Here is a 142,749-nt window from a genome sequence, read left to right as displayed (position 1 = left end):
GAGAGGCACATAATTCCAATAGCTCTTCCTGAGGTGAAGCAGTAGGTCTGCTGCTGCTTCCTTAGACTAGGGGATTGCTCCACTTCTGCTGCTGCCAGGAGGTTAGTTTGAGGGACAGCATGTTCACATGTCTTCCGAGACAGCAGATATTGCTGGAGTCTGGCCTTGTATTTTCTAACCAAAAAAGGTCGTCACAATCTTCTTTTGAAGTACAGAAATGGAGGATTTGCCTAGAAGTTATGTATTTGTAATTGCCTGAACAGTCACCATTTAAGCCACTTGGGAAGACAGTGCTGGGAGAGGACAGTACAAAGATCTTTGCAGGCAGTATTCTTCAGGGAAGGTCATTCTGATCATCCTGATGTTTGAGAAGACTGTTACTGTTGGAGAGCTTCAGTAGTTCAGCAGGAATCAAGCCACCTGTGGTATCACTGTCACACAACGTACAATAGTCACTACTGCTGAAGGACTCATTTGCTATCTCCAAAGATTCCTCAGGCATAAGAAAGTCACCCTTTCCACGCTGTGAGTGAGAGGGATAATTCCTTCCCATGCTAGGGCTCTCAAGGTTGGCTTTAATTATTTCAGAGATTTTCAGGCCAACTGCATCATCAACATGGTTTTGTGCAAATAGTCCCAGCCTCACTTCCATCTCTTCTGCTCTTACATACCTGCTGGAGACATACTGCTGGCTTGGACCCGAGGCAGATGGAAAGTTTTCTTCTGCAGCAACCAGACTCGTGCTTTCTATCGGCTTCAAGGAGATGTGGGAAATCAGTTCTTGGGTGTTTAGATCAGAAACTCCATCTGCATTCACTTTGTTTGAATTGCTGGCCTCTTCTCTTCTGAGCTGGCTACAGGCTTGATTAGGTCCAACCCAGTCCTAGTGAAAGGGTAAGTTCAGAACATTTTGCTTAAGAGTTGGAATTTGTAAAATAACTATTCTTTCTATGTGGCTTTGGCACAATAATCCAGAGGTTTAGTACAAATCTACTGGGCAAAGTTAGAGTAAAAGGGTAGAGAATCTAGCTGCTATTTCACCAGATTTCACAAGAATTTTTCAAGATTTCACTTCCAGAATATACTGAAGGCTGTTTGTATTGCTTTGGCTTTGCAAAGACAGGGTGCACCTTTCCTCTTGATCATGGATAAGGGGTGAATGGCTGTAGGGGTTTCATTTCTCAAGAGAGTGAAGCTGGTCAGAAGCTACAGCAGTGTAGCTAGTATATGGAAACTGAGAAACTATAAAGTCCCAGGAAGACTAGAACCATGTGTCAGTAACTCTGCTCAGGAGCTAGAATGATTAATCCTAGGGAAAAAAAAAATATTCTCTTCATGAACTGAGTCATAAGAAATAAATGAAACTTATTTCTTACCTTAAAACTCCCCCTGTGCAAATTATAGAGTGGCTGAAAGAAAGCAGCTGGAGTGGGAATGTTAAAGCAGGACAGGTTTTTTACCCTGAAGTGAGAAAACAACACTTAAAATAAATTTTAAAAAAACAAACAAAACCAGTCAATTTTTCTGTATTCTGTCTCAGTGATCTAGCAGACTGATTAGATGAAAGCCCCATACTTAATGTTAGAAAGATTGCATGAGAAGCCCATTTCACATGTTTTCCGACATCTCATGCAATTGTTTGTCTGCCTCCTGTGCATGCATTCAATGTTTCTAGCCTGAGACTTGGTCTGAGGAATGCTTGTATGCCACAAACTCAATACTAGTCTATTATTTATTATGTGCACTGAGCTATTTATGCATCTATTCAGGAACTGATTTGAGCTAAACCACTGTTTCCAGAAGGATTTTAGAGTTCTAGTTTTGTTACATTTAGACAGGGGAATTCTGCCAGACGCCTTTGTCCCTTTACTAGAATCAATCCTGTAAAAACATTTTATCATATGGACATTGTGTATTCAGTTTCTCAGATCCATATTCAGACATGTATATGGAACACAGTAATAGATATCAAGGCAGAGAGGAAAGAAGTGGAAGATTTACCTTTGCTCTGCCAGTATAAAAAAAATTGTACAGGATGGTTGAACCAAGGTTCTAGAGATACTTTTTTCTCTCTACAGCTTGGTCCCAGAACCTAAGAAACACTGAAGCTTAATCAGTGTGGTTTGCCTATATTGGTATTTTATAATTTATCTACATAAAACAACAAAAAAATTCCATGGGTTTATATTTCTTTAACGCCAAAGAGACCCTCAACCTTGAGGTTTGGTTGGATTTGGGTGCCTTTGGTCTCTCTAAGGACTGTGTAAAAGGTCATTAGCTATCATCAGCCAAGAAACATGTTATGTGCCAAAATTGTCAAAAGAGCTTCTGAAAATGAGTCTGTGCAGCAGAAACAGGAAGCAAAGGGGATATAAGAACACTTGATTTGCCCTCTGCAGGTTTTAAAGGTCAAGGGAAACAATGAAAAATGGTAAGATACCTTGAAGAAAGCTTGCCATTCCAAAATAAATAGATTAGAATGCCAAAACTTATAAGAATGAATAAGAACTGCATAGTTCTGGTAGTTAAGGTATTTTCAGGCAGTTTTGGTACACCTAGGAAAAGAATCAGCACAAAAATAATCCATAAAAAGTCTGGAAGTCAAGGTAGAACCCCAAATAACCAAGTAATGCAAATGAAACAGGCCACTACAGACCTCAAGTCAAATTGTTTGGCTATAAAGACTTGAAGGAAAGTAGCTCTGATTTGAAATTAAGGTAAACCCAACATTCTTTATACCTGCTCTTTGAAACACTGTTGTCTGGCTCCACTCACTCCACTGACTGTGGTACGAATCCTCATTTTCAGAAACTTTGCAGCGAACTCGTGCAACATAAGCAACACCGCTGCGGAGCTCTGCGGCTTCTATTTCTATGTGGGGCACTGAACTGGGTGGTGTCTTGTTCAGTGCAACCTGCCAAATATTACAAAGAATTTCTGTTAACAAGGCCAGGCAAAGGGGTGGTCTTTTAAATACTTCCCCCACCCCTTTCTCTTCCAAGTCTTCTTGTCTTGGATGCAGGAAAAGGGCCTGCATGATGATGGATGACTTCCGAATACAGGGTTCAGGAGAATAAGGTTTATTGATGTTCAGTATTGATGTTTTATATAAAATCTTTCAGCCTTGATGTGGGCCCTTAAAAGAAAGACCACCTTAAAACAGTGAGCTGCCAGGAGGCCCTGAACTGAGTGGCAAGGCTGTTGTTCCTGAAGAGCAAGGCAGTATCGATGTGTGCCTCATCCACTCACCTCCCAGGACATGCTGTTCTCCTTGTACTGCAACTCATATTGAAGAATGTCAACGAGGTACCAAGGCACACTCCACCATATCTGAAACTTGCTGGCAGTGGCGTTGTTTTGGATGTCCAAAGGTGGATCAAGTTTTACTGCAAATAGAAAGGCAGCGTTTTTCCACACTACTTGGGATGTTAACACCACAGAAGGCAATACATGTTATTAGGCTGACTAAAGTCTTGGAGTCTAGCTAGGTCTAAAGAAGGCTTCTAAGGCCAACAGTAGACCAAATCAGCCTATATGCATGGTCAGAACAACTACAAAACTGATATAAATTAATAACTCAAATGGCCTCTGAGCACAGTTCTGCAAACAAAGAACCACTCTTGATGTCACATTCTGCTCTTCCAACATACCACTAAATACACAGGCTCTCAGATTTCAAATGCTGGAGCATTTCTTTGAAATATCAAGCCTTGGGACACTGAATTATATACACAACTTTGATTCCTCATGGCTCAATTTCTTAGTAAAACCACAATTGTATATTATCTATAGCACAAGAAAAGATGATGCAAATGAGTAGTATACTTGAAAGGTGCTCTAGAGCCATCCCTCTCTGAAATCCTGGAACAGTCTGAATGGAGAGACACTGAGAATGAATCCCATCTGTGTGCTCTCCAGGAATGAGCAGCCTCTTTTTGTTAGAGAGCACATCAGACCTTACCCAAAGGTGCTAGGCAGAGCCTCAGCTCACAGCTGCCCTGGTTCATACTTACTGTGCTGGCAGGGATAGTACTCTGGAAAGGTAATATATGTGTGATTACGTCCAAAGAAGTTGCCTTGGAGGGAGACTCTATAACCATCTGTTTCCAAGATCTGTCTGGCTAAATGAATTGTGCAGTGGTACTGATCCTGCATACTTTCTCTGGCAGTCAGTTTGCAGCTGGCATTGTGGCCCTTTGACCAGAGGCTAGAAAAATAAAAGCACTGAAAGTTTAAGTTGTATGGTTAAGTGCTTTTCAGTTTATGAAAGATAGGTAGCAGCTTAGCACAGCATGACATTCTGGAAGAACATGAACCTCTTTAGTGCAGAAGCAGAGAAAGCAATGCTAAAGCAGGCTGGATGGCAGGGCTGAAGAAGGAGGAAGGAGAAACATTTGTATCCTCATTGCTGAGAGCACCAAACCTCCCAGGAGCTGCACATAGAACCAAGTACCTGCCCCTAAAACCTCTTTTGCTATGAGTAAACAAATACTGACAGCAAAATACATCAGGGGTTGGTTTGTCATTTGTTTTTTGGTGTGTTGGGTTTTTTTAACAGTCACAAGCTATAGCACAGCATAACAGGATGAATGACAGAGAACATTACCTTGGGGAAATAGTTCCAAAGAACAGTCTTCTATTATTATCTAATGTAGCCATTTATTAGCAAATTTGTTATGTTGCACGTGGCCCCACAATAAACTGAGACACCATGGTTTATCAGCTTGGCATTTTGTCACAGGTTTAAAATCCTGTCTCATGAAGAGTTAGGCTATTTTTGACTTAACCTTACCGAAACATAAGAGGCATCTAATATCAGTATGGCTTACCCTCATGTAATAGATTACTAGTTATTGGTAGTCAGGACAAAGTTTATTTCATAATCTAAGCACATTCATCTCCAATTAGCATATCATGATGCTTATTATCCTATCACCTCGCAAACTATTCACCTGATTTCTTCCATTAGAGGAAAAACTCTTCACATGAATATTCTAAATCTGTTATTAAAGCTTATAACTCACTGGACTTTTGAAATCCAGTTGTATGTGTATATATATTAACTAATTCAGGTGAAATCTCTAGGGATTTAATTTCTAGGCAACAAGACAAGAAATTATTACAAATTCACTGGGTGGCTTCATGTAGAATGGACTCTGGAAGTCCCAAGAAGCAAAGGCTGGACTGGGAACACTGTGCTGAGAAGCTCCTGCCAGAAGGGGACATTGGACAGAAGGACTGCCCTGAGACGGAATGGGATCATGCAATCGTGTGTGCTGGATGTCTGCTGCACCCCCAGGGCCGTGGGCCCACAAATGGCTGTGAAGGGAGCAGCCTGTGAGGCAGACAAGGTATGGAGTGATGAGATAGCAGAGCTAGCTGGGCCACAGGTCTCCTGCTGTGGAGGGAGCAGAGCCCATAGCCAGGCCATGTCTCCTCTGTGCCATCCTACCCATGCCACAGATGGCTCTCAGTGTGCAGCTCTTACTTGGTAAAATGCAGGTAGAAAGGTCCGTTGCCCACGGGCTCTTCTGTTGACCACGTGCAGCTCACAGTAGTCACATAGTTATTCAGGCAGTTCAGGCTGCCAGGGAAATCTGTGGAGGAAGGAGACCAAAGCTGCATCTGTCTATCACTTAATGGAGTGTTGTTCAGAACATCAAATATGTTACTTGCTAGTGCTTCCTTTACTGACACCACCTTCTATCCTTGCCCATGATGTTCTGCCTCTCTTGTACCACACTTCACTGCATGAGATGAAAGAACTTGGGCAGTGGCTATATTTTTTACACTGCCCAGCTTGTCTTGTATGTGCTCAGTTCTCTAGGCCCGGCACTGTCAGCCAGCTGTACCAGCTCCTGTGAAAGGGCAGTTACCAAGGTCTCATTTTGCATACTTTAGGGTCTGTGAGTCAAAAATGAGCATGTGCATATGCCTCTCTTCCGACAGTGGACCTATTCCAGGTCTCCTCTTACCTCTCCCTTTTTCTCCACCACAGAGCAGCACAGCAGTAATGCACAGCTGGAGGCTCAGCTGCCACATATCTCCTCCCATTCCAGACAGTCTGTAAAAAGAATTGTTAGAAGCATTTTTTTCAGTATTTGTACCAGCAGGTTTAAGCCTTGGCTACATGCTTCTGCCAGCCCTGACAAAGCTGACCTTGACTCTGCCAGGCAGGGCACCAACTCAGCTATATCATTTCTTCCATAAGACCTGTGACAGTAAATTGTACTTTGCACAGGAATCTAGAGCACCAGCTGCCTGAAAGGAGATCTTTAATTCCTGCTATTTGATCAGGGTTGGGTGTGTGCAGTGCTCTATCTTTCCTTCTTCCTGCATTTTTTGGCACCTCGTTTATGATAATTTAAGAGCAGCAGAGAGCCACAGTGGGTTGGAACAAATGTTCATGTTTCCCTATATCCTGTTTCTGATGGTAACCAAACCCAGATGGTTAGAGAAAACAGCAATGGAGGTAAGAAGTATAGATGTTCTTCTCTGAGAATGTTCTCGGCCTCCAGACATTTACAGCTCAGAGTTGTCCTGAAGCAGACACAATTTCTGCATCTTCAAGGCTCTCTCCTGAGTCCATCAGCAGTAGTCATGTACTAAAAGCCATATACACCACAAACACCACTGCCTGCCTTTAATGATGGTTCTTCCTTTCCTTGAGGGAGTTGAGTAGCTTGTCTTTACCCTTTACACTTACCTCTTCTCTTCACTAGAGGAACACTTGCTTGACCTGCAGGAGCCTTTCTTCAAGCCACTTGGAGTTGTCCTGAGACAGTGTGAAAGGGTTTGAGGTCAGGAACAGAAGCTGGGAGAGAAATGGGTGTCCTAGCCTACAGATCTTTTGGTTTAGAAATGTACCCATTTCATAGCTGAACAAAAGCAAGACCTATCATAGTTTTCTCTCAGACACAGAAACACACATACACAAGAAGGTACAATTCTAGGCAGATAGCCAAGTTGCTCATCTGCAGTGTGGGGATCTTGGGATCACGCTTTCTTCCCGTAAGTATCTTCTTGATGTAAAAGAAAACTCCAAAAGACAGAAGCAGAGAGAATAGCTGATATGCTCCTGGTCAAAGCATTCATTGGGGATATAGTATACCTGAAGCCTCATCGTTACCCCAATTTACTGAAGGGTTGTGGAATGATATTTGGAATGTACCTTCATGCAAGATGGAACACTATCTGTCTACAAGGTTATGCTGGACTCTTCTTTCTTTTTAAGCAGAAATTCCATTCTGTGAATTCTTTCCTGATCAAGTTTTCATTTAAAATGATACTTTTTCATTAAAAGTTTTTTATGATTTTCCAGCCAAATTGAATATGAAGAATCCTGACTTGATCTACTCAGCAGTATATGGCGTGTTTTTAAAGATGCTTCCAGTTTGCAGTATTTGCCATTATCTTAGTGCAGTAAACAAGCCCAGCACCTCTGCAGGTGTGCAGCTCTAAGGAGCCCGTGCTCAGCCTGGAACCCAGTCAACATGGAGTGAGTTTGTAGACAAAGACCACTAATAAGCATAGACAAAACCAGTCACTTGAAAAATTTAAAAAAACATTGGAGGAACACTGTTTTCACTGCTTGTCCAGCACAGGCACTGAACTGAGCTCTAGGGCTGGGATAACAAAAGGCTGTGAGAATGTTTTGAAAGAGCTTGGGTTAGCTATTGCAAAAAAGGAAAATACAACCCATATCTGCCAGAGGCAGATTCCTCTTCCAGGGGAAGCTGGGGAAAAGGGACAGAGAGTGTCAGGATAGGAGAAACACTAAGTACGGCACTAGTACAAAACCAAATGGGTATAAGCCCAGCTATAGAATAAGATTGGGGTTTCTAACCAACAAAGAGGCTGAAATGGTCTTTAATAGGAGTGAGTGAGAAAGAGCCTACACTTAACAGGGACTGTGATGATTCAATCATTAGGATTGTTTCACTGAAGGGATTAAATGGTCTGATGGCTACAGGAGCTGGACTCCATGACCAAGAGTATCCTTCCAGTCCTAGATTTCACACAGCTAGACAGCAGCATCCAGGTATCAACTGTCTTCCTGTAATTATGCCTGCTTATGGTGTCCCTTTTCCGAATTAAATAGTAAACCAATTATCATGTTTTATAAGCTGATTGAGAGAAAAGGAATCTTTCTGGCTTCCACTTAATCACCTCTTCATTTTTGAGTTTTTCACAAATATCCTGTTTTGCTTCAGACCTTCTTCTGAGTGGGGGTTGTTGAGAGGAAGTGTCACCATTAGCTGATTTTAGCTGAGGGAGGTTGGGAGGCATAAGTCTCTCCTGCTTATCACTCTAATCAGGGTTGCATATGATCCCTGTGATAAATACAGTAAGAGTGACTAAATATGAAATAAAGCTGCATTAAGAAGAATTATACATGTGCTTACAAGAACTTGTTCAAGACACACAAACAAACTTAGGTCAAGATAACTAAACCAGGACAGAATATTTCCAGGTAGTTGCTACTTATTTGATAAACAATAAGATCTTTCTTCAGTTCTGCAATGTTTGAAACATGTCAGACATTTCCTGGTTCTCTAACTCACCTGGAAACAAATACAGCATATTTAAATGCAAATTTGTGTGTCGAGAGCCACAAAGGTTATTCATAACTAGGTCGTGGAACACTGAATTCTGAAAGGATGTGTCAGATTAGGATTTGGGGACGGAGCACATACCAGCCAAACAAGATTCTGCAGTACATTAATACAATTAGAGTACCTAACACAGAGACTGTGGATGCACAACAATGAAAAGAAATGTTATTGCAGCTACATGTAGCACTCCTAACACCATTATTAGTTCATTTCTTCTGTTGGGATCCATACTTTAAAGAAGAAAGTGCTGAAAAGATGAAAATATTTCTGAAGAGGGCTGTAAGGATGATTTAATCCTGGGCAACTTTCCTCAGAAATTAACAACTAAAGATCAGCTGCATCTCTTTAACTTAACCAAAGTAATTTCATGACCATCTGTCATGCTTTTGCGAGGAGCTGTTTTTGCTTGGTAACAGGGGGAGGGGGCTGCACATCAGACTTGGTAAAGACTTCTTGGACTTTCATCTGGCTCTGAGGTTTAGACCCACCTCAGACCCAGCCAGGCCAACCTGGCGCCTCTGCCATCACTATTTAAGGATGAGAATTTGAAATGCGTGGAAGAAGGTGGAAGGTAAGGGTGACCACATGCAGCCAGGAAAAGACAGAAGGAGTGATGCCAGATCAGAGACATCCTTGCAGCCTGTGATGAGAAGTAGAGACCCTGTGACAGAGAGGGTGAGAGCTGGAGATTCCAGGTCAGAGGCAGTGAGCAGTTTAGACCCCAAACTGGAGAAGATGAACTGGAGTCACAGCGGCCCATTGGAGTGGCCCGTGCAGGGCTGCCCAGTGTGTGGGAGAGCCTGAGCTCTCACAAGAGAGGGCCGGTGAGGAGCACTTCTCACGAGTGCCGTAAGAGGCAAGAGACATCATGAAAGGACAGAGTGCACCCCCTATTCCCTGCCCCCGGCACTGCTTAGGGGAGGAGGAGGTAATGATACTGGGCTCAGGGCTCTGAGCCCAGGAAGAGAGGACGGGTGGGCAAAAGGTGATCTTAAAGAGCTGGCTGCACTTTGCCCTTCTCTGTATTAATTTTCCATTGGAAATTTCTGTTTGTTATGTTTTAGTTTGAGGCAGATTAAATTAAGTTTCATTTTCTACCCTGAGCTGAGTAGCCTGGTCTGTTTTGTCCAGGACCATAAGCAGCAATTAAGCCCTGTCTGTCCTTTGGGAGTTCCAAAGTCTGTGGTACTTAAGTCTAATTGTGGTCTCTTGTCCCTGGATGGGCCTAAACTATGACACCATCACAAGTACCCAACATGGGAGAAGATTCCAGGTTATTGTGTTTGTTTTTTTAAATCTTCTAGAGAAAGATGGAAAGAATCCCATAGTTGAACACTGAAAGTAGATACGATTAGACAGAAACAAAGTGCAGAATCTGTACAAGAGAGAACTACCTTTATTGCTGGATCCTCTTGCCTAAACATTTGATTCAAGACTTTTAGTCTATAAATCTTGATTAGGTATTTAAAAAGAAAGAATAAATCCTTAGTTCAGATTGAAGTCATGAAATTGATGCAGGACTTAGTTATAATTGTCTGTCCTAAAGTCATCATGATAGTGTTCTCCTCTTAACACTAGCAATCCTCAGCCTTGCAAAGGTAAACATCCTAAAAAGCATGTTCACAAACAGACTTTATCACTTCTCTCAGTAACTGCCAGACACTTCCCACTTAGGAGGAAAGGAAATACTTGTACATTTTGTAGTGTTCAGGGGAAATACCAATTGCAAACATAGAGACAGATTAATGAGGTCATTTCAGTAATGTCTGCTGATGCTTGCAGTGAGCTTGGCCTAGCAAGAAAATAGCTGCAAACTTTGTGAGAATCTTAGAGATGCTCTGATGCCTTTTCTCGGGCACTAAAGGCAGGACACTGACTTGTACCTATGAAGTAAGACAGTGACAGGTAGTAGTGTGTCTGTACCAACATGCACATCTCTCTATCTATTAAGTTTATCCCCAAGTGCATTTTCCAGAGCAATCCACTGTGCTATTATGATTGTTTATCATGGGCATTTCTTCAGACACCTCTGCCTGCAATGATATATTTTGTAGGTCCTTTAAGGAAAATTAATGATTATCTACTTCCTGAATACCCAGGCCTCTAAGCACACATCTGACTGAAGCGTGCCAAATGCACTTATCAGGCTCACGTGATGAGCATGCAAATGGCTGGATAATAAAGAAGTGGCAGTATTTCCTTATCTGCACAGATTTTCAGAGAGAACCCCATATAAGCAGCCTTTCTCTCCCTTCATCTTTGGAGAGCCATTTTTTCCCAATTTGATGCTCACAAACAGCTATGTACTTTCAGATTTGACAGATTTGTGTCCCAGAGGCTGAAAGAAAGCTGCTACAAAGGTTTACTGCAGCAAAGCAATATTCTCACATACATATATATATGAAAACGCATGCATACATTTTTTTAAAAAGCATATTTTTTACTGCAACGTCCCAAACACCGAGGGCTATTCTGGCTAGATTCATTTACATTAATTGGTTTCAGTCAGAGAGGAGTACCTAAGGATCATTTGTTCAAGATGGTGCTTCTTACTATCACAATCCATGTGAGAATTAACACAATCGAGTGGTTTTATGTTCAGCAAACTTGCAGAACAAAAGTGCAAAGACCTTTCTGGTGATTTCATAGTTCTAAGTTTCTAGTGTAAGAAACAATATAAAATTCCACATATAGGTAAAGAAATTATTTTTCAATATTCTAGCTCAGTAGATGCAAGATGTCATTATTTCCTGGCATGCATAGAACAAAAATAGGTTAAACTGTCTTACCAGCTCAAAGGAAACTTCACTTCTTTCACTGCTTGTGCCCCTTGATAGTTCAGGCTGTGCGGTTTGATAATCAGTAGCAGCAGTGACATAATAAAGCAGAGCTTACTTGCCCGATTTCAAAGATAATCTCAAGAACCAATGAAAAACTGCTCAGATTATCAGATTAAGTTAAAGTAGCTGCATCTGCAATTACTCATTAGTAATGGAGAAACTGAGGAATTTCTGTTAAAGGGTTAACATTTAAAAGGCCAAGTAATTTGCTGAATGTCAAAGTGTCTTCTCGAAACATTTGTACAAAGAAGACCAACAGAAGAGCTAAGTGACCTAAAGCCATTTCCTAGCCCTATCTTGATGTGAGGTGAGACTGCTTCCAAGTCCTCTGCCCAGCTGTGCTCAGACACCTGAGGCATCCATGAGCTGCCCTGTCCTGTACTTCCTCCAGAGTTTCTTGTTGCACTGTGCTCAAAGGGGCAACTCTTGAAGTGTAAACAAACAAGAATTGCAGTGTTTCCTTGTCCAAATCCTAGAGTGTATAAGGAACAGAACTTTCCACACCCAGTTGCAATGCTGCAGCGAGTGTTACAGTCAGAATCCGTCAAGTCAGTCACATACATGGGTCTAGTGCCAGAAGAGGGAAGCAGACAAAGCATAGGCTGAATAAAAGTCTTTTAGTATTGGCTTTAGGGCCAAGAGACTGGAAGGCAGGGGCCATGCAGAAATGGAGACTGGCATTTCCAGATTGGTACTACAGATTAAGTTATGGTTACCTGTTTTGGGGCCTTCTTCATCCAGTAAGAGTCCTGCCAACTCCCATGAGGCTCTTGGTCACCCATATAAATGTACTTTTTATAGTTACAACAATCCTGAACAGGAACAGAAAGCCTGTAAAATTAAAGCAGCCTTCAGAGTGTTCTTTGAGCAAATAACACCTATTGCCTAAGAACTATACAGGTGCCTATAGTTTGCCTGCTGCAGCAGTAAACATCTTGACTTCTGTAGAGACAAATTGTATCCCTGCATCTTCCCAACCCACTGCCACAGATCACCATAAAGATCAAAGAATGACAGAATTACTTAAGTTGGAAAAGACCTTTAAGAGCAACAAGTCCAACTACTGATCTCACATTGCCAAGCCCACCACTAAAGAATGTCCCTCAGCTACATGGCTTTGCAGTATCTCCAGGGATGGGGACTCCACCACGTCCCTGGGCAGCCCATTCCACTTCTTAAAAAAAACTCTCAGCAAAAAAGTTCCTCCCAATGTCCAATCTAAACCTCCCTTTGGCACAATTTAAGCCCATTTCCTTTTGTGTTATCATTCACAGCTGGGGAGGAGAGACTGACCCACACCCCTCACTTGCTACAACCTCCTTTCAGGTAGCTATAGAGAAAGATAAGGTCTTCCCTCAACCTCCTTTTCTCAATTAAAAATCCCAGTTTCCTCAGCTGCTCCTCATCAGACTTGTGATCCAGACCCTTCACCAGCTCTGTTGTCCATCTCTGGAGATGCTCTAGCACCTCAACGACTTTCTTGTAGTGAGGGGCCCAAAACCGAAAACAGCACTCAAGGTGCAGCCTCACCAATGCCAAGTACAAGGGGACAACATCCCTGTAGACCTCCTGAGCTGCCTGACCTTTCTTCCAAAGCTCTTAAGTTCTATTTTTCCCCTGAGCTCCAGCAGAATTTCTCTGTTCAGCCAGGACGGTCTTCTGCCCTGCTGGCTCAGCTGGAAGAGACCTTTAAGATCATTGAGTCCAGCCGTTGTCCCAGCCCTATCAACTACTAGTCCATTTCCATAAGTGCAACACCCACTCACATCGTAAACACGTCCAGGGACAGTGACTCCACCACCTGCCTGGGCAGCCTGTTCCAGTGCCTGACAACCCATCCTCCTCATACCCATCCTGCACCTCCCCTGGTGCAACTTGAGGCCATTTCCTCTTGTTCTATTGCTTGTTTCTAGAGAGAACAGTCTGACCTCCGCCTCACTACAGCTTCCTTTCAGGTAGTTGTAGAAAGTGATATGGTCTTCCCTGAGCTTTCTTTTCTCCAGGATAAACAGCCTGAGATCCCTCAGCAGTTCCTCACGAGACACGCTTCAAATCCATTACTAGCTTGGTAGCCCACCTCTGGATCCTCTCCAGCACCTCAATGTCCTTCTTGTAGAGAAGGGACCAAAACTGGACACAGTATTCGAGGTGTGGCCTCACCAAAGCTGAGTACAGGGGAATGATCACCTCCCTACCTCTGCTGACAACACTGTTCCTGATCCAGGCCAGGATGCCCTTGGCCTTCTTGGCCACCTGGGCACACTGCTGGCTCATGTTCAGCCATTGCCAACCAACACTCCCAGGTCCCTCTCTGCCTGGCAGCTTTCCAGCCACTCCTCCCCAGGCCTGTAGTGCTGCTGGGCCTTGTTGTGACCCAAGTGCAGGTCCCAGCACTTGGCCTTATTGAAACTCCTGGCATTGGTCTTGGCCCAGCCATCCAGCCTATCTAGATCTCCCTGTAAAGCTTCCCTACCCTCAAGCAGATCGACACTTCCACCCACCTTGGTGTCATCTGCAAACTTACTAAGGTGCTCTCTATCTCCTCATCCAGATCATTAATAAAGATGTTAAACAGGAGTGGCCCCAGTACTGAGCCCTGGGGCATACCACTTGTGACTGGCTGCCAACTGCATTTAACTCCATTGACCACAACTTGTTGGACCTGACCATCTAAACAGTTTTTCACCCAGGAAAGTGTATGCCCATCCAAGACAAGAGCATACATATTCTCTAAGAGAATGCTGTTGGAAATAGTGTCAAATGCCTTACTAAAGTCAAGGTATACAAAATCCACAGCCTTTCCTTCATCCAATAAGTGTGTCACCCTGTCACAGGAGGAGATCAGGTGTGTTAAACAGGACCTGCCCTTCATAAACTCGTGCTGAATGGGCCTAATCACCTGGTTGTCCTGCATGTGCTGCATTATAGAACTTGGAATGATCTGCTCCATCAGTTTCCTGGGCACTGAAGTTAAACTGACAGGCCTGTAATTTTCCAAATCATCCTTCTGTCCTTTCTTACATGTGGGTGTTACACTGGCTGACTTCCAATCAGATGGGACCTCCCTAGCCAGTCAGCACTGCTGATAAATGATGGACAGTGGCTTGGCGAGCACCCCTGCCAGTTCCCTCAGCACTCTAGGATGTACCCCATCCGACTCCATAGATTTGTGCACTCAATGTGGAGTAGCAGGTCACTGACTAACTCCTCCTGAATTGTAGGGGGGACATTTTGCTCCTCGCCCCTGTCTCTTGGCTTTGGGGGCTGACTTTCCCCAGTGGAAATGCTGCTATTACTAAAGACTGAGACAAAGAAGGCATTAAGCACCTCAACCTTATGCTCATCTTTTATTACCACATCTCCTTCTGGATCTAATAGTAGATCATAGAATCACAGAATGGTAGGAGTTGGAAGGGACCTTTAGATATCATCTGGTCCAACTCTCCTGCAGAAGCAGGTCAACCTAGATCAGGTCACACAGGAATGCGTTCAGATGGGTCTTGAAGACCTCCAAGGAAGGAGACTCCACACCCTCCCTGGGCAGCCTGTGCCAGGGCTCCCTCACCTGAACACTGAAATAGTTTTTTCTTATATTTAAACGGAGCTTTTTGTGTTCCAACTTCATCCTATTACCCCTTGTCCTGTCACTAGATAAAATAGAAAAAAGGGATGCCCCAACCTCCTGACACCCACCCTTTAGATATTTGTAAATATTAATGAGATCCCCCCAGTCTCCTCTTTTCTAGACTAAACAGCCCCAGTTCCCACAGCCTTTCCTCATAAGGAAGATGCTCCAGTCCCCTGATCATCTTGGTGGCCCTGCACTGGGCTCTCTCCAGAAGTTCCCTGTCCCTCTTGAGCTGAGGAGCCCAGAACTGGACACAACATTCCAGATGAGGCCTCACCAGGGCAGAGTAGAGGGGGAGAAGAACCTCTCTTGACATGCTGCTCACACTCTTCTTGATGCATCCCAGGATTCCATTGGCCTTCTTGGCCATGAGGGCACATTGCTGGCTCACGTTCAGTTTGTTATCAACCAGGACTCCCAGGCCTCTCTCTGCAGAGCTGCTCTCCAGCAGGTCAGTCCCCAGCCTGTACTGGTGCATGGGGTTGTTCCTCCCCAGATGCAGGACTCTGCACTTGCACTTGTTGAACCTCATGAGGTTCCTCTCTGCCCAACTCTCAAGCCAGTCGAGATCTCACTGAATGGCAGCACAGCCTCCTGATAACCATCTTTTCCTTCATATGTTTAGTGACAACTTTCAGGATGAGTTGTTCCATCACCTTTCCAGGGATGGAGGTGAGGCTGACTGGCCTGTAGTTTCCTGGGTCGTCCTTCCTGCCCTTTTTGAAGACTGGAATGACATTGGCCTTTCTCCAGTCCTCAGGCACCTCACCTGTCCTCCATGATTGTTCAAAAATGATGGAGTGAGGCTTAGCAATCACATCAGCCAGCTCCCTCAGCACTCTAGGATGCATCCCATCAGGACCCATTGACCTATGAGCCTTAAGCTTGGCCAACAAGTCTTTATCCTCTTCCACCCAGGGCAAGTCCTCTGCTGCCCTGGCCATCCTGTTACCCTTGCTGGACTGGGCTTCCTGAGCGTCGGCCTTGGCCGTAAAGACTGAAGCAAAGAAGATATTCAGTACTTCAGCCTTCTCTGCATCCTCTGTCAACAGGGCATTCTCTGTGTTCAGCAGCAGGCTCACATTCCCCTTAATCTTCCTTTTGCTGCTGATGTACCTGAAAAACTCCTTCTTATTTTCCTTAACTTTCCTGGCCAGGTTTAATTCTTTAAAGGCTTTAGCCTTCCTGGTTGCACCCCTGAATGTTCTGGCAATGTTCCTATACTCTTCCCAGGAAATCAGGCCCTGTTTCCACCTCTATCCCTGGTCTTTCTTTTATTGTTAATGTCTTTATAGAAACTTTCCTTATTACTCTTTACCTCTAAAGCCAGTTTGACTTCTAGCTGAGCTTTTGACCTTCTAATGATCTCCTTATATTACCTAACAATGTTCTTGTACTCATTGTGAGTGATCTGCTTCTTCTTCCACAGGCCATAAGCTCTCTTTTTTTTCCCTGATTTTAAGCCATCTTCTTGCACATGGGGACACTCGATCCTGAGCCTTGAAGATTTCCTTCTTGAAGAATGCTCCAGCCATGTAGACTGTCCTGGTTTCAGCCACAGGTTTTACCATATTGTGCCTACAGGGCAGACAGAAAGATCATGGAAGAGTTCAGCAACAGTTCCTCTCAAATCGCAAAGTATAAGCTTATTTTCTCTGTTTCCTTTCATACTAATATTTTAAAATAGAGAGCAGTATTTCTGACAAAAACATTGTGGTGGTTTATTCCTGACTGGGTGCCAGATGCCCATCAAGTCATTCTATCACTCTCCCTCCTAAACTGGACAGGAGAGAGAAAAATGTCATAAGTCTGTGAGTTAAGGACAAGGAGATCACGCAGCAATTAGCATCATGGGCAAAACAGAATCAACTTGGGGAGAAATGAACAATCAAAACAGAGCAGAGAAAATGAGAAATAAAACCAAATCTTAAAACACGTCCTCCCACTCCTCCCTCTTCCCAGGACTCTCCCTCCTCCACCTCCAGGAGTGCAGAGGATGGGGGTTGCAGTCAGTTCATTACAGATGGACTTTGCCACTTCTTCTCAGGGGGAAGCCTCCTCACACCTCCCACAGCTACACTGTGGGGTCCCTCCCCATAGGAGATAGTCCTTCATGAAATTCTCCAATGTAGGACCTTCCCATGGGCTACAGTTCCTCACTAACTGCTCCAGCATGGGACCTCCCACGAGGGCAGCTCCTCACACCCTGCCCCCAACATGAGTCATCTATGAGGAGAACAATCCTTCAGGTACTGACTGCTCCAGCCTGAGTCCCTCACAGGATCACAAGTCCTGACAGCAAACCTGCTCTGGTGTGGGCTCCTCTCTCCCCACGGGCTCCCAGCTCCTGCCAGGAACTTGCTCCAGGGTGATCTTCCCACAGAGTCACAGCCTCCGTCAGGCATCCACCCGCTCCAGCGTGGGTTCCTCCACGGGTTGCAAGTGGATCTCTGCTCCCCAGTGGCCTCCATGGACTGCAGGGACACAGCTGCCTCACCACAGGTCACAAGGGACTCTTTCTTTGAGAGCCTAAGCACCTCCTCCCCCTCCTTCTCCACTGACCTTGGTGTCTGGGGAGATGTTCTCACTCCCTGTTGCTCCTGCTGCCATTTTGCCACTGCACAGCAACTTCTTCGCCTTCTCAAATACATTATTCACAGAGACATTACTTCAATCACTAATTGGCCAGGCCTAGGTCAGCTGTGGGTCCATTTTAGATTTGACTGGCATTGGACCTATCAGCTACAGAAGAAGCTTCTAGTAGGTCTTTGTTTAAAGAAGCCACTTCTGTAGCTCCCCACTACCAAAACCTGGCCCAGACAAAACCACTACAAACATTAAAGCTCTCTGCAAGTTGTCTTTTTTCATACTTCTGCTGTACCTCAACTTCCATTCAGCCCAAAACCCATTACTTAAACTTCTGCTCTCCAAAGGCCACTCAGGCCCTTCTTTCATGTTTTCTAGAACCCATTTACACCCTTCTCACAGTTAGCTTCCATCAGGTGAACACTGTTTCTCACCAGCTGATGTGTTTTAAGTTACACCTACCTTGAAGTTTTGTGGTTGTTCTTGTTTTAAATGTTCCATCTGGATAGATATTCACCAGTTGTCTACTCTCAACCCAGTGCCAAAGTCATATTTTTTGCAGTCTCCTGTGGTTTTAGATCACTATAGAGGCAAATGTAGTAAACAGATGCATCACGTTACAGTGGAAGCTACTGGGACATGCAGCATTTTCTCTGTCTGTGCAGCATTCATTGGCTGGCACATTTTTGGGCCTGAAATAGCCTGAGACAGCCTCATATGGACTGGGAATTCTGTGCTACCTGCTTTTATGCTTGGCTAGCAAGCACTGCCAGTCTATCAGAGTAGATGGTCAGTACTATAGTCCAGGACTATCTCTGTATCTCAATCATGCCATCACTGAAGAATCTGTGATTTTACCTTCCTCCTTTCCTCTACTCATCAAGTCCCCTAGTAAAATGACACTATTCTGGTCAGTGCAACATCTTCAGCCTGTCATCATGTCACTGATTGTTGCAATTACTGTGCAAAGTGCAGCAGACCACAGCCATCTAAGTACTTTGTCTGCACGGGTGATGCTGCTGACATCTTCTACCTCATTCCCCTGCCCAGCACATGACTCATCACCTTTGCAAGGTAGGCTAAAGCTGGATTGTCTGATTATCACAACATGGCAGGAGTGGCTCAGCAGATTCCCCTGCAGTGAATGGCTTAGGCAGCCTAATGCAAACTTCATTCTTTGAAGCAGGCCTGCTTGCCCAAGCACTTCAACATCCAATTCATTTACCACACTATAACCCTAACTCTTCCCTGTGCTTCCCACAGCTGTTCAGCCACCTGCAACTGCGGGTTACTGAGGTCACAGAAGGGTAGTGAGACCTTTTAGAGACAGCTTGTTTGAGAGCATGGGAGGCCTCCTAAAAACCAACAAAACACGGACCTGCAATGCTACTAATGGCACCAGCATTCCTGGGGAAACAGTTCTTCCACATTAGATGTTGCTAGGTAAGGGACATTGGCATTTTGCTGCTGGGAGCTATAGGAAAACAACCCCACCTCAAACCTCTCCACATCCACAGTGTCAACAACTTGTTGGCCAAAAACTTGTCATTGCTTGCTTCAAAGAGGATGATCTCCCTTATTTTATTATCCTTGTGCCACATATCAAAGCAAGCTCTTTTCTGCCCTTGAAGTCTGTCTCCTAGGGTGACCTGGAACAACTTCTAGCCCAACATCGCACCAAACCACCACCTTCAACCAGATGTGCAGCTTAGTGTAGCAAGAACAGTAACAGCAGTTCTGGGGCCAATGATACTAACAGAAACAAGGAGCGTGCAGAACTGAGATCTAAAAGGGGCCTAGAAAGATAGGCTAGTTTCTTTCCCTCCCTTAAGCAGCCTGGGGCTAGTTACCACAATGTAGTTTCTGAAGTACAAACTGCTGCAGCATGAAGCTGCAGGAAGATTGTTACAGACCATCAGCAATGCTTCTGAGCTGCAGATTCACAGACATAGGCAGACGCTGTAGGACAGTTCGGGGCAGGCTCAGCTCATCAACGCAAGGAAGTGGAGCTAGCTCGATCCTCTGCTGCCTCGTGGAGGGCATACAAGGTACTTGCAGCACAGCAGGGAGAATGCTTAAGCACACTAAGACAATGCTTCCCAGAACTTATCACAGAAGATCATAAGAAAAATGGAAAATAAGGAGGGCAGGAACAATAAACCCCTGATATCTTAGAGCAGTGCCCTAGAAACCCCTAAGCTAGGAGTATACTGAGAGAGTAAAAACAACATGGGCAAAGCTAAGCCCTATAGGTTCAAAATCAATGTAGCAGTTATCATAGTTGTCCTGAACAATGAAACTAGGAACGTGGATGCATAGAAAAACTCTTGCAGCATTCACTTGTTTTTCATTCACTTTTCATTACAGTGCTCCCTCTTGTTTAGGGAGCTGTGGAGTTGGCTAAAGTCTTGGGTAAGGGATAGGGGAAAGGGAAGAGAGTTTGTTGGCAACAACAGATTATTACTGCACTGGAAACAGACATCATTCATCACAGAGGTTTCCACAGAGCCAAGCAGCCCACGGGTTAGTAGCACTACACCTGCAAAAGATGTCGGTCTTCACATTCCATTTCATTATTACAGTCACTTTTAAAGAGAGTTATCATAAAAAAAAACGCCAGAGATACAGAGATGTCAAAGGGAAACATATTCATAGTTACAGTGTAAACTGAAGTTTCATAGTTGGCTTTATTAGCTATCAGAAATTGCTCAAACTTTGTGCTACTGACCTGTTAGCTGCAGCAGACCAGGTCCAAGGCAGAAGATGGAGTTGCTGACACATCCAGGTAAGGTAACATTTCAGAAATTTCTGCACAGTTCTAAAAGCTGCTCAATGTTTCAGTGAATGTGCTTGGAAAATGCTAGGAGAGATGCCGATTCAGTAGAAAGCCTTGGTAGCAAGAGCTTGTCTGGAATTACATGTGTTTCAAAGACTTTTCATTTGCAGACTCTACTTGGAAAGGCAGTCTTTCTGAAAACTGAGTTATGTTTGGACACACAGTTCTGTGATGATTTGTTTTTGATCAGTCCCCCTGGACAGGGCTGTGACCCTCCATAATTAACAAACTATTATATCTGGGTTTAGAGGACTGAAGATATTAGTAGGAAAAGTAACACCACCTGCATTGTTTGGAAAGGGTAGAGGAACTTTAATGTGACAAACATACTTGCCATGGGTTGTGCTTCTAAGATTCCACATACATCCAAACTCTCAAGGCATGGGAGAATATCAGGCAAAATAATTTAAAGTTTTTTACTCTTTATAAGGTTATTGTCAAAAAACTTTGCATATCTACATAAGCTAAAGGGTATTTTTTAAGGTACAGTTGCTTTTTCTGCCATTATAGGGAGGTGTGACCTAGGATGCCAAAAGAACCCAAACAAAAAAACCCCTCTGAGTGTGTTGAGACATTAATAGGGTAAGTGGCATAGAAATACACTTATACGTCTATACACCTAACATTTTGCAGTTGTATGCAATAGATTTACACAAAATAAACTTTCTCTTCTGAATTTTGCTAACCCTTTGCTCCTGGCACGGCACAGAAAAGGCTCTACACTCTGCAAGGCAACACCAAGTCCTTAGTTTGTCTGTGTCGCATTTGCAGGGCTGTCAGAGCGACAAGAGACCCATTGCTTGACATAGCTCCGTGGAAAGTCAATCCCCTCCTGCTCAAGGGGTATGGACCCACAGGTGGTCTGACTGTTTTGCTCAAATTCACAGTCAACTGGACTCCCACAGTCCGAGTCCACAAAGCCACTGTCAATAGTGTCCAAATCTATGCAGATCACAGGGCTGCTGTCATCAGACCTTGCAGTGTGAGGGAAGAAGTCATAGGAGCCTTCACTGTAGGAAACACTTTCACCATCAGGAGAAGGTAGAGAACCTGGATTTTCCAAATCCCATTGATTAGGCTGCAAGCAAAGGGCTTCTAGGATGTTCCCCATTCCTCTTTCCAAAGCTCTTTCTACTTGCTGGTGGCCTGGGACACCTGTACTCCTCAGGTGATCTGTGGACACAGAGCCTGATGCGAGTATTTTGTCCTGTGTGCTCAGGTCAGCTAGATGCAGATCACTGGATATCCTTCTGTCTTCATCATCGACATTAACCTTGGGGTAACCAGTTTCTCCAGCACTCTTGTCCTCCTGGCCCATATGCTCATGTCCCCTGTACACACGGTTACAGTTGCACTGGCAGTTACAAGGTGTAAATTCATCAGCCACAGTCACAGTATCAATGGACAAGTGCCCATATGACCGGTCCTGAGTCCCACTGCTATCATTCACACTAGATAGCAGGGACTGGCTGTCCTGACCTGGGGCAGTCAGGCAAGACATACAGGGTTTGCAAGGCAGATCTTTTCTCAGCTCATGCAGCTCCTCGCCTGAGGTGCTGTTGGAAGAATGCATGGTGTAAACTTCTAGGACTTCTGGAAGGACTATTCCCCATTCAAAGAAATCAAAGGTGATTTTCATATGGGATCCACCAACCCACTTCTGTATAAAAGGACATACAGGGAAAGAGAGAGAGAGAGGTCAGTATCATCGGGTTTGAAGTTTCACAGGAATGAAAAAAGTTCTTAAGTTTTTAGAGGCAAAGTCAAACTTTAAACTTACTGACTCCTCCAAAATAACAGGGTATGAGAGGTTGTTATTACCAGACAAAGGCAGATGCAGGAGAACCAACTCAAGTAATTGAAATAGCTTTGAGAGATTTGCATAGCCCTTCAGTTTTCTCTGTGCTGCAGAAAATGTCACTGCTTATAGCAGCATTCCTTTGTGCATTAGCCAGAGGCCCCAAGTCCACCAAGTCTCCCCTGTCTTGGACACTGCTTTTCTCTGGATAGATGATTAGCTTCTCTCATGATGTGCTGCACCTGCACCCAACACATAGCTCTGCTCTGTCACTTCCTTCACCTTACTTCCCTGGGAAGGGAGGCAGGGCAAGGCTGATCTTCTGTACGTAACCATATCTCAGACCAGCTTTTTCTCTCACAGTGACAAGAATGAAGTAGGAGGAGGCAGGGCATGGGGACCTCAAAGAGCTGTAGCCACAACCTACTGCAGATAACCTTTATCCAGGTGATTAGGGAGTGCACCACACATTGAATCTTGCCCTTCCGTATCACCTGTGCCATGCATTGTCTCAAGATCACAAGCCCCTTGGCACCCAGTCACATCTGGGCATACAGGCACCTCTGGGCTTCTCTGATCTAAAAAGAACAGGAACTTTCTTTTTTAAGAAGTCACTGAATTAAACATTCCTACTGCAGCAAACTTCAAGCTTGTGTCACTAATGGATGCCAGAGAGTCCTACTAGAGGATTCTGTGGCTCTGGACTGGCTGGGCACAGCACAGACTCGAGAATTGGTTTTGCTCTTTGTCTGACACTTGCCTAACAGCTGAGCTGTGTCCAGGCTCTTGGAAATGCATTGTTTTCTGCTCTGTATGAAAGAGGTATCAACACTGAGCTCCATAAACACTGTGAAGGATTCAAAGAGTGCTGCATGAGAGCTGGGTGTTGCCATAGCTGTCAGATCTCTTTAATCACATCAGCCTCCAATCCCAAGCTGCACTCAGCATAACTAGATGTGAGAAAAGTACTTGGGAAGAAAACAGCTTGACATAGCTTATTATCCTCTGACACAGAGCACAGAAAAATCTTCATTACAGCAGGAAGCACCAGTCTATTTTAATTTCTTTGTAACCTAAGCTACAATGAACTTACTATTAAAGCTGTAATAGACAGAAAGGAACCTAAGCTGCAAAAGGCTGTTTGAGGAAACAGCAGGAAATACCTTTCTTAGAACTGAGTGGGCAGAATACTTCCCTCAACAGCTCTTAGCAAATTCCCACCCAACATGAACCTATAGACCCACATGCACACAAGAGTAAAAAAATGTTCCTTTGCTCCTCTGCTTTCCATTCTCTTTCTATGTCTTAACTTTAACATTTTCAGTGCCTCCTATCCAATGCAGGACTGTTGTTTGTAGAGCATTACCATTGTAATTTGCTGACTGCTATTCACAGACATAACCTAAACACCTGCTTTGTTTACAGGCAAGATGCAGTTGAATGAGTCCTAACTCAATTGCCAGCCAAAAAATAATGAGTCTGTTCACATATTTGTGATGTCACCACTTCCTCTTGACACCCCCTGCCTGTGCATCTTGTGCTCTGGGCAACTGCTGCTTTAAACTGCAAATGTGTTAAGAAGCCACTAAGGTTTTGCAGATGAGACTCACTCCCTTCCCAGCCTAACTAGAACTAGCAAGAATGTAACTCCCATAGAAGAGAGCATCCCATGGCTTCATCCCACAAGAAGCACAGCTCTTGGCATGCAGGATGCTCTCACTTCCACTGAGAGCACTAGTCCGTGACACTCAGGAATTCCCACACTGAGTCCACCTGCTCCTGATTCCTTTCTCTGAGAGCAAAAAGTGCCACCTGCCTTGAGAGTATGCAAGTACCCCTGTGGTGTAGATATGGGAAGCCATAATAGGGCTACAAGGGGAAGGCAGGCAGGAAGTGAGACGGTCACATTCAGAACGAGTGGCAGCCATCTAAGGCTACTCGCTTAACCTAATCGCAAACATCAGCCATGCAGCAGTGGGAAAGTACACGAAGATCATCAGGGCCCAGCTGCTGTCCTTCTCCCAGGGAGTCTAAGAAAAAGCAGAAACAACAAAGCAGACACTGAAGTGTCTCTAATCAGTGCTGTTGTAGCAACAGGAACTTGTTCAGAAAGAGGTAGTGATGTCTGCACTCATATGGCATTGCCAGCACTCTTGTAGTTTGATAATGGCATCGTGAGTTGCTCTTCAGCTTAATAGAACCATAACTTATGGATGCTCAATGTTCTTTTGTATCCTCAAGAACTCCAGCAAACTGCAGTCTTTGCTAACCATTTGTCACATGAGCAAGTTTGCCTGGTGTTAAGTGATAGGAAAATTTGTGAGCGCTAGGTAGAGTTATTCAAAGACATTTCTTTCATAGGGAGGCAGATGTACTGTACTATCACAGAGCAGTTATTTGCCCCCAAAGCTCTAGTCTTCTTTCCAGGATGATATGCAAGGCTATTGTTTGTAGGAGTGACTCTTCAGAGAGAACTACAAAGTGTAATGTCGAGCTCATGTCACTGCAGAGGCTAGAGTGGGAGATCAGGCTCTACAACGAAAACTGCTCCATGGCCTTGATGGCAGTACAGGATTGGAGCTTTGGAAAAATCTCAGTTACTGCCCTGGTATCCCTTTGTGCACTCCCTCAGGTTTCCAGGCTTCACAGATCACATGTGAGCTCAGCTCACCCACTGAAACAGCACCTACAGGGAACAAGCAGCACAGATACAACAAAGGCCTTCATGGCACAGAATAGACACTGGAGAGTACTGGTCCTTATATCTGAAGCTGTTTGGCATTCCCTTGAGACAGAGTCCCCTTCTCCTCGACCTAAAGAGAACTCCTTGCTCAGAGTAGAATGTTGGGCCTTTTAGTTTAAACTTTTCCACGTGCTCCACTTGCTTGTGTAGCCCCTTTATACCTTGAAATCGCCATTGTGAACCAGGTAAAGAGGTTTGAAAAAGGAAGCAGGGTCTGGGATGCAAGCCATCTTCTTCCAAAATCTGGAAGAGAAAGAGAGAAAAGCTTTGGGGTTAAAAACACATTACATATCTCTGTATAAGCATCTCCAGATGCAATCCAAGCAGCTGGAATCACCTGCCCAGTCCCACTGGCCCTTTAAGTTAGCAAGTGGCTGAGGATCCAAGGATATCTTCTTCTTCTAGAGCCACCTAATAGCCTTTCCTGTGAGCTTCACAGGACTTGGGGCCTCAGCCCTCAGGACTTGCACACACAATATTCATGCTAAGGAAAGAGGGTCCAATTTCTTCCTTCCTGGAAAAGCAAAAAGTGCTAGGAATGCATTTTCCCCTCAGACTGGATTGGCTCATGGTCTGCACCCTGCAGGCCAGAACTCTGCCCTGGGCACTTTTTGTATGGCCATGGGCCATACCAGCTCTGTTGCTGCACCCTATCCCTCTGCAAGGGTACATGGCCCTCAGAAAAGGAGAGACCTCCAGGCAGTGCTGAGTGGACTGTATGAGGTTTGGAAAGGGGCAGGTCAGCACAGGCTACTGCTCCCATTGGACAGCTACAGAACACAGACAGGACCAGAATGACAGTCCAAGGATGCTGGGTGGCCCCTGCTCCAGTTACCATGAGCCATTGTTTTGTCCCAGCCAACTGAATGGCAGCAGAGCCTCAGAGAACAATGAAGTGCTCTGTAAAGTATACCACCCAACGACTGCTTTGTTGGCCCTCACAAGCCCATAGCTGTGTCAATGCATGGATACACAAGACGTGGGGAAGGCTGCATGTGAACACCCCATCTTTAGCAAGATAGAATAGGAGCATTCACTCCAGCTTCCTAAAGCATTCTCACCTCCGCTGTTTGGCCAGAAAGGTTGTGACTGAGACAGTGATTGCCACGACACCACCACACAGCAGTAGCCATCCCATGCCTGCTCCCTGTGTCACTGTTGGAGAAAGAGGTAGGGTCAGGCTCACTTTGTGTTTCTACTCTGGTCAATAAGCAGGAGATGGAGACATCCTCTATTTCTACCCCAGACTTTTGCTTAGGGACACTGAAGCTCTCTCCTGGGGCCCAATAATCCAGACACAAGGTCTGAATGAGGATGCTTGGAGAAGGCTGCACCAATGACAGGAGCAGTGTACCAGCTACCTTGTGGCCTGGCTGCACCCTAGACTGACAGCCAATATCTTTGGGGCAGGACAGACCCCTCCTACAAAGACCCCTGGTGTTTCTGTCTCCTCCTCATTTAGGGGCACCTTCACAGAAGACCCATGAAGTGAAAAGAATGCAGCTTGTCAGAGATATGTGAAGAAAAAGTGTTGACTAGATCATTGCTTGTTGGCTGTTCTCCACCTGTGAGGGAAAGGAGAACCTTTGAGACCCAGAACTCAGATAACCCTTAGCAAATGCAGCCTGATCCTGCTGCCACAGCACTGTGCAATACTTCAGTTTGAGGTGCAGAAAAAGGAGAGCAGGGAAGCTCAGCATATCCTGCTGACATTGGTAGCAGTCTATTTGAGCAAAGACTCCCTATTTTCATAGCCTCTGTTCCACCATGATAAGCATCTGTTTACTTCTATGCATAAGGTACTGTGCACTCTCTGTGCAATGGGAGTGGTGGCTACTACATGAAACACCTATGCCCAGTATGGCCAAGCATCAGAGTCTAGACACAGCCCTAAGAGCAGGATCCCCTCAGCTGAAGGCAATACTAAACACCAATAGTTGAAGCACCTCTGATAGATCTCTCCCATTGCAGAAAGCTGCAAGCAGGACCCTGGACGTTTGACACTGGAAAGGAAGTGAAAGGCTGCACTCCTGCTGTGGCACCCAAACCTACAGTCAACCGCACCAAACCTTCTTCCAAAGGGCATGCTGTAAGGGGGGCTTTCGCACAGGGAGAAGGTCAATACTGACAGCATATATCAGCCCAGGCCTGGGTTCATGTACTCAGTAAAGAAGACAAACATGCCTGTCTTTTCTAGACTATTTACAATTTGTTCCAATTAATTGCATTTGATGAGAGTTCTGGAAGCATTCTCTGACAGTGAACCAATTGGAAGGACAAGGAGAGCTGGCAGTATGTACCGTCAGGGCTGGTTTTCAGCAGCAGCAGAGGACTCCATTCACTCCAAAAGCCATGGTAGTCACTGTCTTCTCGAGGTCTGGCTCTCACTTGGAACTCATACTCTGTGTTTGCCTGGAGTTCCCATGGTAGGATTAACAGCGTCCGTTTGTCTTCGTGGACAGCTTTAGTCTTCTGAGTCTGTGAACAATTAAACATCAAACACTCAGGGTTGGAGTCACGGATCCCACTTTACCCTCACTGCTGCACAGTGAAGAGCCCCGCCAAGTAATCTCCTTTGTTTTCATGTTGTGTTTGCCAGGCCATGCTCTGGCTGGTCTGTACTACATGGAGCCCTAGGGGATCTTTCCATGAAGCACAACATAGAATCACAGAATTACAGAATGGGAGGGGTTGGAAGGGACCTTTAGAGATCACCCAGTCCAATCCCCCTGCAGAATCAGGTCCACCTAGATCAGGTCACACAAGAATGTATCCAGGTGAGTCTTGGAGACCTCCAGGGAAGGAGACTCCACACCCTCCCTGGGCAGCCTGTGCCAGGGCTCCCTCACTCTCACAGTGAAATAGTTTTTTCTTATGTTTAAATTGAACTTTGTGTTCCAGCGTCATCCCATTGTCCTGTCACTAGATACAATAGAAAAAAGGGATGTCCCAACCTCCTGACATCCACTATTCAGATATTTGTAAATGTTAATAAGATCTCCCCTCAATCTCCTCTTCTCCAGACTAAACAGCCCCAGTTCCTGCAGCCTTTCCTTGTATGAAAGATGTTCCAGTCCCCTGATCATCTTGGTAGCCCTGTGCTGGACTCTCTCTAGAAATTCCCTGTCGCTCTTGAGCTGAGGAGCCCAGAACTGGACACAGGACTCCAGATGAAGCCTCACCAGGGCAGAGTAGAGGGGAAGCAGAACCTCCCTCAACCTGCTGGCCACTTTTTTCTTGATGCACTCTCAACTTTCCCCACGGGATGTAGTGCTTCCCAAACAGCTTCTGCTTCTTTCAGTTTTGTCTGTTTACAGTACAGGCAAGCAAAAAGACACATTTTCTAAAGCATGAAAACCCCTCTTCCACACCAGCACTCCTGTTCTGGCTGTGTTGGCCTCCTGTTTACTGATACATCCTGCACTATACTTGATGGTAAAGTAACATCTCACCTCCCATGTGTCAGTCCTTCTCTTATAACGCAGCTGATATTCCAGCTCCTCATCCAAAAAGTAGAAAGGAGAGTTCTGGTAGATGGTTTCCCAAGAAATATTGTAACCCTCTGAGAACACTGCAGTCAGATTGAACGGAGGCTGTGGTTTGACTGGAAGACACAATGGTGTTACCCTTCTTATTATATGTCTGTTCTTATACCTCTTGTCTGCAGTAACAGACAAGAGGTATCGGCAATGCAGAGCAAGTAGAGAGAAAAACTGCCCTGGCAATTGTCCTATACTGGACATCACAATATTCTTGCCTTTCAGGCTGAGCAGTCCTGGGCCATCTAAAGAACACCCTACCTCAGCAGCATAGTGAAGTCAGGCCCACATTTCTCAGAATATACCTCCTGCCTGTCTCTGAACCTCCTCTTCACCTAAGGAGCAGCATAACATAGCACAAAGGTATCTCCTTGGTTCTCCTAGGTAGAACTTTGTTCTTCTCATGACATAGGAGCACTCTGTGTAGACATGGTCACTGGCACAGTTAGGGAATGTGTTGGGCTTCTGTGGAGCCATTTCTGGTGGCCTCAGTAAAAAGCTCCTGGAAACTTCCCTGGCTCTAAGTCAAACCCGTCCCTGGTCCAGGCTGGGACAATCAGGTGCCTCTGCCATCACTATTTAAGGAAGGGGGAAAAAAAATCTGCAATGAGAGGAAGAGTAGGAGTGGGATGAGAGGGAAAGTGACCATGCAGACCCAGAGGTCAGCAAGGGAGAAGGGGTGCAGGACCAGAGAGCCCCTGAACCCTGCAGTGAGCCAGGGGCTGTCCCCAGCACCCATGGAGGGCAGCAGTAGGGCTGAGACCCAGGAGTAGCTCGTGCAGGGGCAGACGAGTGGCTGTTCCCAGAGGGGCTGTGACTCTGTGGGGAATCAGACTTGGAGAAAGAATGTTCCTGGAGTTCTGCCACTGCAGAGGAGACTCACACAGGAGGAGTTTGTGAGGAGCTGCAGCCCTGGGGGAAGGGCTTGGATCAGAGAGATTTGTAAAGGATTGTATCTCTTACCTCTTGTAAAGGACTCTCCTGCCCTTTAGAGTCTAGCCAAGAACAAAGACATAGTCTAGGTATGAGAGTGGTCTAAGATTTAAATTTATCACCTGCTTCATGGAAAAAAGGTATTTCTCCACAAAAAGGCTGGGGCCAAGCTAGCTCTAAGTTCAACCTCAAGCATAAATGTATTTTGTAGTTTATAAGAGCAACAAGAAGAGCACAGTGCTAGATGAATGCACACTGAACATAGCCCCACATCCCTGGCTGCCTGGCTCACTCCTTGCCCAGACTGTCCTAGCAGACAGACAGAAGTTCAGACAGTATTCATCAAATCCACTATTTTTGTACTTACCATTGTCTGACATGTAAAAGGCCTTGGAAATCACACTCTGCCCATCAGCTGTCTCTGTAACATCCACCTGGACTCTGGTATCTGCCAGGAGTCCAGTCATGTCCACGGTGCACATGTACTGTGTGTGGCTGATGTTCCTGGGTAATCGCAGGAGACTGCAGGCAGCCACAGTATTTTCTGGGCCTTCCTCAAGAACCCTAAATCCACAAAAACAAACAAGCAAGTCCACATCTGCCACATGCTGTAGTTGGACTAATCTGCTGCTGAACCACCACAGAAATCAGTAAGAATAAAAGAGGCAACATGTTCAAATAACATTTTTTCTTTGAACTTTGACGGGTTTTTTTCCTTCTGTTTGCTCAGTTCAGCATCTTTGAGAGAAGCAGGAAAGTGATGCTGAAGTGTCTGTGGAAAGAAATGGCGCTCGCCAGGGCTGCACAGCCCAGGGCTGTCCCCACTTCCTTGCTGAGGCAGAACATCAGTCATACAGGGCTTGGAAACACTATGTGAGCCCTGCCAGCACACATGAGTCAAAGTCCATGTTTAATAGCAGCAAAGAGCAAGGTATTCCTAGGGCAGGAGAGAAAACAATGCCAAGGAAACCAGAGTCAGGGTAGTAGTCAGTGGCAAGCAGTGTAATCAGTGGACCCAGGGACCCTCTGCTAGGGCAGAAGCCAGTTCATAACTGTGGTGTGAAGTACTAAGTGAAAACCAGGATGTAAACAACAATTCTACCTATGAGAGGACAGGACACCAATGTGTTGTGGCCATGTTAGAGGTTCCTGAGACTGCACTTTGCTCATCCTACTGAGACATACCATGTTGCAATGAGGTTGTATGAACTGGCACCCAAGTCATTTCTCAGGATACAGGACAAGGTCTGGACATAGTCCACAAAACAAGTGAGGTTTTCTTGACACGTAGCTGTAGGTTTGGAAAGAGAAAACAGTATCAGCTTCCGTGATGAAGCAAGTAGAACCTTACATCAACACACACAGTCCTCAGGGCTGTCACTATATCTGAAGGGAACAGAACACTCTGTCAGCTCCCCTGCCCAAGGACCTCACTCTTAGAGCATAAGATGTTTTCCATCCCTAAAGGGAGGTAAGTCATTGACAGCAAGATAAGTGTCAAACAAAAATCCATTGCAACTGCTGTGGCAGCAAATGACATGCCCAAACACCAGGAAATGCCCAAACTGTGACTGAATTTTTCCCTTACCTGTCCCCTCTTACTCACTACAGCAGAATCACATATTACTTCTGCCAGAGTCCCTAGCTTATGTAGCACATAAAAGAGGCATAATCACCCAACTGGAAACAGTAGCAAATTCAAACATTTTAATGATACCACTTCCTAAATTGACTGCTGTTCTTAGCTAGTCTAGTTTTCATTTTATAACATCTATGTGGCACTTCACACAGTTTTAAGAAGCTATATTTCAGTAATTCTTTCTTTACCATTCTCTCTGCTTACTATTTTCTATAGATCACTGTCTGCAACATCAATGCTTTTCATGTCCAGCTCCAGAAGCTTGTAATATGCTTTTCATGTAATTCTGGGCAAAAAAAAAAGTTACTACAAGTTTGTAGCTACTATAAATTTCCATAAATCATTGTGATAAAGCAATAGGCACAATTTGTTAATCACTTGAACTGAAAACAGACTTCTAAAGAGAACTTGAAAGGCTAGTCATTAAGAAAATCAGCTTATTTGAAAGTGATCCCAAAGCAGCATTCATGCTTCTGTTCCACTCTTCAGATCAAATGACAGTTCTCATAAACAAGTTGTCTCTGCATTTACAGCCACAGTGCACAGCTGGCACGTCCACTGGAGGCTGCAGCCTAATTCTAGGCTAGAGTAAGTTCCGAGGAAAACAAAGTGACTTCACTCATCACAAAAGTTCCTTCCTGATCCTGTTGCATCAGAGCACACATGGCTCTCTCTGCATGAGCTCTGGGCAGCACCCAGAGAGTGTGTAAAAGCATACACTCCTCACCACCTCCCCCCCACACCCCCCCAAAATCGGTATGGCAACAGAAGAAATCTGGGGACACTTGCAACAGACTGGCCCCAAGGCTGTATATGAGCTTTATTAAACTTTAAGTGATTCAAATTATGTGGTTATCACTTGGTTTCATTTTGATGTTTTCATTTCACATTGACTTTTTTGTTCTACAATTTTCACTAAGTTTTAACTTTTCATTTTGAGCCCTCAGTTGGCACTTCTGAGGGCCCTGGTACAAGCACTGGCTGTTCCAGAGGTCTGAAAACCACACTTTTTCCCTTTTAGCCTAACTTAACAGCAATAAAACAGGGTTGTAAGACCTTTATTTTCCTTTAGAGTGGGCAGCAAGTATTTATAAGCTAATAAGCACTGTTAATTAACATTCTTCTATATTACTATGTTAATCAGTCATATGGACTGCTATTCCTAGGTAGCTGGTAAGCTGCAAGCATAATTTTGTTACCAAATTCTTGCTAAAAGATAAGACAAGGACAGCATTTTACTGGGAAGGGAACAATTCAGTATCATAAGCCTAGCTAGATCTAGGATGAATTGTCCCTCCTTGGCAACTTCAGAAACAAATTTCTAATACTTTTAACAGAAAGATCTAGTTTGGTCCATACTTAAACCAGTACAGGGAAATTTCCTGGCTTGTGTTACACAAAATTCAGACCAGACGTCATAATGGTCCTGGATGGCATGAAGATACAACTCTGAATTCATCTTTTCTGCTAATATAGGTCTAAAGCAGCTCCAGTGCTCTGCCTAGAAGCAGCATGCAAAACACTAAGCTTGCACCTGTTCCCTGCAGACACTATTGTCACTGCCTTTTTTTGTCCAGATGACTTGTTCAGAAAGTCAGTTCTGAGTCAGCTGGAGCTTACACGGTGGTAAGAACCAGCAAGACTGCACAGTGCAGCCCTGTGCAAAGGGACTCAGACCAGGAGACATTCACTCCACTGTCCCTGGCTGGCCTGCCAACAGCAGCCATGTGCCCTGGGGATATCCTGGTCTTGACCACCAGAACCTTTCCTATGACAAAGTGTTGGGTTTTTTCCAAGAGGTGAGGTGGAATCCTACTCTAATGTTAAGAGGTGACCTTTCGATGCAAGGCAGCTGCTACCTCTGCACTCTCCCCACCGTACTGCTCCCCAGCGTGCTGTGCTATCTGGCTGAGCTCTGCCCAGCTGCACACCCTCTTGTATCTGTCCTTTACTACCAATGGAGCCTCTTCCATAACTTGTCATCCCCTGGAACCCTCTCCCCAGTACCCTGTCTTGTGCTGTCCCATGGCAACCTTGTGCCATGCACATCTCAGCAGAGTCCACATCAGTAGCCAGCAAGATAACAACTTCTGGTTGTACAGCCCCTAGGAGGTATCTGGGAACTTACTGTACTGGAATAAAAGGAAGAAGGAAATACTCTGAAGCCACAGTTTGTTCCTCATCTTGGTTCTGCATGCATGTCCTGAGAGAAAAAAAACAAAACAAACCAAAACTTAAACCTCAACAACCAATTAAAAGTGCAGCTTGGCCATCAACTCATGTGTTGAAGGTTTGTGCAGAATTAATCTTGCTTTCATGTAAAAACCTAAAGTGCCTCATTTAGGCAAGTCATCTCAGCTCTCCTCATGTATCTACTCCATGGGCTAAGGAAGGGATGTCCAACAGCCCTTCCAGCTGCCTACAAGCCAGGTCAGCAAAATTTCTGCTCCTTGCTAGCAGCATGTGCACAGAGAAGCAGCAAAGTGACTGCAGCCTCAGCCTATCCATGCAACAGGAAGGCACTTGGGTTAAATGCTAACCCATTTTTTCTTCACTGGTTTCCTGCAACTAGAAATAGTTTGCAACCAGGAGAAGTGACGTTGCTGTGGCTTAAACATCTGTAAAATGAATTAGACAAATAGAGTGTGAATGTCACTATGGGTCTATATGAACAAGGCTTGTGAGAATTCCTTGATTTGGCCTACTCATGGTTAAATAAGCATGGAATAGCTAGGTAAGGGTCTCCAGGAAAAAACATAACAGCCTTCCATGTAGCACAGAAGAGAATGATATACAGCGCTTGCTTCAGGGGAAGGCTGTCCTGATGCAGTTTGGTGAAGAGAACGTACAGGAAAGTCTTCAGAGGACAGCAGGATGTTTACAACAATGTAAGGAAACAGCATCACATACAAATGACTGCTCAGCCCACAGCCCCTGCTCCAAGACCACCCACTCAAGCCACGTAACACAGTAAGACTGTGTTTCCACAGTATTTAACATTTACAGAAACATACAGATGTGCACAGAAAAACTCAAAATGAGCTCCCTGCAGAGTATTGGCTGTTGATACCCGGTACATATTTCAGCACTGTTTTCTCAAGCTATTCTGAAATGGGCTAGGCTGCCTGGGGACAAGACTTTGGAGAAGCAACTTGTGTTATTTTTGAGACATATTTCTATTGGTAGCAAGTTTCAATGATGCACAGACAACAGGGAGGGTTCACATTCCATGGCACGGAGCAGCAATGTTGTCAGGGACTGACACAGGAGTGTCAGGAGTGTCTCTGCAGAGCCCCAGAGCTTTGCAAACCTCCCTGCACAGATGCATCTGTGAACGTGATATGGGTGAAGACTGGGCAGCAAGTTGCAGTCATCAAAAGATATCCAGAGCTTTTGGCAGGGCCTAGTGCAAATCATAGTATCATTTGGGTTGGAAGAGACTTTTAAAAGTCACCTAGTCCAACCTCCCTGAAGTGAGCAGGGATACCCTCAACTAGAGCTGGTTGTGCAGAGCCCCATCCAGTCTCCCAGGGATGGGGCATCTGCCACCTCTGGGCAACCTGTTCCAGTGTTTCACCACCCTCATTGTGAAAGGTCTGTCCCCATATTTCTCATATGTCCCCTTTAAGTACTGAAAGGCTGCAATAAGGTGTGCCTGGACCCTTCCCCAGGTTGAGCAACCCAAACTCTCTCAGCCTATCTTCATAGTAGAGGTGCTCCAGCCCTCTGATCATTTTTGTGGCCTCCTCTGGACCTGCCCCAAAAGCTCCATGTATTTCTTGTGCTGAGGATGCCAGAGCTGGATGCAGTACTGCAGGTAAGGTCTCACCAGAGCAGGACAGAGGGGGAGAATCCCCTTCCTTGACCTGTTGGCCAATCTTCTTTCTATGCAGCTCAGGATAGGGTTGGCTTTCTGAGCTGCAACTGCAAGTTATTAGCTCGTGTCCTGCTTTTCATCCACCAGCACCTCCAAGTCCTTCTTGGCAGGGCTGTTCTCTATCCCTTCATCCCCCAGCCTGCATTGATATGGAGGGTTGCCCTGACCCATGTGCTTGTGCATCCTCCACCAGCAGCAGCAGTCAGACAGTCAGCCAGCAGCAAGGCCTCTCCCACTTGGGGAACATTTGTGGTGTTCAAAAATTTCCCAGGTTTACTCAAATAATGAAAGCAAAATAAATTTAGCAGCCACCAAAAAGTCCCTGCGGCCCCACACAAACTCAGAGACTTGGTCTCAAGGCACCACAGCATCCAGATGAGATCAGTCAGGCTCTCTCAGGAGGTGCCACAAGCATCTCATGGCTGAGACACCTCAGCCCTGTGGTGGGAGCCACCATGCTGCTGCTGCCCCTCCTTTCCTGCTAAGCATATCCTGCCCATGCAGCACATTCTCTGGCTCAGCAACGAGCCCCAGGCACCCTGCCAGTCTCTGTTGCCCGCTGCAAGTGGCAGGACAGAAACTCTTTCTCCACATTCCAGCTCCCTTCTTTCTGCATTATACATTTCCTTGAGGAAACACTTTTTCTTGGCCCCTCTAGTCTCAGTTCTCCAAGTTTTCTAACTACTGTCATTACCACTGCTTCTGGTGGTGTAGTCCCTGATTACTAGGACACAGCCCATTGCCTAAACCCACCCTGTGCTCCCACACATCCTTCCACTACTCTTTTCTCATTCCTCTGAGGAAGGTGCCCTGTTACCCTGCCATCCAAAACCTGCTCACCTGACTGAATGCTAAGACTGTCTGCACCATCAAAACAGACACCCTTAGGACAGGCAGTCTCCTGATGCAGCATCTGCTCATGACTTTCTGGGACTGAGGACATTTAATAGAAGAGTTGTGCTGAATGAACCAGCTCCTGGGGCCTAGAGGAAACTAGCCCTAGAGACACGATACATACAATTGTCCACTGCCTTTTAAAACCATCCTTCTTCCTGCAAAATACCTAGAAGCTGTTGACGTTGGGCTCAGAATACTCAGGGGTCCCCCAGCTAAGGATGCCAACAACCTGCCACAATGGGCCTGTTCCCACCCTGAGGATATGTGCAGTCCTCAGGGCTGCTGCTGTTCTTCCTTACCTCAGGCCTTCCTGCTCTCTCACCAAAGGTAACCTGGCACATGCTCTGGACTGCAGGAGAGAATCGAGCCCTCTCACACTGTGCCCCGCTGTTGAAGCCCATCTCTGTCACTTTGCTCTGTGACCATCACGCTCCACACACTTGGCCACCATGTACAGCCAAGGAAGGCAACTCAGTGCCTCTTCTTCAGCAGAGGAAGGAAGGGTTGGGCCACTCAGAGAACTCTATAGACTCAATACTTGTTCCAGAATCCAACTGGTAGTGTTTCATGTTGATAATATTTCTGTAGCTCCCTCATTTTACCTCCATTCCTGCATAAATGGATGGAGCAATGCAAGGCAAGTCTTTGCTGCTTTTAGCTACTGGACTGGGGCTTCTTTAAAGTGCCTTCCCTTCCTCTGCTCAGAGGACAGTACCATAAATTCAATGGATCAGCAAAGTCTGAACAGGAAAAAGTTAAAGCAAGGAGCCCAAATAGCTCATCAGAGAGCAGTCTTACAGAGATCTCAGAAGCTGCCATTATACACTGGAGAGAGGTTAACAGACAAGGCTGTAAACTACAAGGAAGCTTCCTGAGTTAGAGCACAGGGACAAAAATCAGACAGAAAAAGCAGTAGGATCTCCTAACACAGGTTAAGCAAGGAAACAATACTTCCTTACTTGGGACTCTACTGTCCCATTTCTTACCCTTGATAGTGCCCACAGATTAGTCCAACACTTATCTACCTCACTTTTTACACAGTTCTCCAGTGTAGTAGGGAAGGACTGCTGCCTCTGAAAGCACCACAGAAAGTGTCAGAGCTATGTGTGCCTGACCTCCTAGCTGTGGTCCAGGTTGTTATAACAAGACATGGATGTGTGTGCAAAAGAGCTGGGAAAGAAGTAGCTCTGCAGCAGTGTCTCTGTGGCCTTTGATGCTGGAAGATCTCATGACTTCAGAGATGTACAGCAGGCCCTGAAGCTTCCTCCAGTCAGACACTGCAAGCCTCAGTCCCAGGCTATGATTAATACTCTTACCTTTTCTACATCCTTCCATTTGCTACACCCTTCCCATTTGTCTCCATCTGTCAGCACCCTGCTCCTGTGATTATTCACTTGGAGGGAAGAATGGCAGTGGGCAATGAGCAGAGGCAGAAACTTATTCCCTGTCTGGCGTTACACAAGTCATAGAATCATAGAATGGTCTGGGTTGGAAAAGACCTTAAAGATCATCTAGTTCCAACTCCTCTGCCATGGGCAGGGACACCTTCCACTAGACCAAGTTGCTTAAACTCCCATGCAACCTGCCCTTGAGTTCCTTCTACCACCTCATTCCAATTTCTCTGTGAAACGGGGATTCTGAACCAATTTCATGAAGCCTTGAAGCACAGTTACTTAATGATTATAAAATGTCAAGCATTGTATAGCTGCTAAGCATCATTGCTGCTCAGCCTGTAGTATCCCAGTGATAAAGTTGATTAGCCATTCATATAGATGTGCATATATAAATGATGCTGCAAGGTTTTACTATACCAGAAAATAGGAAATAAACCCAGACAGAGACATTTACAAAGATGATTTTTGTGAAGGATCTGGACATACGATACTATAAGGTGCCAATGATGGATGCAGTCTAAGATCACAGTTTGAAGTGTCTCCAGGAAATGTCTGCACTTACAAACCTTTTTTATTTTTTTAAAAAAAGCCTAATTAAGAACTCTGCTTAAGTAAAATAATAATTAAAAAAACCTCTGGTATTTCCAAGCATGAGAAAATAAATGTCATAGCTACACCCAGGCAAAAAGGAGTGGAAGTCTCTCAGTCCACCCCATTATATGCAAAAACAAGCTTTCTTCTTGAGAAACAGCCATTATCGGGGTACACTGCCATCTAATCACAAAGCTAAAGCAACAGGGAGACAGCAGGATGCTTTAGATGTCCAGTGGAGGCCAATGTCAATGACCGCCGGGGCACAAAGGCCACGTCGGCTGTAAGAAAGACCGAAAGTGAAGTCAGAGGTATTGAGCAGCACCAAACTGGCAGCAGGGAAGATTGGGGGAAACCTGGACATTACCTTGCCCCGTCCTTTCAGTCTTCCAATGCTTCCATGGCTAAATCATCACTGCCACTGCAGATGCTGCATGCACAGGAGCTGGAAGGCAGAGGGATCTCATCAGCATTGAGTAAGAGCAAAGCCTCCTGTGCACAGCCCAGGGCTGTAGTGTATTGGAATACAGTGGTAAACGGTGGCTTACGTCACTGCTGTATCAGTATTACTGTGCTGACAGAAGGATGTGGTGAGCAGAGAATGCAATGAATTTGGGTCTCAACACCCACACAGCGTTTATTACTGTATTGCTCTGCTCTCTTATGTGAGAAAAAGGTGGGAGAACAGAAAAAAAACCTTGCCAGCCTCAGATCTAAAAGGTCATAGTGAGGCTGGTGGAGCTAGCACCTTGCAGTGGGGAGGCATCAGGGTCAAGCATTAAATTCTTAAGCCTAAATTATACAGTACAGCATGTACCACATTGGAGACAGCCAAGTATCACTGTGCTCTGCTTCCATCCATTGCCAAATAGGTTCCTGAGACCAAGGCACCAGCTCCCATCCTCACACCACAGGCAGAGAGGTAGCCTGGCTCCTGCACAGCTGAAGGGGCTCACCCCTACTCTGGTCTCATGCCTGCAGCTTGTGACTCAACAGGGTCTCTGTAGATTGCAAGCCTGATACTGGAGCAGGGTAGATCAACTCACCTCTGTGTACCTTAAAAGAGGCTGCAAGGAGACATGCATACTCCTTGTGTTCTTGGGCATGAGGGAAAGGAGAAGCACTATGCAGTTGGGATATACAGTGTAGTGTAGTGGTAGGAGGGTAAAAAATGGGGAGGTGGAATAACCCAAAGAGACTGCAGCAGTGAAGCAGGCACAGAGACTGGGTGCAGGATGAGTGGACAATATGTTCAAGCTTGGAGACCTGCTGAGCTGAAGAACCCACTGCACTGCATGAGGAGATGCGCAGACGTGCCACAGCACAGCCCAGCCCAGCCCAGGCAGCCTGGGGCAGCAGAGGCCCAGCCAGCAGGGCCAGCTCTTACCCAGACCTGATGGCTCCTCAGAGAGATGTGAGGGGAATTACATGTGTGAGAGTCATGGCTGGTCTTTTCATTTTTTTAGTAGTTAAAGAACAAAATAAATCTCATCCTTCATACAGGCAAGGACTCAACAATCACAGGCCACAGAGGGCACAAGGCCGTCAGAAGACGGAGTTTCTAGCTCCATACTCAGCAGTAACAGCTGTCTCTCAAGTACTAACAAGACACTTGAAAAATAATCAGGAGCTTGCTGCTTCCAACACACATAAACATTTGTTTGAAAAGGGGAAATCCAGACTTAAAAGGCTGCTGATCACAGTCTGGAGCAACAAACACGCAGCCATGGGGAAACTGCAAAAAGAGCAGCTCTGAATCCTATGCTGATATATAGGCAGGAACAAGGTGGGTGTTAATACCTTAGGGGATGTTCCCTGAAGACTGGGAGAGTGGTAACAACATGTGAGAGGTGTTGTAGGAGGAAGTAGCGTTTTCTGGGCCATACAGCAGCCCACCAAGTCTAAACCAAAACTATTAAAAAATTTGGTGTGGGATTCAGTAACTATACAACAAAAGGATAATACAGAATAACTGCAGCCTAAGCAGTTACACTGAATATAGTGCAACAAGTGAGATTTTTTGAGAAAAGTGTTTAGGTGTGTTAGGTGCAATACGTTTAAATTTATAAAGCAGTTGGTCTTAAGAGTACCACCAGTATTCTTGCTTTAAAAAATAGCTTTGTAATATCAAATGCATATTACTTCGTGTTTTAAAACCAGTATGGCTTGTGCATGCCAGACTATCTTTGGACTCAACACACATGCAGCCCATTCTCTCCTTCTTCTGTGCAAATAATAGTGATAGCACATCTTGGAGAGTTCTGTGTAATCATGGAGCAAAAACTCTACCACTATCCTAGTCTGCTATCCTCACAACAGAAAGCTATTACTGATTGTCTGGCAAATAATCTAGCTTAGCTGCTCAGCCTAGCTGACCCTCTGCTATCCCCCATTGTGCCCAACAGTGACAATCTCTACAACCCACAGGCAGCATCAGCTGAGACAAGGCTTTTCTGGAAGCTTGGGCCTGACATCATGCCTGTAAACAATCCACAATGTGTGCAGAAGGAAGATCTTGTTTTTCTTGCAGAGTCTCTACTCCAAACACAATGAGGAATAGCTGTTGGGCTAAGTAATGGGATCTTTTCCTTGCACGTTGGAACAGTGCACAACCAGCACATGGGCCAGCCCAGTTACCAGCAACCTGGCAAGCCTGGCCAAGAGCCACCTGCCCTGGCCTGAATTTTGACAGGGTGAGACAGAGACATGAAGGTATTTACTGTACAGACACAAGGAAAGAGAGGTGGGACTGAAGGTAACAAGCCCTAGGAGAGATAATTCTGAGTTTTTCCAAGATAGTTAATTTTAATTGAAGAAAGTGAATCCTTCCCTGACTGACAGAATTCAGATGGGTGCAGTTTCCCTTCTGTGACGTTAACTGCTGGTGGAGCATAAAGCTGAGAGAAGCATTAAGGGTTTTCCAGAAGGCTGGAGTAGCTTCAACACATCATGTGCTCCATGACCGAGTCTCTTCAGTAATCCAGCACCATGGCTCTGTATGTGTGCGTGTGTGTAAGTACAAGCATGTGCACCCGTGAAGTCGTGCTGCAAGGTGAAGAGCAACAAGTAGTCTTGTCCCTGCAGAGAAAATGCTTAACATATACCTAGCTCTTCAGTCCTGGGAAGCCCAGCACAGTGTGACCCACCAGATGTCTCTTGGTGACTGAAAGGGATTGTACCTTCCCTACCCAGCCCTGCTGTAGGACACAGGTGCGACCTCCAGGACCTCCGATACTTGCTGCCACCTGGAGCACAGTACAAATACATCTCCTGCATGGAGCAAAGCAAGGCAGCGGGCTGTGTGTGCAGGGACCATCAGCATAAGCACACAGCTCTAGAGCTACTCTGTCCTGTGTAGGCATTGACTCCTCTACACCTGAGGGTCTATGGCATTTCAGGGCACCTAAATCCAGCTCCCAAGGTAAAGCACTTGGAGACTTGAAGCAGTCCCACTGCCATGGATTTATGTTGACTTAAGAGGCAACTATTGCAGCTGGATGGAAATCTCAGCCCAGCCTGCAGTGGAAATATTCACCAAGAAGCAAGTGTGAAGGGCACACCAAGGAAGGCTTGGCAGATTCTGCTAAGGTTATTGATGATCCAAAAGCCTTTTGCCATGACTGAAAGAAGTGCAATATCTGTATACATTTATCAGCAATAATAAATACACACAGGAAGCAACAATAAAAGCTGACAATTCCTTTCTCTAGAAGAGAGAATTATTGACACTTGCTGTGATCAAGTTTATGATGCGGGGAAAAATAACCCACACAAACAGCACTACCTCTGTATTTTCCTCCTGTCACAATGGAATTAAAACAATATCCTCAGCATCATCAAAGATACAGACCTGGTATAACTCTAGAGTCAAGGGCAGCTTTACTGGCTGGTGACATTTAGGAAGACTAGAATCATACTTTACGATAAGTAATGAGTGAAAAAAATGTCACAACAGCTGAGGCTGAGACGTGAGTAACACTGTTCTACTGGAAGAGAAAGCAATAAAAGAAACCACCTCAAAGCTCAGGAAATGGGGTAAAATATGAATGAGCCAGGCAGAAAGCGGAGGTGTTAGTCAGCAAAGAGCAGGTTGAAAAACAAAGCCCCTCAGCTGGCAGCCTGTGAGTCGACACAGGATGGTGCAGAGAGGAGGGAGTGCATTGCTTTGGTCTGGGGAATGCCAGGTGCCACCTACAGAGACCCCACCACCCTGCCCTCCTGCCTCCTTTTTGCCTTTGTAGTCACCAATATTGCGCTCAGCCTCTTGCTTTCTCCAACATCCATCAAGTCTGAACCCATTCTGCATGAAGGCTGTAGTAGGAGGACAAGGCTTTTGGCTCCTAGCAGAGGAAAGGGCTTACCTTCAGAGAGCTGTGACTATGTACGTCCTGCTCACACAGAAAGGATCGCACAGAGGCTCAATCTTCTCCTAGGAAATCACCAGACGCACGCTGGTAAACAGAAACAGAAATGACTGTGCCTGTGAACTCACTCTGACCATCTGGAACAGAAACCTGTGGCTCTGCTCAAGCTCAAACCCACCACACTGATCTGCACCATGCAAAAATATGCCCAGACCATGTCCCCAGATGCTTCACTACATTGTACACGTTTAGCCCACAGGAAAGCATGCTCTCCCTGAGGCAGCCTCCACAGCCCCTTCCTCTGAGGGTCTAGACACTTTTGGATAGCCTACAGGCAGTAGTCTCCTATCATCTATTTGTTAGAGCCCTGCCCCACAGTTAGCTTCTTGCAGCTTCACAAACTGAGCATCAGTCTCTTCTTGTCTGTTCCACTGTTGCATCCCATCCTCTCTAGTCTCCCCTGTCATAACCATTCTCAGAGAGGTCCCAGGTTCCACCTTCTGTGCTTGTGCTTCCAGAGAGCACCAGGCCAACTCCGCAGGGGGTCAGTGAGGCCATCACATGTTCTCCCAGCTCTCCTTTAAGTCAGCAGTGCTGACAGAGCTGCCTGCTCCTCTCACACATGTTGGCAGAAACGGATCCACTTAGAGACACCATCCATCAGCTTATCCCCAGATCTCCACTCACAGGAAGGTACTAAGACCAGAGCCCTGCTGCTGGCATGCAGCTATTTATGGACCTTTGCTTTACCACAGCTGTCAAACATCAGTGCCCCACCCCTGATGCCTGGCCACAAGCTTTTACAGCAGCCCTCCTATAGGGCATAGGGACTGAGGGTTCCTTCACACAGCTTCTGGCAGCTCTAATTGGGTGAAAGACATGCTGGCTATTTCCCACCTCTGAGAGCAAAGCCTGTGGCTCCCATTGCACAGGATGATGGGTGGCAGACCACAGGCTCCTGCAGTACCACTGGCTCCAGCCCAAGCTTGAAGAACATGCAGTCCTAATGCAATCAGTGGCTTCTCATGTCACTAGCAGGGAAAATGCAGGATGAGGGTGCACGATAAACACACAGTCATGAGAAGCACTTTGCAGTATGTTAGGGCACATCAACAACATTGGAGATGAACAGGATTTTCATGGCAATGGATTGCTCCAAACAACCGCTATTTCCAAAAATTCAAAACACATTTCTGCATAGAGAAGCCCAAAGGCTTCATGAGACAGACTTCATGGAGCAGTCTAAACTTTGCGAAGCTGAGCCTTGTGGCTTTGCTATGATGCTGGTAGTTTGTTGTAAGGTGGTAAAAGGCAGGAGCTTGTTTTGTTAGAAGCTAAAAAGGCCCAAATGTGGGGTTATTTTTTCCACTAGAGCACAGGGACTAATGCGATGAAATTGCATCACATCAGTGTGCCCACACCCAAATCCACACTGGTAAACACTGACAGAGCTCAGCAAGAAGAGGACTCTGAAGGTTGCTCCTACAAAACATAGGGGCTGGGGAATTCTCTGCTCCACAGCAGCTTTGGTCGCTGTGTGAGGCTCTGGCTTGAAGCAGGAAGCAGCTCAGATCCCTCAGTTGTTCTGTGACCAGCCCCGCAGAGCCTGCTTCCCACACACCTCACCCCCACACCGTGCCTGTGCAGAAGCTGGAAAGTGATGTGCTAGGAGCAGCAAGAAATGAAACCAAGGGCAGATAACATGCAAAACAAAGACAACATGGACTGAACTCTCCAGCTGAATGTGTTGGTCTTTCACACTAGGGAGCAGAGCTGGAGGTTTTTAAGACAGCAAAGGTGGCCTCATCCAAAGTGGGAAGAATCCCTGGTGCTTCTAGACAACAGCATCTGTTGCAGGTGCTCAGCACAGCTCAGACCAAGGCCATGGAACAGGTAGCACATGCTAAATTATGTGTCCTAATTCCTGTCTTTGTGGAGGTAACAAGGTACTTCATGGCCTTGTTGCCTCCCACATGTTGAGAAGAAGCATTCTATGTGCTTCTGGAGTGCCTTAGGTAGGCAGTGGGGGAGCAGATCACACCAAAACCTTTAAGCCTAGAGCCTACCAGACACAGGTGCCAGTTAAAGAGCACAGCACAACATGAGGCTGCCAGAGCCAGTTCCTCAAGACCTCTGCCCAAGAGCACTAAATTCAGGACCAGCCACAGTCAGTGCAGACCTGCTTCTCACAGCAACCCTCTAGAATATCAAGACAAGAACTGGGGGCTGCTTATCCTGAGCCAAGTGTGGAAATTCTACCCCCAGAAGACAGTCCAGTGCTTTCTCACCCTATTATAACACTTGGTGCTGTGTGGGTGGTTCGCTGCAAGTGAAACCAGCAGTGGCTGAGCTGGGGAGATGAAGCCAACCTCAAACTCTTCAGCTTATGACAAATTCCCCTATGTCTAAGAGCTGGGGAAACAGCAGCAAGTAGGAAAGTCCCACTGATGGTGTCAGTCACCAACTTAGTAACCTTCAAGGACAGGACAAACACCACACTGCTGTGAATGCCCTGCTCTTGTACAATGGAGCACTGACAGAAGCATGGAAGTGGCTGATCCATCACTGACCTGGGACAGAAGCTCCTTAGGACACCTGCTACACTCCATGGAGAAGAGCAGGTCTAGTGTAGTCATCTCTCTAATCAAAGACAGGCTGTGGGTCATGGGCTGGTACTATACCAACTCTTGTCATTACAACTGCCTCTCTGTATTAAGAATACTGAATTTTAGGTCTCCTGCACAGATTGTCAGTGTTTAGTAGAAGGTATTCTGGATAAGAACATGAAAACAGCTGCTCCTCCCCCTGTGCAGCTAAACATGCCACAGCAGACAGTTCCCCACTCTGATCATCGAGGGCTCCAGCCAGTTTGTCTTCCATCTAGCAGTCTTGCTGGAAGGGTAGAATGCAGCTTTGTGGAAATTTCCATGTTGCAGAAAGCCATAGAAGGGACAAGACAGAAGCAGGACATAAGGGACAGGGCTAAGCACAGAAGGAGGGTGAAGTTCCCCTCAACATTGCTTTCTCGGCTTGTCAAAGGAATAGGATAATCAGGACTTGGCAAACCAAGGATGCTGCTGATGGCTGTTGTTAGGTACTCTGGGAAAACACAGGGAGGTATGGCAATTCAAGCTTTGCAGCATTCTGTGTTGAGAGATGATACTCCTGCAGCTGAAAACTGGGCTGGTTCCTTGGCTTCATTGCACTGATTGTCAGCAAGTTCATGCTGAGCTGCTGCTTCACTTCTGACTGCAGTTCAGTCAGGGGCCCCCAAGGTTGTATGTCGCAGCTGCAATGTCTGAGGAGAAGCTGATGGTGTGACATGGCTGCCCCAGGCCCAGCAGCGTGGTGACAATGATGGAAATTCCAGTAAGGTGTAGCGTGTGGGAGCCTGGGGCAGACTCTGTGCTCAGCAATCTGCAGAGGGGGAGGAAGTGACCTGTGTGCACACACGCACACGCCTGTGCACTGCACGGGCAGTTCCCCTGAGAATTAGTCAAAAATACCTATTCTTGCTGAAAGCAACTGGATGCAAAATTATACTCTTTGGAAGTGCTTGTCAGAGTTGGAGTAAAAACTGCAGAAATCATGCTCCCTAAGGAGGCTTCTACAGAAAAGACATGACTAGGAGAAACCAAACTGTTTTCTCAGTCTCTATTCACTGAAGAGTTTTGTCACAGTCAGAGGTAAACACCAGGGAGAAAGGTTTTGGAGGTTACAACTCCCTCATTTGTTTCTCTCACCCTTTGTTCCTTTGGCCATGTCACCGATAGAAGTTTTCTTAGATAAAGTTCGTAGCTCATGCTGGACAAGCACTTGGACACCCTTGCACCTTGCTTTGGTCCCAAAGCAAGATATAGACACAAAAAAAGCTGACTCCTTCTTCACCCTAAATCAACTTGTCCCTATCCCTCCTAAACTGACCTCACATCCTTAGGCCCCTGCTCCATACTAGTCTTGTGGTCACCTCATCTTGTGGTTATTGTTAGTTTTATACTAGCAATGACAAACCTTGTTATTGACAGGCATTTGCCAACAGCCATTCTCTGCAAAGGAAAAGTGGTGTATCAGAACTAGCTTCTCCTGAACTGGGAATACACCTGATTTTCTCAGGAACCCATTCCAATCATGGTGAATCAGGATGCTAATGCTTGCTAGGCAGCCAGGTGAGAGGTGGAGGTGGAGTAATTGTGAGTAATAAAAGGCATTACAGCTAGGCTAAAACTTGGCATAAGCCTCTACTTGCACTGTAGTCTTGCAAAACAAACTGAAAAATACTGTAAATACACTTCATACAATCAGTAATTCTCTGTCCTGGTAGGACCCCTCCACTAGCTGAACAGGATATGTTTGGTCCTTCAGGAGCAAAGTTCCTCTCTCAGGAGTATATGCTGCCTTTGCAAGCACAGGCTGGTCTCTGGAGGAGTGGCACAGGCCAGCACACCTCCCTGGCAGTCCTGGGAGGCACCTCAAACTCCCACAAACTGCAGGCAGATTACCTTAGGCCAGAAACCTGTCATTTGAAACCTGTGTTTTATAGCCCAGCAACACCTCTATATGGAAAATGAACCGAGCTCCCACTGCACTCATGCGTGATGCCTACCCCAAGACAGGGGTGAGCTGGCCAGCTACACAGCCAGTTCTGGGTATAGGAATAGGACTCCCCTTTCTCAAAGAGTTACAGTTTGATTTCACTAGAGGAATATGGAAGATAGAGAGAAGGGGAAAAATATTCACACACAGAAAGCCATCCAACAGAAATGAACAGACAGGAGGGCACAGCTATATAGAAGACAAAAAGCCAGAGAAAGGCAGCATGAAGCTGGGACTCAGCAGGGAAGTGCTGCAGCAAATAGCTTTCCAACCCTTTTTGGGCAGACCTCTCCTGGCTGCTCCTGCCAAGTGCAAGCCTTCCAGGAGGATTTGACAAAGAGCACACAGGGAGACTGCAGGAGCAGAAGGGGAAGCAAGCAGCACTGAACCCTGGAAAGCCTCTTTGTTTGTCTGTCTCACAGCCCTCCTACTTCACAGAATTTATGCTGACATTATCTACAGCAGTGACTGTCCTCATGCAGAAAAGAGTATTTCTGACAGAACTAAACCTCACCTGAGTGAAAACAAAATTCTACCTGGTATTTTCAGTAAAAACAGATAACGTGTTCATCAGCACCTCAGCTACAAGCAGTAAGATCGTTCACTAACCACAACCTCAGTAAAAGTAAGCCTAGACAAATATTATCTATTACATCTAAAACTTCATTGTGAGTCTCCTTCCAGGGCTTACATACTCTTTTTTACCACTGCAAAACTGATGCATAGATACTACTACTTGGCCAACTTGAGTTTTGAAGAGTGCAATAACCTCATTAACATAACATGTTAAACCAGTTTCTGTGCGTGGCATTAGTTGCCTTCCTTAAGAATAGCAATGCAAATAGGGTTTTCAAAACAATGGGAAAACACATATATGTTTTAATACAGATAGCTACTAATCTGTTCTTAACTATTTTGTGCCACTGCCAGCATACTAAGGTGCAATTTACAATACCAAAATTGTTGATAATGCCCTAAAAAAGTTCACAGTTGTGAGTAAAACTTTTGGAACAATTACCCAATGAGAAGTATATACTTCCTTAAAGCCACACAATTCCTGATCTGACTGAACAAGAAGCTGCCACAGAAGTGCTCCATCAGTTTAGGAAGTCTGACTGTAAATGGGATAGACTTTCTGGGAAAACACGCCTTAGAAATGTTCAATTCAGTTTACAGACGTAGAACTATAAAATAACTACTCATTTCTATAGAATAAGAAACTAATCATCAATCATAGCATTGCTTAAGCCCAAATGACAGTAGTCTTTATTTCAAGTCTTAATTGAGTAAGTACAGAAACATACACCCCAAGCTGGGGCTAGGCACACAGGGTCTCCCTTCTCCCTGCCCCCATCAATAAATAAATTGAGGAAGTCAGTCACTTCCCCTCTGACTGGCATCCATGGCCCACTTCCAGCTGTGTCGGCACCTTCCACATCACCTTTCTGTGTTTCTCAAGCCACGTACAGAGCGAGGGCAACACCACAAGAGCTGTACTGAGAACTACTTCATGCAGCTGCTGCTTACTTTTAGAGAACAACCATGAGCAGACAGACTTCAGCTCTGGCTTTGCCTCCCTGCCAATGTTGCAGCTGCAGTGCTCACCATCACGGGCCCAGCTCACACATTGGCTGCTGGCCCTGCAGCAGGCAGGAGGGTCTGAGCCAACCAGATCCACAGTTGAACCACAGCAGCCCTCACTTCAGGCAAAACTGAAGAATGAGCAATGTCTCAATTTGCCATACAGTTTATCTCCAAAGCCTGGTTTAGCCTGGTCTTGGCTAGCGTGGCTAGGCTACCTTCATGTAGCAATTGTTCTCCTGGGCAAGGGCCTGGACAAGTTTCACTTTTTTCTCATTCTTCCTGCTGTTTTCCTTCAATGATTCTACTAATCCCTTTTTAACCGCAGCTGCTGGTCTGGAATCCTTCCTGTGCATGATGTGAGACTCGGAAGGACAGAAGTTATCCACAAAATGATGAAGTGACAACTTGTCTGAGACCAGGTGCTCCAGAGGCTCTGCAGTTTTTCTTTCTAAGTTTAGCCCAATGTTGTCCAGTGATTTTTCTGGTAAGTGAGGTGCTGAGCCACACTTCCTGCCTACTGCATGATTTATCATGTCTTTATTTTCCTCTGCACCTTCAAGTTTCCTCAAGTGGTTGTGTCTATGACAGTCAAAGTTGGTATTTAGACTGTTACTGCTCTTCTCTTGCATTCCTTTACCAGTACAGTTAAAGCTGTTAGATTTTGTCTCTTTTGTAGTTCTTTCTCTGCTGTTAAGATCTGGATAGTTCAGCTCTAACAAATCGTCTCTGCTGGTACTTTCATCTTTGCCATCACTAGACAACTCATTAGAGTTGGTGATCCAATGGCTGCCATCACTGGTCTGTGTGACATTCTCACTAGAGGCTAAATCTGGGACAATGCTGAAGTCAGAACCCTGTACAATCAAACATACATGGTCATCTGTCTTCTGGCCAGGTTCACAGGTTATGGTGTCTGGAGGTGTTTCTCTCAGGTTGTTGTACAAGGGATGAATGAAGGGGTCATACAGTGACTCAGAGGTAACCTCACAGTCCTTGTCACAGTATGTACCATTACATTTAACTGCATTATGAAAAGGCTGATAACCAGATGGTTGAGGTCCAGTGGGGCAAGAAATTATATTCCCTTTCTTTTGAACATTTTGATATGTCACTTGCTTATGTATTTCTTCTCCTGGTAGGAAAGCTGAAGCACTGCTATTTGCATCTTTGGAAAAAGATGGAAAATCAGTATGTTCTGAACAGGTGTTCTGAAAATCAAGCTCAGTGCTGGGAGATCTGTAGTTGGTATAACACGTCTGATTGCTAGCAGATCGATACATTTCATCTCTGCAGCTAAATTCTGGTGTCTCTGAACACTGTGGTAAGGAGCACTCATTTTCAAAACACAGAGTCAGGCTACTGTTACCCATAGACTCAGACATAAGGGCATCAAAGCTCTTATATGCAGAGCTGTTTGGTTCCTTGAATGCAGACACAAGGGTATCAAAGCTCTTGTACGCAGAGCCACAGTGCTCCACCGATGAAGACATAAGGGTGTCAAAGCTCTTGTAGGCAGAACCACAAGGCTCCAAAGATGGAGAGATAACAGTGTTAAAGCTCTTATATGCAGAGCTACACATCTCCATGCATGGGGACTCCAGGGTATTGAAACTCAGGGGTGCAGGGTTGCTTATTCTGTCTTTTTTGGTCACAAATGATAGTTCATTTGGAGACTCCTGGAACAGGGCACATGAGTCATGCAGATTTTCAGAACTGCATGGAAAAAGACTTTGATGAATCATATGTTGAAGATCTGTTGCATCCAGAGAAGCAGAATTTATGTCTGAGCTCTGATAGCCAGATTCAAAGGATTCTTCTGATAATTCTGACTTCTTGCTGGCTGTACTACAATTGTAGTCATCCTGAAAGGCTTTGGTGAAAAAGGAGACTGGATGAGAAACATCACATGGCTGCTGACTCTGGGCTGGGCTTTCCTTTGGATTTTGCTGTGATGGATTTTCTAATGCAAGTTTTGCAAAGGTTTCATTCTCACCTGTGATGATATCTGTGTTGTTATTGTCTTGCATATTGTTTTCATCTGCCAGAAGCTCCATAAACATGCTAGCTAGAGCATCATTGTGTTCACTGTGCTCTCTGAAAGCACTGTTGCTGCTCTCAACAGGCTCAAACATGGTGATATGGTCACCAGTCTCTTCCTGGCTCTCAACTTCAATGTCTGTTAAACATTCACAGATTTCTATAGAGTCTTCAACCACAATTGTCTCAGGGGTTAAAACTGGACTGCTGCCTTTTGGAAACCACTCTCCCGACTTGATGTGGCAACTGCAAGATTTCTCAACATTTCTGATGTTATCTTTTCCCTTGAAGTTTTGGCTTGACAAATTTTGAGACAGACAGTTCTCGCAGCTTCTGTTTTTGGAAGTCAAAAGGAAAGGACAGTTAATATTTATGTAACAGGAAACTATTCTATGCTGTAAAGCAGAGTTTGGGTTTTTTTCCCTTTGTTTTACTTACGTTTGGTTTTCCATGTGACTCTGCTTTAAGTCATGGAAAGGGAACTTAATTTCACCAATGTAGGACAAAACTGAAAACTAATAAAAACACGAATGAGATTTAGAACACTTGTAAATTATCGTCTGCACTAGCCAGACAACAGCATTTATGACATTCAACTTGTAGTGATCAGGGAAAGGTACTTAATGCAAAGCTCTTAAATTACCTTGACGTTTTCTACAACCAAATGGCTCTTTGCTGGATTTGGAATTTGATCCCACCATTCTTTCTTCACTCTGCAAGGGAAGAATTAAAATTGTTTGCTTTGACTGCATTTTGGCTTCCCTCTTCTTTCCCTCTTAGCCATTTGCGTTGTAACAACAGGAAGTGCTTGTTCTGTACATCTCTCAAGTGCTGCCTTTCATTAAACTAGTGTGAAGATGTTTGTATGTTTGGTGCGTGACTGCGCTGCACAACCACAGTCCTGTGATCTTCTAATCATGTTTGAAATTATGTGTCAGACAGATACGATACCACTTTCACTTTACCACTGAAAAATGTAAAAGAAAATTTTACCATCATTACTGGAACTCCAGCAAAGACTAGGTTCCAAAACCAATAAACCCCATAACTTCAGCCTGTTCTGGATGTTAAAACAAGTCTGTTCTACTAAGACGAATAGAGAATATTCAGTTATCTATTCAGAAAATGACAGACAGAACTGACTCTTGTTTATCAAATGTTTGCTCATAGAGAGCCAGATGAAAATACTGAGGAAAAACATTAGGTTCCAGACATTCATCTAATCAATAGCAATACTGGTATCTGTGCAAACTGCTATAAAACCTGTGAACAGTATGATACATACTTGGTAAAACAGAAGTAACAAATTACAGATACTGCCATGATCAGTATGCAGGATACAGGAACAGCCATCTGCAGAATGTCTTCAGCTGTTACTTGGTAATCTGTTAAATAAATATATACATTAACATGTGCATGTGCATATAAAAACATGTCCTGGCAACAGCAAATTCATTGCTCTTCTTTTGCGCCTTAAGAAACGCTCCTTCAGAGGATATAAAATAAAGCCTTCAGCAGATGGACAACAGAAGATACACAGCTGCCAGTGGCGATGGTGTGTGATGTGTCTGAAAGGTCAGGGCAGGTACTGCAATCAGTTGCTGCGTGGGTTACAAGCTGGGACAGCCAACATGTTCTGTGAGGCCACTTATCAGCACTCAGGGACAAAACTGTCACACAGTCCCTAAAATGGCATCATCATCTTCACTGTAATGCAGCTATGCTTTTTGTCCTCTCTGCCACTCTCCAGATTTTTATACACTCTCAGCCCTCTCATGGTTAAAATATTATTTAATTTGGAGCATAAATATTTCTTCTTCATTTACACCCACTTGCTCTTATGTCAATGTTGTTCTTTAGTTTAAATACCTCTTCTCCTTCCCCGGTGTCTTACTTCATTAAATATTTGGAGAGAACAAACACATCCCCTTTCAGTCTTTTTTTCATAAGGCTAAACAATCCAGCTTCCCTTGGTCTTCACTTCCTGAAGTTTCCTCAGGAGTTGCCTCTTTACATTTAGTCTCCTTGAAGCCCTTTACAGATGTACCCATAATATATTCAAAAGGAAGAAGACAGTGATTCCCATTAACTCTCCTCTGAGAGGAAAGCAGTGGGATATATATGACAGGGTTTATAAAACCATACCATCCTTTTATCAAGCTATTATTTGTTACAATGCTTACCATAGTGAAATTCAACTTCTTCACTCCACTCACTCCAGTAGGCTGGGTAGTCTGTATAGTTACACCTTACACTTGCAACGTAATCATAGCCTCTCCTCAAGGAGCCTGCAGTAATTTCAAAGCTTTTTGCCTCATACTTAATTGCTTTCACAGAAATCTGAAAAGACAGTGAGAAAATTCATTTTGGTTGCTTTATGAAGTAAAAGGTTACTGAAAGCAATTAAATAACAATAGTGTTCAGTGCCCCTCACAAATGGGTAAATGAGCAGCTGCATACCTAATCTGCTGTGCTTGATACTGCATTTTCTTGTCATGAGTGGGTGGTATTTGTGACATGCCTCCATGTTCTTCCCCTACCAGAAGCAGATCAGCCCTTAAGTGCTGGGCTGGGTTGCTCAGGAGGTTGTCTGAAATGCCACAAGTACACCATGTAGTCCTGAACAGCCTCCAGCTTCCTGGTGTCTAAGGAGCAATTGAAGTTCAAGGAACAGAAGTGTTGTACTTTCAATCTCTGCCCTGTCTACTGTGAAGAGCAGACAGTTTGGGCTGGCAGTCAGAAGGGCTGCAATCCTTTAAAGCCCAGCTGAACCACTCTGTGGCAATGTGACCTGTGTCAAGTGTGTGATGAGGAACATTGTGGGACCCCTTGCTGGCCATTATATTTCTTCATGAAATACTCTCAAGACATTTCAGAAGACTGTTTAAACCTGAAAGCTTCAGAGAAATAGAAAGTGAAGAGACTGACTGTCTCTTACCTCTGTCGGGTGCAGCTTCCTCCAGTATTTCACTTCATAGATGACCGGCTGTCCAGAGAGTATGGAATGAGAAGAGTAGCTCTCTTCCCAGCTCAGAATGAAATTACCACTTTCGACTTTCTGGACAGCAAGATTTTTGGGGGCCCTTGGCTTAACTGTATGTTAAAAAATACAATTAAGGAGAACATGGCAGTGTGAAAGCACTAATGGAGAAGCAGAGAGACAAACATTCACCAGAGATCAGAATCTCATCGCAGGCAATGCGTTTAGCTGCTTTCACTATGCTTTGGATCACAAGGACATAGAGGCCAAACCAGAGCAACTGCAAGGTATTCATTAACAAGCACTGAGTCTTCAAGCTGGCTGAGCAAACTCCAAGTTCAGTCTTTTGGTGCAGTGGACACAGTTTTCAGCCTGGAAAAATGGGAACACTCTGTGCCCTCACAATAGCATAGTGTGCTGTGGGGTAGGCACAGAGCTTCCAACAGCTTTGCAGCCAGGCTGGCCTGGCTGCCTGTCTCTTAAAAACTGATGCAGGCTCCTCCTGATTTTGCTGATAAGCAGCACTGACAATGAAGCGTTCTGAAAAGAACCAGCTCATCAATGCAGAGGAGTGCTGGCCTAAAGTATGTGGATGACTTCTCTGAGTGTTCGAGGTGACAAGTATACTGTTCTAAAGTAACCCGGGGTCTATAGAGAGACATAAACTGTGTCTACTCTCTGTCCTTTGCAAGAGCAGAGGTATTAACTTTTTATCACTGGTTGTTATATTCCAACAGCAATTACTGTAAAAATCTCTGTTCAGGGGGATGATTCAACCAGCATGAATAATCAGACTATGACAGAGAGAGGAACAACGGAAGACATTTCAGTTGGGATAGCCTAGTGTCTTTCTAGAAACTGGAAGTAGCACTTTCTTTGTCATCCTTGACTTCTACAGCACAAATAAAATGCACTACAGACAAATCTAAGCACCCAAACTGCTGTCAACTGGCAGCTGAGGGGGTACAGCTAGAGGAAGAATCATTCTGCTTGTCCCATACTTATATACTTTTTCCCTAAGAATCTACTTCAGAATCAGGTTCAAATGCAAAACGCGTTTGGTTTAAAGCCAGCATGGCACTTTTCACCTCTAGTAAGGAAAAACTGTTCCAGTGACGTGAATGAGGAGTTTGCTAGGATTGCAAAGCCTGGAAACAGATGTCCTAAAGATAAAGTAAATAGTTTCTTACCAACCAAAGCTGGTGTAACAGTGTAATTCCACATATCAGTCCCATTGAATTGCAGAGATAGAATATACGTGAGGCCTGATACAAAATAATCTCGATATATTGTGCAAGTGCACCTCAAACTGTCTTTTCCACTCTTGGGGACACATTCCTCATTACTGAAAAGCAAGAAGAAAATGATGTGATGTTTATAGAGAGTGAGGCACACTATATCTTGAAAAGTTGAAATCAAGCTGCCCAATATGTAAAGCTACTAAAATACGAGACAAACAAGCTCAGTTTCTAGAAATGTTTTGCCCAACAAATCCAAACCAAAGCTGATCTCCCTCAAACTCCCCACACTCCCAAAATACCTCATGGATATCTGTATCACACAAATAAAAAACTTGACAGAAAGCCTAGGGATTGATCCCAAGAGGAGAAATTAACACCCTTATCACACCTCAGCCTCCGAAGAAGCAGACTGACAGCTTGCTAGTATAAGAGCAGGTTTAATATAAAGTGAAGTTATTTGGGTGTCCATGTGGAGAAATCATATGGAGAGGAACAGGAAAAGTCTGTTGCACCTTGCTTTGTAGGATGACTGGCCCTGCTACAGAACAGAACAAGAGTCAGTGCTTGAACATGGAGTTACAGTGCATGCAGAGATAATCATCTGGGCCCCAGAGGAGAGTACCTTTTTACATGGACTACAGACTGGTAAATCAGGTAAGAATTCTCCTGAAGGAGGTGAAATTTTGCATGAAATGAAAGTTGGGTGAACTCACAAGAGCTCTACTACTCCTACAAGGAGGACTTGATCATTCTTCTGTACTAAAGAGTGCAGAGTTCTGCAGAAGAGCAGACCACTGAACAAAGAGTGTTGTTACTTGCAGCAATGTGTGTTCCTCCTGGCAAGAATAATAATCTGGATTACATTTTGTCCCAGACACCAATGGCAGAGGGAAGGAATCAGAACTAATAATTATTATAGGATATATGAAGTTCCAATAATGATAATGTAACATCTTAGTAAACACTTACCCAGCAGAAGAATCTTCGTGCCTGTAGTACAGCAGGAATTCTTTGGAGCAATTTGCTTGTGCTGGCACCTTCCAGTGACACACCAGCTCTTTGTCATAGTCAGTGAAGCACGCAAATTCCTGCACATGTCTTGCAGTCATAGCTAGGGAGAAGCAGCACATGATGAGAAGCAAAAGAAGAAAAATAATAAACTGACTAAGCAGAAACATTAACTTTTTCATCGAAACAAAGCTACCAATCCCCTACAACTTAAGTGATAGCATTATTATTTTTCATGTCCTACGTAAATAGAGACGCATGCCACCAAATGTCTCCACCTTTCTGCAGACAAAGTTAACAGTCTTGGAGAGGAAGAATGCCTGCAGTAGTAAAGTTGAAGTAGAAAACCACAACTCATTTAATATAGGTCTTCCTAGCCTTGAAAACCTGATTCTAATAGCTCTACCTAAAAGTCATCAACATTTAATTGCAAAACAGCATCATCCTATGTGTTAAATACAAAAGGTTCAAAAGTCAAAATGTAGGTAATAGACAGACAGACCAGGATCAGTGCCTGTAGTCTGCTTCCCAAATGCATGCCATCTGCCTCCCCACTGCATTGTCCTGTCACAGGCTTTCTTCTAGTATACATGTTTTCTTACTTTCACTTAGTATTTCCTGTCTGTCTTCTACTTTGCATTATGATGATAGTGTTCAGAGACCAGGAGAGAGTCATGAAAACCCTAAAGTCTCTGCATTCCCAATGTTTGCATTTACTATCTCTTTCACTGGCACCATTAAAGAAAAAAAAAAAAAAGAAATAAGACATTTGGTCAAAATATCTTTTTTATTGTTCCAGTTAGAACTGGAAATGGAAAGGCAATACACAATCCTCAGTATCCCTTCCTGCCTCACTAGCCATTATCACAATGCATGGGTGAAATAATGAAGAGGAGGAGTTCTGTGACAGTAGGGTCATGCCATTATTAAGACTAACAGTGTGTGAAATGCAGCATTGGAACGTGATCATTTCTAAATGAAGCAGTCAGAAATACCCAATAGTTTTACCATTACAGAGAACTCTTTGCTTTTGTCAGTGTCTGACTACTCTTTATTGATAAATATTAGCAATAACTCCCTTTTCTTGTACAAGTGGTAAAGATCCTTCTCTCCTGCTCTCCATCTCAATTCCCTGTAAAAATTTAGAATAGCTTTGGCTAGTCTTTAGAATTGACAGCTTTCTGATAGTTTCCTAGAGGACTCTACTAAAAGGTTTCTCTAGGCAATTTCACAACGGGCAATTGTATTTACTTGGCCCAGCACATTACTAACTCCATTCTTGTCATTTGCTTTGCAAATTCAAGATTAAGTTGCCAGCAACTCACATCCTGTAGGGTGCTTGTCATTCAGCCACTGCTGCTTCACAGGCTTGTTCTTTCCAGCAAGTACCCAAGTTCCAGATTATTCCTCCCAAGCAAAGACTTGTCGAAAATACCTAACTTCATTGTATTTGTCCTACATTTCTACTTTTCTGTAGTCCACTTGTGTTATTTATTCTGATATAATTTCTGAGTACCCTGATACTGTACTGATTTGTAGCACAGGTTCCGCAAATATAATGAACATAATGGTCAGATGCTTTTTAGTGGATATGCTGCGTAACATACAATGGAATCTACCATCAGACCCTCTAGGACTTCAGTAAAAGTATTAAAAAAATAAAAGTTAAAAAAAACTGACTCAAAGAAACACTTAATTGCTGGATACTGTCAGTATAGAGTCTTTTGCCCTCACTAAAACCCACACATCACTTGCCTTTCTAAAAGGTCTCCCACAAAACTTGACTACCAAGCAGTACTTACACTTGAGTAAGCTCAATAACCTTAGTAAGTCTCACTTACATAAATGAGATGTATGGAAATGTCAAGGAACCATTTCAAAATTCTATAAAAATCATAATCTAAATTGTGTGGTACATTGACTGGTTATAATCCCAGAACTCACTGCAGTTCATGGTTTCATTAGTGTTCAAATACTTAGAAAATGGTTTGTTTTGGTTTAGTTACATCTTTCAGTTATATCTTGTCTGGATGGCAGCACCACATTTAGATCCCCTTTGTTCTGCATGGTCCTTGATTCTTCAAAAAGCCCAAGAATCATCAGAAGAGCAGCAATTTAGAGATTAAACTTCTGCAATACTGTAACAGTCATATTGCTTATTTATTGAAAAAAAAACCCATCCACTTATCCTGTTGCTGTTGTTTATATTTGATTGCCATTTTTATTGTTAGTTTATTTTTCTTTAAGATACACTTAAAATAAGTACTAACATTTTAAGCCCTTTCAACACAAATGTCCTTAATTTTCAATGTGTTAAAGACCTTACATTTTCAAGAATACTTCAATTAAATGAAGCTCCTCCTGCTGTGTTAAGCTATGATGATTAACAGTTTTACTTTACTTTGCCTGTCAGTGTCCTCACGTCTTTCCAGAATCCTTTAATTACCTTCAGTATTCTTTTCCTGTGACTTTGTCCCTTTTCCACCTCTGTTACACTGTGTATTTTCTAAACCTTGATATTTGATCATTTCCTTTTGAAACCACATAAAGCATACGGTTTGTTTTCAGTTCATGTAGTTAAAACGGAACTGAAATACTGGATTTCTTTTTTAATGCTCAACTAGAATAACATGCTGAAGAAACTTAAAATAGCTAACCAGGGCAAAAATAAACCTGCAAAATTAAACTTTGATACAAACTTTACAGAATGTGGGATTACCTAGGTCAGATGACCCAGACAATGCACTCTTGCAAACCTTGGTCCATCTCATTAATTCAAATGGTACCATTTCACTACTTTTGTGCTGTTAGTACATCAGAAAGTACCTAACAAATATTCTTTTTTAGAGACAGGTTATTTGAAATTTTCTTGTAAGTATTTTCTTTTGCTTTAAAAAAAAAACCACCAAAAACCCAAACACTGTAAGCTATTGTGGAACTGCTTAAAGATTACAGAAAGTAAGATTAATTTTCCAGAAAATAAAAATATATTGTTGGAAAACATGTTTTTAAAACATCTAAGTTGTCTTTATAATCAAGTATCATAAAAGTCACAAGAAAAAGAAATATCCACATTCAGCCCCTGCCTTTCGAACTTTAGAAAATAAGCATTAGCTAGCAAGTAGCATTAGGACTTCACACAGCTACATGTCCTGCCAGACCAAAAGAATGGTGAAGAACATAAAAAACGTATCATGACAGTCATCTGCCCCTGTGCAGGTACAAGCCAGAGAGTATAATGTGTCACAAGTGCCTGCAAAATTTGTTCAAATCCTGTCACCTAAATTCTCCAACTTAGTAACTCTGCACACTTTGGAGAATGCAAACTGATAATAGATGTCCTTTATCTACAGGCTTCATTCCACGAGCAGAGCTCTCTCATGGTCCTACGTGGCAAACAGTGGCAGCTAAGAAAATAAGCAAATGAGAGACTAGTGCTTCCTACTCTATGGGATTTCTACACAGATGTCCCTGGGTTGTTGGTGAGCACCTTGTTTGCTGCAAGGTATCCAACAGAAACTGGATAATGGAGAAACCAGGAGATGACTTTCCAAATCTCAGTTTATTCTTCCCACAAATTCCTATTTCTTCTTGCTGTTGTAGTTTTGCCTGGGCCAGGTCTTGGTAATGGGGGGCTACAGGGATGGCTTCTTTAATTAAAGAGCTGCCGGACGTTTCCCCTGTAGCTGACAGGTCTAATGCCAGTCAATTCTAGGATGGAACCACAGGTGACCCAGGCCTGGCCAATTAGCGATTGAGGAAACACCTTTGCAAGTAACATATTTGAGAAGGGGAAGAAGTTTCTGAGCCCTTATTAAACTGCAGCAGCAATAGGGAGTGAGAATGTGAAAACATCTTCCCAGACACCAAGATCAGTGGAGAAGGGAGAGCAGGTGCTTAGGCCCTGAAAGAAAGATTCCCCTGGGTCCTGTGGTGAGGTCCATGGTGAGGCAGCTGTGCCCCTGCAGTTAGTCCGTGGAGGCCACTGGGGAGCAGAGACACACTCACAGCCTGTGGAGGAACCCACGCCAGAGCAGGTGGATGTCTGAAGGAGGCTGTGACTCTGTGGGAAGCTCACCCTGGAGCAAGTTCCTGGCAGGAGCTGGGAGCCCGTGGGGAGAGAGGAGCCCACACCAGAGCAGGTTTGCTGTCAGGACTTGTGATCCCGTGAGGGACTCAGGCTGGAGCAGTCAGTGCCTGAAGGACTGTTCTCCCGGTGGGTGACCCACACTGGGGCAGGGTGTAAGGAGCTGCCCTCGTGGGAGGCCCCATGCTGGAGCAGTTAGTGAGGAGCTGTAGCCCATGGGAAGGACCCATATTAGAGAAGTTCGTGAGGGACTGTCTCCCATGGGGAGGGACCCCATAGTGTAGCAGTGGGAAGTGTGAGGAGGCCTCCCCCTGAGAAGAAGCAGCAGCAAAGTCCATCTGTAATGAACTGACTGTAACCTCCATCCCTCATCCCTTGTGCCACTGGTGGAGAAGGAAGGAGAGTCTTGGAAAGGAGGGGTGGGGGAGGTGTTTTAAGATTTGGTTTTATTTCTCATCTCCCTGTTTTGTTTTGATCATTCATTAATAAATCAAACCATTTTTCCCCAAGTTGAGTCTGTTTTTGCCTGTGACGCTAATTGCCGAGTATTATCTCTACTCACAAACCTCTCATATTTCTCTCTCCCCTGTTTAGGAGGGGGAGCGATAGAATGACTTGGTGAGCATCTGGCACCCAGTCAGGGCCAAACCATCACAGTTGTTCTTATGTAAAAGCTCAGTAAAAAGGAAAAAAAAATATTCTAGTATACAGATATTTCTGACATTTGAAATTATGCATTTTGTATTAGTTAATTAATAGTAATAGTGTTGCCTATTAGTCATGCTGTCAATAAAAACTTCATTGTAATAATTTATAACCTTTACAAACGTACCTTCATTTGTTGTATATGGAAAGAAAAGGATCCACAGGATATGTGGTGCAGCACTTGGGAGTCTTGCCATCACTGACACTGGCCAGGTTCAGCAGGACAAGCTGTGCTGAAATCCTGTCAACACAAAACATTACTGTAAGCTTACATCAGTGTCCCAGTTAAGGTAAGAGCATAGCTCTTTCTACCACTCTGCTTGATGTTAGGATTCAGATTCTCCTGCAGTGCCTGATATCTCTAAATATGATATCATGGAACAACAAGAAGTATAGAAGAATAATGGTAATACAAACTTATTAACAGAAGACTTTCCTGCAAAGTTTTAATTACAGAGGATACTAAACTGACATTGGCAGTGGACCTGCTCTTTTAGCCACTAGAAAAGCAAAGCTGCTAGTACATGAGATACCGAAAGGGTAAACACTAGACCAAAAACATCAACAATCAACATGTCACCAAAGCCATGATTCCACTCAGATGACTGAAAGAATTTAAGAATGAAGTGCCTGATCTATCACTAGCACCCTAGACAGTATCATTCATCTTGAAAAAAATTCTTAGCAAAGACCCCTGAGCCTTGCTTCAACAGAATGCAGATTCACTGAAAGAATAAATCATTAGAAATTCTAAACATATACCTAAACATGGCAGAAAGAGCACAGGGAAAATTATGCATCTATTCTCACGATCCTCTCTGTGTGATTAAGTGGAGAGAGCTTCTCAGATCTCCTTTACTAGGAGAGTGGTGTTGGGTTTTCTGCAGAAGTTTTGTTAGATTTTGAGATAGAAGAGACCACTGAAAAGTATTTGCTGCTGATGGTGGTTCAACACTTTCTGCTCCAACTACAGTGGTAAAACCACCTTTGATGTTTCTAGCAGATTTGAGTTTCACCAGCACAGGATACAGAAGGAATTGTTGAGGGATCTGCAACTCTTCTGCAGTACAAACTTGCTGTCATAGTTTGACATGAAGCCATTTCTGGTAATGGGGAAGGGGCTGCAAAGATGGCTCCTATAAGAAGTTGCTCACAACTCTCCCCAGCTCTGAGCCAGACCCACTTCTGAGGCTGAGCCAATTAGATGCCTCCATGATCACTTTTCAAGAAGAAGCCAGAAGAAGAGAGTTCTTCCTGTTCCTTCTTTCTTCAGTCCCTTTTTTCTTTTCCTACTAATGGTGGTGCAAGGACTTGGAAGAGAAAGACAAGCAATGATGTGGACTCCAAGGTCAGAGAGGGAAGAGAGGAGGAGGTGTGCTGGAGCACAGATTCCCCTGCATCCTGTGGAGAGGACTGGTGAAGCAATGATTTGTTTGCATTTCATTAAAGACCCTGCATCAGGGGATGTGACTCACTTCATTAAAGCCCCTGTGCCACGGGCAGTGACTATGGCCAGAGGAGTCTGTGTCCCGTGTGAGGGACCCCATATTCACAGAAGCTGTAACTGTGGGGAAGAACCCACACCAAAGAAGCCCATTGAAATTATGCCCAAAAGAGGCCATGTCCCAAGAGAGGGACCTTGTATCTTCAGAAGCTGCAACCGTGGCGAAGAACCCACACCAGAGATATTTACCAAGGACTGTCCCCTGTGTGAAGGACCCTGTATTGGTAGAAGCTGCAGCTGCTGGGAAGAACTCACACCAGAGAAGTTTGTTAAGGACTGTGTTCCATGAGAGGGACCTTTTATTGGAGCAGGGGAAGAATGCAAGGAGAGGTCCTCATATGAGAGAAGTGGGAGAGTCCATCTGTGAGAGACTGACCACATCCCTCATTCCCCACCTGCCGCCCTGAGTCGTTGAGGGGGGGAGGTAGAAATATCAGGAGCAGAGAGCTGAGCCTGGGAAGAAAGGATGGATTGAGGAGGGAGATCTTAAAGTGCTGGCTGTATTTTTCTCATCATCCTGCTCTGTTTTAGGTTTTTGTTCTGTTCTGTTTCATGTGAGTATTAGAATAAACTTTCCTACTTTCCTCTCTGAGTACTGGAGTCTATGTTGCCTGGAACCGTAATTGGCAGCAAGCTCTCCCTGCCCTTGTCTCAATCCACAACAACTTTGGTTATCCTTTCTTTTTCCTCTCATTTCACTGGGGCCTCTGCCATCCTAACAAGGGTGGGGTTGGATAGAGGGGCACTGAGTGAGAGACTGTAGTGCTTCATTGAAGGCTGGGCTAAACCACGACACTTGTTAAGTGATTAGCTTAGGAAAAAATTAATGACCTTTTGGAAGTATGCATGTTCATGTAAGAATGTGCAGCCTCAAAGACATGCTACCAAAGTCATATCCACACAGATAACTCCTCTCTAAAATTAGGAAGATTCTCAATCACAGCTGCTCAGTATTTGTTGTCAAATATTCAAGTGAAATGTTAAGGAATCAACAGCCAGAATCTTTCTCAGTTCAGTAAGGGACAGAAAGATCACTTTAAAAAGAAGACCACATCTTTTATTGATAAATATATCTACATAAATCTAACTATTGTGAAGTGTAGCAATATTTTTCCAATGTATTTAGAAGCACTAGCGGTGTATTTACGATCAATCTGTATTTCATTATGTCAGATTCAGCTCCAAAGCAATTACCTCACAATCCACGTTTCTGTGCTTGTCAGAAAAGTCACATACATACTGTATTTCTTCTATTCTCACATGCATGACTGACCACTCTTTAAAACAATCTTCCAAAAGTTAAACATGGAAAATGTCAATTTTGAAGGTTAAGGGACAAGCATACTGTTAAAAAATAAAAATAGGTCAGACTGGAAACTCTTTTGTGACCTTCTCTGAGGCAGTTACTGCTCATATAGCAATGAAGAACATATTGAAAAGATGATCTTCTCATAAATGCTCAAAAAAACTATTAAGACCTGAGCTTTTCACATTTTGGGAACAGACAAATCATGACTAGCACAGTAATACATTTTTTTTTAAAAGAACACAAGTGCCTTTGCTACTGGTTCAAAAAAAGAGCAAACTGCTCCAGCATAACAAAATAAGTCTTATTTTCCTGCCTTTTTCCCGTAGTTCTTGAGACAGGAAGTTTTTGCTTTCCAGCCCAGTGTTAAGCAATACTGTTGCATGACTGGAGTTCTGAGAAACTAATAAAACTTTGTCTGAGAATCCTGTATCACATAAGCATGTATGAATCACCATATGGCAGAGCAAAAGTATCTCCCACACAGGAGAAAAGATCCGCACTCAATGAGGAAAACTGAGTTAAGCCGCAGCTCTAATGAAACTGCATTTTTCTTTATAGTAGTAGCCTACCAATCCAATACAAAGGACAAAAATTGTAATTTGGCAGTAGCTTTCCTGTCTGTTACCTTTTAAGTTTTTCTTTTTGAAACATCAATCTTAAAAAAGAAAACCAAAATGACTGCAAACCTAGTCACTCCAATATATCAGAGGAAAGTAAGGTGTAAAACACACAAGTGATTTCCCCAGAACTATGAAAGAAATCTCTGTCAGGGCTAGAAGCAAGCGTGCGTGATTACTGGCACAAGTCATATGCTTTGACCTTTTATCATTTCTGCCTCGTGAGAAAAAAAAGAGATCTGATTAGAAATACTTCAATTATTCTCAAGAAAAACAGTAATAACTTCTGGTCAGGGCTTCTAAATAAATCAGGGCCTGTTACGCTCAGAGTAACTCACGCCCAAAGGGCAGGCAACAATAATTTCTACCTAAGACTGCTTAGTGCACCTTTGCTGAAATTCCGCAGATGACTCCCTCTTTCAAAACTATCTCTTTTGAAAATTAAAAGTACATCTTGTCTTACTCTTTCTGGTTTAAACCAGTCTGTAACTGCAGACTAAAATGAGATAAGCAATATATGGCAAAGCAAACCAAAAGTTCATAAACTGATTTTGTATCAAAATTTCAAGAGAAAAAGTTAGGGATGAATTTTCATCTTTTTTAATTGCTGCTTTTCATTGATCTCTTTTCTAAGTGTCTGTACTAAAATGGCAGACCTCTAGGAGAACGTGTTCCACCTACAAGCAACATGCATGCCGTTGGCATGCAACGTGACTGCCAATAGGCAACCACACAAAGCGTGTGTATAGTGAAAAGTGTGGGTATCTCAGACCAAGTGGGTTTTTACAGAATTGGGCGGTGAGGCACTGGCACAGGTTGCCCAGAGAGGCTGTGGCTGCCGCCCCATCCTGGGAAGTGTTCAAGGCTAGGCTCAATGGGGCTTGGAGCAACCTGAGCTAGTGGAAGGTGTGGGAGAACCTGGTTCTCTTTAAGGTCCATTTGAATCCAAACCATTCTATGAGTCTACAAAGAATTTGCAAGCTGAGAAAAGTGTCCTGTATGCTAAGTTCAGGAGGTGGCTTAGATGAAAGGGTAGGCTAGATTACAAGTTCCAATAATTAAGGATGGCAACTTTAGTCAATGAAGAGACGAGATAAAATCCAATCGTTCTCACTCAGCATTGTTTCAACTGAACAGTAGACCATTGCCCTATGCATCTTTACTGCTCAATTAATACACCATTGTGTCAAAGTTACCTCTTCTTACCAACACTACTACAGGGGAAAGCACTGCGTAACCAGAAACTCAAATCCATGCCCAGGTCCTTAGATTACTGATTCTTTACAGAGGAGGCTTTGTCCTGTTTTTTTTATCTTGAAGTGCATAGTACACATGTTATTGCTTATCTAACACAGTATTTCCTGCATCACTGTATGATCACTAAAGAAGAAACTCACTTCAAAACAGTGCATTTTAAAGGAAATTGTTTTTACAAACGTTTTTACTAACTTATTTTTACTAAAATGTATGAAGTCATCATCACTTCTTCACATGCTTTGAGATACTTACCATTAATGTCTTTTTACACAACAACATGCAACAACTTACAAATAGTACCTACATTTCTAGAGCAGGACAGGGCACATCTGGATGAGCCTCAAAATATGAAAAGAGCCTGTCAGAATGAGACCTTTAACAAAACTGGTCAATTTTTTACTTAAGCTGGGGTTTCTGCATTCCAACAGATTTTCATGCTGAGATGACACAAGTCACCAAAGGACTGACTTGTCATTTTGACCTCTAAAGAACACAGGACTTTCACATAATTTAACAAACTGCAAATCGTAGTCTGCAAGCAGCATGACAACATTTTAGAGGCAACAGAAACTATGGAAACTGTGGAATTCGGACACGCTGAAAAAAAATTGCCTTGAACACAAAACATCGAGACAACGACAACTACAACAGCTCACTTCTGAGCCTACATTTCAGAGTCCTTGGTTCCGACAGTTGAGCATAACTTGGTCTTAAGCAATCCTTTAGCATCTCTTAGCATCCATTCACGCCGGGAATCAGCAGTTCTGAGCAGGTTTACTGTGGCGAATTCCCTGATCAAGGATCACGGTCCCGGCTACCATGCTTCTGCAAGCGAGTGCCGGCAGAGGCCTCATACTCCCCACATCCGTCAGGCAGGATTTCCAGCAGCAACGAAGTTCACGGGAATTACACTAGTTTTAAGTTATTTCAAAAGGAGCTAAATATTCTCAAGGACACAAAATAATTACTTCTGCCGACGACAGCGCTTTTAATGACTCGAGGCTTCAGCCGGGTCCCGACCCCCACCGAGCCGCACCGGACTCCAGGGGACCCCGCGCCGGAGACAACGCTCCCAGCCGCCCCCCAGGCAGACTGCGTGCTCCAGGAACCTCCCACCGCCCGGAAAAGGCCGTCTACATCCCTATAAAGACACAGGACACTGGAGAGCAGTAGCCCAATTCTTTCCGTCATGTCCCATAACCCCCGCCCTCCATCTAGACAGGCCAGCGCAAGCCAGGCCAGTTCAGGCTGCTCCGCCGCCCGCCGGGGCGGCCGCAGCGCCGGCGTCGGGAGTGCCTAAAAGCGAGCTCCTTTTCAGCACCGGTGAGAACAGCGGGCACCGCGCTCGCCGCAAAACGTACAAATTCAGTACAATTAATAAAAAAGGACACGGAGGGGCGGAAGGGGGAAAGAAGGAGCCGCCGGAGGTGCCTTGCCTGGTGCGGTTCCCGGTCGGAGCGGCTTGGCGAGGTCTCGCGCTCGGGCGTCAGTCTGGACCGGGGCGGCCCCAGCCCCGCAGCACCCCCCGGGCCCGAGCTCCTCGGATCTGCGCAGCCCGACCGTCCGCGGAGCGGTGAAAGCGGCTGTGAGCCGCACGGGCACACCCCGTCCCACCGCTGCCACCGTCAGCGCGGCGCCGCCTACGCCGGGGCAGGCGGGGCTCAGGCAGGCCGCGCCCGCGAAGCCGGCATGCGCTCCCGGGGCGGGGAGGAGACGCCGCACCGGCGGGGTTGGTGGGGCTTGCGGGAGGGAGGACGATGTGGGCGGGATAGGAAACCGCCCCCTTTGGGACCGCACGAAACTGACGAGAGGACACGCGCTCCGCGCCCCCCACAACGGTCCCGACAAGGGGCGGGGCTGCCGCCTCCCGGAGCGATGGGCGTTGCTGGGCCCCGGCGCGGCCCGGGCTGCTGCTGAGGCCATCGCCGGCAGGCACGGGCGGCCATCGCCAAGCTGTCGAAAGCGAGGGCGCCGGGAGCCGGCAGGTGAGGCGGCCTGGGGAGCGGGGGGCCGGGAGGGCAAGGCCGGAGGCTGCGGTGAAGGTAGGCCGTGGGGGCGGCAAGGAGGCTGTTTCTCGAGCCTCAGTGGTGGGCTGCGGCTGGTGGCAGGCCCGATGCCGGGCGGGCGGTGGAGAGGCAGCGGCCGGGACAGGCTGGAGCACAGACAGAGCTGAGAGCGTCTGTGTGCCGGGGCGGAATGGAAGGGCAAGACTTGGAGAGGCTTGGCACACATCAGCGTTTCTCTTTTTGATCCGTTTCCGGGTCCTTTGGCTTGGGACCCATTAACGATTGTTTGGCTGCAGTGATACTTTTATTCTGATGTTTAGTGATGATTTAGTCTCTTATTTAGTTTATTTGACATGCGTTTGTTTAGTTCTGATGTTCTTCAGAACTTTTTAGGGGAGGATCTTATGTCCAAAGAAAGTTACACTCCAATTGGTGGAGTTATTACAATATGTTGATTCACAGTTGGTCTTTCCAAACTCCCTTGCTTTCTAGCATTCCGCACAGAGTGGGGGGAGTTAGGTGCAGCTAGATAAGGATTCTGGGATAAAGATGCAACGCTGGATGCATGGGGATCCTTCCCCAAAACCCAAAAGTACACGTTAAAACATGAATATTCAATGCTTTTCATGGAGTTATTTACCGTAAACATGCCTATTTCAGGAAACAATTACTCATTTCATGTTTATTTCTTCTGGAGGTCGTTTCACACTTCATAGCTTTTCATCTAGATGAGCTTTTCTTGCTTGCAGCTCTTGATGCATGTGTATTACTGGCTTGGTCTGAGTGATTTGTTATCACTTGTTTGGTGACACTCTGCTAGCTCAGTTAACTTAAACCTTGAACATCTGCTGGTATATCTTGGGCATTCTCTTTCTAGACAATGCTTTGTCAAACAAGGTTCTAAGGCCTTGAGAAACATTAACAGTCTTAAGAAACGATATACAGAAATTAGTAGTATCAGTCTTAAGAAACTAAACTGAAATACTTAAATAATTCAGTGGCTCCATTTCAATGTAGTAAGCAGAAGCAAATAACACAAAACTCTGTAAGGTGTTCTGTTGATTGTTATGTTTACAGCAGCACTACTTTGTTTCACAGAATCACAGAATGTTAAGGGCTGGAAGGAATGTTGAAAGATCATCCAGTCCAACCCTCCTGCCAGAGCAGGGCCACCTAGAGTAGGTCACACAGAAACTCGTGCAGATGGATTTGGAATGTCCCCAGAGAAGGAGACTCCACAACCCATCTGGGCAGCCTGTGCCAGTGCTCTGTCACCCTCACAGTGAAGAAATGTCTTCTTGTGTTTCTTTGGAACCTCTTCTGTTTCAGCTTGCACCCGTTGCCCCTTGTCCTATCTCTGAACATCACTGAGAACAGCCTGGCTCCATCCTGACACCCACTCCTTATGTATTTGTAAACATTGATGAGATCACCCCTCAGTCTCCTCTTCTCCAAGCTAAAGAGCCCCAGCTTCCTCAGCCTTTCATCATAAGGGAGATGCACCACCCTTCATCATCTCTGTGGCCTTGTGCTGAACTCTCTCCAGCAGCTCCCTGTCCTCCTTGAACCAGGGGCCCAGAACTTGACAAAGTATTCCAGATGTGGTCTCAAGAGGGCAGAGTAGAGGGGAAGGAGAACCTCTCTTGACCTACTAACTGCATCCATTCTAATACACCCCAGGATGCCATTGGCCTTCTTGGCCACGAGGGCACATTGCTGGCTCATGCTCATCCTGCTGTCCTCCAGCAGAACCCCCAGATCTCTTTCCCCTATCCTACTCTCTTAAGAGTTCATTCCCCAACCTGTACTGGTACATGGGGTTATTCTTTCCCAGATACAAGACTCTACACTCGCCCTTGTTGAATTTCATTAGATTTCTCTCTGCCCAAATTTCCAGCCTGTCCAGATCTTGTTGAATGGCAGCACGCCCTTCTGCTATCTCAGCCACTCTCCTTGGTTTCATATTGTCAGCAAACTTGCTGACAGTGCCATCTGTTCCCTCATCCAGATTGGTAATGAATATATCGAACAGTACTGGTCCCAGCACTGACCCCTGAGGGACTCCACTAGGTACAGGTCTCCAACTAGACCCTGCCCCACTGATCACATCTCTCTGACTTCTTCCCTTCAACCAGTTAACAGTCTACCTCACTACCTGATCATCCAGCTCATACTTTCTCAATTTTGCTGTGAGGATGCTGTGGGAGATGGTGTCAAACGCTTTACTGAAATCAAGATGAACCACATCCTCTGCACTACCACCATCTATCCACCTGGTTACATCTTCATGGAAAGGCAATCAAGTTGGCCAAACATGACTTCCCTTTGGTAAAACAACGTTGACTGCTTCTAGTGACCCTCTTGTCCTTTAAATGCCTGGAGACAGCACCCAGGATAAGTCGTTCCATCACCTTTCCAGGGATGAGGGTGAGGCTGACTGGTCTGTAGTTATCTGGCTCCTCCTTCTTGCCTTTTTTGAAGACTGGAGTGATATTTGCTTTCCTCCAGTCCTCAAGCACCTCTCTTATTCTCTATGACTTACTGAAGATGATGGAGAGTGGTTTAGCCATGACTTCCACCAGCTCCCTCAGCACCCGCAGGTGCATCCCATCAGGGCCCATGGATTTATGTACATCCAGATTGCACAACTGATCCTTAACCCAGTCCTCATCAACCAAACAAAACTCCTCCTTTAACCTGACTTCCTCTGGAGTCTGGGGCTCCTGAGGACCGTCTCCAGCAGTATAGACAGAGGCAGAGAAGGCATTCAGTAACTCTGCCTTCTCTGTATCCACTGTCACCAGGGCACCTGCCTCATTCAGCAGTGGGCCTACATTGCCTCTAGTGTTAGTTTTATCCGAAATGTATTTGAAGAAGACCTTCTTCTTGTCTTTGACCTCCCTTGCAAGGTACAACTCCAATGAAGCTTTAGCTTTTCTAGTTGCCTCCCTACATCCTCGGACAACAGTCTTATATTCATCCCAAGTGGCCGTCCCTTCCTTCCATGATCTCTCAAGGTATGACAGTGTTATCTGAAAAGATGATCCATGCCTGTTGTTCAATAAGCCAATCTATCTATACACAGAATCAACATATCGCTTTGTTTCTTGTCTGTGCAGAGACAGATGCTAGAAGATAGTTCCACAAAGCCAGCATACCCAACAGTACATCTTGCACTGTGTTTGTGTTGGATATTGGATAACACATATTGTTATTGTGTTTGGTGAGTCTTCCGCCCGGTAGTGTATTGCATCAGTCCTCTAGTACCTGATGAGGCAAGGGATTCCATCCTGATCAGTCTCTGATCCTTCTTCAAGAATGCAGCCATTACAAACCTTACATGTACAGTAACCAGGCCCACCCCATCAAGGTGTTATGATGCTCTGAGTGCAGTCTTCAGTGTGACTCCATCAAGTTGTTGATAGTGATCTCTACCCTTCCGGTAGAGAGACCTATTATTATTCAGGGACATCCTTAAAGAGACTGGCATGTCTATCCAGAGTCCATGTTTATTTCAATCAATACCATTTTAATATTAGTTGTAGCTACAAAGTACCTATGCCTAGTATGTACTGTTTTAATCTGTCTCCTACTGTCTTTCACCTGGTTACAGTAGCACAACACCTAAATGGTTTTATTCTGTAGCTAAAATTAAATGGACTTTTTTTTTTCTTTGCATCTTTCTCTTAGAATGTTAGTCAGCATCTGTATTCTGACAACAGCTTGGGAGATTTTTTTTCCTTGATTCAGTGTTGAAAGGTTTAATTGAAATCTTACCTATGCTTGGACTGTGTGTTTTTAGTTTGTGTGAACATGTGCATTAATTCCAGCTTATACCTCTTGCAGCGTTTGAAGCCTGGTGCAATATTGCGATGGCAGCTCAGATGACTGATGCTCATCGGCGGTTCTTGCAGGTCCTGATGTCCCATGGGATAATGGAAGGATCAGAGGCTAGAAAATTGCACAGGCACTGCTGTGAAGTCCATAAAGGTGTGTGTCTTAAAGAAAAAATTGGGAGTAGGAAGAACTATTTTTTTTCCTGGTGCAGCTTACAAAAAATTAGATTTCTGAAAAGCATCTTAAAAAAAGTGGTAAAACTTTACTGATGTGAATATTTTCTCTCTTTTTAAAAAGATAACACAGCAATGAGGAAACTAAGTTTTAATCATGTCAGGCTCATACAGACCACTTTTGAATTTAGCAAAGGTATTTTTGATAGGTTATACATGTTTTTACTGACAGTGATGAAAATCCAGAACGTTTTCCTTCATACCTATTTGGAAAGATTTCCTTTGGAATATAATATGAAGTGTATGCTGTTACCCATCATGGGTAAACCTGTCATATCTGACCAATGACATGGGCAGGCAGCTTTACTACGTGCTATACCAAACTGAGTTTTCTGGCACTTGTAAGAAAAATTTGGTTATATGCTGTCAGATCCGTTTGAAGTTCATGTTCAAACTTGAATGGTACAGAAATGTGTAATCATTTTGATAAGGATTGTTTCAGAGAGCTGCTTACAGATCACAGAGTTTCCTGTACATGCATAGCCAGAATATAAAGATTGTGAGTACTTAATGAGCAAAGATCACATTGGTTTGTGTACATCTAATCTGTTGACAGTAAATGACTTTTTCAGTAGTAAGGTATTTGAATAAAGTTTCCATCCAATCAGTTGCTATGGCTGCCTGTATAAGAGTTGTTTCACAAAGGTAAGTTCTAAGCTTATGCACACAGTAAAGGGCATTTATAATTTCTGCTGACTCTGGAATTGTAAATTGACCAACTTCTTAAGACATTAAAATTGTTAAGTGCAATTTATATCCCCTTTTTTTTTTCCAAGAAGATCTACTAGAGCAGCCATTCCTCTCACATTAAAATGTTACAGTTGTAGAAAAGATTCCCCTCTCCCCTGCCCTCTCTTCTTTCATCATACTCTCTTTTAGATCTGTCACTAACACTCCCTGGCTTTGATGTATGTAGAGCGTTTCTGACATGGCAATTTGACAAAATTACATGCACTGTACTATTATACTTTATTATTGCTCTTGCTGTTTGTTGGGTTTGTTCACTTGTTAAGTTTTATGTATCGGAATCATGAACTTTCTGGGCAGGAGCATCCTGTGACTGATCTGATCAGTGTTCAGTTAGTGATAACTGGTAGTATTTTTGAGACATCAGTTATTTTTTAAAAGTTATGAGCTGTTACTTAACTCTTTTTTTATTTTTAACCTGAGCCTGCTGAAGTCACTGACATAATTTTGTTTTGGGTGGAAACTCTTGGGGGCATGTGCTGTTGCTGTGCAAGCAAAAGCCATAGGATGTGCTTCTACAGAAGTAACTCCAAAGACCATCTTAATTATATCTGTGATAGGACTTCTGCTAGTATTTAATTTGTTTGTAGAACGTGACACAAGATACTAGCTGTGTTTCTACAACCCTAAAATGTTAAGTTTTCTGGTACATAACTTGATCATTTACATGCCATTAATTTGTGAAACATAACACAAAGAAACAATCATTTTTTTGTAAATAAAAGCAAGCAAGTATTTTTCTTTTATTGTGCATAATATTTTTTCCTGATTATGTTTTATTTCCAATTCAGCTTCGTTCAAGTCACTGTAATTAATAGATTAACATGGTGAGTTCCATACAGTGGGCCAGAATGTCTGGACTCTATAAACTCTGACTTTCAAGGAACCAAGCTTCTCTAAAGGCTCGTAGTCAGCAGCACAAGAGAATGGTGTGTCTGCTGAAAACAACAGACCTGTTTCAATTCTGCCTTACTCACTTTCATCTCTTTTACCTAGGAAAAAAATGTTTCAGCAGATAAACCACAAAAAACATAATAAGATCTGCCTGATGTGCAGCTGTTCGGTTCTTAATGTCTATGTGTTTTTCCTTACTTATTTTCAGTCTACTATGCACATGATAAACTGGATGATTTCATCAATACTATTAACAGCCATCTCGAGCCTCTGTTTATGCAGATCCGGAAAGGAAAGTCGGAGGATGATGGGAGACCACATTATGCTTTAGTGAGTATGTGATGTGTTGCCATTCCTTGTCTTGGCTTCTCATGACTAGAGCATGGATAGCAGAGGGAAGCCTCCCACGTCTCCAGCTTAAAATTAACCTTTGAATAATGTGCCAAGGTCTGCACACCTGCGAAACATCTAGCTCTATCTGTGCATAATGAACATAGAGGTGCCCTAAGTGACATCTTTGGATCTTAGGAAGATTGAGTTACCCAGGATCCTTTTCCTACAGTCTATCTATAACGGCACTATGATTTAAAGAAAAGAGAGGGAATTGGAACTGAAGGCTGTGTCTGCCAGCAGGCACATTACTCTTAGCAGTGTCTTGTGTGGTTTCTGTGGGGCTGTTCTGCTGACATCTGCTGTAGAAGCTACTTGTAGAACAGGGAAGTGGGAGGATAAGCTGCCAGCAGCCTTGGTGTGTGGCAGTGGAACATTGCAGCAACGACTACAGCAGTGTCTGATTTATTTTGGCTTAAGTGCTGAAGTGAGATTTCTTTTTCACAGGAGACTTTATTTCTCAAGAGGAATTTTAAAGACAGAAAATATGGAGAGTCCTCAAACTTTAGTTTTCTTTTTCTCTTACTCAAAAATCAATCTCGTATAAAAAGGTTGCTAAGGAATGTCCTGTAGAAAGTTTCCCTAGATGCTCTGAAATAAGCTTGTCAGAGAGGGAAGGTTATATAGTAATTTCAAGACCATACAGGAGGTATTCCAACATTAGCTGTTGCTTTTAACCTTTCTGTATTGTTTTGACAATTGAGCTAATCATAAATAGTAGTATCATGTGCAATAAGAATATGAAATATCATTGTTCACAGTGAAAAAAACCTTTATAATGTAGTTACTGCTACTGCCCAACACAGTATCTTGGTGTAATATATTATTTCTCCTGTATAGAGCTAATATTAGTTCTATATGGGGAGGTGGGATTGTTTAAGAGCTTGGACTGGGCAGAGGGAGCTGTGGAGAACAGGTGACTGAAAGATCAGGGGTAAAGAAAGAACTCGAGCACCACTGAGTGCCATCTTTAAGGAAGAGCCTTTTTCATGCCACTTAAAGAAATTATATCCCTGTTCATTATCCTAAATGTGATCTTTTTACATTTAAAGTTTAGAAATACAAAACCACTTTGATTTCAGTTTAAGTCTGGTTGGGTTTTTTTTGTAGGTGAACTTGGCAGAAACCGAAATAAGCAAAATGGCATCTGACTACACAGAAAATGAATTAGAATTGTTCAGAAAAACAGTAAGTATTTCAGTTACTAGTCAGTAGATCACATTATTGGTGAAGGTACCATCTTAAAATGAATGGAGATGTGGTTTAAAAACTAGTTACTGCTATACTTAAGTTTATTTCAATTTGAATGGGGGAGCGAGGATGGGAGCAAATGCAAGTAATGATTCCCTGTTGAAAGTCAGTTATCTGTAAACTGAAATCAGCAGCAGGGAATGTGCTTCTTGGAGGTAGTGACTTGACATACCTGCTTTTAGTTAAACACCTTTCTTCAGGATTTTCATTTGTGATTGCTGATTTTTTTTTGTCTAGTAATACACAGTAGATTTTAATGCTAGTAGCATACAAGTTTGATATGGTGGTGTGAATTGAAACCTTTGTCTGTTGTTATTCTTTGCTAATTAAGTCTGTGTTTAATGCTGCTTTTTAAACAAGAAAGCATACACTTGAGGATTTTTTCAAGTTCAAATAGAGCTATTGGGCCTAGAGTCCAGGACATCAGATGTCTGATTTCTTATGAACAACCACTACTGTAAGCCATGATCATAGCTATGTAACTTGCATGTTTTAGTGAGTTGTTCTCGTAGTGTCTTGAAGACTTAATTTCTTCAGCTACTCAACTTTTTATATTATCATTTTTTTGCACAATCATTTTTTTAATATAAACTGGAAAGAGAGGTGTATTGACAATTCTGTGACAGCTACAAAAGTCTACATGGATAGTAGCCAGAGATTTCCCAGCCCTCCGTCCATTATTGATGAAACACCTATACAGCCAGGTCAGCACTGCAGAGACAGCGTTGTTATGGCACAACTGTTATGGGCATCAAAACTCTGCATGCTGCTTATGATAATGAATGTTTGCAGTGAGAGATTCTCTGAAGATTAGTAATACTGCTAGAATCTTCAAGTGCCAGGTGAGTTCAGCAATACTAATGACTCTGGAGTGAACAAACTTACTTCAGTAGAAAGGTTTTAATTTCCTCAAAAAAACCTTGACAAATTGCAGATAAAAAGAAACAGATCTATCACCCCCATGTATGCTCACAGGTCCCTGAATGCAGCTTCATGGAGGTAGCCCTGTACAGTTCTATTTGTGGATAAGTTCTTTTGGCAAAGATTTAAGCTGTCAAGGTAACAATGATTGTTTCATCTTTTGGCCTTTGGAGTTCTGGTTCAATCTGTATCCTGTAGAGTATCTCATATGTATGCATGCCAAGAAGCTGTACATTACTATATTTATTGCTGCTTTTTGTAACAGTTAAAAATGTTTCTTTCCATAGATGGACCTAATCATTTTATCAGAAAATGGCTTTGCCTCTTCTACAGATATTTTAAACTTGGCTGACCAACTTAAGACAAAGAAAATGAAGAAAAAAGAAGCAGAGCAAGTGCTGAAAGTTTTTGTGGAGGACAGGTTGCTCTCTGAGGTAACTGCTGTATCTTTTCAACTGTTTAATAGGTCCAATTATTATTTAGGGACATGGTTGAGTGGTGGGCTTGGCAGTGGGAGGTTAGTGGTTGGACTTGACAATCTTAAAGTTCTTTTCCAACCAGAATAATTCTATGATGAGTTTCTTAAGGATGGGATAGCTGAAACTAGAGCTGCTCTTGAGGAATGATGGTAAAATGTTTTTCTTGGTTGTGTGCTTATTGTTGCTCCAGTGATTTTTTTTTTTTTTTTTTTTTAATTGCAGAAAAGGTTGTACATTTAAAAGGAAAAAATCCATGTGTAGGTCTATACAGAACAACATGGTTTCTAGTATCTGAGCTGGGTGGGTATGTTCATATAAGCCCGTGTAGTGACATACAGACAGCCTGTGTACACAACACCATGGCATACTGAAACTTGGAACAAGTGCTGGGGAAGGATTTTCAGGGTGTCAGTGCTCTTAGTTTCGTGTAGAATACCCTGAAAAGCAGTTATGACAAACATGTTGAAAACTCCTGTTACAGGAATGTGTGGGCCACTGTGTACATTTTTACTTTACCTCATGAGGGAGAAATTGAGACCACTTTATCATATGGACACTGCAGTTGCTTGCCAAGACAAATGAGACCTCAATCCCTTTCCTCCTGGATTTGGTGCATCAGAGCTTTCCAACCTGCTGCCATGCATTTACTTACGTAGAGTAATTTAGCAGAGATTTTCGAAGATGGCTTAAGCAGTAAATGCCTAGATTTTGCTGAAAACCATAGAATTTCCACTAATGTGCAAATGGAGAGTCCCAAAACTCCATGTCTTTAAGGAGAGCATGCTCAATTGTTCGTACCTTCCAAGGACTATATCTCTGTTAAAGGTGTGAGATCATTATTCTGATCCTCTAAACAAATTGGTGCTGCTACTTCAAAAGTCTTTCAGCTTTGCATTCTATCAGTGTCAGCATATTAGTTTCACAATGGCAGAAAAAAGTGGATGTCAAATGGTGGTTAAAGTGAAAAAAAAAGGTAAAAGGAATTAAAAGAAATTCCTTGTCTTGACACATTTTTCCTTAGAGAAATGGAGAATACACTCTGCATACTCGCTGTATAATCGAGATGGAACAGTATATTCTCAACAACTACCAAGATGTGGCAAGGAAGTGTAACATCTGTCACAGCCTGGCCATCCAGGTAATGTTTGGTTTATTACCTCAGTAGGCATCTGCCAATACACTTATGTGGTTATTGCTGAAATTTGTGATGCTTTCCTTTGAGTATTAGGCAGGTCTTGTAATCTGGTAATGCTGCCCAGTGATACAAAGTTTTTTTTTTCCTTTTTTTTCCCCCCAGTGTATATATTTTATCTTCCGTCTTTGAAACAAAGCCCTTGTCTTGGAGCAGTATCTCCAAGTATCAACTTGGAAAAATTGAACTCACCCAATGGGGAACATTACTGTGCTGTCTCACTTTCCAAAGCCCCAGCAGCCTAGAGATGAATCCTTAAATAGGCCTAACAGTCAAGTGTTAGCTGTCTTATCTTTGGACCTTACAAATAGCAGTCTTCATGGGACACATGTTCATCTTTGGTCCTGGGATTTTGGTTCAGGAATTGCTTTTGTCTTGGACTTCAGAATGAACCTGTCTATTTTTGTATAGCATGCTAAAGCACTGTATTTTGATAGTTGGTGAGTTACCAGTTCAGTCATGCATAAGTGGTTATAGCCCAAACTATTCCAAAACTACTGTGTTCTCTTGCTCCTTCACCCTAGATCTTCTCATCTCCCCAACTACCATGCATCCATGTTACTTTTTCCATCTGTCTAGGTTTTAGCTGGGATACAGTTAGTAGCTAGTACAGGGTTCCATTTTGAATGTGTGCTGATAATACAGGGATGTTTTAGTTATTGCTGAGCAGGACTTCCATAGTGTCAAGGCTTCTGCTTTTCACCCTGCCCTGCCAATGAGGAGCTGGCCAGCACAGCTGACTCAAGCTAGCCAAAGGGCTATCCCATACCACAGAATGTCACACCCAATACAGAAATTGGGGGGAGTTGGTGAGGAAGGGCAGATTGCTGCTCAGGCATTGAACAGCAGATGAGCAGCAATTGCATTGGGCATCACTTGGGTTTTTTTTCCCCTTTTTTAAAAAAGTGTCTCTTTTTAAATGTTCTTTTCCTTATTTAGTATCATTAATTTTTATTCCATTTTAATTAGTAAATGGCTCTTAACCCAAGAGTTTTGCTTTTTTTTTTCCCCTGATTCTCCTCCCCATCCCATTGTAGGGGATGTAAGAGAGCAGCAGCGTGGTATTGTTACTGGCCAGGGTTAAACCACAATACCATCCCAAGTGGTCTCCTTTATTGCACCCAAATTGCTCAATGTTGTTTGTCTGTCAAGCTAAATTTTGTCCATATGGGGAAATGCTATTTCCTAGTTTACAGGAAAGTACTTATAATTTACCACCTTTGACTTCTGTAACCACCAACTGTACTGTGTGACTCATTCTTTGGAATAAAGCATTGTATATCTGCTGCCCTTTGTAATGATTTTATATTAAAGGGAAGGATGGGTTTGGGATTTTTTTTTTAATCAATGCCTCTGATTTCAGAGCCTAGTATGTGACTCCTGTGGAACTGGAATGCATTTACCTTGTGTCAGAATGTACTTCAGAGCTCAGGCTGAACCACGCTGCCCACAGTGTAATGATGTCTGGTCTTGTGACATTCCAGGTACCAAGAATGGACTGTGATATTTGTGGCACTGTCTGTATTACTCGTAACTGTAGCTGAGTACCAGTTAGTTCTGACTTCAGTTTAAGTTTCACACAGGCAACATTGAGCCCTGAAAGTGCAAGGATTGTGCTTTGTGGTCACTACCAGACCCTGTGCATATTGTTTCTAATAACATAAAAATGTGGAGGGGTGTGGAGCACGGGAGCAGATGGGGGACAGACACGAAACATGACAATACTTCTGGAAATACTGAGCTTCTGAGAGCAGCAAAATCTCTTTGAAATTCCTCTATTTAATCAGAGAAAATGGACATTCTGAACAAGCAAAGAGGAATATTTAAAGCATTCTAAAAATCTGAAGGTTATAAAAATACCATCTTTTTTATGCGTTGTTAATGAACCTTACTTTTGCTTTCTTTACAGGTGTGAGTCGGGTAGACTCCCAGTCACCATCAACAACAGGAAAGCTGAGAAGAGCCTAATTCTCAGCACTAGATGATGCTAGGAAAATTTGCTTTCAGTGAAATCTTTTTTTCCCACTCCTGTAAAACAGCCAGACTGTACTGTATTCATTAGTAACAGTGCATTGTTCAGTGTACTTTTTTTTTTTCCCTAAAGTTTTAAGAATCTTGCAATAAACTATCATTGCCCTTCCTAATGTCTTTGTTCACAGTTACACCTGCGCAGATTTCTTGGAGGCTGTTTTGTATGCATGGTTCTCCACGTTCTGCAGTTGCAACTCTTCAGTGCATGTTTGGGAAAGAACGATACAAACACTTTCAGTCAGTCCTGCAAGCTGATCTATGCAGGTGAACAATCCAAAGAAGCCTTTCTGAGCAACAGCATTCCCTGTGTCATGGGTTTCTCTGGAGGCGTTTCTGGTAATAGGGAAGAGGCTGTAAAGATGGCTCTAGTAAGAAGTTGCTCAAAACTTCCTGTGGCTTTGAGCCAGACCCACTTCTGGGGCTAAGCCAAATGGGTGCCTCCACAGTCACTTTTTAAGAAGCCAGAAGAAGAAGAAGGTTCTTCCTGTTCTTTTTTTTTTTTTTTGTGGGTGGTGGTGGAAGGAGAGAAAAGCAGCCATATGGACCCCAAGGTCAGTGAGGGAAGAGAGGAGCGATGTGCTGGAGCACAGACCCTTCTGCATCATGAGATGGCACCTGTCCCCCTGCAGCCTGGGAAGAGTGGTGAAGCTGAGATTTGTTGGCAGTTCATGGAGGACCCCATACCAGGGGTAGTGACTAAGCCCAGAGGAGGCCACTGGCAAGGACTCGCCCCAGAGAGGTTTGTTAAGGACTGTGTGGGAGGGACTCCATGTTGGAGCAGGGGAAGAATGCGAGGAGTCCTTGTCTGAGAAGGAAGCGGCAGTCTGTGAGAGACTGACCACATCCCCCATTCCCTACCCCACCCTTCTGAGCCATTGAGGGGGGAGGAGGTAGAGATGTTGGGAGCACTGAGCTGAGCCCAGGAAGAAAGGAGGGATGGGAAATCTTAAAGTGCTGGTTGTAACTTTCTCATCATTCTGCTGTTCCTTTTGCTTTCTGTCCTGTTTCTAGTAGGTAGTAGAATAAACTTTTCTTACTTTTCTAAGTAGTGGACTGTGTTTTGCCTGGAACCATAACTGGCAGGGAGCCCTCCCTGCCCCCTCCCTGCCCCCTCCCTGCCCCTGTCTCCATCCACAAGGTCTTTGGTTATTGTTTTTTCTTTCCATCTTGGTGAGGCCTTTGCCACCATAAGGAGAGAGAAGGTGGATGCCGGGGGGTGGTTCAGCGAGAGGTGCTTTGTTGCCAGCTGGGTCCGAAGCACAACACTGTACTGTTTCAATTGCACAACTGAAACAGGCCTTCAAGTAGGTGAAAAATCAAGGTAGTGATTGAAGTCTCACTAAGAGTGCTGGCTATTTGCTCTAGGATGAGAGTTTGAACAGCTGGCATTGTTGCTTGATTTTGGTCCCTTCTTTAGTGTCATGGATTTCTGTGGAGCTGGATTTTGCTTGATAAGCGTGAGAGGAGGCTGCAGTGCTGCCCTTGTAAGCAGCTCTCCAAACATCCCCTGGCTCAGAGGCAGACCCACCTCCAGCCTGGTGGGACCAAACTGGCACCTCTGCTATTACTATTTAAGAAGGGAAATCTGCAGCAGGAGGTGGAGGAATGGTACAAAATGGAGACCACATGGATCCCACAGTCAGGGGGAGCAGCAGCCAGACCAGAGACCCCGCTGCAGCCCATGGTGAGAACGCAGGCTGTGCCCCCGCAGCCCATGGAGGGCAATGGCAGGACTGAAAGCCACCAGCAGCTCTGGGTGAGCGCACCTGGACGGGTAGGAGACTGTGTGAGGAGGCGGCCATGGCGCAGGCTGTGCTGGAGAGCCTGCAGGCCCGAGAGATCCACACAGGAGGCAGAGAGGAGCTGCAGCACTGGGGCTGAACACATGTTGCAGCAGCCTGTGCAGCGCTGCCTGGTGTGTGAGGGACCCTGCGCTGTGGAGCAGGGAGGACCTGTGAGGAGTCCATCTGCCTTGAGAAGAGACAAATGGCACAAGCTATCAGGAAAAGACTGACTGAAACCCCCATTCTCTGCCCCCCTGAGCCTGGGGGAAGAGGTAAAGACATCAGGATCAGGGCTCTGAGCCCCAGAAAAGAAGGGTGAGGGGAAAGTGGTCCTAAACGACTGGTTGTAGTCTTCATCATCCCGCCACTCTGGGTTGTTTCCTGTTCATTATGGTTTTGGTTGTTGGTGGATGTCGTGGTTTGGCCCAGCTAGCACAGCAGCACCACCACAGTCTCTCGCTTGGTGCCCCCATTCACCCCCACCCTCGTTAGGATGGCGGAAGACCCAGTGAAATGGGAGCAAAAAGGTAAGCAAGATTGTTGTAAATTAAGACAAGGGCAGGGAGGGCTCGCTGCAAATTACAGTTCTGGGCAAAACAGACTCCAGTACTCAACTTAGAGTGGAAAGTAGGAAAGTTTATTCTACAAGAAACAGAATGGAATAAAAGCAAAAAGAGAGTAGGATGATGAGAAAATTACAACCAGCACTTTAAGATCTCCCTCCCCCATCCCTCCTTTCCTCCCAGGTCACTGCTCCAGATGTCTCTACCTCCTCCCCCCTCAATGGCTCAGGGGGGCAGGGAGTGGGGGATGCGGTCAGTCTCTCACAGCTGGGCTCTGCTGCTTCTGTCTTCTCAGATGAGGACGACTCCTGGCATTCTTCCCCTGCTCCAACACGGGGTTCCTCCCCCAGGACACAGTCCTTAACGAACTTCTCTGGTGTGGGTTGTTCCCAACAGCTGCGGCTTCTGCCCATACAGGGTCCCTCACACAGGACACAGTCCTTGGTGAATATCTCAGGCGTGGATTCTTTGCCACAGTTGCAGTTTCTGCAGTTACAGAGTCCCTCTCTCGGGACAAGGCCTCTTCTGGGCATAAGTTTAATGAGCTGCTTTGTTGTGGGTTCCTCCCCACAGTTACAGCTGTGGATATTGGGTCCCTCCCACAGGACACGGCCTGCTCCGGCCATAGTTTTAAAGAAGAAAATCACTGCCCCTGGCTCGGGGGGATCTGCAGTGAAGTGGTTGGGTTCCCCCCACGGGACACGGCCTCCTCCAGCCATAGTCACTGTCCCTGGCTCGGGGCCTTTAATGAAGTGAATCACTGCCCCTGGTCTGGGGTCAGCTTTAGCAGAATGAGTCTCTGCCCCTGATACGGGCTCATTACCAAAATGAGTCTCTACCGCCGATGCGGGGTCTTTAAAGAAATGAAAATAAATCTCAGCTTCACCAGCTCTCTCCACAGAATGCAGGGGAGTCTCTGCTCCAGCACACCTCCTCCTCTCTTTCATAACTGACCTTGGAGTCCACATGGTTGTTTCTCTCACTGTTCCTACTCCTTGCACCACCACCAGCCAGAAATAAAAGAAGAGGCAGAGAAGAAGGAAGAAGATGGAGGAAGAAACCTCCTCTTCTGGCTTCTTCTTAAAAAGTGATCATGGAGGTGTCTAATTGGCTCAGCCCCATAAGTGGGTCTGGCTCAGAGCTGGGGAGAGTTGCGAGCAACTTCTTACAGGAGCTATCTTTACAGCTCCTTCCCCATTACCAGAAAAGGCTGTCACGTCAAACCATGACAGTGGATTGATTTCTGTTTTCTTCCACAAGCTGAGTAGTCTTGTCCATTTTGCCTGGACCATAAACACAACTGAGCCCTCCCTGCCCTTAGGGGGTACCAAAGGCCCTTGGTACTTAGAGCTAGTCGTGGTCCTTTGTTCCTAGGTGGGTTTAGACATTTAGACACAGAAGAGTTCTGCTGTGAGCGCAAGTCACAGTCAGCTATGGTCAGTAAGAAAGGGAATGTTCCAATTGCCAAAGCAATTGGAAAAGAGTAGGACAAGACTTTTGGGGCAGTGCCAGATTCTGTCTGCAAAGTGTTTGGGGGAGAAAAAAATAAAGGTATCATCTTAAGATTCTTTTAGTTTTGAGCATTAGCCCTTCACTCTCCAGTTTTATGTAAGGATGCTTCTTTAAGAGTGACCTGAAAAAAACGACAAGGACTAGATTTGCCAGATACCAGGATGAAACAGCAGCCTATCTTTTCCTCAGTAGAAATGTGTGACACTGCAGAAAGCAGCCTGTCAGCAGCTGAGCTGATTGTTAATCAAAGTATGATTAAGTTTCTGTTTATTTAACTGCAATTAAACATACAGATTAACTACAACGAATGATGTTCCTAGGCCTTAACACCTGTAAGTTCTTCCATACAGATTAGCATCTTACTGTCTTGGGCCTTTGGGTAGCATCATCCCTCACTTTTTATAAAACTCCCAATGTTTACTTTATTACATCGAAGTAGAAAAGAGCACTAAGCTGATGATAACACAATTTGAAGTAAGAGTCCCAGCAGTGCCTGTACATGAAGGTAGTTCAGATGTACACACACACACACAAGATGACCTAAGAGATGCTCTCCGAGTCCATATCAGAAAGATGTACAAAAATAAAGTGGCTGTAGCATCTTCTTTCCATTTACCCATCCCAATTCTTTCACCGTACTGAAGCAAGAGTGTGTGGGCTTTTGTTTTGTTTTTTTTAATCCACCTCTAACCTCTGGACAGTGAAGAACAGTCTCACGCTTAAAAGGAATTCTTTTCTGAGAAGATGCCAGATGCTACTTGTTTCTGAATTTTAGTTCCTGTTACAATGCTAACAGACTTTCTGCATGCTTCAGAGCTATGACCACCAGAAACTGACAGAGAAGCTGATATCGAGCGATCGTACATAGTGCCAATATTTAACTGGAATAAACAGAACCTGTCCAGGCATCAGAATACAGGACTGAAATGCAGCCTTTCTGAAATTGGGAAACTTAACTAAGTCAGGATCTTCGACATCAACCTATAAAAACCAAAACAATCATCAGCAGAATGTCTTTACTCAAATATGATTTGATAAAACAACATGACTGGTATTAAACTTTCAGGCAACTATTTACCTGACTAGTGTTGTGAAGAATGTGGCTTTCATGGGGGTACAGGTTTTCTGAATCTTGTGGTGAATACAGCTGGATATACTTCCTTCCAAACACCTGTATACATTACATATATACATATACATGTGTATATATTACATATAAATCCATATCCATAAATGTTTTCCATCTATCATTGACCCACACATTACTACAAACTGGGCTGCAGCTGGCATTTCACAGTAAAATACATCTGATGACAAGAATCACCATTATCTTTGTTAGTGATAAACAGACACTGCTATAATAAAAAGTTAAAACAAATCAGTCTATTGGAATGCAAGTAGCTGTTCACATGGAGCAGGTGAGGATTTGAAATACCTGGAAACCTTTAACCAAATTACTTCAAATTTGAAGTTTAAGGGACCAAACTGATACAGTTATTTGGGCTCTCCACAGCTAGGAAGTAATCAGAAGAACTGAGAATAAGGAGATTGTCTTCAGGCAGCACACATCAGCAGGAAGAGTTACCAGCACTAAGTGACCTTTAACTCTTATTTTTGTGTCTTCATTAAATTAGGCCTTTTGTTGGAGCGCTAATTGAAAGACTAGAATTCATAAGGCAAGTGGACTGACTGACCTGGACGCTACACTGAATTGCAAATGTAATTACCAGTGCCTAGAATAAAGTGGCAGAATAAACAAGAGTCAAAGCTGATTCCTGCACTGCTACCAGTGGAACGCCTGCAAAAGGCCTAAGGTGAATGCTCGTGCTGCACGTGCCAGGATTCAGGATTTCTCCAGGGTCCAGGCATAACCCTATTTGTTTGGAACTATCACATTAAAGAGTAAATCAGCACCCCAAGTAACCTTGGACTGGCATGATGTACCAAACTATTCCTAACCAAGCTGCTTTTCCTGCATGTTTTGAAAACTTAATAGTACCCAATTTGTGATGCGAGATGTTCAGCTTCTTGCATCAAGGACAGCATAGGAATATATTCTAAATGCTAGACAAGTATCAATGTATTCCTGCCCTGTTTTACTCTTCACTATTGCTGACTAAACTACCAGAGCATTGATCTGAATAACTATGGCTGTCCATGTGTTTTTGGATACCTTCCATACCCCAAGGGATCATGGATATTAATTTACAGCTCTAGAAAACTCAAGGAACAAGTGTTACGTGATATTCTTGGTGATGCATGGAAGCAACGAAAATATTGGTTCTGTTGTCTGAACCCTTGAAGTTTTTTTGTTACCTGGACTGCCATGAGCTATTAATGGGGAGAACACAAATTCTGGGGAGAACACAAGTTCTGAAGTTTGTAAGGAAAGTGTATTTTTTTCAGTCCCATAACTTCCAACCAAGAAAATCCCACCTTTACTCTGTGTGTGGGTGTGTGGGTGTGTGTGGGTGTGGGGGTGTGGGGGTGTGTGTGTCTGTCTGTGTGTGTGTGTCTGTCTGTGTGTGTGTGTCTGTCTGTGTGTGTGTGTCTGTCTGTGTGTGTGTGTGTCTGTCTGTGTGTGTGTGTGTGTCTGTCTGTGTGTGTGTGTGTGTCTGTCTGTGTGTGTGTGTGTGTCTGTCTGTGTGTGTGTGTGTGTCTGTCTGTGTGTGTGTGTGTGTGTGTGTGTGTGTGCGCGCGCTCACCACAAATGACCCCTGGATGTTACTGTTACCCTGCACTAAGCTGTGACCAAAAAGCCTACCAACTAGTACCAATGAGGTCACACTGCAAACATTGCTTCATCTGACTCTTCATGCATGCACAAGTAGATATTTTTCTGGGTAATTGGAAGTGCATTAAAGTACACACCTAAGCCTACCCCAAAATCTTGCCTCTCACAAAAGGAAGTTCCTTACAACACTATGCCAGGATCCAGGTTCTTCCCAGCTCTGTTACAAACTCCTTGTGCAACCCTGTAAAAGCTACTTCTTGTGACTTCCATTTATCATCTGTAAAATGAGGGTAAATGATGGTCTGTCTCAATCTCAATGGGCCTACAAGATTACATTAAGCTGCAGGAATGACAAATGCAACAGAAAAGCACAATGTCTGCATATTTCAGTTTAGATCTGCATATCCTCCATCTTTCAATTGTTCATCGAGTCATCTGCTACCCTCAGCTGTAACACTTAGATACCATAAGCTTTTTTGCTAGGTATAGCACTAGTAACATGTGTAAAGTAACCAGAGTACAGACCTGAACTAAAAAGTTTTGCTGTGGATCCTGATGAAGAGGTGAGACAGTGCCTTCTGGGCCAAACCAAGCGTTAATGGTGATGTCATCTTCTTCTCCTTCCCCCAGGCAGCAGTAGTCAGGGATCCTGATATCTTCTTTCAATTCTGGGATCTATGCCCATAAACAAATACACATTAAAAGAGGTATGTGCTGGCTTGCCAGATGTATGCAATTCATAAAACAGAGAACAAAGATTTACACAAAGAACACAAATGATCTGCTTGCCCAGCAAATGCAGGACAGAAGTAGCTAACTGCTAGGAATCTGCAGGAAATATCCCCACACTCTCTTATCCTAGCAAGGAGATTCTGCTGGAAAGAGAGGTGGGAGAAAGAGCAGGGCTTCTCATTCTTCAGAGACCCTTTAACAGAAATCAGAGAAACTCTCAAGAATAAGTAGGTTTGCTGTTCACAGGAAAGGAGCAAACGATCCTTTATGTACTAAGCTTGATTCTCTGTGAGATTCCTTTCTGTGTCTCTCACTAACTTAATCTGTGGTTAGCTGGAATGACATTTCACAACGTGGTGAATGGATCACCACTGAGGACTGTTTCCTGTCCAAATCTCTTCCCTGACTTACATATTCTTTGGGGAAATAATTTTGGTTGGAAAAGACCTTTAAGATCATCACGTGAAACTGCTAACCTCACACTGCCAAGTCCTCCAGTAAACCACGTCCCTCAGCACCTCATTTATGGGTTTTTCAAATATTTCCAGGGATGGGGACTCCACCACCTCCCCGGGCAGCCTGTGGCAGCGTCTAACAACCCTCTCAGTGAAAAAGTTCTTCCTTATCTCCAATATAATTTAAATGCTGCTTTCCAAGCAATGTTCCTGTAAGTATATGCTACATTGTACTGAAACAGCACTAAGACTGAGTGTCTTCACCTCTGGAATGTCTTTCAGTCAAATGGAACAAATCCCTCTTTTGCTCCAAAGTATGGGAGCAGCAACTTGAGAAATACTGTGAATTCTCCATAGGCCCCTCCATCTACTAGAGCTGACATCCTTAGGGATGACTTGTGCTACAAAGGGAACACTTGACAGCAGGAAGATAGAAATACTCACTCAGTTTTACCTGATCAAAAAGCTGGTGCTGCGCAAGGTATCCTACACTGTTCTGAAATTACAAGAGAAAGAAAAAAAATGCACAGTGATGTACAGGGTAAGACTTCTCAGTCAGTTAATTTACTTATAGCTAACATCCAACGTCCTATTTCAAAGTATTAGCATTGTTTCAACAGTTGTCTAGTTAGACTAAGAGTCTCATGAAACAGTAACTTAGAGCAACACCGAAAATGTAACAGCATAATATATCCTCACAGTCAATTAATTATCTAGTTACGAGTTCTTGGAAGAAGCCTGGCTGTTATCCTACAGTCTCGACAGTTCTGCTGTCAATCCTGTGACAACGCTCTCCATCTTTACAGTTAGACCCTGCTGGTGCAGACTAGTTCACCTTCACTCCCAGTACCTTGACAGTCTGCTCCAGACTACACCTCAGACCAATCTGCAATGGCAGATAGTCCTTCCTGCCAGAAGACTAGGAAACAGAAAGGAAGGCTGCAAATCCTCAGCTATGAAAGTAAAGCAGTTTAAAGCGGTTTAATAACTGAGAAGAACGATACCACTGGCTGAGGCTCCCTTAACCTTTGTTTAGGCTTTTGCTGCACAAGGTATCTATCCATTCATCAAATTCCAGTTGATGCACATTTGATTAGATATAAAAAAAAATAAAAATCAAACCTGGCTTGAAAATATGTCAAGATATTTTAATTCAGAGTTGTCCTTACAACACAGCGCCTTCCCTGACATCACCTCTAAGCGTGTTTCTTCTAAGCAGAAATTCTGCACCAGGAATCAATGCTGCATTTGGAGATGAAACCTAGCGAGAGTGACAGACCTCATTCACAATATACTGGTTGATGAAGTCACTGACAGTCATGAGCTTCTGAGACCATTCTTCATCTGTGTATCGGGAACCCAACTCCACGGGGACTGTGCGGCACCCTGCGACTTGACAAAAATAGTCCACGCTGAAATAAAGAAAGTCTCATTACCCTTTTGTACTGCTCTTAACAACTCTGAATGTAAGGCAATCAAAATCAAGCTGTTAAAAGTCCTAGTACTATGAGCTGCTTCTCTCTAAAACCAACCAGCCAGAGACAAAGGCTAGCAGAAAAGGATGCAAGCAGAGAGGAACAAGCAGTCGAGTTTATGTGTATCTTATGCCACAATCATCTGTTTTGTTTTAAAACCTTGTTCACCTCAGTTAACGATTGTTTTCTTATGAGCTAAGGAGATTTAAGCTGCCAGTCTCTCGCCTGCAGATGGCTAATCTTTTTGCTGCCTACTGCACATTTGCTAAATAAAATGCTGTATCTTGTTACCATTAACGCTAGATCAACTCTGTCAGTGCCAAATTCTGCATATAGGTGCCAGCAATACCCATCCCAGCTGAAGTCTGAGGAATTACTTTGATGGGTGGCATACATATCTCCATTGACAACAATATTAACTAAATGAAGTTAATATTTTCTTTTTAAGTGTCTGAGGTCAAGAAGTGGAGTACCTTCCCTGAGAAGGTACAGTTAATGTCAATTTTACCCTTGGCAGTGGAACAAAAGCAATCACTCAAATGAAGTGTGAGTAGTTTTTTCCCTCCTTTCCTCAGGAATTATAAGCTTTATCTCACAAATATTCTGTTCTCAGTACTGGACGCAATTGCTCCATTGTTTTCATTACACCAGCAGCATGATGTTACTACTCACTCCTGAATAGCTGTGTCTGAAACTCAACACTCAAACATGACACTAAATGAATAAACATCAGCACTTGTACTTGTGAATGAAAAAGTCAATCACACTTATTAAGGCATCCTTGAAATTCGCTTTCCACTGGAAGTTCTGAGACATCTGTGTCTGACACAGACTCATTTAAAATGCAAGTAGCTCACCAGAACAGTCAGCAATACATGTGGTTTCCAGCTGAGACACATCAACTTTCCAGTGTGCTCACTGGTTCACAGGGCTGAGGGCTGCCTTCCACTTCTCGCCCACCCAGGACTAAGTTTCTTTAGTGTACTGGAACGTTAACCATCCAATGCTCTGGATGGCTTGATGCACTTCCCTCATTTATGAAGCAATTTCTATAGAGCAAGGAAACATTGCAACAGGATGGTGCTGTCAACAAAGTCACTTCTCACGGCACCCATCTTTTGTAAAGTTCTCCACTGCTCTACGGAGTATCAAGACACTTGACACTGCACACACCTTTCACCCTTACTTGGACAGGGAAGAAAATTTTACATCTCACCTCCACTTCTTCATACACGGCCAGTGATCAATAGTTCCCTCTAACACTACAGGCTTCTGTGGAATTAGATAGTTGTCTCTAAAATGTTCCAGCGAAGGGCAGTAAAGGTGTGGGAGTGCATCTTCCGGCGGCACAACAGGGGCTGGACGGCAGTCGATCCGGACCCTCTGGAACAGGGACGCCCTGCTTCAACAGCTGCTAGCGAAGGCCTCCACGGCCGACCTCCCGGCCCACCTCCCCCTGCGCCGGGCCGCACGCTCCCGGGGAGCGCCTGACGGGAGAGGCCTGAGGGCATACAACGAGGCGGGCGAACGCCGGGGCGAGCCCATGGGGGCGCCGCCGCAAGGGTACGGGGCAAGGAGGGGTGGGGGAGCACCGGGTGAGGCGGCGGCAGAGGGGCCAGGCCGCCTCAGAGCCGCGCGCGGGCGGTACCTTGGCGCTGCCCTCAGGCGAGAGGCGCCGCTTCGCGCGGGGCAGCCGCATCTGCAGGACGCGGACGAGACGGGCGAGGACGTTGTCCAGAACGGAGGCGCCCATGAGCAGCCCCATGTCGCAGAGGCGGACGGCGGGCGCCAGCGGGCTGCCGGCAGCGACCTCGGCCAGAGCCCCAAAGAGGCAGCCGTAGGTGTACACCTGGCGCCAGGCCTTGCTGATCTCCCGCCACGGCCCCGCGTTCAGCTTCTCCCAGGAGTAGTCGCGCAGAACGTCGCCGAGGCGCCGCAGCGTCGCCGCCGTCGCCTCACACGGCCGTCCCTCCGCGCCATAGAGCAGCCCGCGCGCGCGCCGCAGCAGGGGCGGGATGCAGTCCTCCACCTCGCCGCTCAGCGCCAAGGTCAGCGCCTCCTCGGTGTTGGGTAGCAGCGCCCGTACCTCTGCCCAGAGCGCGGGGCTGGCGGCGGAATCCTCCGCGCCATCCACTGCCGCCATGGCAGCGCGGCCGTACGGGGCCTGCGCGGGCCTGAGGGGCGGGCTCTGGCGGGGCGGGGCGGTTGGTGCCCGGTGCCGGCGTCGGTCGCTAGCCCAGAGAGGGTGTCCGTCGGTGCCCGACTGAGGCAGAGTCCTGCGCAGTTCTTGGTGCTTCCCCGGGCCGCCTCCGTGCGCTGCCCCCGCGGCGGACGGAGTAGCGCACGGGGGTGGGCCAGGAGAGGGCCGCAGGCTTCAACCCCCTCGGGGTCCCGGCTGATCTCGGTATCGAGCGTCGTTACCTCTTTTTTACGGTTGCCCCTCCTCGGCTGATAATGGTAGCAGCCCCGGGCTGTGCTTGGTAGTGCTCTTCGTGATGTCTTTCGTTATACCTTTTCACAGTCGGGAGCCCCAGGGGTACCGCTGAGGGAAGGAGCAGTCCCCGCCCCGGGGTACCGCTGAGGGAAGGAGCAGTCCCCGCCACGCTCTGACGTTCTTCGTTGCGTTTGTGCCTTTATGCTTCTACGGGTCTTTATGCAGTTACATAACGAACTAGAATGGAAACCTCTTCTAGGTTAAAAAAACCCCCAAACTTGTTTTCACATGATAGTTTTAACCCAGATCAGTCTTGTCACCTGTTTCACCAACTGTATGCGCTTTTAGAGCTATAACGGAGGGGCTGCGGGGTCTCGGTGAGTGAGGTGAACAGAGCCAATTCCTTTTGGTGGCACGGCTGGGTTAAAGGCACTGTGAAACTCCATGAACAGGGTAATATCACCAAAACTCTGTCTGGATAGTGTCATCTGGGATCTTGACTAGTAAGTCTACTTGAATTTAGTAAATCAACGTTTGACACAGCTTTCTGCATTAAAGAAGAATGTACATATACCAAGTAATTTTCTTTCTACTGTAGTTTATGTGTTAACCAAACAGTAATGGTATGAGGACAGCTGTTTTCACTTTGGAAATCTCTCTGTTCCAAAAGTGAGATTGCTGTTAACAAGTAGATAACTCCCAGAAGAAAGGGAGATAATGTTAAGTATTAGAAAGAAAGCCTGTCAGAGACCTAGAAATGTTGGAGATGAATGCTGCTGTGAGGCATTATCCTTTTGATGTGTTACATGCTTTTAATCTGTATTTAAGATGTGCTTCCTGTATGCAATACACACCTCAGTCTTCTAGCAGATTTTGGATGGCACCTTTCAGCCCCAACTTGCTTTGATAATGTACCCTGATCATTTTCTCCATACTTAATACTTGACTGCAAAGAAAACACTATTCCGCTTAAAATTCATCAGCTCTGAGGAATACCTTAAAACCATTAACCAAAATCTAAAGCAACAAGAAATGAGGAATTTGTAACTCATGAAAAAGTGTTACTTGTCTGGGATTGAAATATTCAGACTTGATGTGAAATCTCACACTTACAGAAAAAGTTAAATTCATTGACCTTTGTACTGTGAGAACACCATCTTCTTTGTCCCATGCTCAGTCACTACTGCTTTCAAGAAAAAAAAAAGAGTTTATTTTAATCCTTCTGTTGCTGCTGCTTGTGACTCTCCTCCACCCTATTCCCCAGCTGTCTTGTTTGAATGACTTCCTGTTGTTCTGCCACACCTCAGATTGGCTGCATTGGCTTATCTATGCTGTCCTGTCTATTCTCTGACTTCTAAATGCCTTTCTCTTAGCACTTTAAATTTGTCCTGTGAGTGTGTAATGTTAGCACCTTCATTTAGATTTTTCCCCTCCTTGCTTGCTAAATGTTAATATATTCTGGTATAGTATTTAACTGGTAAGGAAAACGTCTCACTAGACCGTGTGTTCAACATCTGTAATTTGTGATGCCACCAAGTGTTGCTAGGCTTGTGCTTATGGACTGTCTAGTTTTTATTGCCACTTACATTTCATTCCTCTTTCAGTTGGTCGGTGTAATTCTTCTAAATCATAGTTTTTCTAGTTTAAATGCTAAGAATATTGTCACAAATTATACTTTGAAGATTTGTGTTTTCTGTCTGATATTTTAATAACACCAAATTCTGAACATGCAATCTCCAGCCCAACAATAGGGCATTAAGGCCATGATGAACTTCATCAGTTTTACTGTAGGTGATGAACAAATTGGAAGTTTATTTTAGTTCCTGGATATTCAGGAAGATTCAGTGATTCTCATTGAATGTACACTGTCAGACAGACATTCTAATCAGTTACATTTTGGTACAATGGTTTGAATTCCGATACAGCGTCAGTACTCTTCAAAGGGCTGAGCTGCATATCTGCAAAACTAATAGAGAGAGGTTTTCAGATGTGTATGAAGTCTTGGTGTGTAGTGTGTTTGGCCTGTTGTCTATGTGGAAAATCCACTAAAAGCACATAATACCATACAGCATCTTAGCAATCTTGCTGTTGTCTTTATTGGAAAAAAAAAAACCCAACAGATTTGCAAAAGCCAAATTATGGAGTTTCACTATCAGAGTCATTAACCTTGCAGTACATGCATACTCCTTTTGAATGTCTGCAAACTAACGCAGATATTATTTTTATGAGCTCTCAGACCAAGGAAGTGGATGACTTCACTGCTAAACATTTCCATTTTAAGTCAACAAGAGGTAGTTTAATTCCTGCTGCCAAAGAACAAAGATTATTATAATCTGTGTAACCTGCAGAAATTGATGTGAGAAAGAGTTCCATTCCCCTGTGGATTTTGCTGCCATCACTGAAACGTGTGCTGTTTTCATTAGAAGTAAATTCCTTAAAGATAATGGAAGCCAAACTGCCTAACCTTGCAGAAAGATGTCCCTTTTAAAACATGAAGGAAAAGTTGCCACCAAGACATTTCCCCTGCTGCTTCCTGTGCTATAGTCTGCAAGGCACTTTTTGTCCCCTTTTATATTCTGTGTATTCTGCTACAGGTAGCTCACTTTCTCCTAGCACTGACATTCAGAAAAAAATCACCTATTTGAAAAAAACCCAAATAAACACAATTAAAAGAAATACTAAAGTCTGATAAACCATCTGCATTTCTCTCTTTTGTTTGCAGTCATAGATTCCAGGACCAGCGGTTACTTGTCTGTCACTGGTAGAAAAACGATTAGTTATACAAAATAGATATATAAATAACCCCTCTGTACACTGTCTTGCCTTTGTTTTACTAGAAAGAGCAAGTGTTTGGGCTGTTCAGAGTTTAATTATTTATTTGTAGTAGTATTCTATTTTATAACACTTTTACCTCCTTTACTAATTTGAATGAATGAACAAAGTCTTGTGTTTGTTTTTGGATTTTATTAAAATGACATCAAGACACACGCTCAGTGATTCATTGCTTGAGTCCTCGGTAGGACATTTTTACTAGGTGGATCAATTTTTAAAATGACAGCATCTGCTTGCTTGTACACGTTTATTTATGATTCTTCTCCAGGCAAGTGTAGCAGGAGTCTGGTGAGTAATAACCAGCTGTTGGAATTAGCAAATAGGGAAAGCAGTTATTTGATCTGTGAAGGAGTGTGGGAGCCAAGGCCAGAGGTAATAAAACCTAAATAGATGCCCCAAATATATAAACCCAAGTAGGAACATATAAATTACTTGCACTGCTGATGGGCAAAATAGGATTGGATGGGTTGACTTTGTCTGAAGTTTGTATGAAAGATGAAACCCTCTCCACCACTGTGTCATATAGAGCAACGCAGTGAGTTTCCTAATAGCAAGATAGAGTGTAAGCTTGATGAGATATTTATAAAACTAATATTTCTGAAGACAGGATTTTGTGTCAGCTATCAAAATGTTATGAAAGTTAAACATTCTAGCATCTCTGCAGTTCTCAACTAGTGTGAGCAATTGCATGCAAGCGTGACCACTCTCTGGTGGCTTCTATCAGTTGCCGCTCTGATATATTAGCAGAATGGGCAAAAAGAGATCTGAGCGTGAGGAAATTCTGCTGTTGGACCACCTTATCTCAAATCCCAGGTACACTGTGACTCAGGTACTTCATGGTGCTTTTAAAAGGTGTATCCTTACACTGAGCAATTTCTTGGCCAGTCACTGCAGGAGCACAATGACAGCATCAGCAATTTTCCATGTCCTCAAGACTTAAAGCTGCCACTCAGATCCTCGGGAACTCCGGGACCCTTTTGGCAGTCTGTCAGTCTGGAATTATGAAGGGAGGTGGTCTGTCTCCTCATTAGCTGTGCTTTGTGAAAAAGTAATCAGAAGATGCTTTCTATAAGACTTCTGCCCTTATCCTTTCAGTTGATGAGACCAGACCGTTGCAGCTTGATGGTGAAAGCCTGTCCTGAGAATGTGTTTCCTTCTACTGTGACTTTTGTCAGTCATGGTTTCGTAATCTGGAATTTACATTGTGCTCATCACTTACTGCAGTTGCTTTTAAATATAAACACATTTATGACAACAAATGAAAAATTTATATTCTTGGTATATCTCCTTCCTGTTTTGTAAAGGAGATAAAACAAGGTGAAACTGTGGAAGGTGAAGCTATGGAAGTTACATTGAAACTTTCATAAGGTTTCATAACATTTTGATGGTTGTCACAATATTTTATAAATCCTGTCTCTTCATAAATATTAATTTTCTAGACATCTTATTGAGCTTACACTCTAGCTTGCCATCAGACTGGCATAAATTGTGTCCCTATAGTGTGTAAAGGTAGGACCCTAAAACACATTAGCCTCTAAATGCTATTATTTGGCCAATTATTTGTACAGAAGAAAGAGGGCTTAGCTTAACTGCAGTGGGCTGTAAAATAAAAGGACTCTGTAGTTATGTCAGGTGAGCATAGACCCAGAATTTCATGATGCCTTTTTAAGTGGAAAACATAAAGTTCAAACACAACCTGCAAGATGAAGCCTATACAGCTCAGGTATGAGGAATGAGATGAACCTTGCAGAAATCCAAGGTTTGCAGACACATTTTTAACAACCAGGTATTTTTATGATGAATAATAATTGCAGCTATGAGTTGGAGTTAGGGGCTGGCAGGCTTCTGGTATAATCATAGGATTAATTTCCTTTGTGTATTAGTATAGGCAGTTGCATTTAAGATCAGTGTGTTGCCATGTTCCATGGGAAGTGCCAGGTTGAGAGTGCTGCAGGAGTGAATAATGTCTTCTGATAATTTGTACCTTATAACCATCTTTTGGGATTCGATCTCTTGTCGGCTTTACTCTCTTTATTAGGCTTGTATAATGCTAACATAAATTGAACTAGTTAGATGCCAGTTCTTGAATTAATTGTTTACTAAACTAGTTCAAATTTTTGAATCTGTACAGGATATAGTGTGTGCTTGCACAGTAAAACACACAAGATTCAAATGTAGTCGTGCAGGCAATCTTATGTAAGAATTTCAAGCAGAATATCTTACCAGTTTATTGTCATATTTACTATCTTTCATTCTACTAGAAGCAAAATGAGTGACAGATATAAGCACTGTTTTGCTAGCAAAATAGCTCTTTCTGTGACTGCACAAAGGCTTAAAACCTGCTAATCTTTATTCCTATTCTAATTATGTATGTGCTTAGCTGTATCTATTGGTTGTGTATCAGACATTTTTATCATGTTATTTATCTGTACAGTAGTGTAGTATTACATTGCATATCATTAACTATTGTGGTGTTAGAATCCAGTTTTTATTTGTCTTGGAAAACACAAGTGATCTCCACAAGCATCTTGTAAGAACATATATAGTGCTAAAACATTATTGCTGTTTATTTTACAGGCATTACAAAGCTATTGCAAGTTTAATTACTCTGATTACTTAACAAGCAAGGATGGAATCGACATTAAAAAAAGTGTTGTGGTTGGAAGTCATATGTTAAAGTAAACATTACTTACACATTTTATGTTTGTGCCACAGTTCTAGGTTCTCAGTTACAAAAGCTGAGGGTAGAACTTTAAATTCTATTTGATTTTATTAGTTTGCCCATTTAAAAAGAAAGCCTCGCTATAATTATCTTAATGATGTTAACGGACTATGAATATTGTTTATCATCCTTGTTTTCTGAATCAGTATTTCCAGTGGTTCATCTAAGCTGAACTGGCATCTGTAGATTCTTTGTTCTGCAAAGAGAGAGAAAACTGTTTAGTTTGATGATGTTGCTCTGATGGTTTCACTGCAGGATTGATGTCCAGTGCTGTGTTGCTGCAGACACCTGCAGCTCTGTCATGTCAGGGTTACTGCCTACTTGCCAGTGGGTGCTGCTTATGATTGTAGAGCTTCTGTGAGATGGTGGCAATCAATTCCCCTCTAGCCATCTGCATGTAGTAGATGGCAAGCAGATGGTCTTATGATTGGCCTGGGTGGTGGATGCCTTTATATTGGCCATGCAGCAGAGAAGTGTCTGTCAGTGTTAGCAATGGCCCTCTCTGCCTGGGGCAGGGACAGAGGGTAGGAAAGGTACTGCTGCTGCCCTGCCATATGTGCCTTAGGGTAAGTAGACCGTTTCTGTTTACAGGAGTGATATTTAACATTTAACACACCCCAGACCCTTGGGGGGGAAAAAAAAAGTGACAATGGGAGGTAACATGCCCTCTGATCTTTAGGTGGAAGCGTAACTTGGTGATTGTCACGAATGGTTGTGTCTACCCCTGTGAGAACAAAAGTATGAACACACAAGACTTTAAAGACTTAGAATATCTTTCCCTGCTGCATTTTCTGTTCCTGTGGACAGGAGATGAATGATTCTGATTAATATATGTACAGAATTAATTGTTATACAATAATTCTTTTCCTCAGATAAGCAAGGTCTTCCTGCTTGAGAGTGACACAGCCAGTATTTCGATTGTATCTTGGAGTGTAATTGTACAGCGAAAGTGTAATGACAGATATGTCTTTATCAACCTGTTCTCTGCATTGTGTTTTTATCACTGCCATCTGCTCTGCCAAGAGTGGCAGCTGCCAGGTCTCACAAATAGCACTGTCATGTACTTTCATGTAGAACAACATATTGTCGTAATTTCTCTGATATTACTAGATGGAATAACTTGAAGTGAGATAAGGTGACATTTTGCATGGCACTTCAGAATGTGTTTCACTGCAGCTCGCTTAGGACACACAATGTTCTCTCTGAAGCACTCTCTGGAGCAGGCTATAACAGCACACTCAATTCTACTTTCAGAAATCACCGGAAAAGGCTTATTTTTCCCCAAACATTATGTAACATCCATCTGGGACATATGTGTCAGTGCTGAGATACAACTGGGACATAGTCACTATTGGTATTGCTTACATATGTAGCCTTAGTTACCTTTCCTGGATGGAAATTATATACATTAGGCTATTAAAAAAATTGAGTTTTTTCCTTTTTTCTGCTTATGTCAACTTGAATCTCCTTTGTATTTTGAAATATATTCAGGCAGCTCCTTCAACATTAAAAGAAATGAAAAATCTTTAAAACAAATCTTTAAAAATTTTCTTATGACAATAACTACTTTCTGTTGTCTCAGCTGGACCCTTGGTATGAGATTCAGTTTTAGACTAGGACAAATTCCTGTAAGTGTCCAGCCTAGGCTGATCCTCTAGGCTCTTTTGAGCTCTTTGAGAGATCCATCCCAGCCTGAGATGGGATACGTAGGATAGGCAAGCAAGTGGAATAAATTGCTCTCTGTGGATATCCATTTCTCTCCTCAGAAGTCTTTTAGAAGAAAGCTAAAAGACTAGCTTAAATGACTTTCTAGTGTTTTCAACAGGTAAAGGTAGATGAGGTGGATCACATACTGAACGTAAGCCAATGTGCCATCTTGTTCTGAGTGCCTGCCAAAATCTTGCTTGTGCACCAAGTATAAGGAAATATTTGGTGTAATCCACCTCCACAGAGGTTCCTCTCCTTAAAAATAATGAGGTACAGTCTCTTTTACATATCCATCCCATTCTTTTGTATGTGTATTTAGTGCAAGTTTTACCACACAGGTAGTCCCAGAGGTTTCTAGAGCAAGTGACTGGCTAATCTCTTCTTTCTGTCATGGTCCCAATTGCTTCTTGGAAGAGACAAACATAGAGAAGGAAATGGTGTATAACTCAGAGAATATTCTTGCCTGTTGCAATATACCTGTCTTGTACATGTGTGTTGTAAAACTGTGGCACCAAAACTATCTGCCCACTGGAAAGATGTACAAGGAAAACTGATTTAGATGTTTCTTCTTGCTTATGAACGTTGATGAGAAACAGTTTTTCTGATATGGCAAAAAAAATCTATATCCGATTGTGATAAAGAAGGTGGAACATATATTCTTGATTCTTGTGTCATTCTCTTTTTTGAGGGTGATAGGATGTAAAATGCCAAACAGCTCGTCAACGATATAAAGGATGGAGGCAAAGAGACAGCTTGCTTGCTAGTCAGCCTGTTTGGAATGGTGCTGTAGGTGGAAAGCTTTTCTGACAGAAGTGTGGAAGAAAGCCAGGGTATGGCTCCGTTATGTTTTTCTGCCTCATCTGAATGGATGTGTAGCTTCTGCACTTCATCGCTAGTAGTAAAGCAGAGGCCATTTGAATTGTGAACAGTGTTCTCCCAATGGGAAACAGAAGATCAGGCTAGCGAAAAGTCTCTTGGCATTTAAGTAAATTCGTACACTCTAGAAATGTAAGTCTTGCTGGTAGTTCCAGTAGTGCATTTCAAGGGCTGATAAAGGCTCCTGGCATTGTACTGATCTTCAGCACACACCAGATCACCTTTTTATCCTGAGGATAGGGATGTGTTGTTTACATTAACCGCACTTCATGTATATATATGTACTGTAAAAGGAATAACATGTATATAAACATTTTTTTTTCTTTCTCCCAAGATTTTCAGAGCTCATTCTGTTTGATTTATCCCCCAGACAAGGACTGTAAATGCTGCATGAATTTGTTTTTGTGCTCTAAGTATATTTAGAAGAGTATACAGTTGGGTTCATACATCACATTCTTATTAATGAGCATGGTATAATTGTTGGTTGTATTGACTTCTGTTTTTGTGGATGTTGTTAAAGGAGATTTTAAAGCCTTTGCTGGAGTTTGCATGTGCTTCAGAAATTAAATTTAGTCTGTGATTTTATTACCCTTTTTATTTAATTTATCTTAACTGTTGCTTTCAAGCTGTGAACCAGCTGTTGACTTTGAAAAAACATTGTTCAATTTGAAAGGAGCATTTTAAAGCTTAATGTAATGGCTGTAAGTAATCACTACAGCAATTATATTCTCCAGTGTTGTGCGTCACTGTAATAACATTGGAGGTTGTGAGAAAATGCAGGAGAGAAAAACATCAAGCTCAGACTTTTCAGTTTTGCCTGTGATGCCCAGCATCTCTCTGTTTTGTACATAGCTTGGTGTTGTAGTCAGATAAAAAGATCACGGTAGATAGATCCAGAGTAGTCTGTATTAGATCCAGATGTGTACATGCTTAGAAAAAATAGGTCAGCTTGGCAAAGAGAGGTAAGATCTGTGTACCAATAATTGAACTACCTTAAAAATCACCCTTACAGGTGGAAAAGGCCACCAAGCAAAACTATATGTTGGTTTATGTCTAGACTACAGTGGCACTGTCTAAGGTAGAATGACTATTATATGGTGTGAGCCTGGTTACTTTGTGTAACTAGTGCGTGACTAGATAATGATGGTATTCTTGAAGAAGGACCAGAGACTGGTAAGGATGAAACTCCCTGCCTTGGAAGGTGCCAGAGGCCAGATGATTGCCTACTAATTTACATTCTAGATGAAGGACTCCCTAAATAGAACAACAATATGTATTAGATAAGGTTTTGTGTAAATACAGCACAGGAGGCACTGTTGGATATGCTTCATTGTGGAGTTACCCCTGAGCACACATCTCTGTGCAGATGTGAAATAAAGTGATACCTCAGCTCTGTGTGTAAATGGGCTTATTACGCATCAGGCAAGAAACTACTTTTCAAACAACAGTGTCACAGCTTGAATTTGGCATAAACATTGAAGCTCCACTCAGTTGTGGTTCAGGAACCAGAGGCTACTTCTGAGCTTCGTTCTTCATTGTTCTTTTCAGACTCGGCAGGTTATTTTCTTTCTCCATATGGGCAGATTGTAGATGGATGTTTGCTGCAGTGGCAGAAGCCCCTGCTGCTCTGCTGCCTCCTCCTGACTGTTTCCAAGGTGTTTCATTTGACATAGAGTGGAACTGTAGTTTGACTACTGAGGAGCTGTGTACTCATCTCATGTGGTGCTGGTAGTAGCAAAGCTCCTCACAGAGCATACAGAGAGTTTGTCTAGGTTGGGAGTACTTGGCGTCCTGCAAAGTCAGATCATGATCCTGTTGTGCTCTGAAAGTGAGCAGCTACCTGACATGGTGAGGAAAATTAATAGAAATGGGTATACTGTCACCCACAATCTGAGAAGTAACATCCTCCATTTATTTGGAAGCAAGTCTCTAGTTGAAGCAAGCTGGAGCTTTTGGGGAAGAGAACTTTTTGGGTCACTGCAGTGACGATAGGAGAAGCAGCATGCACTCTGGATCTCTTCATGTTGTAACAATCCATGAAAGTGCTATGCAGCTTCCTCTGCCCTGGAAATTCTCTCCATAATGATTTTAAAAGGTGTGTTATATGCATCATCATGAGAGTTTGCTACCTTTCACAATGCGTCATCTACCCGTACTTTATACACAGCTTGTATTTGGAAACTGTGGACTATAGTACTGCTCTACAAAGGTAGTCCACCAGGTCTTACAGCTGTGCAGGATCTCACCTCTTCTCTACTTTTGCCAGTGTGGGTTGCACAGCAGGTTCAAGTCACCTGCCAAGCTAAACTATCAGTTCTCATTAACAGCTTTGTGAACCAATACTGCAGCCGGGGAACACCCAGTAGGAAGCTTAGATTCAGCAATATACTTAGCCTTACACAAATTTGCTTCATAGCAAGATCCTTCAGAGAACAGATGTACTGACAGCAAGATCTGAGACAATGCAATTGTGACAGTAATGGGAAGGGCAAGCGTGCAGGGAGCTGGAGGCATTGAGAACGTGGGACAAATGGGAGATCAGGCTTACTAATGAGGCAAAATTGCTGGTGTTTGGTTGCCCTAGTTTTCAGGAAGGATAGATGATGCAGGTGGAAGTGAGTTTTGTGATGACACTTGTAATGGATGGTAGTCATGGTGATACAATTGGGATGATCCTCTGCTAAGAGGTAGTCCTGCTTTGGCATGGTAACTCCCAGATAGAATGATCTTTACCTTAAAAGAGATTAACATGAGTGAAAGCATACCCAGGTGTATCAGTGTGTGCAATATATATCTGTTTGATATCTGTGGCAAAATGAACCTTGATGTAGTTTCCTGTTTCTCCACCCATGTGTAGTGCACAGGAGAGCAAAAGCACTGATTCAGATTTCAGTGTGTTTCAGAGATCAGGTGTAGCCCTTTCAAATGAGTGTGGTAAAAGCTGGGCTGGTGACCATGGATTTGGCACAAAGAGATAGAGACAGAATCTTCATTGTGGCAAAAGCAATATGACACGTGAATTACATTATATACATATATGTATGTATGAATTAAAATAAAGTAACTGCTGGGTTGGAGGCAGACACAGAACAGTGCATTCTAGAAAGTTAAAAGCTTAGCCATTGTCCCAAGGTATTTTTTAATGTAGCAGAATGAAATTCCCTTGGGTGCAGCAAATGAGACACATAAAGTGTAATGCCCTGTGAAATCACAAAAAGCCACTTTCAATAGATGGAAAAAACAACTTTAATACAAACCCAAAAATTGATAGACTCTGCCTTTGATAATCCAAATTCCAGGTTACACTTTAACAGTATCCATTACTGTCTATAAAGTCTATTTCAGTTGTTAAATGCACTTGCCTGTCTGTCACTATATGGAATTTAAAGTGATGAATCCTATATTCTTCTGTCTTCTTCACTCTAAGACATTAAACAAAGTCTGTGACAAATGGCTCCCAAGTTGCACATGCTATTTCACTCTGCTCTGTGCTGTGTCTGTGCTGTTATCCTGAGTGTGGGACCAAACCCCTTGTTTTGAAGCTGGTTTTAGGGGTCCCATGGCAGGAGGTAGGAGCTCTCAGCAGAAATAGATGAACAGCCCATTGCCAATAGCAGAGCTGCTGACTGGCACTCTGGAGCCAGGGAGCTTTCCTGTGCCCTTGGAGAAGGGTCACCATCATGCAAACAGGGTAAGAGTGCTCACCTTCCTCTCACTGCACCACCTCTGACCTTTCTGATACACACCTCTGCAGAGAGGAGTAGGGAGGGCATCTCTCCCAACTGTCCTGTTCTTAGTGCAGCTTCAGGCAAGATTTCATAACACTTGTCTGAGTGTTCCCAGGGTATGTCAAAGCTAGCAGTTGGGAAAACTCCCTCTGCACCAGTCACTGTAACCTAGCCAGGGAAACCCTGGAGACAGCAGGAGGTGGGGGAAGAGTCAGTGTCCTGTTTTTTTAAGAATGCATGAAGTTAGTAACATGTGAGTAAATGTGACACCTAAGAGACAGGCATGTCTTACAAAGCTCTTGGTGTTCTCTGGAGGAGGCAGAAAATGTGGGACAGAACTGGATTTACATATTCCACTTAGATTTACAAAATAATTCAGCAAGGTCCCTTGTGAATGACTTCTAAGTAAAGCAAGCATGGGATGAGAGGACCGGTCCCCAGATGGACACGTAACTTAAAAAGCGTACAGCAGTTGATGGCCAATTTTCACAGTGAAAGGAGGTCACCAGAGGATTCCTGTGGGGATCTGTGCTTCAGCTGTTAGGCATACTCACGCATGTTATGGAGAAAAGGACAAGTGATGACTCTATGTTTGCTGACAATTCTCAGCTATTCAAGTTAGTAAAAATAGCAATTCACTGCAGAGTGCTGTGGAAACTTCTGTATAGTGAGTGAGTGACATGATGTAATTCAGTGTAGAGAAAGTGGTGAGCAGAAGGATGAACAATCTTACTGTTTTGTACAGTGGTGAGTACAGAGGTGATTGTTAAGTCAGGAATGAGACTAGGGTCTGTAATAAATATTTACATGGAAATGCTGGTGTAACGGTCATAAAAATAAATAACATGTTAGAACTTCTTAGAGAAGGAATAAAACAGGTAACAGGATTATGTCCGTGCATAAATTCCTAGTGTTGTGCTCCCTGAATACTCTATGCAGTGCTGTTCCCCTATTTCAGAAAGCAAAGAATTGAACTAGAAAATGTTAGACAAGAGAGATGAATATGATCAAAGATATGGAATGGCTTCTCTGTGAGGAGAATTTTGCCTTGGAATAGATATGATTAAATTGAATATATGTGTATAAAATCATGTGAAATAGGAAGGAAGAGGAAGGAACACAGCCTCTGTTCATGAAGGAACTGGGAGTGGACAGAAAGATGTGACAATACATATGTCAAACCAAAAAACACAGGGAGATACTTACTCACATTGTGGATACTGGAGCTGTGGAACTGCCTGCATCAGGATGTCTATCAGTGCTAGAAGTTTCAAAAAATGAAAGCATAAAATTGTGGAAGAAAGCTCCATCTCTCAATATTAAATACCAGAGACCCACCCCACTCTGATCAGAAAGTTTCCAAACTGTATGCATAACAGTAAAGGTTGGAGACGTGCTGCTATGTGCTTTGCTAATTCTTATATTCTTCTGTAGACATTCTTCTTCTGTCCGTTGCCAAAGCCAGTTTCTTGGTCTGAATGGACTTTGAGTCTGAACTCATGTGGCTTCTCTTACATGTCTATGCTATCCTAAATTTGACAGATTTTAGGTAAGAAATTGCACAGGTTTACACTAAGGCCCCCATTTTTTACTGTTGTTTTATTTACCTATAAATTTTGCCTCTGGCTCATAAGAGAGAACTGTAACCTTAGGTTGCAGTGTGTTTGGTTCTTGCACTGGAAGTTGTATTGCCAGCGGTGGAAGTCAGATCTAAAGACAGGAGACAAATGCCTTATTGCGTGAATGTCAGATTCCACTGGAGACAGGAAGATGAGCCCCTGATCTGGTGATGTTTTGCTGGATTGATTGGAGTGGAGGAAGAAAGGGGAAAAACAGGTTCAGTCAGCATCTAGAATCCATTCTGAGTTCTCTGTGACACAATCAGTGAGAGCCCTGGGAATGTTATAATGGCTTTTGTGCAGTGGATGATAATTCAAGTCTATGTATCTTTTGGTGAGTGTTCTTAAGGGCTGTGCCAGGGGATAGCAGCCTGCTAGCATGGAGGAACCCAGATGGTCAGGAGGCTGTGGCCTTTCTAGATGGAAATCTTGAATGGGTTAAGCAGGCACAGACTCCAGTCTCCACTCTTCATATTCCTTTGTACATCTTATTGCTCACTATGTAGCACAAGAGTCATGGGGATAGCTTCAGGGCTTTCTCTCACTCCATGGCTATGTTGCTGCCAGGATGGAGCCAGCTCCCCAGCTTTTCTTGTATCCCCTGCTGAGAAGGGCAGTCCTCTTGTTCCAACATTCAATTATTACATAATCTACTTCCCATTAAATGCTCAGAGACTGAGACCAAAGGAAACTAACATTAGCAGAAATAATTAACAGCTACGTTGTGTTTTGGGCATGGAAGTACCTTCTTAGTACTCATTCAGAAGCTCCTACAGTTAAGGAGGTGCTGCCAAGTGAGTGCCACAGAAAGAGTGTCAGATTGGTGGCAGCATGGTGAAATGCATAGTGACCTTGTTAGTTCTCTCTACAAAGAGCCTTATTCCCAGAAACGTTGGATGTGAACGAGGCTACTCACCCCCCAGGTCCAGTCCCTTTCCTCCCTGTGTGTCTGTCTGGTAGCTGTATTGTGAGGGGGCCTGGGAAAACCTGGCTGCAAGATTTTGTTCAGTCCTTCTATCAGGCAAGTCCAGAGCAGCTTCAGATGGTATATTGCTTTCTTGTGAGACAGTGAGGAGTATCATTGTTACCCAGCAGCTTTAACTGAAGAGAAGGTGAAGGGGCTTGCCCAGGGCTCCATTATATGTCTACAATAAAGTAGAGTCAGGGCTTCATATGTGCATTGCTGGAAGTTAACAGCCCCATGCTCTGCTGAAGCCTGAGAAGCCCTTCTGCTGAATGGTGTTCCAGGAGCCCTTCCGTCACTGCAGGGCTGTCTGATAGCCTCTGAGAGGTGACATACCAGCCTGGCTAGCAGCCACATACATCATCACAAGTAGCAGAGAGAGCTACTCTGAAATGATGTGATGTCTGCTTCGAAAGTGCTTGCTCAGGAGCCCATCCAGTCCCTGCACTGTGATTATCCTAAGCACCAGTGTATTTTTCTCAATTTAAGTTTCCTTTTCCTCCCTCATCTTTGCTATTTTTGCTTTTATTTAATGTTGTATTCTCTGTTGTAATTACTTCTTTAATCTGTAATGCTGCCGCCTGCCTAACTCCCCCAGCTCCTGGCCGTCTTCGGGACCAGTGCTATAAACAAGTCATGTTATCTCTCAGCAGCAACGTTGCTGCTGAAATATCTCCCTAAATAAATAAAAGGCAAATTGGATATTGCATAAAGACTTTAAATAACACCTGATTTTCTAGGGAACTACATCTTACATCTCTGTTAGGTACAAATAGGTTCAACATAAGTAATAATCCCGTGGAATAAAAAATAAACACTGTTCACCAGCCTCTGTAGGCTGAAATGAGAATAGACTTTGGTGATAACTAAAAGCAAAATATAAAGATACCCCTGAGTGGCAGATGGGAGCAAAAGATTTACACATCATTGGACTATAAACACATGACCTCTGAAATGTGCCACAGCTTGCCTCCAGGTCGCTGCTTTGGGTGTGCTGAGTCTATCTTTTTCCTCTTGTGTAATGGGAAGAAGGTGAAAGCCCCTTACTGAGACAACAGTCAGGCCTTTGCAGCACACGCTAGATCATGACCTTTGCAGGTGGAGTTGCACATCTCAAACACAGACTCCTAGTGCTGAATTGTAGCTCTTTAATGAAACATAACTAGTTGAAATTCTTTCAATGATTTTCTTCCTGGTCTCTCTCCATACTGATGTAATGCTAAAGTTTTCTCATATTCCAGCCCTGGGTGATCTATTCATCCTTACATTTTGATTTCTATGTGTGTGTTGTTTGATGCTCCACACTAATTTCAGGAGTTTGACTGGACAAGCCCTAGAGGAGTGTGCATGTTGGCTCCTGGAATTCTTCCTCTCTTGTGCATGATATTCCTTGGTTCTAGGGCAGCATATTCCTGTCACTGGGTGGACCAACTGCGGTGTCACCGGATGCATTGATTCCTCAGATATAAAGTCCTCTGTCAAAGCATGCCAGCGCCAGTGTCTCAAGTTTGTGACTCTGATCAAGCAGCTGAGCTCACTGTGGTGTGTGGTGGGATGTGCTGTCAGGGAATCCCTAATGTGTGTCTTATCCACTGCATCTGAATGTGAAGCAGGAAGTATGGTTTTTGCTACCATTCATCTCCTTCCATCTGTTTACTCCCTCAGTTACAGATGATGGGTATAGCTACTGCCACTACTGTCCTATTCTCTGTCTTTGCATCTCCTGGGTGTATGTACTTCCTGAAGAAAAGCTGATTCTTGCTCTATGAGCCTGAGCTGAAGATGAGCACATTTAGTACTGCAGAAAAAGCCCTTCCTTTTCAGAAGCATTTTACTGAAATGAAGTTTTTGATGTGTGTGTTTATGAAAACCAATCCAAATGATTCCCTGCCCAGCAGGTCTGTACTGCGCCCTGTAATGATTCAATGGCAGCTCCTGAAGAGGGCAGCATGGGTTAGCTGATGCTCCTGCACCTGAAATCACACTTTATATTCGAGCCATGTCTAAGGCAGAGCTAGTGAAATGTAAAAGAGCATTGAAGGAATTGGTAATAAAACTCTTGGCTCTGTGATAAGATGCCTGGGCTGAGCAGACAGTTATCCCCATTGCTATTACTACAGGAGAATATGCCTCTCACCAGCATTTGTGCTACCTGCCACAGACTGACATGAAATGCCTCTGCTGTCTAGAGGAGAGCACGTGTAGGAAACCCCAGCTGCTCCCTTGTCTTTAATCAACTGACCCTACATAACAGGTGGATTTTGAGACTCCAGAATTGTGGACAGATCGGTTTTAAATATTGAGCACTGATGTTGCACTCAGCATTGTGGAATGTACATGAACTAACAAAATGAAAACACAAATCCCATACACCAAGGAGCCTGCACAATGTTGGGTTATGAAGTATGTTTTTCACTAAGAGGAAAACACTGGGAGACCAAAGGGAAGAGAACAGCTTAGTTAATGAATCCCGAGGCTTTGGTGCCTGACTGTCTTACAACTGATGAATGAAACATCTTTTTTCCTCAAAGCCGAAACAAAGATAGTGTTAAGCACACAAGAAGCCTGGAAAATCATATGAAAGTACTTGTGACATACACATTAATACCAGATGAACTAATCAGGATTAATGTTAGTGGGAGTAATGCTAGTGGATATCACAATGATTAGACTATTATGAGTTTTCCAGGGAGGATGATGACAGGTGATTTATATACTGTATAGGTATTTCTTCTGTGTATACAGATGATAAGCAAATCTGCAAGAATTTGGGACTTATTCTTAAAGGTGCCCAGAATGTGTCTGTCTTCTAACTAGCTGGTTGGCCAAAAAGATCCTGGATAGGAAGGGAGAGAGGGCTGGGTAGACAAAAAGGATGCTGGTGTTTCATTCCATAACTGTTAGCTGTTGTGAACCTAGCCCTGAGACATTTTCAGGCCTCACTGGGAAAGAATGAGAACTCTCTCTGGAGTTGTGATGTAGGGACAGTTTTATAAGCACCAAAGTGCCTACTCATAGGCAGTAAAGTGATGGACTGACTGGTGTTCTGTCATAAGCTCTACCTTTCTGCTATATAGGCAGCAGCTGCTGTTTTCTGTTCTGATATTCAGAAGAAATATATCCAGTGGAATATAGGCCTCCAGAGGTAAACACAGTTTCATGTGGTATATGTGTACGGTGTTTGGCTACAGAAGGCTATGATCTAACTGTACTGGGAGTCACTGTCGTGTGTAATAGCGATTGTGCAGAAAAAGAGAGGAACCTAAGGTAGTAAGAAAAGGCAGTTGCAATTTTCCATGCATGGCATTTCATCCTTTGCTCTTTTTTTTTCTTGCTAGGTGCTGCATGTAGTTGTTGCCATCTAGGATGCACAATCATTTCTCCATAGGTTTTCCACCACCTCTGTAGACTGGCATGAGATAGACAGTTATGGTGTTCTTTTGCAAAGCTTGTTCAACCAATGTGTTGTCAAATTGTTCAGAAGAAATTTCTTCTTCTCTGCAACTGAAATCAGAGGACAGGGAACCTACCCAATAGCTTGTTAAAGATGAAGAAATGATGGCAGCGTTTGAAGCTCTCATGGTAGATATTGAAGCACTTTCATTGATTTGTTGACAGTGACAGCAACAGCTGAAATGATTTTTTTCTCCGCTCTTCTCTCAAGTTGAGGGATACCTGGATCCTTTCCAAAGTCCCATTTTGGACTTTAGAAGCTAGTGGATACCTGCATCCCATCTGCAGCCTCATTAGTTAAATATACAAGTCTCTCCATTTGATGCCCACATTGGGGAAGGTAACACAACATCACCATTATTCTCGGGTTTATAATCACTTTCAAAAATTAAGTAATTTGGTAATAATTATGGTTTTTCATGTAAGCCTGAAAAAAAATGAACTTAAGCTCACAGAATTTTCAACATTGAATTTTTATTATGGGTATTTCAGCTGCTTCCCACTCAGCAAGGATTGTTCGTTTCTTCCTCCTGCTGTGTGCTTTGCACACTAAGACCTGGGCAGCTAATAAGCGAGGGAGTGCCACGTATGCTGTGCAAGCTTTGTTCATTCTGATTCCTGCAGCAGGTTAAGGTTGAATAGTGAGTTAAAAAGCCAAGGCTGGTGCTGCTGCCTAAAAATTGCCATATGTTTCAGCTGTACTTGCTTTGCAATTATAAAGTCTTGTGTGTCCTTTTGTTTTCACATTGAGAAATGACTTTGTGAGAAATTTCCAGATGAAAGCAGACCAAAAAATCCTGGCATTTTTCCATCATTTTTGTGGTTCCTAAGCAAGGATAGCACTGCCTGTTGCAGGAAAGAACGTTGTGCTCTGCAGCCGGTTAATAGGCTCTCTTTTGTTTCAAAACGCTGTAATTCTTTTCCTGTCAACATAATCCTCAACCCTCAAGTGACAATGTGGGCTTGTTAGACCCCTATTCAGAAGAGATGCTGTGTTCAGATTGCAGTGTGGCAGAGGTAGTGTCCTGAGCCAGAGCTGCTTGGCCACCCACACTGTCTTCCGGGAGCTGATGATAACATGCAGGAGGACTGAGAATGAGGGGATGGGATGGGTGTGACCTTGTGCTGGCTGTGCTTGTTTCAGTGAATTCAAAACAACCTATGTGAAGTGTGGGCTTGAAAGCATTACTTTGGAAATATGTATAACCTTAGGCACATACACCTGGGGTTAACATGTTATCAGTGTTACACTGGAAAACATTATTACATGCCATTTAGATACGCAAACCTATTTTTATAGAAAGTGCCCCCCATCGGTACTTCTGTTTTATTTAAAACAACCCGAATCATGAAAGGCAGCTGGTAATCTACGTTAAAGCAAGACTGTGTTGTGCTACATTGCCACTTGAATGCTTAAATACCCCAGAGGTACTTTGACAGATTTGCTCAGGTATCTATCAGGTTTAGGTGCAGCTCCATGGGTCTCTTGGCCAGGTGCAGAATGAGAGAGAATGCAGTCCAAATTACCTGCATTCTGAACTTACTGTTTGATGCTTGAATCTCTTTTTAAAACTGTGGTTAGACTTTGCATATATCTAAGTGATATGTGAATGTGAAGTAGCGTCATGCCCAAGAAGAGCTTCTGTGAGGTTGTTGTTCCCCACAGAAGTACCCCTTCTGTGACCACAAGGTGTTCTGAATAGACAACATTAAAGGAAAAGATGGTTATCAGGGGATGTCAACATGGATTCACCAAGGGGAAATCCTGTCTGATCAACCTGAGAGCCTTCTACGAGGGCATGACTGGCTGGCTAGATGAGGGGAGAGTATCGGATGTCATCGACCTTGACTTCAGAAAGGCTTTTGACACTGTCTCACATAACATCCTCGTAAAAAGACTTAGGCAATGTGGCTTGGATGAGTGGACAGTGAGGTGGATCGAGAGCTGGCTGAATGACAGCCCACAGAGGTGATCAATGGCACAGAATCAAGTTGGAGGCCTGTGGCCAGTGGAGTTCCTCAGGGATCGGTTCTGGGGCCAGTCTTGTTCAACATCTTCATCAACCACCTCGATGAGGGGACAGAGTGTGCCCTCAGCAAGTTTGTTGATGACACCAAACTGGGAGGACTGGCTGATTCCCCAGAAGGCTGTGCTGCCATTCAGCGGGATCTCGACTGGCTTGAGAATTGGGCAGAGAGGAGGTTCAACAAGGGCAAGTACACCTTTGGAGGAACAACCCCATGTACCAGTACAGGTGGAGAGAGACCTGGGAGTTCTGGTTGATAATAAATTAAACATGAGCCAGCAATGTGCCCTCGTGGCCAAGAAGGCCAATGGCATCTGGGGTATATTAAGAAGAGTGTGACCAGCAGGTTGAGGGAGGTTCTCTTCCCCTTCTACTTTGCCCTAGTGAGGCCTCACCTGGAGTACTGTGTCCAGTTCTGGGCTCCTCAGCTCAAGAATGATAGAGAACTTCTGGAGAGAGTCTAGCAGAGGGCTACAAAGATAGTCAGAAGACTGGAACATCTCTGTGTTAAGGAAAGGTTATGAGACCTGGGGGGTGTTTAGCCTTAAGAAGAGAAGACTGAGAGAGGATCTTATCAACACTTATAATACCTAAAAGGCAGATGTGAAGAGGTTGAGGTCTGTCTTTTGTAGTGCCAGGACAAGACGTAATGGACATAAGCTGGAACAGAGGAATTTCCACGTGAACACAAGGAAAATCTTTACCATAAGGGTGAGGGAGCCTTGGCTTGGGCTGCTCAGGGAGAGTGTGGAGTCTCCTCCTCTGCAGATTTTCAAAACCAGCCTGGATGCATTCCTGAGTGACCTGATCTACGTGGACCTTCATTAGCAGAGTGTTGGGCTAGATGATCTCTGAAGTCCTTTCCAACCTCAACCATTGTGTGATTCTATAACATTGGTCTTGGCAGGCCTGAGGTTTAATATTGCTGTTTCAGAGGGATTCTGTTTATGCTTAACTTCCTTCCTAGTGCTTTCTGATCTGTATTGCTGCATTGCATAATGAAATGCCTGATTCTAGATTAACTTGATCTCTTCTTCACAATGTAGATTTACTAAGTGGTATCATTTCAGGTGATAATGATGTCTGAGAACTGTGTCATTCTACCTAAGCATGTGTTTCTTGTCACCAGCTAAAGATCATTTGTTTTGGAAGTGAAATATGAATATGTGAACATTGCCAAGGCATTTTCATGGTGCTGGGCTAGCCACACAGTAAGCAGCCCCAGAGACAAGAGTGGAGCTAGTATGATTTACACTATCTGTGAATCTAGTTCCCTGCACTTGTTTTTTTAGTGCTCTGCACACTGGTAAGACAAGCAGTTGAGATTTTCCTAGAGAGTATGTCAAACTCACTTTTTGGCTCAAGAGAGCAGTAGTACTGCCTAGAAGCTAAAACTGGAGAGTCCAGTAATTTTGTCACCAGAACCCCATTAACTAGAAAGGGGATAAAGTAAGTTCTTGTTGCGTCTGTATTCTGTGATGTCACTTTGTCCAGCATGGACATTAGACGGTGTTCATACAGGAATTCTGTCTCTTCCTGATTTATGCCCCTGGGATGACATAACAACACAGCACAGCTGGATTATCTGTGACACTGACAATCTTTCTAGTTTGATAGATTCAAGAAAAAGAAAGAATGGGCATGTACAGAGATCAACTTAAAAGCAGTTGGGAAGCGGGCAATGGATACTGGGAGCACTAGGGTGTCCATGGGGGTCTCCAGGAACTGTGTAGAGCTGCCAGTGAAGAGATTTTCCTTGTTTAGGGCCTGCATAGACTTCTGATTCCACTTCTCTACATGGATTCACATTTTCTTCCAGGTAGCTGACTGCATCCAATGTCTCTGGGAGCAATTTTTGTAGGATGTTTGCATCACAGGGCTAAGCTCCTGCCTGAATTACCAGCAGTTGCCTAAGTCACCGGGGACCCAGGAAGGAGAGGTTCTGCAGCCAGCAAAGTACGTCAGGACCACATGAGCAGGGAAAACACATGTATCTCCCAAGAGGAAGAGGCAGTAAAGGCCATGGCTTTGATCATAATGGCTGAGTAAAGCTAGGAGGCAAGTGTCCAATGAATGATCTTAGCTATGTGTTATTGGCTTGTGGCTCCAAGGAGCCTCTTCTCTTCCCTAACTGCTGATGATCTTGCCTGCCCTTGCCTCCTGATCCTTCCCTCTGCCCTTGCTGGCCTTCTGGTTTTGTTCTGTTTTTCAGCTAATCGCTCTCTGACATCTGTCTCTTGATCCTGCCATGTAAAACACTGGCTGTACATAAAAAAATCAATGAAATTTCTACTCAGACATGACATGTTGGTCCAACCAGTGGAGTCTGAGCAAGGTGAAGGCAGCCTATAATTAACACCTCTTATAGAAGTGTAGAAAGGTTGTCTCACTGCACAGAGACACAAGGGCATGCCCTGTCCAGACAGGCTGGCTCCCTGGCACTTGGCTTGGCTTGCAGAAGCCAGAGTTTTGTTGGTTGCATGTCTGTCTTTGTAAGGAGATGCATGGTAATTACTTCAGTTTGGTGTCAACTGGACGTTTTAAGCCAGACAACACTACAGGCTGCTTATGGAGGTCCTCAGGAAGAGTCTGAGTTTAGTAACTTAAGCCATCCACTTTTCAGTCAAACCAATCCTGTCTTACATGCTCGAAGCAGACTCTTCACAGTGCATTCAGACTTCTGCAACTTTTTAGGAAGACCTTGGTCTGTTTTCTGTCTGTTGTAATTTTCTAATGTTTTTCACTAGATACAGCATTATGCTAGGATTATTAAAGCAAATTGCGGTTCTTGGTCCAAAAATGAATCTTTGCATGCAAAATTATTATGATACAGAAGTTTGAAAATTTATTGAACTATAACATGTGCAATCAAAGTATAACTTCTTTCTTACGAGTTAGATGCTCAGAATTGTTAAAATTTGTCTTTGCAGAAATGATTGCCAGTAGCATAATTGAACAGTTAACTGTATTAATGCAGCTTGCTTTGGTGTAATTAGAGACCTATAAAGTAAATTTTAGAAAGTTGAAAGTGTTAATATAGGCCCATACATCTGCAAATTTTCAGCTTTGTACATTGCCTAGACTACTGGAGTGTGGAGACCACGGCTAAACCTTTCAGTGCTCTGAGAACAAACCAGGAAATCACACCTGTTTTGAAGGGGTTGGTGGGGTAAATTGTGCTTTAACATACCAATTAAAATACCAGATGATTTAAGATGTGCAGGTTCCCAACCACTTTATAATCTATATTAGTGAACTGTTGTTTAGAAGATAAACCCACCCATGGGCTTAACTTGTGATAAGTGCAAGCACTCTGCCCTTCTGGACTGCAGACCTGGCTGAAGTTGTGCCTGACTATGGCAGTGACACAGAGCCAGTTTTGCATCAGAGGTAATTAGACAGCAGGTTGAGTGGCTACCTTGACTGTGCTGCCTCAGCAGAGACTCATCTTCTCCAGTCTCAGGTAGTACCATGTGAGCCATGGTGTTTTCCTTCCTGCACCCTGTTAAATGTGTTTGCTTTACATTGCATTTCCTCTGCAAGAACAGATGAGCTCTAGATATATTCTAATCACAAACATCCGTTCAGGCTACTGCAGAAACTAAGATCACAGGAACTGTGGGCATTGTTAATTTTCCTTATCTTGTAATTCAGCTGAAACTTGAAAAAAGTGTTAGTGTTCATTATGGGACTGGGTCTGCCTACACAGTCAGTGCTCTGTGGAACCTCAGACGTGGCACATCTGCTCAATGTCTCTGTGTGTGGGCTGCAGCAGCTCTGGTTATAGGTTGTGCTCTGGCAGGAGGGTTGGACTAGATGGTCTTTCAAGGTCCCTTCTAACCCTTAAGATTATGTGATTCTGTCACTAGTTCTTACCATCTTGGGTAAGAACTACTCCCAGACCTATAAGCAGACCAGCACTTTCATTGTGAGGTAAAGACAGAGGATAATGGCTTAGGCCAAAGAGGTAACTGCACTTCTGCTTTTCAGACTCAGACTGCTAAAACTGGCTAAGTTTTACAGGAGATGCTTTTAAAGCAGCGAGGGCTTTCTCTGAGACTCCCTCTGAGATTCCAGGCTGAGGGATGTGGTGCAGTCTGGCAGAGAGTGTTTGCCTGGCAGCCAGAGACTCTAGGCTATGCACACGAGTCTGGTCAGGGAGACTCTCTGGTGGTTTGTCCTGCAGGTGTTGTCACAATAACTGCTTCCCAAAATGTAGTTTTGCCTTCATCTCCATGAAAAACCATCCACTCCTGTCACAACTTGTATGGAAGAGCTAGCCTTTTTCAGGGCATCTGTGGGAGGCTGGCCATGCAGCCACAACTGCACACTCTAGTCAAGGTACTGTAGTTCTTCATTAAAGCATCCCCTCTCAGTGACTTCCACAATGCAAATCATTCAGATTGCTCCCTGCTTGGAAACCCAGCTTTCTGCACTGTGTGGTACTCACCTGACAAACTATCCTGAACTCCTCTGCTACTGGTGCATCACAGTCTTTTGGGACTTCAGTATTCTTCTTCTGCCTCCTGCACCAGAAGGATTCTCCATGGTCTGTTTCCTTTGTCATAATCCACTGGCTGTTTCTTTCTCTCCACTGGTCCCCAGGTCATGACAGACTGCTGCTATTGACCATTTTGGCTTTTGTTGTTGCAAAGATGGTCCTTGAAAAGCAGTCAAGGACTAAGAAGAGTTTCCAGGAGAACAGAAGTGAATTTTTAGATGAAATTCATGAGAAACTTTGGTTCCACTGCAGCATACCAAAACCAGGTGAAGGCATCTTTTAGACTTCACAAACATGACATTTGTTCCTTCAAGGCTAGCTAGACCCAAACTCAAAATTTATGCAGAAGTAGCAAACTTCTCTGGGGATTTTTCTTTCTCTCTGTGGCCATGTTCCTGTGCATCTGTGCAGGACAGGCAATTTTGGTTAAATGTAAATGTGTGAAAGCAACAAGCATAAGAGAGATGCTGTTTGACTTGCGCTGCTTTGCAACCCTCAGGAAAACCACTCATGACAATATACCAATTAACAATCTATCCAGCCCCAGGTTTCATGACAGGGCAGTGGAGAGCTCTGGGGAACCAGAGCATGGTTTTTGCCAAGTCTGGAAACCATGGTTTGAATAAACATCAGGTTCCTGAATGCTAGGGACACACTGCATAGATGAATAACTTGAAGCCCTAGGTGCAGAAATTGCCTGAAAGGTGCCATATGGCTGAGTTCAGGGTCAAGCATCAAGAGCAGATTGCTGGAATGTTGCATGTGGAGACCCCAGGGCTCAATTTCTTAGAGTTGTTCTCTGGGCACAGAGACCAGAGCACATATTTTATCACCTTCCTGCCCTTGTAGTCCCTGCCTCACTGAAGGTTCTAGGATGTAATCTTACACTGTTTCAGAGGTTTACCAACAGGAAATTTCCAGCCTTGGTGCTGACTGGTTGCCTCTCTCTTCTGCTAGCTGTAGACTTACAAAGAGATGTTCATACTTTAAATATGGTGCAATGACATCGATAGTAATAATTATTGCATGCATCAAAGCTTTGGAGATTAGCCACGGATCATGCATCTAAATGGCAAATGGTTATAATAGCTCCATACGTGAAACATCAAAGTTTGTTATAAAAAATACATCAGAATGATCATTCCACTCCAAGCAAAAAGTGCAGAACTGTAGACGTGCATGGAACAAATACAACATATTTCATACTCATTTGGGTGTTTCAAGTATGGGAAAAACCAATTCCACATCTCCAATTACCAATCCACATCAAGTGAAGACTGTATTGAAATGATGAGATTTCACATAGTATTAGGCTTAGGTTGACTCCTCCTTATGAAAATGCATTTATAATTAGGGCCCAGGAAAGCAAGAAGCAGTATTTGGGGTCTAAATTTTTTATATGCTCCCTGGCAGAGAGAGAGAAGTGGCTGAGATTGCATAAAATTCTTAAATTGATGATGTTTCAAGTATCCTTTTTCTGAATTGAAATGGCTTTCTTGCAGATTAAAGGAACTGCACCGTTGTTTTCTTTGTTAGGAGAAAAGTGCTCCAAACCGAGAAAAGCACAGGCTCTCTCAACTGAGCCTGGGGACAACTGCTGGAATGAGAAAATGCAAAACAATCACTAGAACAACAGAACCTCTGAACTCAGCAACTGAAATTCCCAATTACAGACTTGCTGCTGTTTCTCCTCCCTCATCACAGCTGTTTAGCTTGATCACTTCCCAAGTCCCAGCAGGACAAACAGTGTGAAGGATGTGGTGCCATGCATGCTCCGACAGCAAAATCAAAGGCCCAGCCAAGACTGAGCCTCAGCTATGAGTCTGAAGGAAATCAGAGACCCTCATTAAAGTTTCAGAAAAACCTAACTGGTATGAGGACAACATTCAAAAATGTATTTGGGGAAAACAAATATTGTTTTAACTCTATTAATAATTGATACGTTGCCAGCAGAGATCCTCACAGCATTAAGGGAATTGAAAATTAAAGGCACAAAGACACTACTTTAAGAAAACATCTTGATAAATAATTAATATGGCACAGGCCTACTGGAATCTGAAGAGTGTAGGTTTTAGCTTGTCTTGTCAAACCTATGCTTTCTAATACCACAGTTTCTTCCAGAATGAGAGACATGGTCATTTTCATTTTGTGTTGACAAAAGCTCTATTTTTTTATGTTGCTCAGCTGGAATCGTTTACTGGCTTCTCTGTCAGTTGCTTGTGTAGAGCCCCTAGGATCTGAAGTAGCATATACCCAATGATCAGGGCTTTCTTAAAAAGAGAGGGGGAAAGAAAGATGGATTTTTTAGAAAATAGATGTCAATTTCAGGGAAATTACTGTTTATCAGAATCAAACTGGATCAGAAGAAGAGACCCTGGCAATGCCTGTTTCACAATACAGTGTGTAAATAGCTGGGAGAGGTGTCTTGGGATGTGTAACACCCAGGAATGGCTACTGCTTTAGTTTGTGTGCCTCTGGACAGATGCATTTTCAATGGTGAGGTCCTTTGTGAGGACCACTCTGAAAACTCAGTGTCAGTGGCTGCACTTCCCCTGTGCATTCTGTCTGATGGAGATCTTATGAGATAGTGCAAGCCAGCATTCTGCAGCACACTATGAGCTCATCAGTATGATTGAAGAAGAGCTGGACATAGAACGTGCTAAAGAAAGTAGAGATGGAATTTCTGCATTTCCCTCCAAAGCAGCTTTCTCACCATGGCTGCAAGCAGAGCCTACAAGAAGCAGCATTCGGAGACATGGCTGAAGAGTTTTGCAGATTCATACTTCCTGACATGGAGAGATGCTGTAATTTCCAAACAAAATACTGAGCACCATGTTAACTAACAGAGTTTCTGCCATCTCTGAAGACCGGTGTGTTGCTGAAGGGCGTATGAGCTCTTTAAAGTCACTATTTATTCTAGTCCACTCCTGCCTTTTAAGTTGTTATAATGAAGCAGCTAGTAAGTCAGCCATAATTGGTCGTAGGTATTCAAATTTAAGAAACTCCACAAAAGCATGTACAGAATTGTATTTATCACTTTATTCCTTTAAATAAAGCAAAAGTGAATGCTGCTTCTTTATTAAAAATGTCTCAGTACTTTACATGCACAAGGTTTGTTGAGATCGATGGAATTCATAAATAGTCTTTGTTTACTACAGCAAAGTTAATAATTAAGCAGAAAAGATGATATCCATGAATGCTGTTAATAATAATACTTGCCCTAGTTCCAAGCAAAAAGCCCATGTAAATTAGTGATTGAGAACATAAGGATGATCCACTAGAACTATAAAGGAGTGTTTCTTTTTTTCCTTCTGGATAAAGTAAACACAGTGGTTAGACATTGGTGTGTGCAAAATGAGCCAGGTTGCAGTTGTGTGTGTTCTGTCTCAGGGAGGTGCCCCTTTAACCTTCCCCAGCTCCACTGACCACATTCATTGTGTCTGCCCTGTGCTGGGCAAGAGCTCACCATCTCTGCATGCTGCTGTGACCACTGTCAACACATCAGGCTCTTGCTGAAACTGAGATACAAAATATGTGGGCTGGCACCCACTGGGGAGGTTGGACCTAACATGCCAGAGAAAAGGTGGTGGAAAATCACCTCTTGTTCACAGTCCAAAGAAGTGTATTGAAGAAGGAGAAATCTTTCATTTCAGTGCTGTTATTTGCTCTTGACTGCATTGCTGTTCCTTCCTCCAGTATGGCTCCTGAGCCCTGCTGGGGCTCAGATGGGAAAAGGGGCAGTGCAGAGGTCAGAGTACAGTGACAGGGAGTCCCCAGGGAAGAACTGCACTGGGCAAGATTGGGCATGAGTGCTGTGTGGGACAGCTGCTACATGGCCAGCCATGGGAGCTCTTCTCTCTAAGCACCACAAAGGGCAGAGCAGTTGCCCTGCAGAGAGAGGCTGGCTGCAAACTGTACATTCCCTTAGCCATTCCTCCGTATCCCACTGCTGCAGCTGCAGCTGTTCCTCAGTTCTTCTATGTGCCTTCCTGCCTATATCTCTACTTCTGCTCCCATGCCTACCCTGCCTCATGCCCTCTGCCTAGTACTCCTCTAGCTCTCTGCTCCTGCCTGATGCTGCCTGCCTCACCTCTCAGCATGGCTTCTGCTGTGTCTCTCCCTCTTTCTGCTTTGCTTTCCTGGTGTTGAGGTCTTCTATCCACTTTGCTACTGGCTGGCAGGAGGAGCCTCCATGCCTGCCAGACTGCACTGTTATTATTTAAAGATGCTGACTCTGGGAGCCTCATCCTCAACAGGCAAAACTGAGAGTCTTGTTGATTTAACAAAGCAGGGAAATAAGCCAGTCAGTTATCTCGATTTGAAGCATATTCTAAGAGTGATTAGCTGCCTAAACTTACAGTGTAATTATCTGTGCTGAGTGGCTTCTGTACATCATTGCCCATTTTTCTGAGTGTTTTTATTTAAGTTGATAATGGAAAATGAATAAAGCCTTAGTTCAGCTCTGATTTTGACACTTGTGCCAGAAAATATCTGAAGATGAATATTTTTGTGTTCACAATAGTTAGATTAATATTTAATTTGCTGGCATCCGGCAAGCTGATTACTTTTCCTCTGATATGGCTCAAATTTGTAATTACAGGAACTGTCTCCACCTGGTTTGTGTCTGGGATAAGAGACTCAGAGACTGTCCTGACATCACCGTGGCCACAATTTCACCAGGCTGACACACTGCAACATTATTATCATCTGAAATCTCTGCTCCTGGAACATGGGACAGACAGAGACCTGCTCCATATCTTCTCAGGACAAAGAAGATTGGCTTCAGGCATAGGGAAGATCCTGCAGCACTACAGTTAGGCTTAATGGGCAGAACTAACCAAGTTACAGGAGATCTCCCCTTGATGGTAATCCTTTCCTGAGCCTGGAGAATGCTACAGGTGGGTACTGCTAGTGATCAGCCACTGAACAACCTCCAATATCACCTTGAGAGAAAGCTTGGTGTTGTGTGGGTGGGCTGCCTAACTCTAGGCCTCTCTTTTGCCACATCTGTTAGCAAATGCTTGTGAAAAGCCTATAGCAGACATCATGTGGATTATTTGTCTTTGGTCCTCAGATATCCTGCTCACAGTCCTTTTGGAGCAGTGGATGCATCTGACATCTCACCAAACTAGCAGGTGGGACTGTGCTCCAGAAGTATCTTTGAAGCTTCTTGAAACCCATGAATACATCTAGTTTCCACAGCATTCTGGAAGAAGAGCCGCATTCAGTCTGGGGTCATATTGCCCTTCTGATTTCAGCCTGATATTGAATAATTTCTCTGGCACCTCATGATTCCTGCATTGTGAAAACAGAGGCTGGTGCACATTTGGTCTGCTCTGGTGATACCTTCTGCTAGGGACAGTCCTGTCTTCCTGACTGCATTTGTAGGCATGTTATCTGCCAGAGTTTTGCTGAACTCTCCAAGCCAGGGAGAGGGCTCTGCCTCTTTTTAGGGAGGCAGAGGCAACAGGCAAACTCACATCCTTTGTTTCCAGGACCACAGACCCACTGTTTCTTCTACAAATGGGACTTCTGCCTATGACTCAGTTGTTAAGTGACTAAGCCTTCCCTATCTGCTCAGAGAGCAACTATGTATGACTCAGAATCAAATTCAGCCCTTCAAATTAACCCATCTGTAATATCTGTTAAGTTTGGATTCCCCTGACCAGCCATGCAAAGTAACATCTCTTAGTGCCACATGTATCTTGCACTGTCAGTTTTACCCAACTCCGAAGCTTTCAGTAATAGCAAGACTGTCAGGGTGTTAGTTATTCATTAGTTTTCACTCACTTGAAGAACATATTGTTGTCATAATATAGCATATTGTGCTGGGAAAAAACTCCCCATGCAGACAGGGATTAGGGCCATTTTTCAAATGCTTCTGACTGCTAATTTTTACATTGTTTGGAAGGAAAAGGTCTTAGAACTCCATTTTGAATATTACTTTGACAGAGCATAGTGGGTAGTTTTTGCGTCCTCTGTGATAGCTGGGGGACTAATGGGGGTTGGTGACAGGGATGCAGAACACTAACAGCAGTATGTGCCCAGTACATACACTGTTCTTGTTCCTGCATCCAAACCTAATCATGTGAACCTCATAAAAATCCACTTGTTCAGCAGCTGACTGTACAATAGCTGCTGTCTGGTCAGCCTCCAACCCTTATCACTGTCCTCCAGAATTGTCCTGTCTGGGTGAGAAAAGCACCAGGCTAGTGCTGCAATGAACCAAGCATTGGTAGTAGTCAGTCCATGGATAGCTGGTGTGCTCAGGAAAGGGATGGGAGATGAGAGATAAGTCTGGAAAAACTGGGAAGGAAAAGTTGACGTTATATGGAAAAAGTGAAGATAGCCACATGTCTTCAGGCTCGTGTGGAGGGAATGTGTGAGAATGGATGAGAAAGGGAGACCATTTAATAACAGCAGTAAGGTTCCTGTGGTGTCCCCACCATAGAGTACTGAGACAAGGACTTTCTGCAGTAATACTCCTGCTGAGGTGCAGTGCACCTCAATTTGCATGTGCAAAGGGCGAAGTGGGAGCTGTGCCATGCCTGTGCAGAGCTAGGTTCCTGTGGAGCTCAGGGAAAGCAGGTCATGTAGCACCCTCAGGTCTCTCACCTCATGTCTTTTCAGGCCAGAGGCAGCTTAATGATGGAAAGCATAATTGATTAACATTCAGAACTGCTCCATTATTGTGCAGCTAGAGTGGATCTTTGCATTAAAGCTGGATAATCTGGGGAGAGGGGAAGGAGTAGGGCTGTAAATCTGAGACTGGGTACTGGCATTCTCAGCTCTTCTGAGATACTTTTCATCTGAATAACTGCCTGTGGAGGGCTCTGGGAAGGAAGGATAACAAATACTGTGGAAGTCACAGTTCAACCAGCTCCCACAAGTTGAGTGTCCTATTTGCTGGTAGACCAAAACAGCAGGTGGAACAGCCACTGCTGACGGGGTGTTCTGAGCTGCGACCTGTCTCTGGACTTCCTTTATGAATGACAGAAAAATAAAAGGGGCAACCAAATCAAACCAGCAACCTCTGCTACAGCTCTCAGCTTGCTTAAACACAGGGATGTGCTAGAACATTTGTTGCAATTGTTTTGTGACCCATGCTCTTCCCAGATTCATCTTATGAACTGGAAAAGGCGATTTGTCAGCCCACATGCCCTGAAGTACTGCTACTTTCTAAATCTGCAAGCTTCAAAAGCCCTAGAATTGAACTACTGGATATGTAGAGAGAAAAGCAAATAAATCTGGCTGTGATATATCCTTTCCTCTAGATAATATTCATTGTAGGCGTGATTTATTACGTTTATGTCCTAAGGCCAGGGAGGCCTCATGGGACCTCACCTTTATCCCAGTCATAAAGTACAATGAGGCATGAGAAGGACAGATTGAGAAAGGAGGAGCTAGGAACCCTATTTTGTCTGTGGAAGTTTCCAAGTGCTTCCTTTCCTCGCTTTCCAGTTCACACCATGCTGCCTTGTTCATCAATTAGCTGGCACTTTGGCTGTCCATCTCTGGTGGTGCCAGGCTCACACGCACTCTATTTGGTACAGGAGCCCTGCTGCCTTGGCTCTAGGGTGTCAACATCTCTAGGGCATGGTACCTGTGGCTGCAGCACTCACTCCTGTGCTCTGTTCTCCTTTGCTGAATCTGACCTTTGTTCTTTGAAAAATTACAGTAAGAAAGCTTAGGCTGAAACCAAGTTATCAATGACAAGAACAATATGAATATCACCTGTGAACTAGGGATAAATAATAAGGCAAAACAAACTCAAGGGACACAGAGGGTAATTAAAACCACAAAGCCTAGAGATATTTCTAAATGAAAAAAATAATCTTCACTCTGATATTGCAAAATGATGCATCTCAGGGTATTAATTCTGCCAAAATTAGCAATGCCTAAAGAACTACTGACATTATCTGCTAGCTTTGGGGAGTCCAATGAGGTGAACAGAGCAACAGAACTTTGGTCTCCCCATTCCATGTGGCTTTGAGGTTGTGGGAGACGAGGAAGTCTTGCATTTCAGTGTGTGGCTTTCCTGCCAAGCCTGAGCCCTTGGTGCAGGTAGGACTGAAGCAGGTGGGCACAGGATTTCCCCAGCAAAGATCCTGCTCTTTCAGCCAGCTGCTGCTGCTGGGGCTGCCGTTTTATCACATTATTCCTTCATGTTTTGAAGTTGAGCTAAAAATGGAGCAGACGAGGGTCAAAATCTTTGTGGCATCCAGCACCTTTTGTGAGGAACTTGGAGCAAAATCACAGAAATCTTCCAGGAGATTGGTTCATTTTTTAATGATATAGGATTATAGTTTGTCTGTTTAATTCAACCTGAGTAACATAATATCTTTCATTTGTACTTATTACCAGGAGAGCAGTTAGTCAGTTGGAAGCAGACCCAGGGCAGGACGTTTTGTCATTATTTTAAATTTTCTCTATCTGACAAAATTGAAGGCCTTGAAAAGACTAGAACCATTGTAAAGGATAGAGCATCAGAGAATAGGTCACACAGTGTATTAAAGAATGAAAATTGATTCATTCTTTCCTCTGTTGAATAAGCAGCTGTACTTTGGTCCCTGTGATCCATGAAATAAGCTGTCAGGGAAATAGGAAATGTGCCACATTTGAACTTCACTCATTGATTCCATTCTGATCCGAGGTGCAGTATTAAAATGCATTATGTTTGGTACAGCATCTGCGGCAGTGACAGCAGCTAGGCCTAGCTTGCCAGTCAGTTGTCTGGGCTATTTGTGATTAAATTAATTGATGCTTTACAATACTGGGACTCATTTACTTAGGTCATCTGGTCAGAGCCAGCTAACAGGAAGAATTTCACAAAAGCAACATTTGTTAGTTTTAAATAAAATCAAAGGCTACAGAGGACGCTTGGGAGGAGAGGTTCTAACGAGATCTATTGGCCCTTTTATCTGGGGAAACAATTTTCAGCCAATTCAGAAATTCTGACAGTAATCAATGTAAGAAGGGGTAGCAGAGGCTTCTAGAATATGAGATTACTAGCTGGAGCCATTAGGCCAATTAATGCCTACAACTCTAATAGACTGCTTAGCTGTGAAATTAAATGGAGGACATTCCCATTATTGCATAAAACTCATATTCAGTTTCATTTATTTAATAATGGAATGTATCATCCCTTACACACCTTTTTCTGAATAAAAAATTAACCTTGTTGTGCTGTCCTTAAGTAGCATACAGAGAACTGCCTGCAACTGTTATTTGCTATGGTAAGTCTGTTTTATCCATACTGAAGTGCCTTTTGCTTCTTTTGTGAGTTCTTACAAGTTTTATTGAATAAAATATCATTTTTGCTGCATTTGCTTTATTTGCCTCGAAATTGTGATTCATAAAGATGGATTTTTATAATTAAGGTAGAAATGAGAAATAACCCCCTATATATTATTCAAAATGTTGAAATTATAGACACTATCCAACTCCTGCTTTAAATCACAGGAACAAACTGTTCCCCATTAGTAGCCCTAATTAAATCCATTTTTCTATGAGTCTTTGGCAAATTCCATTTTAGTAAAGCTGAATTAAGCTCTCTTTTATTTCTTTTTGCTTTGCAGAATTCTCTGTTTGAGATGAATAACAGGTCAAATATGGTATGTGATGGCTCTGTAGACTCCGAAGATATAACATGAACAAACATATTGTTCTGGCAAGCTGGCATAAGAATGCTACTGACAATTTAGAAGCATCTCAACTACAAGATAGGAGCACTGCCATTCTGGCCTGAGGAGTTTATATATAGTGCAAGAACTGGCAAACACTGTGTAGCAAAGAGTCTGTGGAAAGATGGAGGAGGCTTGGAGAAGGGGAAGAGAGGGAAGATAGTGAAGCAAGCAGCATGCTCTTCCCCCTCTACAGAGCAGGTTCAGGTGCTGCACTGCAGCTTACCACATGCTGTGATCTGCTGGTGTTGTCCTAGGCCTTTTATGAGAAATGAGCATTTGCAGATGAGTGAAGAGGCAAAAACTTTCTGAGGATAGCCAGCTCTGCTTTTCTTCAGTATGTACAGTCATATGAACATGTGTTTTCTGCAAGCCTGTGCTGAGTTGCCTGTAGCATCAGTCTGAATCTTTGTGTTGAACCTGTCTAGCAGGGGCCATGCTTCTGCTGAACTCAGACCTGTTTCTGCACATGGATCAAAACCTGGCCTGAGTCACTGGTCCTATACACAGACAGCTTTGTTAGCTCGCTGATGACTTGACTGAGGAAACAATACACAGACCAGAGAACCCACCTGAAACAGCCTCTCATTTTATAGTCCTTGTATGTGAAGATTAAGTTACTCCCAATAACCTGCAGCAGTCCCAGAGCAGCAGGCTTATTCCTATCCTCAAGCGGCTCCATCATTCATTTACTATAACGATTGGCTTCAGCCTTCGATTTCCTCTGTGGAGCATATTGGAAAGAGAGAGGCTGAGCTGTGAACATTAATAACAATGAATAATAACAGAACGAGTTCCACAAGCTTTAACAATCAAATGAATCAACAATCAGGAGAGTTTCATTAATAAATACTTGCAGGGGTTAGATGACAAGGGAGCTAGTGCCAGGGGTGTATGTATTTCTAAAGGCACTTACCGTGTGTGATCTACTTCTCAGCCCCTTTGCTAACCTGATTGGTCCCATATGCTCCTCCCTGATTTGCTGTGGAGGAGGCAGGGGCTAGAAGAAGCAAAGTAGCAGATGGCTTGGGCTGTGTTGCTCTGTTGATGTCTGTACTGGGTTTACCTGGCAAGGTGTTGGTAGCAGGGAAGGCTATGATGGTGGCTCCTATGAGAAGATGCTAGAAGCTGCTCCCGTGTTGGACAGAGACAGGTCCAGCCAGCTCCAAGACAAACTCACCATTGGCCAAAGCTGAGCCCATCAGAAGCAGTGGTAGCACCTCTGTGATAACATATTTAAAAAGGGAGAAAAACTGCTGCACAACAGCAGCTGGGAGAGAGGAGTGAGAAAATGCAAGAGAAACAACTCTGCAGACACCAAGGCTGGTGAAGGAGGAGGAAGAGATGCTGCAGGCACCAGAGCAGGGATTCTGCTGCAACCCATGATGCAGCCCTTGGTGAGGCCCTGTCCCCACAGCCATGGAGGCGATGAGGGAACAGAGATCCCCCTGCAGCCCAGGGAGTACCTGAGGCTGGAGCAGGTGGATGCACTTGAAGATGTAATCATGTGGAGAGTCTGCACTGGAGCAGGTTTCTGGCAGGACCTATGTCATCATGGAGAGGAGCCCATGCTAGAGCTTGTTTTCTGGCAGGACCTATGGCCCTGTGTGGGAACCGTCCTGGAGCAGTCTCTTCCTGAGATGCTGCACCCTTTGTAAAGAACATGTAGAAGGGACCCAAGCTAGAGCAGTTAATGAACTGCAGCCCATGGGAACTGAATGCAACCCCCATTCCCCATGCCCATGCGCTGCTCAAGTGGAGAAGGAGGAGGAGTTGAATTTGCTTTGCCTGTGGTGGTAAGTGCTGAGTGATCTCCTTCTTATTGTGATACATGAGCCTTTTGTAGTATTTTCTCCTGCTCTTCCTGTTGAGGAGGGGGAATGATGGAACAGCTGGCTGGGCATCTGGTGGTAAGCCAAAGTCAACACATCACAGTGTCATGCTGCAGGAAGGCATATGCTCTTCAGTGCCAGGCAGGTGGGTGCTGCATCCTCTTCACCTCTGGCTTACGCACAGAAATTTCTGCTCGGTGCAGGAACTCTGTGACACTTGTACTTCACTTCCTTCGTTTTTGAATAGTACCAAAAAGAGCTTGTTGCACTGCAAAAGCAGTAGTGCGGACTCTGGGTGATTTGTACTCCCTGAAAACACAGGCAGGAGTTGGTAAATAGAAGTTAGTATAATGTTCTACCATTTTACTTAAAGAAATGGAGTATCATCTCCATAATAAGTAAAATATTCCCCTTCCAAAGCCACCAAAGTAAAAGCTGGGCAAGACCTCTTAGGTTACAGTATATTCCCCACAGGACAGACTGGGAAGTGCAGGGTAGGACTGTCCACTGAACCTGGGCTGGTTTATAACCTTTTATACAGTTTCTGTATAACTTTTATACAGAACAAATTCCTGTGCCAAGAGGAGCAGCCATGTTCATTAGGCTTTTACTATAGCAACTACAAAAGGAAAGACAGGCTTTGTTCAGTCAGGTTTGAAATCCAGTACAGAGCAATTGTAATTCAGCTAAAGAGGGTCTGAGGGCCAACTACCAGTATGTACATTCATTTCAGGAAAAGAGAATGGCATCTTCTGTAATCGTGATTAAAGGAGCTGTTAATGTCTCTTTCAGATTTTCCTGTTACCGTAAAAGCAAGAGACAAGGTTTTCTCCCTTTGGAATTTGCAGCAAATATGTCATCTGTAGGGTTTTTTTTTTTTTTTTTTTGTCTGAGCTGTTTGAAGTCAATTTTGTAAACTTCCATGTTTTAAATAACACAAACTATTTTCTACTAGAAGCCCTGCCCTGAGGCACATGATGGTAACGGAAAGGACAATTGGTTTCAGGAGAAATCACAAAGTTCAGGGGTAAACCAGAGCTCTCTACACTTACAAGGGGTAAAACTGCAAGCTGTTGTGCTGAGAATCTCTGCAAGAGTTAGACTGTCTGCCAGGAAAAAATACCTCACTTGTAAAGGCACAGGTCTTTGCCTCAAAGTTGGAACCTCATTCCAGTGTGTCATTGCACCATTTCCTGCTGCTTTTATGCTTTCAAGTCACTTTGCTCCAGTCTCTGAACCTCCTCCACCCTGACATGCCTGTCATGTAAGAGTTTTCATCAGACTCCACATCACAGGCTAATTATAAAGCACGCTGCAGATGCTTATGGTAAGCAGGCTCTAGCCTGACTTTCTTGGCTGGGGCATGCATGTTGTGCTGCTGGGCTAGCAGACCTGGGCTACCTCTGGGTGAATATGGAGAGTATTTCACAGCCCTAGTAACAGATCAAAGCCCTTTGCATACCTGTGCCTGTGCTTAATTGTGTGCACATCTGGCCCCTGCATGGCAATAATGAAAGTGGTGCTTGCTCAGATGAATCTTCACAGTACAGGAAGAATGCACATTGGCACTTAATTTCTGAGAGCTTGGTGGCCTCTTTTCCAGATCCAAAAGGAGTATCTCTGCACTTGTCTCCGAGTATGTCCTCTGTGACCAACAATTCTGGAGTGCAGAGATGCTATATGTCACAATGTGTGTATGACCAGGGAGAACAGTGATGAGGTTTCAGGTTCCCAATGTTTTTTTAAGTCACTTTTACCTCGATGGCATCTGTTGATTTGTCGACGGAGCACGTAAGCAGATTGGCATTGCTGAGCACATCTGCTGATACCCAGGGCAGTCCACACCTTTGACCTCTAAGGTTTGGTCACTCCTTTGGGCATCATTCCTAGACTACTGTCATCTCACAGGCCTAACAGGGCTTGTAGTGGTAACATACTGTGCTACTGATGTGTGCTTGCACCATGGCCAGTATTATCATTGGAGAATCTCCAAAGCCAGTGGAGTGAGTCAATTCACAAACATGTTTTGAGTCCTGTGGCCTTGTGTAGTTTTTGCCTTCTAACTAACTAATCCTGTGCAGATGTTTTGGCATGCTTGTTGCCTGATTCCACTGAATCCTGCTCTTGGCATCAGGAATCTCTTTGTCAAGTGAGAAGAGTGCTTGGCAGCCTCATAGCTCTGTGTCTTGTTCTTCTACAGCCTTTGGGCCTCCTCTAGGTGCAGAGGCTATGGAGACGTGCTGAAGAACAACTTGTAAAGTACTGTGTGGTGGTTTGGTTTTGTAGAGATGCTATTCTTGAGATGCAAACCACACCCAGCTCTCATTTTTGTCCTTGATCATACAGGATTGTCCTTATTTCCTGAGAACCACTGTGATCCCTTTGAATTGCTCCTTTAAGTCCTCACCTGACAGTCTATATCCAACCTTCTCATACCAGATGAAAGTGATTTTTCTTCCATGATAAAACACTGTCCATTGCTCTGAGTGCCATGCTGGAGAGCTGAGTACGCTTACCTAGTGGAGATCTGTGATCAGAAACCCCACAGGTGCTCCTGTGTGTCCATTGCAGCAGCTCCATGCTCTGGATGGAGCCAATTTGCAAAATGCTGACCAGTGACAGTCCATATGCCTTTTTGGTCTGCTGCTCAGACAAGTCAGGCTGTGGGGTGTGGTGTCCAGGCTGGGTGCTTTAGGTTCTGTCTGAAGCTGTACTGCAGTTTTGATGGGTAGGAAATCCCTTTTCAGTGCCTCCCTCATTTCCTAACTTCATACAGCTGCTTCACCCTATTTCAGATGGAGGTAAAGTGATCCTGCAACAACAGTAATACTGTAAAGGCCATCAGACTTGCAGAAATTTTTATATAAATGATAGTAGTGATTTGATAAAGATGCTGTTAACAGTTATGAACTCAGCCAGAAACAGAGCCTGTTCAGTCTGTTCTGAGGGTGGGACTTGAATTTGCCTCTTCTCTTGCTGTGACCAGCTACTCTCAGGGTTACCGTGGCTTTTTTCAGTGAAGACTCCACAGTGTGCCATGCTGGACATTTCTAAGGACTCAGTAGATGTGTCACAGCCATGCTGCTCTGGCACAGCATTGACTCTGCACGTGTCTTACCTGTCTGTCCGCTTTATCGCTTGATTGTGTTAATAAGTCTGTTAGGTCTTGCTTTAATAGTCTGTTGGATTTTAGTCTACCTACAGTCTATTTTCAAATACTCTCTAGATCAGGGTAAAGAGATCTTCACTTTTTTTCCAGGCCATTTATAGAGTATTGACAGGTATGGTACCTATGTGTTGATAATGCCATGGGAGATCACTGGGAAAGACCAAATCTATTCTGACTCACAAGGACATAGAGTTGTGAAGCACTAGAAGGTGTAGTATCAGTTAAAAGTGACCAAAGCAGATATGAATTATTAAATCTATTAGCATAGGGCTGCCATAATGAAGTGTCAAATTCTTCACAAAACCAATTTCTGTTAAAAAGAAAGGCAGAAAATTATGCCCTGAGTTCACCTTTTGAGACAGGCTTATGATATGAAGTGGCAAAAGATGTAGAAACAAGGTTGAAGAAAGACTTTTGATTAAACATTTGTTTCTAGGAATAACAGTTATCAGTGTTTCTTAGAATACAATATAAATTTGCATGTCTGACTTTGCTGATCAACTCTAATATTTATACATGTGAGGAGCTGTGGGTTTGGGCTCCTGAATAGAGGGCTAGAAGTTTGGGGAGACCCACACTTCAGATCAAGCCTTTTCTCTACTTACCAGCTGATTTCAGAGACTGCCCCACAGTCTTATGACTCTTGGGAAATGTATTTCAATTGCCTATAAATTAATTTCTAAAGCTTCAGAAATGCCTTTTCCATTAACCTTTTCAGCATTCTAAAATGCAACATGTGTGATCTGTGAAGAAGGGGATGCTCTCCGTCACTACAAACACACATATAATCATGTTTGAGAACATCTGAGCTTTTTCATTATTCATCTAGGCACATGCATGTCTAATTCCAGCACTGTATGAGTAACTTTTCCTGGTGGTGTTGCCTAGGGGGATGCACTGATAGGCATGGGGGTTCCATTCTGTTACCTGGTGCTGATTGACTGCATGGCAGGGGGAAAGTTATTTGATATCTTTGTGGGTCATTGTCTCAAAAACCAAAATAAAATCTAAATCTAAGTCCGAGTAGAACGGCAGTCAAAAGGAGATGTAGAAGATATTTGAGAATTTGGTATTTGATATTTAAGCCACAGAGAGGCATTTGAAAAAAACCCATTGAAAATCCCCTATAGGGCATAGGACCATAGCACTTGTTTGCCCCCAGCATTGAGTGTATGAAAGGTTCTTCTCCATTAGCTGCATGTATTGCTGGTGTGGGGTACTAATACATTTCCCATGTCACCCACGCCTTGGGGTGACAAAACTATCTCCTAGATTCTACTTGTTCTATGTGATAATGCTTTGTTTTGTGTATGCAGACACACATTTCCCTAATAGCTTTGCACTGTTCTACGTAAAGCTCCTTGAAATGTTTTCAATGAGTCAAGTCATTTGAAAAAGCATGGTTTACTCAAGCAGGATTCTTGTCTACATGTAGCTCATAATTTTCTGCGCTTTCACTTTTCAACTTGTATCAGGCTGGTACAATCTTTCACTGGCATGTATTTTGCACGCATGGCCTCTTTCTGGCTGTGCATGAGCTAATGGCATGTCTGTTCACACCTTTCTGTGCATGTATTGCAATACCTTCCCACTCATATGATTGAAAGGCAAAACTTAATTTTGCAGAAATTAATTGAGTTAGCAAAATGGTTTCTAAAACACTCTGGAGAATGTTCTGTCAGCTTGACAGATGAAGGTAATGCTACAAAAATGAATTTTGTTGACAAAATAATTTCAGGGTGTTGATAAAATGTGTTTTGTCTTGAGAGTGAAAAAATTCTAGATTGACAAATACTATTGTCCTTAGAAGTGTTTTTTCGGCTGTCAGTCAATTATTCCCTTTTTAAGCCAGCCAATGATAGTTCTTCATATCTGAAAAAAGCTTTCATAAAAGATAGCATAAAGCTCTGAAGGACAAAATAATTAAACTTTGATTTGGTGCTTTCAAATTGCAAACAGCTTTGTTACTTTGATGAACAAGGATTGGTCGCCTGCGAAGTGGAAACAGGTGGCAAGTGTTTGATGGAGATTTGACACGCATTGTGGAGAAGAGAGGGTGGATTCGGAGCTGGGTTTCTTGAAACAGCTGTTTGAAAACTTATTGCTAGACTATTTGAATACATTGCAAGCTTATAAAATGGGTTTCCTGCAGATTTCAAAAGCCATTTGCACGCACTCAGAAGTCTGATTTCTTCATTCCATTATGTTGCACTTCTCAAGCATGAGAGAAGGGATGTGAGGCCAATGTTCTGCCTGTGGATGCACAGCGTGAGCTGGGGGCAGCTGGTGGCAGTGTGCTCAAGGTGGGACAGGGACCAGTGCCAACATCTCTGCCCACCCAAGCAGACCAGAACCAGGGCCTCTGTGGCCTCTGCACCTCCTGCTCCTGGCCAGCTGTGGGGCGGGGGCCTGGGGCTCACCTGACCATGAGCTGGGAGGGCAATGGGTGCACTGCCACAGACAAGAGAGCCCATGCTGGGCTGCTTCACCCCTGAGGAGATACTGCCTGGCCCTTGTCACCATAGGTTACAAGATTGACTCTTCCCACTGTGGTCAGAAGGCCCTGGGCCTGGTCAGAAGACTACTGGCTCTGGGCAGACCAGGGCAGGGTAGGCAGGGGCTTCCTTGCTCTCTGCTTCTCAGGGTGCTACTGCAAGTCAGAGGCTGATAAGCAAGAGAGCAGGTGAGGCTGCTACAGCACACTGCAGAGGAGGCAGCACTTGGGAGCTGCCCAGTTGCACAGCCTGCAGATATTGAGACTTTGCATCAGTGTTTCCTATGGTAGCCTGGTGACATCAACAAAAACATGCCTCTGAAGCTTAGCCAACTGGCATAGCTTACAGACACTGATTCCATCACCAGGCTGCTGCTTCAACCTTATGTACACAGAAAAAAAAAAAAATATCCTTTCAGCAGCTCCCAGGAACACTAGGCCCTGGATCATGGCAGCTGTATGAGGTCAAGCCCAAAAAAGCAGTGCTGAATTGGATGAGATTTTATTTTTTAGTTAATGAACCACAGTCTGGCCTGGTGCAGCCAGGGAAAAGTTAGCCAAGTTACAGTAAGGGTAATTGGAGTCAATATAATCTTGGTCACTAAGTCCATGGAGCTGTTTCTTCTAGGTACTGGTTTGGGTAAGAATATCCTGGGCTCTAGCAATTTGCTGCTTCCTGGGAGGGAGGTGTACCAAAATTTTTTCTGAAACCCTCTGGTTCCTTTTAGGGATCTTGGCTTCAATAGACACATCCCCTTTTGTATTGCAGCACAGAAAAGGAGAAAACAAAAGCTTGTGTTTTGCATCTACTGTGATTTTTGAGGAAGTTAGAGCCTAAGAAGATAGTCTGTGATGAGGTAATGCTACTCCATTGCCAGGTTGTACTTTTTCTTCTTTATCAATACTGGCATAACTAATTACATTATGGCATAAATGACCTTGTTGGAACAGCTAATCTTACTCCAATGAGTGTGCCACTCCCACAAGTCCCTGGAATGACACTTAGCATTATAGCTCCTTAATATGTGTAGCATCTGTTCTTCATTTTTGAAATAATCACTGACTCTTCTTCATTATCTTCACTTACCAGTGCCAAAGTAAGCCAGCCATCCCTGGCATATCATTTAAACTTTTTAACTTCTGTCTGGGTGGGGCTTTGAAACCACTGAGAAAAAAAAAATCAATCAAAACTATATGAATTATCTGAAATCCTAGTTACAATCAATGTGTGATAATTAACAGTAGTTAATGGCTCAGGCTAATAAATTAACAAAAGCACAGTTTCTTTTTTGAAAATAGAGTAACAAGGATGCCTTTAGCCTTGCTTTAAAGGGGGTCTGTCTTTTGCTTTAAGTAGCACTGAAAACCCTCCAACAAACTGAGAACAGTGGGTAGTTTTTTAAAAAAATATTAATACAAGAGCCCTCAGCAACTGTCCAATGAAGACACACCATAAGCAGAGCTATCTGTCTGCATGAAGAGCTGCTCCCATTGCATCAGTGCATGGGCTACTTGAGCATTGTGTCAGGAGAGTCAAGAAAAGAGATGGGTTTCCCAAGGCTCTGGAGGGGGTTGAGCTTTGATTGTTTCCCTGCTGAAAAACAGCCTCTGCACTGTCTGCCCAGGTGCTTCTGTGGCATGTGCCAGGGATGCTGTCATGGGCAGAACGTGTCTTAAGTGACAGAAGAGATATGTTTGGCTCCTTAGGCTCAAACCAATCCCTCCAGATTGGTTCAGGATGACAGGGAAATATGCCATTCCGTGGGGATTCTGGGATGTCTGGATATTATTTGCTAATTGAACTTCAACAGAGCTGTGCTTTCCCCTTCCATGCTGTGTATCTTTAGCAGGCGGGTAGCAGCCTGGCTTCTCCCTGCTGGGGTGTGGAGAGCAGGGAGAATCGATGCACACCTACTAATCTGACTTCAGTTCACATCTGCCTTTTAGGCTGCTTGGTCCCATGGTGCAATCACAACAATGCTAGAATAACACCTTAAAACCAATCATTTTTATGGGAACACACATAGTATAAAAGGTCTGACTGTCTGTGCACACATATACCATCAGCGGCTATTACCCAATAAAACTGTCAGATAGAGAAACATCACAGCAAGTCCTTGAACAATATCTCCTCAAGTTTAAACAGAGAAAAAGCTCCTCACAACTCACTTCTCTTAAAAATAAAGAGGATCAATGCAAGCTGAACAAATGAATCGGGGTTGCTTCCTACAGACGAGAGGAACGGGGTTTGCGACCACAGGTGCTGGCTTTAGGAGGGCTGCCTACTGGCTGTGCAAATCACCCTGACCAACTTGGCAAGACCCCTCGGCTGCTAAATGCCAATGTTGACTGCATGCACTTAACTTTTATTCTAGAGAAAAGCAGGAGCATGGGATCCTTCCCAAGAGCTGACACGCCAGGGACTGCCCGGCAACCCTGCTCTCTTGCTTCCTCCTCACTAAGAGCCACCTTGGCACAATGACAAACCTGGAATAACGAGCAGGGTGTAAATGAGCTGCTCTGCTGCACTGGTGTCCTTGTGTCTGTAAATGCTGTTGGAGCACTCCTCCACTCAGCGCAGATGCACCCAGAAATTCTAGGCTTCAGCATACTGTTTTTGCAGCAGTTTTTGGCCCCAAAAGGAGCTGTATAAAGTGCTTTAATTTCTCTGTAGTGATTAGGAAAGCAGTGTTTTCTTCATGACATACTGTCTATGCTTCTGAGGCTCCTGCACACTGAGCTCTTTGTAGTTCTCTCTTCACAGTGTAAGTCCCGTGACGCTCCATTTAATGGATGTTATTTAGGTTGAAAGGTAAGCAGCTTAAATGCTTTGCTTTCTAGTATCTGTGTCCTGTTAAAACCATCTCTCTCAGTCTCAATTGCACATTTTGTTACATGAACATGGTTAGATAGAACAGGGGGTTTTCTGTCATTCAAATATTTGTAGTGATGACTTGTGATTCTGCAATAGGGTTTGCAGAATCTCATCCTGCACCACTGGACCTTTACTCTTCAGAATGATGTTTGCTGCAACATTATAGCTTGGACTGACGAGTTAAAACAAATTGCACATTATCTACTTCCGTCCTACTGTTGAAACTGCAAAAGAGAACAAATGAAATTCTGTCAAAGAGAAGCTCTTCTCTGTCCTCTCAGGCAGCAGAGTGGCAGCTACTGGGGCAGACTGAGAACAGCTCTAACAGGAGCTGTGCTGAGATGGGAGGGGCTCCTGTTCCCTCACCCCCAGCAGATGATAGAAGTGCTCTGTGCCAGGCTTCCAGATCTGCATCCATCTTGCCTCCATGCTAGATCGTGAGCACAACCTTTCTCAACTCCCCTTCAGTCTTTCCTTAGTCAGCTCCTGGATGATCTCCAAAATTCAGCACACCATTACAGACCTCGCAGAGTATGGTCTGAGCTCTCCTTCTCCTGCTGCACACCCCAGGAGATGTAGCAATAGTTGGCATCCGCTGTTGCCTCGTCTCCTTACCCCAGGAACCACTGCAAGGAGAAACACTTTCAGGGAATTGGGGTCCATATGACAATTTTTTCCTCCCTTTCACAGCCAGCAGTGAGCCAGTTTTTATGGCCCCAGAGAACACTAGCGTCTCACATAGTACCAGCAAGAAATGCTAGCAGGATCCCTTTGTGGAACAATCTCAATGCTGGCTGTCTGCCTTAGCAGGCCTGCATCATGAAGTCGAGTATGTGATACTACAGGCCTGTTGTGAACCTGCCTTTTGCCAGCACAAGCTGGAAGCGTTTCTGAAAGGCTTTGGGAAAGCAGGCAGGCTATGGGGAAGTTTGGCTAATGTAGCATTTGAACAAAGTGCTGTTTAATATCGGTATACGTACTCTCTGCTGATGTAAGAGATAAGAGGAGCTCTCACGAAGTGAGAAATGAAATGCAGCCTTTTCAGGAAGCCACATGCTCCTGTAGTTGATGAGGAGTTGAGAGCATCTTGCTACAGAGCTGCCCAACTAGGGGACTCAGCACAAAGTCATTGGGCAGTGTTTAATAATGTCCACATGGCTTCTTTGTGTGTCAGGAGTATCTGACTTTATCTCAGTCAATGAGAGAGAGATTCTCCTTTGAGAACAGAACCTGAATTAACATTATACTATTATTGCTGTGGATGGAGCTGCCAGGAATTGCTGCACCTTGCTCTTGGCTGGATAGTGGCTTCACTCTTTGTTGTATGAGGTATATATATTTTAAGTTCACATTGACTGGAAGTCTTTTAATTTCAGCAAGAAAGCACAGCAGACAGCTCTGGCTTAGAGGCCAAACAACTTCCCACCTTTGTTGCTGCTGCTATGAAAAAGAAAAAAAATGATTTCTCAGAAATAAACCACACTTGACCTGCAAGTGAAGAGCATAGCTTGGCATACAGCAAGGGAAGAAATGAGGGATCAGGCACTGGGAAAGATACAGGCAAAATTCCATCTGATTTCTGTCCACTTAAAGCCAGTTGTTTATTGGGAAAAGTCTCAGGCTCTACCTCTGTGCAGCTCTCTGTCTCACTCTGTGAGAGCTGAACTGGGGACTCCTCCAGTCTGAGACTACGAGAACTGCAGAGGAATGCTTAATTATGTGACTTATACCCCAAAGGGTACTTACTGATCTAAACTGCCTGCAATGCCCCTGGAAAGCTGTTTAGCATCAAAAGCATTATTTAGCTAACCAACGGCAAAGAGTAATTTTCAAACACTCTAGGAAATAAATTTCTACAGATTTTTAAGTTAGTCAAAGTGATTGGCAGTGTGAGGTTAGTGGTTTCACTCAATGATCTTAAAGGTCTTTTCCAAATGAAATGATTATATGATTCTATGATAGATCATTATTACCTGGTACTAGGAGGTACTTTTCCTAATTCTGTGTAGAAGAGCCAGGCATGTGCTGGTAGGTGGGAAGAGCAACAATCCTCTGTAGTCATAGTGCCTTGATTCAGAATACCCTGGACATAGTGGGGTCAGGAAAGACTCTTCCTCCTTTTTAGGGACACAGAGAGATTATCTCCAAGCCTGCCATTCCTGAAATGCCTTTTGATTGCTGAAGGGCCAGTTCTGTCTGGCACAAGTTACTGAGCAGTGTCCTCCTGGGCACTGGCCATGATAAGCTCTACCAGCACCCAGGCACCAGACAGCCCCAAGGTCTACCCAGCAGCTTGGTCAGGATCTCAGTGGCAATAGCCCACAATTCTGTGGCTGGGAGAGGCTTTAATGGCCACACCAGTCAGACACCTACTTTTACATCTAACCAGAAGGACAAAAAGTATGTGTCACCCTTGGTGCCAGACCATCCTGCCTTGGGAGATGTGTCTGCCCTTGGCATTGCAGTCCAGCAGCAGTTAATGCAGCTGAGCAGGGAGCACACCACACACACATGCAGCAAGGGCAGGGTGTGGTGTTTGTTCAGAGGCACATCAGTGCCATGCCAGTGTGCTTACCTGTGGCCACCCTTTCTTTGCCTTATTGTCAATAGAGATTAATTAATATTTTATAACATATATGTGATGGGTCATCCTGTTTCTATGCTAAGGGAATACAGAGGTGATGGTTCTGGGTCAGCTGCTCATGCACACCCTGGGACTCATTCTGCCCATGACTGCCCAGGGAACAGAGGTCCCCAGCAGTGGAGCTGGTCACATGTAACCATCTCCTAGCCTCCCTCAGAAACACACAGAACCTTGTGAAGAGCAGATGCAGGCAGCCTTCTTGGGATAGGGTAGGGATACCATTAATAAATGTAGAGCTAGAATGTGTCAGGACTAAAATAGTAATGAAATTACATCATAAATGCAGCAGCAAAGCTGATGTGGTTCCCTGTTAAACCTGTGTATCCCATTTTGTAGAGCTCCTAGGAGGAACTGCGGATTCCCTCCCCCATCACATTCAAAGGAGCCCTCTCTGCTTTGAAAGCCTATATTTTTTCCAGAATATCAAGGGTTTCTTTGGACCTGACTGTAAATCTAGGATGCCTTTGTGTGTGTTTCACAAGTCTCTGTCCCTGCAAACAGACTCCTTTGGTTTTCAAGCTAGTCCGGCCCAGGACCTGCTCTGTGTTCTCTCCCTTTATATTTGTAGCACTGTTCTGTTATAGCAAGATGCTGCAGAGAGGTGAAAAGAGGCTTGTAAGTCTGTTTCTATGAAAGTGTGAGCTTATTTTTAAATCTCTTGAATTATTTACTTTGTCTGCCTTTTTCTAATGACAGGTGAATATCATTTTGACTTGTTCTCCTTCCCAAGGCAGCATTTGGCATGAAGGGAGTTAATTACATGTGGAGTAAATGCAGCTGATACTACTTTTCATGTCAAGTTTAAGCATTGCTGAAATTTCAGAAAGAAAGTAGTATTTTATAAATTAGACTCTGGTTTGTGTTCTTTTTTTTAATAAAGGTTAGCATTTGGAAAGGCAGCAGGAACAGCTAACAAACATATTAGATGAGAGATGCTTGTCTTTAAGGATGTACTCTGTCAGCTATTGGTAGACAGTAGTGAGGTCAGTGTGGCAGCCCATCAGCTGTGTGTGGAGAGTGTAATAGACTCCAGCAGCATACCAACACCTTTGGCAGGAATTGGTTTCAGTGACAAATTGCTGGTCTGTGGGATGAGCTGCTGCTTTGAACTGATGGGGTGATTAAGCTAGTTGCTCCTTCGCATGAGTGAGTATGTGCCCTGTGCACTACCAGGAAAACCTCGTTGTGCTTCAAAGCTGTTTAGATACTGATACCATCAGAGCTTAACTGAAAAGGATCAGCACCCTGTCTGTATTGTCTATGCAGGTGTACTACCAGGAGGACAGGTGAGACTGTGGTTCTTGGGAAATTGAAACTACCGTCAACATACACTGACAAACCTTTGTTGCTCCATCTCAGGCTATAGTGAGCAGCCTTCCCTCTGAAAGACTGAAATGATCTCACATTTATTCCTTAAATTCCACTTAAGGGAAAACTTATTTCCTGCAAGAGTGATGCACAGGCTGCCCAGGGAGGGTGTGGAGTCTCCTTCTCTTGAGGTTTTCAAATCCACCTGGATGTGTTCCTGAGTGACCTGATCTAGGCAGACCTGCTTGAGCAGGAAGGTTGTACTGGATGATCTCCAAAGGTCCCTTTCAACCCCTACCATTCTGTGATTCTTCTGGTATGAGGGGTCTCAGGAGCAGAATCCCAGAGCTGGAGCAGTGGCACTGGGTCTGGCAGGGCTGAGAGCAGGAAATGCTGAGCTGCTTTCCAGCAGACAGACTGGCCATGAGAGCAGTGGCTTAGCTGCTGCTTGCCAGCCCTCAGCAGCTTGGCCCTGTGGGCAGCTAACGTGGAAAGGATCATAATTAACTTTCCATCCGTCAAGGGTAGTTTCCATCCATGGAATGACAACTCATACATGATGCTTTAGAAGACAGCAGTTCCTTCCAGCCTCCAGCACTGCTTACAGGCAGTGGTGCCCCATGTAGCTTAACAGGGAGCAGATCTGTTTTCAATGTGATCTTCTGATCTTTATGTACTGTCCAGCTTCTTATGTCACAGAATTCCAGCTGTTGTGTTTAAATCTCATGGAGATGATCCTGGGATCAAAGGGAGAATCTCTGCTGGGATGAAACTGCTTTGGCTGTCCACTGCCAGTGAGGCATTCTGAGCTGAGCTGGATGAGTTGCAGTATAATCCATGTCTCATCTGCATCATTTCTTTGTCTTTTAATGAGTGGACTATAGTTTAGTGTGTGTTGAGTGAATTTATTGCTCTGAATCTTGTTCTGAGGAGCGATGATGACTGGGTGCCCCATTATCTTTTAGCTCATGTATGTATGAAAGAAACAAGTCATCTCATGTTTCCTGTAGCTTATGGCCCATGTCTGATAGTGGAATGTAAAATGAATTTATGATTTAGAAGTAGAAAAGGTTAGCTGTAAATAATATTAAAAGTTAAAATGTGGAATAGAAATGTTGCTTTAGTTTTTACAGGTTCTACATAATTTTATCCTCTTCCCCAAAGTATTTAGTATAACTCAATGAGAAAATTACATTCAGATCCTGTGGGCTGCTCTGCCATGACTGAACTGACATTAGGGGAGATAAACAAAGTGGTTTTAGAGGAGCCATTTGGACCACAGCCTGCTGGGGGAAGCACTTGGTACCTGGGCTGTACTGTCTCTTAAACAGGACTGAGACAGCAGCCCGCTTGTGGTAAGAAGTGAAAACATGCCTTCCTGCTCTTGAGGCTGTAATGTTGTACTAATGGTCTCAAGAGACTTGAGTGCCCAGTGGCCTCTGCTTGTTGTTCCTGCCTCTGGGATGTTTGCTGAGAGCTACTAGGAGGGAGCAGCTCATTAGATGGTGTCTTGCTTAGAGCATGATTCTTGTTTTAAATGTGGTATTGTCTTGTTGATGGCAACAAGCTAAGTCAGCTCAGCATCCAGTGCTGTGGTCTGAGGCCTCACAGTACCAGTGAGAGATGTTGTCACCATGCCCAGACCCGTGGGCATTGCTTCTGTCCCTCTCCTTAGCCTTGCTCAATGTGTTAGCTGAGCTTCAAAACTTCCTGGAGCAGTCCCATGAGCACATGCACAATGAAGTTGGGACTTTGCCTGTCCCACACACTGTTCAGACCACCATAGAAGGATCCTTCTATACAGAGACAAGGTGCTCTGCCTCGTTCTGCTGTGTTACGTAGTACATAGCTGGAAAAAAGCTTTTTGAAACTTGGATGGTCTTAGCTCCTGATTTTTCGGACAGAATGGTTAAAATCACAAAGCAGTTGTGGGTCTCGGCCCTTGGGGACCGTTCCTGAGTAAGAAGGAACATTAGGACTCAGGTGTTTGCACAAGTGGTGCTTTACAGGGTGTGCTGCAAAGCTCAGTGCTCTGCAAAGCTTGCCTGATGCCTGTGGCAGGAGAATTTGGGGTGTGAGCATGCAAAGGGCCTAGGTTCTTGGTGCTGACATTGCAGACATGACTAAGCCATTTTGAGGAAAGAAATGGAATTTGACAGGTTTACTATCCAATTGTTTGTTATAGATTTAAAATAAAAATAAATTGGCTTGTTTTGAACAAATAAACTGAGGAAAAGCTTTTGTAAGCAGAAGCGTGTGGTCTCTGAAGCATGGCAGACAGCTCTGTATCCACAGCCAGCTAACATGTTCTTCAAGGCACTGGACTGAAAAGTAAATGCCTCTTCTCTGCTCTAGCTTTGCCTTGAGGCACTTGGGGAAGGATATGCACGGGAGCAAGGGGAGGAGGTTTTAGAGTGTGAGCGTCTTCCAGAAGGCAGGCTTATCCCCAGCACCATCCAGACAGCAATGCAAACAGCTCATTGCCGGCACTGGTGAGCTCCTGCCAGTGCCTCCCAGCCCAAGGAGCAGAGTGGTACTTGTAGAAGAAGCAGTGAAAACCTGTGTGTGGCTGGCACAGTTTCTGCTTGCTTCTCCCATGCTGCAAGTCACAGGCTTGGGGTGAGACTCAAGGAACAGGCAAGGAGGCAGCGGCCTTGCCTGTGTAAGAGTGATGAACTCTTTGGCCCTTCCATGGCTGAGTTTTTTGTTGCTGGCGTGCCTCTTGAGGACAGACATGGAGCTGTGTGAGCTGGCTATCTCTGAAGGGTCTGGTATTCCAGGGACTGTTAGAGGCAGACATGCTTTTTCCAAGGCGCTGGAATTGGTGGCAGAGTGGGTCTGTGTGGATGTCTCCTGGACCCTCATTCACTTTGTGAGACTGCTTTCCACGGAGGCTGCTGCAAAGTACCTGAGGAGCATAGCCATGGGCGATGTGTTCAGTTTGTATTTAGAAGGAACAACTGGCTTAGGAAGTTTATCTGCTGCTTTTGTAAATCATGGACCTGTTGTCCTCCAGGCGGCCTCTGGCTGACATCTCCTTCACGGGAGCCTTCACCCTGAGGTGGTGATAGGGCCCAGTGTGCCCAAGCTGGGGCTGGCAGAAAGTGCTAGGAAAGGTCGGAGTGACTGCTGGGCCCCAAGGTGCAGTCTGCCTGCAGGGGAAGGGTTTGGTGAATATCCACAGGAACTGCTTGCTGGCAGACTGCTCTCCAGGAATTAACTTTGGTGCAGCCAGAAAAGCCAGGAGAGCAATTGTCCTGACATTGAATAGGCTGGCCAAAAGTGCAGGAGCTGCATCTGGAGCAGTGATGATAAGGATCATATCTGTCAGGTTGGAGCTCAGAGGACTGGATGCTGTGCTGTACCTCCAGGATCGGAGGAGAGAGCTCAGTGAAGCCAGGCAGCTCCCACTGCCCCCTGCACACACCTCTTGGGAGAACCTG

General features: G+C 44.0%; 5 protein-coding genes across 6 annotated transcripts; 1 reads left to right on the top strand and 4 right to left on the bottom strand.

The window, feature by feature from the left end:
- Positions 1–334: 334 nt before the first annotated feature.
- LOC133625229 (interleukin-9 receptor-like) lies at positions 335–6,729 on the bottom strand. Its single transcript, XM_061994142.1, has 9 exons — positions 6,707–6,729; positions 5,976–6,064; positions 5,489–5,597; positions 4,014–4,207; positions 3,250–3,386; positions 2,740–2,914; positions 2,441–2,555; positions 1,377–1,461; positions 335–883 (listed from the first exon to the last, which is right to left on the bottom strand). Exons 2-9 carry the CDS (start codon positions 6,052–6,054, stop codon positions 335–337), a joined length of 1,443 nt encoding a protein of 480 aa, XP_061850126.1. The 5' UTR covers positions 6,055–6,064; positions 6,707–6,729.
- A 14,448-nt stretch (positions 6,730–21,177) lies between these two features.
- Positions 21,178–38,344, bottom strand: IL21R (interleukin 21 receptor). Its single transcript, XM_061993569.1, has 9 exons — positions 38,284–38,344; positions 33,286–33,360; positions 30,704–30,809; positions 29,886–30,082; positions 28,499–28,650; positions 27,347–27,524; positions 26,108–26,201; positions 25,208–25,289; positions 21,178–22,165 (listed from the first exon to the last, which is right to left on the bottom strand). The coding sequence occupies exons 2-9, from the start codon at positions 33,338–33,340 to the stop codon at positions 21,251–21,253; spliced, it is 1,779 nt and encodes a 592-aa protein (XP_061849553.1). The 5' UTR covers positions 33,341–33,360; positions 38,284–38,344; the 3' UTR covers positions 21,178–21,250.
- A 9,763-nt stretch (positions 38,345–48,107) lies between these two features.
- IL4R (interleukin 4 receptor) lies at positions 48,108–66,813 on the bottom strand. 2 transcript variants are annotated; one of them, XM_061993760.1, is made up of 10 exons: positions 66,639–66,813; positions 60,643–60,756; positions 55,685–55,826; positions 54,665–54,819; positions 53,433–53,587; positions 52,678–52,834; positions 51,780–51,879; positions 51,138–51,207; positions 50,933–51,009; positions 48,108–50,827 (listed from the first exon to the last, which is right to left on the bottom strand). In XM_061993760.1, the coding sequence occupies exons 2-10, from the start codon at positions 60,710–60,712 to the stop codon at positions 48,664–48,666; spliced, it is 3,090 nt and encodes a 1,029-aa protein (XP_061849744.1). In that variant the 5' UTR covers positions 60,713–60,756; positions 66,639–66,813; the 3' UTR covers positions 48,108–48,663. The 2 variants fall into 2 exon arrangements, with proteins under 2 accessions (XP_061849744.1, XP_061849746.1); XM_061993762.1 differs by lacking the exons at positions 53,433–53,587; positions 55,685–55,826; positions 60,643–60,756; positions 66,639–66,813 and having other exon boundaries at positions 54,665–54,790.
- A 100-nt stretch (positions 66,814–66,913) lies between these two features.
- On the top strand, positions 66,914–80,228 carry NSMCE1 (NSE1 homolog, SMC5-SMC6 complex component). Its single transcript, XM_061994166.1, has 8 exons — positions 66,914–67,187; positions 71,055–71,198; positions 73,128–73,249; positions 74,420–74,497; positions 75,769–75,915; positions 76,982–77,098; positions 78,516–78,636; positions 79,062–80,228. Exons 2-8 carry the CDS (start codon positions 71,081–71,083, stop codon positions 79,118–79,120), a joined length of 762 nt encoding a protein of 253 aa, XP_061850150.1. The 5' UTR covers positions 66,914–67,187; positions 71,055–71,080; the 3' UTR covers positions 79,121–80,228.
- A 59-nt stretch (positions 80,229–80,287) lies between these two features.
- KDM8 (lysine demethylase 8) lies at positions 80,288–90,611 on the bottom strand. Its single transcript, XM_061994165.1, has 7 exons — positions 90,087–90,611; positions 89,655–89,821; positions 88,243–88,375; positions 87,418–87,459; positions 86,302–86,451; positions 84,121–84,213; positions 80,288–84,023 (listed from the first exon to the last, which is right to left on the bottom strand). Exons 1-7 carry the CDS (start codon positions 90,579–90,581, stop codon positions 83,859–83,861), a joined length of 1,245 nt encoding a protein of 414 aa, XP_061850149.1. The 5' UTR covers positions 90,582–90,611; the 3' UTR covers positions 80,288–83,858.
- Positions 90,612–142,749: the final 52,138 nt, after the last annotated feature.

This window comes from Colius striatus, chromosome 3 (assembly GCF_028858725.1).
Source record: "Colius striatus isolate bColStr4 chromosome 3, bColStr4.1.hap1, whole genome shotgun sequence".
Classification (NCBI taxonomy): Eukaryota; Metazoa; Chordata; class Aves; order Coliiformes; family Coliidae; genus Colius; species Colius striatus.
The sequence above is the reverse complement of the archived record's forward strand: the minus strand, read 5'-3'. Positions and strand labels throughout refer to the sequence as shown.

Bases quoted from the DNA above. Each gene is read 5' to 3' on its own strand.
- LOC133625229 (XM_061994142.1), bottom strand. From the start codon at position 6,054: ATGGGAGGAGATATGTGGCAGCTGAGCCTCCAGCTGTGCATTACTGCT. The intron at 4,208-5,488 runs GTAAGAGCTGCA...TTATTTTTCTAG, and splicing joins TTCTACCTGCATTTTACCAA to CCTCTGGTCAAAGGGCCACA. The intron at 884-1,376 runs GTAAGAAATAAG...CCCTTTCACTAG, and splicing joins TGCACAGGGGGAGTTTTAAG to GACTGGGTTGGACCTAATCA.
- IL21R (XM_061993569.1), bottom strand. From the start codon at position 33,340: ATGAGGAACAAACTGTGGCTTCAGAGTATTTCCTTCTTCCTTTTATTC. The intron at 25,290-26,107 runs GTGAGAATGCTT...TTTCTCTTCCAG, and splicing joins TTTCTGGCCAAACAGCGGAG to ATTTTGGAAGAAGATGGCTT. The intron at 22,166-25,207 runs GTATAAAGGGGC...CCTTTTATACAG, and splicing joins TTCACAATGGCGATTTCAAG to AAGTGGGTTGGTGGATCCCA.
- IL4R (XM_061993760.1), bottom strand. From the start codon at position 60,712: ATGGCAAGACTCCCAAGTGCTGCACCACATATCCTGTGGATCCTTTTC. The intron at 54,820-55,684 runs GTAAGTGTTTAC...CTTGCTTTTCAG, and splicing joins CACGAAGATTCTTCTGCTGG to TAATGAGGAATGTGTCCCCA. The intron at 51,010-51,137 runs GTAATTTAAGAG...TGTTTTTATTAG, and splicing joins TGGTTGTAGAAAACGTCAAG to TTTTCAGTTTTGTCCTACAT.
- NSMCE1 (XM_061994166.1), top strand. From the start codon at position 71,081: ATGGCAGCTCAGATGACTGATGCTCATCGGCGGTTCTTGCAGGTCCTG. The intron at 75,916-76,981 runs GTAACTGCTGTA...ATTTTTCCTTAG, and splicing joins AGGACAGGTTGCTCTCTGAG to AGAAATGGAGAATACACTCT. The intron at 78,637-79,061 runs GTACCAAGAATG...CTTTCTTTACAG, and splicing joins CTGGTCTTGTGACATTCCAG to GTGTGAGTCGGGTAGACTCC.
- KDM8 (XM_061994165.1), bottom strand. From the start codon at position 90,581: ATGGCGGCAGTGGATGGCGCGGAGGATTCCGCCGCCAGCCCCGCGCTC. The intron at 87,460-88,242 runs GTCTGTCACTCT...TTGTAATTTCAG, and splicing joins ACCAGTATATTGTGAATGAG to AACAGTGTAGGATACCTTGC. The intron at 84,024-84,120 runs GTAAATAGTTGC...TGGTTTTTATAG, and splicing joins TTCTTCACAACACTAGTCAG to GTTGATGTCGAAGATCCTGA.